The sequence below is a fragment of the Parasteatoda tepidariorum genome, chromosome 8 (genome assembly GCF_982258835.1).
Source record: "Parasteatoda tepidariorum strain Cologne lab strain chromosome 8, Ptep-v5.0, whole genome shotgun sequence".
Taxonomy (NCBI): domain Eukaryota; kingdom Metazoa; phylum Arthropoda; class Arachnida; order Araneae; family Theridiidae; genus Parasteatoda; species Parasteatoda tepidariorum.
The window spans coordinates 23424905-23558608 of record NC_141762.1 but is presented as its reverse complement, the minus strand read 5'-3'; the positions used below and the strand labels follow the sequence as shown (position 1 = coordinate 23558608).

General features: G+C 29.0%; 5 protein-coding genes and 1 long non-coding RNA gene across 10 annotated transcripts; 2 read left to right on the top strand and 4 right to left on the bottom strand.

Moving 5' to 3' along the window:
- Positions 1–12014: 12014 nt before the first annotated feature.
- On the bottom strand, positions 12015–41523 carry LOC122272511 (uncharacterized). Of its 3 annotated transcripts, XM_071180594.2 has the most exons (8): positions 41346–41523; positions 37240–37284; positions 29352–29398; positions 24495–24626; positions 21323–21367; positions 21178–21243; positions 16044–16099; positions 12015–12133 (listed from the first exon to the last, which is right to left on the bottom strand). In XM_071180594.2, exons 3-8 carry the CDS (start codon positions 29361–29363, stop codon positions 12121–12123), a joined length of 324 nt encoding a protein of 107 aa, XP_071036695.2. In that variant the 5' UTR covers positions 29364–29398; positions 37240–37284; positions 41346–41523; the 3' UTR covers positions 12015–12120. The 3 variants fall into 3 exon arrangements, with proteins under 3 accessions (XP_071036695.2, XP_087005541.1, XP_042912230.2); XM_087149415.1 differs by lacking the exon at positions 37240–37284 and having other exon boundaries at positions 40731–41523; XM_043056296.3 differs by lacking the exons at positions 37240–37284; positions 41346–41523 and adding an exon at positions 35404–35602.
- A 4251-nt stretch (positions 41524–45774) lies between these two features.
- Positions 45775–61166, top strand: LOC107440740 (SAGA-associated factor 29). Of its 2 annotated transcripts, none has more exons than XM_016053748.4 (5): positions 45775–45913; positions 49307–49381; positions 53435–53654; positions 58083–58231; positions 60653–61166. In XM_016053748.4, exons 2-5 carry the CDS (start codon positions 49310–49312, stop codon positions 61067–61069), a joined length of 858 nt encoding a protein of 285 aa, XP_015909234.2. In that variant the 5' UTR covers positions 45775–45913; positions 49307–49309; the 3' UTR covers positions 61070–61166. The 2 variants fall into 2 exon arrangements, with proteins under 2 accessions (XP_015909234.2, XP_015909233.2); XM_016053747.5 differs by having other exon boundaries at positions 45832–46144.
- LOC147805933 (uncharacterized) lies at positions 54281–55712 on the bottom strand. The gene has a single exon (XM_087149995.1). The coding sequence runs from the start codon at positions 55624–55626 to the stop codon at positions 54427–54429; it is 1200 nt and encodes a 399-aa protein (XP_087006121.1). The 5' UTR covers positions 55627–55712; the 3' UTR covers positions 54281–54426.
- A 710-nt stretch (positions 61167–61876) lies between the features above and the next one.
- Positions 61877–72243, bottom strand: Blos4 (biogenesis of lysosome-related organelles complex 1 subunit 4). The gene is made up of 5 exons (XM_043045298.3): positions 72058–72243; positions 70138–70209; positions 68891–68992; positions 63979–64104; positions 61877–62186 (listed from the first exon to the last, which is right to left on the bottom strand). The coding sequence occupies exons 1-5, from the start codon at positions 72232–72234 to the stop codon at positions 62070–62072; spliced, it is 594 nt and encodes a 197-aa protein (XP_042901232.2). The 5' UTR covers positions 72235–72243; the 3' UTR covers positions 61877–62069.
- A 187-nt stretch (positions 72244–72430) lies between these two features.
- On the top strand, positions 72431–74492 carry LOC122269919 (uncharacterized). Its single transcript, XR_006225476.3, has 2 exons — positions 72431–73064; positions 73835–74492. It is a non-coding gene; the product is annotated as an uncharacterized LOC122269919 (long non-coding RNA).
- Positions 74493–86870: 12378 nt separating this feature from the next.
- hzg (CTD small phosphatase herzog) lies at positions 86871–118210 on the bottom strand. Of its 2 annotated transcripts, none has more exons than XM_016053743.5 (8): positions 117925–118210; positions 101636–101778; positions 100421–100531; positions 99451–99507; positions 97602–97694; positions 94979–95077; positions 94804–94890; positions 86871–90283 (listed from the first exon to the last, which is right to left on the bottom strand). In XM_016053743.5, exons 1-8 carry the CDS (start codon positions 117995–117997, stop codon positions 90068–90070), a joined length of 879 nt encoding a protein of 292 aa, XP_015909229.1. In that variant the 5' UTR covers positions 117998–118210; the 3' UTR covers positions 86871–90067. The 2 variants fall into 2 exon arrangements, with proteins under 2 accessions (XP_015909229.1, XP_015909230.1); XM_016053744.5 differs by having other exon boundaries at positions 87989–90283; positions 100421–100495; positions 117925–118175.
- Between the last annotated feature and the right edge of the window lie 15494 nt (positions 118211–133704).

The window sequence follows — 133704 nt, the reverse complement described above, 5'->3', positions numbered from 1 at the left end:
TATTTTATTATTTTATAATTAATTTTTGCAATCACAATTATTATAATTTAGAAATTTTATATTATTATAACTAATGGTTGCAATTTTGTCCTATTTTATCCACCTATGTGTGTAATATCGATAATCAGTTACCTGAGTTAACCAGAATCTCACGTTGTTATTTCCTGTTGGCGAACTTGGCGTCATTGGCATAACTGTAACCGCCAAACATTTTTATGAAAAATCAAAACATAATAGAGTGAAAACCGTCAAGTAGACCAGGTGTCTAAGTTGATCTCTCTTTTCAAGAACCGTATTTATCCTACATGAAAAGATGGGTAAAAGCCCTTAAACCTGACCACCGATCTATCTTGTATGTTGATCACTGAAAAAAGTTTACTTTATAAAGCCTACTTCTGCCCTGCTAATATTACCTTGTGCTTTTTCGCCTAAAATTACATTGGCTAAAAATGATATTTTTATTAATATTTCATTTACTGTTTTCTTTCATAAATAATTGTTTTTTTATTAATACTATGGGATAACCTTTCGCAAAAATGCGGCACTATACCAAAAGTAATGAAATAGATGATTATTTTGAAAATTCGAATGTTACTATTAGAAAATAATCATCTATTTCATTACTTTTGGTATAGTGCTCGCATTTTTGCGAAAGGTTAATCCATAGTATTAATAAAAAAACAATTATTCTATCGAAGAACAACAGTAATGAATCATATTAATAAAATATCATTTTTAGCAATGTAATTTCTAGGCCGACCAAAAGCACAAGGTAATACTTAGAGGGGTGTAATAATATTTTAAATACTATCTAAACTCTTTTGTCAGGTGATTATGTGGGAAAACTATTAAGAGCTTTTGTAAAAAAGTAAGTTTTTAAGTGCAAAAAATAAATGCAAAATCTTGAAATGAATAAAATGTCAATTTTTCTAATTGCATGCATGTTCCCGTGCATTGTCCTGATAAGTAATTTTCATGAAATTTAAAGTAATTTTCATGAAAAAAATGTCAAAATTATGAAATGCTGAGCTACTAAACTTGACCAATTAGCCCTGGATACTTCCTAATCAAAATGCCATAACTAACAGAAAAATCTTTTTTTTTTCCTTCAGTTTTTATGCTTGTTTATTTTTTTAAATTCTATATTTGCTTTTTTCTTTTTGTTTTTTGTTGCTATATGCTAATTTTTTTCTCTTTTTTCTATCTGTCTTGTCTACAATCTTAACCTTTAACCGATAAATGATTTTCAAGGGCCATAGGCGTAGGGTTAAATATTGATGTGCATGTGTGTACCTGTGCATCTATATTTAAAAAAATTATTTGAAGAGGGAAAAAAATAACTAACATGCATCACTAACAAATCATGCATATTTGTTTTTCTTTTAACTTATAAGTTTAGTAGTTAATTTATGTAACAACTTGTAGTTCATTACATTTATTAATCTCATTTGAGATGTAAGGAGTATTTCCAAAATTACATTCTCAGTTTGCCGGCCAGGGGGCCGAGCGGTTAACGTGCCTGACTGTGAAGCTAATAGCCGCGGTTTCGAATCCCGCTCTGGGCATGGATGTTTCTCTCCCTTGTGCTGTCCTCTGTTGTGTGTGATGAGTGAATGTGACCCACCCTATGAACGGATTTGTGGCAGTGTAGCGTGGGCAATGTTACTCGCCTCCGTGACTTTGGTTCACAGGTAACGCGAAACCACTGGGTAACGCGAAATGAGTAACAACTGTGGCATCTTCTAAGGCGAAACGAATAAAGTAAGTTCAGTACCTGCCATTCGAAAAAGAAACGAAACGTTTTGCTTACATTTATATTTATTATGATTGACAATATATAAAAAATATATATAATGTATGAACATGAATAATATTATGAGTGTAAGAATAGCAAATCGTCCCCCTCTATATGTCAACCACTAAACCTGTGAATTACAAGTGGTTAACTTATGCATCTTTCACTTAATTTTATTTTTTTAATTTAATTTATTTTATTTTATTTAACAAGCACTATTTTCAAAAATATTTTAACACACTGTGCATGCTTTTTCATTTCATGTAAGCCATAACACCATTTGTTGTCAAAAGTAAATAAAAAAACTACACTCATTATTCAAGGCAAGCTGATAAATATTCAATGCTTATAACACACTGATTAGCATATCTTTTATGAAATATTTAAATGACTTTACCTAGCATATAAAAAAAAACATGATATTTAAAGAACATTGCAGTACTAATTCTGCAGCATTAAATGGTACCTAAGTCACGAAATAATCATTTCTAAATATTTGTCTAAAAAACCAATAGGACTGCAATTGTTTGGCACAGAGCAAATAAGCTGCAAGCAACTTCCTTTAATGCTATATCGTGCCCTCTAAAGTGAGATAGTATTTACCAAATCATAAAAGCTCTTTCACAATCCAGTTTTACATTTTCACCTTTTCGGAATAAAATAGTACTTGTGAATGTTCTTTACATTGTTTCAAAAAGGAGTGTTCGAGAACGATTAGATTCTATCAAATTTGAAAAGTGCCTTGTTCCTATATTTCTGTATGTATGCTCAACGTTGCATTGTTTGGACTAAAAATTTCCTCTTAAAAAATTCGATTTCGTATTTCTTGACTTATACGGGTATTATTGGCTATAATTTTTTTAATCTTGATCAAGTTTCAAATGAGTTCATCATTGCAAAAAATTATAAAAAAAGTCTCAAATTGTCCTACTTTTCACCAATCATACATATGCTCTAAACAAATCATTGTTTGGAGTAAACAAATCCTCCTTAAAACTTTTGATTACTTATTTCTTGACAGATATAGGTATTTTTTTAAAAATTGACATTCACTTTGTAATCTGGAACAAGTTTCAAATGATTTCATCAAAGCAAAATATTATAAACGATTTGCAAATTGGCCTGTTTTATTTTAATATGTATGCTCCTAACGAAGACTTTTTTACTAAGAATTTCTTCTTAAAATTTTGAATACTTATTTCCTTACACATACCTGTATTTCTGAAAAAAATCTACTCTAACTTCATAATCTGAAACAAGTTTAAATCTATTTCCTCATTGCAAAAAATAAAAAGAAAAAGAAATCTGAAATTGTCCTTCATTACAATAATTACACATATATGCTCTGAACGTGAGTAAAGAAATCCTTCTTAGAAATGTTGAGAACTTATCTCCTTAAAGATAGTGGTATTTTTGCAAAAACGGATGATCACTTGGTAATTTAAAATAAGTTTCAAATGAATTCCTCATTGCATTCTGTTAAGAGCATATGTATAATTGGACAATAAGGAGGACAATTTGCGAATTTTTTATAATTTTTTGCAACGAGAAATTTATTCTGAACTTCATAAAAATTAAAAAATGATAGCCAATTTTTTCAAAAACGCCATTATAAGTCAAAAAATATGAGCTCAAAATTTTTAAGAAGCAATTTTTAGTCCAAACATTTAAGAGCATATAGAAATAAAGGACGACACTTTGCGAATTTTTTGTAACTTTTTCCAATGATTTTCAGGTTAGTAATAGACTAGATATCAGGATTAATTTAAATTTAGATTATTCAAAATATTATTTAAAGAACGGATTCGTTTTCAATTTCTCGGTTTATAAGTAAATAAACGAAAAGAAATAGATTTTTTTTTTTTAATTCTTTCTGCATTCCGCTAAAAAATCCTAGCTTATATGACATTTGAAACTTGTTTCGTATTACAAAGTAAGTGCCCAAAAAATTTTCAAAAAACAAAAAAAACCTTAGATGTAATGAAATAACTAACATTTTTTTAAGCTAAAAATTTTTAAGAAGCATTTGTTTAAACTATAAGACGTTAAGAGCATGAATATGATTAACATAATGGAGAACACTTTGCAATTTTTTTATAATTATTTGCAATGAATTCATTTAGAGCTAGTTTCAGATTAAAAAGTTAGCGTCAAATTTTTGAAATATATATCCATTGTTGCAAAGAAATAAATACCAATTTAATTAGATTCATTTTACATTCACGCTGACTGACCAAATGATTCGCCGGGTTTTGAATTTTTTCCTAACTTGAGTATTATTTCACTAACTCAAATCTTCAAGATTTGGAACCGTATAATTTAAGTAAACATTTTTTTTTTCTACTACTCATTTACTGTTAAGCATCCAAGGTATGTTATTTTATGTCAAAATCGTGTTTAATACTGTCGTCCTTTTCATTTATTGTGTGACTGCTATGTCTCTGTGTCACCCAGATTTGCAAAAATTTTGTAAAATAGCCGTAGAATATTCTTCTTAGTTGAAACAAAAGCGGATTTTTATAAAAGGAAAAAAATAGGTATTCTCTTGAATAGAATGTCACGGATTGTTCATGATCACAAACAGATGATTAAAACGACTTGGAACAATGTATGTAAAATAAAACGAAAGTGAATTATTTTATCGTCATTCCTGGCTTTATTTCATGTTGTTTATAGCTTCTGAATAATTGAACTTGTTATTACATCTTTATTAACTCGTATTCATGTGTATGAGAGCGTGTGCGAGCTCCTTCGTCACACGAATTCTCCCCCTCTTCAGTGGGCGTAATCCTTAATCAATCTTCAACTGTCAAAATCGGAGAAGGAAAATCGGAGGGGTGAAGAACTAAGATGAGGGAGAATCCTTTCTGCCCCAAAGTCACAGGTGTGCCTCGCTCAAAGTTCTCCCCCCTCCTTTTATAATCACAGGTTCGGAGTTGACGCTAATCCATCGCACTTGACATTATCTTTCTTTCCATAGGGGTTGATAGTCATGATGCGTTTATCTCTGATTGGCGCCATTTCGTTAATATTTATTATTTACAAAATGTTATGAAAAAAAACAAAACAAGAATAAAATTCAGAATTTTTAAAGACTGCTTTCTTTTGCGCGAGGTTATTTTTAAAAATTTATTTATCGTAATTCGTTTAAAAACTTATTTATTGTTTTCGTTAATATTTATTATTTACAAAATGTTATGATTTCACAAAACAAGAATAAAATTCAGAATTTTTAAAGACTGCTTTCTTTTGCGCGAGGTTATTTTTAAAAATTTATTTATTGTAATTCGATTAAAAACTTATTTATTGTTTTCGTTAATATTTATTATTTACAAAATGTTATGACTTCAACAAAACAAGAATAAAATTCAGAATTTTTAAAGACTGCTTTCTTTTGCGTGAGGTTATTTTTAAAAATTTATTTATTGTAATTCGTTTAAAAACTTATTTATTGTTTTCGTTAATATTTATTATTTACAAAATGTTATGATTTCACAAAACAAGAATAAAATTCAGAATTTTTAAAGACTGCTTTTTTTTGCGCGAGGTTACTTTTAAAAATTTATTTATTGTAATTAAAATATCAGTATTGTAGAGTTATTTCGTAATATTTTTAATCCCCTTTGCTCACAGTATTTTATGAAACATAAAGTAAATTAAATATGAAATTTCTTAAGACATTTTTTTAGAGTGTGTTTATTATTAAAATTTATTTATTGATTATTTTCAGCAATATTAGTAAATTAGTGTGATTTAATGCAGCCACGTGCTAGGAACTAAATAGGACGAGAAACAGCATTCTTTTTGTCACTAATTTTTTAATATTAATTTATTAGCAATTTAATTCTAAATAGGTTGTCCCATAATTGCGAGATAAATTTTTTTTTTTTAGAATTCTTGACTAGGTAAAAAAATTACACATAGGTAGTCTTGAAGTAACATTTTAAAAAAGAAAATTATTAAAGATTGACGCAATCTATTAATTACAGTAAATGTAGCATAAAAATATTTAAAAGCAATTCCTTTTTAACATATTTTAAAGGTGTTCGCTTTAGTTCCGTACCATTTTTCACTTGAAATAATAAAATTGTATATTAATTATTTAATTCTGCTGCGATGAATCAGGATAATCTTTTATGAATCTTAATCAGCTTCTCAAATATTTACCTTTTGTCAAAAATTTTAAAACTAGCGAAGACTGGAGTTTATGAAAAAAAATTATTTTGAATGTTTCTGAAATATAGATAGAACAGTTGTGTTCATCAAGGCACTAACATTTCATAACAAATAAATCAGCTATAATATAAAACTAAGGAAATTTAAATACACACTACCGTGCAATAATAGATAAGACACTATCAGTTTTTCACCTTTTTTTTTGTTGGAAATTCTCTCAAAATACCTAGAAGATTATTTTATGAATTTCAAGAGTGCAATAAATTTTAAAAACTTCAGAGGTGATCTAAGGGGCCGGCAATAAATTATGAGCGAAAACAAGTATTATAGCATCTTATTTCAGAAAATGTAACAATAAATTTATTAACTCAAAGGACACTTTGTTATTATTTGTAAGAAGTACATAAAATTTCGTAAGCTTATACTATGAAAATATGGACATTTTTATAGAATAAATAAATAAAAACTTTTAATTGCCATACGATTTTTTCCTAAAACAGGAAAAATACTCAATAAAATAAAAGTTTTAGGAGAAATTTTTCATTAACAAGCATGTTAAAATTAGACCAAGAAAAAAAAACAAAAAACAAAAAATCCTTTAAAATACGTTTTTAAAGTAGTTCTCTCCCACCTGCGCTGAAACAAATATTTTTTCCTAATTTTGCAGTATAATTTTTTGAAGATGTTCAAATCTTTTTTTTCCCACGAGTTGCTAACTACAATTCCCGACAAAATTTTAAAAAAATTCTTCATGCGCTCATATCTTGCGCAATTTTAAACGATTTACTTTCTGTTCAATTTTAAAATTATCTTGTAATTAATTAAAAATTTCTTCAAAATTCTTATTTCATTTCATCCAATATTTTTAAGCTATAGCAAAAAACAGCTACAAAATAATCCTCAAATTAGGACAGTGTATGTTCTACATTTACATAGCTGTAAGAGGACCAATTGTACTCGATCTTGAAAGAGTGAAAAATTCTTTGGATTGGATTGAGGTATTACCTATGATATAAGAAAACTTAAGTTTATATTCAATTCAATGCTACTAACCTCGATTTCCGATAGACAATTCTTCGTGTAGGGGAATTTATTTATATTATGCTGGATATAACCTATATACTATTCAATAAATATATACTATATACACTAAACAGCCTAGAGGAGAGAAAAAAATTGTAAAATTCGATAAATTTTTATTTTTTGGCACTTTGAAAATTCTATATTCGATATAATATCCATAGCAATTTATAATAAAAGATGTTTACAAGAATGTAACGGTAATTTTAAAAAAAGTTATGATACATTTAACAAAAGCAGGAATTAAAACTTTAGTTTTTCGAATGATACTGAATCTAATTTTATCAAAAAATCATTACTTAATTATCAAAATTAGTTTATCTGAGACAACTCAATAAAATATTAGTGCAGTAACATATTTGCAAGTTTCTCTAAAGTAGTATAGTATTAAGTTTTAATAAATAGCCAAATTCCTGTAGCCGAATAGCCGAGTTTTAATAAATAGCTGAATAGATTTTTCCTTATTATTTTAAGTCTTACTTTTTTATAAATTGATTACAAGAAATCAATTTAAATTTTAGAAGTAAGTGAAAATTTATCAATTTGTTCTAAAATGAATGTGTCAAACCGAACTATTTTATTTCGTCTCAACTTTAGACTGATTCTAGATCTTGGAGTTCTATAGTTATTAAGGTTTATGCCATTAAACTATTTTCAAAAGAAATTCAATAGAGACGTACGAAGAAAGATTTGGAAAGAGAGCTCATCTTATAATTGCCATACCATAAACCTTCGACACATATTAATCAGGCCTTACAATTTTTATTTCGTCGCACCTTCAGACTGATTCTAGATCTCGGAGTTCAACAGTTATAAAGGTTTATGCCATTAAACTATTTTTAAAAGAAACTAAATTGAGACGCACAAAATTCTTATGCGGCTTTCACATTTATGCACGAGCGTTAATTTATCAAGGGCTTAATACTGGTTGTTGTTGTTGTATTTAATTTACGTCGCACTAGAGCTACTCCGGAAAGTCAATTAAAAAAAATAAATTATTTCATGATATCAGTATTTATTTATTTTTCTTTCAAAATATAGTTGAAAATAATTTAAAAAGAAAATTCATAAATACTCATCTTAAGAAAACTTTTTTTTAATGTTCAGTAAGGAAAATATTTACCAAGTAATTTATTAGGAAAGATACGCACCAAATACTTTGAACTAATTTACTAATAAATAAGTAATTTAAAAATTATATTTTAAATTTCCGCAAGAAAATAAACAGTCTCGTCTTCTTTTTTTTTAACTTTACTAATAATCCATTCCTACGGAAAGTCAATTAAAAAAAAAAAATTATTTCATGATATCAGTATTTATTTATTTTTCTTTCAAAATATAGTTGAAAATAATTTAAAAAGAAAATTCATAAATACTCATCTTAAGAAAACTTTTTTTTAATGTTCAGTAAGGAAAATATTTACCAAGTAATTTATTAGGAAAGATACGCACCAAATACTTTGAACTAATTTACTAATAAATAAGTAATTTAAAAATTATATTTTAAATTTCCGCAAGAAAATAAACAGTCTCGTCTTCTTTTTTTTTAACTTTACTAATAATCCATTCCTACGGAAAGTCAATTAAAAAAAAAAAATTATTTCATGATATCAGTATTTATTTATTTTTCTTTCGAAATATAGTTGAAAATAATTTAAAAAGAAAATTCCTAAATACTCATCTTAAGAAAACTTTTTTTTAATGTTCAGTAAGGAAAATATTTACCAAGTAATTTATTAGGAAAGATAAGCACCAAGTACTTTGAACTAATTTACTAATAAATAAGTAATTTAAAAATTATATTTTAAATTTCCGCAAGAAAATAAACAGTCTCGTCTTCTTTTTTTTAACTTTACTAATAATCCATTCCTACGGAAAGTAAATTAAAAAAAAAATATTTCATGATATCAGTATTTATTTATTTTTCATTTAATCGCATTCATTTAATCGAGAACTAAATCATTAAGCATTACGTTAGTTACCATTGATCGCAAGAAACGTACAGAAACTAGACAGTATAACTTATAAAAATTAATATGAATTTAAAATTTTCTGTGGACGTGTTTTTCTACTTTGAGTAAATTAGATTCATTCTTATTTTTATTTAATATATATATATATATATATATATATATATATATATATATATATATATATATATATATATATATATATATATATATATATATATATATATATATATATATATATATATATATATATATATATATATATATATATATATATATATATATATATATATATATATATATATATATATATATATATATATATATATATATATATATATATATATAAGGCATAAGCCTTATTACGTATTTTTTAAATAAGCAATTTTTTTGTACTTATTTTAATTTTTCTTTACTATTTTATTTGTAGTTAACGAATGTTTAAAAAATTCAGATTGTTAAAAATTTTATTCTCGCAAATAAATATGTGTGTATATGCTACCACCTCAGAAAAAAAAAACATTCTTAACTTCTTTCACATTTTTTCTATTTCAATTAAATTTTAGTGACTTTTTTGTATTAATACTTTCAGAACACAAAAAAAATACTGAATTACTGATATACATTTCTTTAAAACGAAGTTCATAATAAGTTGATTTCAGTAATAACATGAACAATACCTAGTGCATAGCTTCATTTAAAATACTTCTAATATGCAACATATATATGTATGCAACTTCTTTTGAGAGAAGAGAGAATTGGCGAGTTTCTAGACTTCAAGAATTGTAGCAGGATTCGAAGGTATTAAAATACGCCAATGCCAATCTCATTGTGTAACCCCTAAGCTTTCTCGAAGTTCTTCCTTCCAACAGGTGTGTTCTTAGGAGGGGGGGACTGTCTTGAGTAGTACAATGGGTTATCTTTTGGGCCAGAGAGGGCATCCCCCTAAGATGAAGCTTGAAGAGGGGTGCTAGAGGATTATCCTTTATCGCCTCTTATTTGCAAATTATTTATAACAAGCTGATTGTAATACTGATTAGTAGAGGAAAGCACGTGCTTTTTTGAAAGTTATTATCTTAAAATTTCAAAAATTTATTCTTGATTTAAGTTTAAGTTATTTAATTTCAGACAATTTATCAAAAATGAAGTAAAATAACTCTATATTTATCACTTAATATAAATGGTGTTTTAAAAATCATACATTTCCATAAATTATAACTTAATGTTAGTTAATAATTTTAGTTTGCAGTTATTTAATTAAATTTATGTTATGTTATTAATGTTCAGTTATTAATTATTATTAATTTCTTATAAAAATTGCGTAATGTTTCTTAAATATAAGTTCTCAAAGGTTTTAATGTTGGTTCCAATTTTTCCTTGGTTTACATTTATGCGCATTTTAATTTTTCTTAGTTATGATACTCAACTTATACCAGTTTTTTCATTATTTCGATTGTAACTTAATGATGTTAATGCTAAGTTCTCCTAATTGTAGTTATTTAGTTTAATTTACGTACAATGCAAATTTTTATTAATTATAGTTATTTTTTATTAACATTTTGTAAAACAATTTTAGGAAAATTTTCAATTTTTAAATGTCAAAGTTTTCATTATTTTGATGTCATGTCATTTAAACTTATTTTTTATCTCTATCATCTATATTTATTTATTCGCTAATTTACAATTATACTACTGTTTTATTAAAAATATATTTTGTGAATATTTGGATTATATTTGATTTTTTATTATTTTTCAATCATGGCTATGCGTGAAAATTTAACTGTAGCATAACTCTTATACGAATAATTTCGTAATCTCTTCTTAAAGAAGTAAATGTTAGGGAAATCTGTTTTTAGCGGTTAACAAAATGCATTAATAATTATAAGAAATACACATGGAAATCGAGAAAAAAAGTTATATATTCTTTTATTTAAATCGAAAGTCTTATCTCTTTACAGGAAGGGTTTATAAAATGAAAAATTATGCTCGGGCTTTCAATAGTTGCACAATATATACATCACAGTATATGTCATGCCCTGCGAAAGATTTTATTCATTGCAAATTTTTCTTGCTGAAAAGCAGAAAATTTTGTATTTGCTGTTATTGTATTTGTTTATTATGCTACATACATACATACATACCTTACCTTTGAAAAAATTTAGTCAATAAATAATTGTGTCAGTAAGTATTACAAGTAAGTACAGTCAGTATTTTTACAATATAAGGCATATTTCAACGAACTCTCAATCTTTAAAAATGACTTTTCATTTCAAATCTTAAAGATAATAATTAATGTATTATAAAAACTAATAGAACCTTGTTTCTTTATTTTTATTAATTTTAAAATATTAGATCGGACAGCTATCAAAAGGTTCAGGCAAAAATTTATCTCTGATATTTAAAAAAAAACACTATTTTTTTGGATTAGAGAATTAAAAACTAGTGGATGTGAAAATTAAGAGAAACTTGATAAGTTTCATTAATGATATAAATCTTTGTTCTACAACCACTTTCTTTATTGATACAAATCAAAACTGGCTTATTGTTTTTTAATTTCGAATGAAACTGATATAGATATTTATCATGTTCTAGGAATTTTTTGCTTAACTTCGAATTATGGAAAGTTATCTCCTCCATTTTATCTAAGTTGTACCATATTAAGTACACTCCGTTGTATAATCTTTAAGGGCTGCTAAAGAGTACTATAATTTGAAACTCGTTTCAGTCGCTAAATGTTTGGCGATGGGCATTGCTTAAAACTAAGGGGTCTGCACTTCAAAAATCTGTTCATAACACACTTGCCCTTTGACGTATTGATGAATCATATCTGTTATTATGACTCCTGTCCTACCTGCTTGGTAGAATTTCTAAGTGTGGACAGGCCTAACACCTTGTGAGCAAAACCTTTTAGCAATGCAATGAAAATACCAATTATATTCTAATTTTATATCCTCATAATGTAAGAAGAAAACACCACACAACCTAAATATATTCTAAACAATTATCTTTAATAGTATCTGGGAAGAAGGGGTTTTTAGAAATTTCATTCTTTTTTTTCCTTATGATCCTCAAAGAGACTAGACGATAGCTCCTGATTCCTCAACCCATTTCACTGAAAAGCAAAAGAAAACTTCATAAAAATAAAATTAGTTAAAAATTATAAAACAATGATTTTCACACAGTGTCATTCATTTTCCAAGTTTTTTTTAAAACAGAAACAGTTTCTTTTTTTTTTAGAAAAAAATAACATTTTTGCATTAATTTAATATATTAAAAGCGTGAACTTAAATATGAAAAGTACTTTTTGGACCTTTTCGAAGCCTGTGATTCTGCAGCAAATAATGCATTTCTCGTTTCTCAACTAACCCGAAGCCCATATAAACCAAGGAAAAAAAAATTTTCTCGAAATATTAGTTAAATAATTAGTTCAAACAACATAAATAAAAAAAAAGATTTTATTACGGATCTCTACAAATCACGACAAAACTAATCTTTAAGCATTATCTAGGCTACCGCAGCCTGTTTAAATCATTTTCTAATGCTTTTCCCAAATAAAGATTTCTTTTTCTCGCTAAAGTTTGGCGAACTTTTTATATTTAAAAATAAAATATGCTAAACATACAAAAGAGAATATAACACTTTTACTAAATCATCGACAAGTATAAATCAATATTCATTACTTAACAATTATTTTGATTTAACGAAAACAGTATTTTAGATGGATGAACAGTTAAATGGGTGATGGATGAAAGCCAAAACCATGGTCACTTAATGATATTATTAAAAACTAATTAATTTCTGATTAAATTAATTTCTGAAGACTCCAAAGTTTAGAGGTTCTGAGCGATCAGCTTTAGCAAAAGCATGATCACTTAGTTTGAGAGCAAGGTGGTGCCCCCCGCTTTTAAGTAAAATGACATGGTTATAGAAATCTTTGCTACATTTTATACCTCTATTTATAAAAAGTCATTGTATATTTCATATTTCTATGACAAAAATGAACTTAATGAGGCATACTTATAATCGAGACGTGGCATTAAATCGTGCGATTTGGCATCAGTTCTTATTCTGCTTTAGCTGATAATGCAACCACCATCTTGAAAAAAACTTTAAAAGATTTTTAGTTACGATGACTGACGGAAGTGCAACGAGTTTATGACGAAAAAAGCCATTTTGTAAAAATTCAGGAAGAAATTCGACAAATTCATATTAAGATGATGTTAAGAAATACATATATATTACAAGATATAATCTTCAATCCTATGTTAATTATTTTTATTACTGTATGGCACTGTTTAAAGTTTCTATAATGTATTGGGTTGAGTAAAAAGTCATTGCGTTTTTTTTTTCTAAATTTTTCAAAGTTCAGTTAAAGGTTTATCCAATTTCCAAACCGCAAGCCAATTGCTGTCCAATTGCCTACAGTACACATTTGGATTGATTGTTTCATTCCTTTGTTGGAACCCCCCCCCCAACAAAAAAAAGAAACATGACATCCTTCCACACTGAGAGCAAGCATAACCTTCTTCGTGTGAAATTCTGGTTTTGAAGTCTTTGATGGCGAATCTTCATCTCGTGACCAAAACCGCTTGGGCATCACATTGTTGTAAACAATCCTCTTCTCATCACCAGTTCTCATTACCAGTTTCGTTTTTTTAAAAAGGGTCGCTTTCTTCACGCTTCATGAACATATTGTAAATTTTATTCGTGCTGTTAAATGAACTTCTTTAAGCTCATGAGGCACCTAAATTTCGAAATTTCCTACGTGCCCCGGTCTCTTTAGAGGGATGTGAACACTTTTTCTGTTACTAAACTTCAATGCCTCTGCAATCTCTCGTGTCCTGTAACGTGGGTTTGATTGGATCAATGTCTTAATTTTGTCATCATCAATTCGGATAGGTTTTCCTGATCAAGGCAGCATCCCTCAAATCAAAATCAACAGCTCGGAATTTCTGAAGCCAGTTTTGGCATTGACGTTTTTGTAGAGCATTGTCATATTAACTTAACGCAATTTTTAACAAGCTTGACTCACGTTTTTCCCTTTACAGAAGTAAAATAGTAAAAGATGACAAAAATGTACACTGTGATCTTTCACATTCAACGTGCTGTGAAATGACAAAAACTTAACGAAATACTCTAAATCGTTCTTCACAATGAAGCTTAAACTGTCAGATATCAATTACGTGAAAAGTACTGCTGCAAATTCTCCCATTAATTCAGAAACTGAACTACTGCCATCTATTGCAAAAAAAAAAGGAATAACACACATTTTACTCAACAAATATACAATATACTAACTTTAAGTTTCAGTTTCATTTAATTAATCTTGTCAAGAACATTAGATCTCAATCTAAAATTCCTTACGTTCCTCAAACTAAAATTCCTTCTAAAATCCCTTAATAATAAACTTATATTTAAAAAGGCAATTTCTATTTACGTAAAGCGAGTAACTCTACAAATCTAAGTATTGCAAAATTTAGTTGATGAAAGCACGCCAGTCTTTTTTTTTTTTTTTTTACTTATCTTTAATGTTTGGGGAATCTCTCGTGTGTTTGACTAGATCAAAGTCTTAATTTTGTCATCCTTAATTCTGATAGGCTTTCCTGATATAGGGAGCATCCTTCAAATTAAAATCACCAGTTAACTATTTCTTCAGCCTGTTTTGGCATTGTCTTTCTTGTAGAACATTGTCACCGTAAACTCTGTGGAGGGAAAAACGCAATTTTTGACACGCGTTTCTCCCTTTACAGAAATAAAATTGCAAAATTTGGCGAAAATGAACACTTTGATATTCTTTATTAAACGTGCTTTAAAGGACCAAAACTCAACTAAATACCCCAAATCGTTCTTTACAATGAAGCTTAAACTGTTAGATATCAATGACGAAAACTATTGTTGCAAATACTCCAAGTCATTCAGAAACTGCACTACTGCCATCTGTTGCACAAAAAAAAAATGCAATGACACTTTATTCAGCTAATATACTATATTCAGACTTTCAATAAGTATCAATTTCATTTCACTAATTTTGTCAAGAACATTAGATCTCAATCAACATTAGATTGATAATTTAGAACATTAGATTCAATGCATTTATTTAATAATAAACTTATTTTTTGAAAGGTAATTTCCATTTTTTTAAAGGCGAGTAACTGTACAAATCTACGTATTGCAAAATTTGTTTGATGCAACAACCCACTAGAAAACCAAGGTGAGAGACTTATATCCTTTGCTATCGTTTATTAAGGAGTGTTTTTTTTTTTTAATAAATGCTCCACAGGTATAATAGGCGAAAATAGCAAAAAACTTACTTAATACGTACGGAAAGATCATGGGTATCTAATAAATGTTATTTTTAGATAAAAAAAAAATTTTTTTTTAGTTTTTATAAATATTAAAACGCAATGTTTTTATATTTATAATGTGTTCTTACACATTTTATGCAAATCTTTTTCAGAACACTTATAAAATCACCAACACTACAAAAAGCTGTATATATTTTGTTTTATAACCGTCATTGAACAGCCGACGCAAACTTCAGTTAATGGCTACTAATGTTTCGTTCCGTAGCCTTGTAATTTTGAGCCTAATACAGAAGACAAGGGAACTCAGAGATCAATACCGCCAGAGGTATTGATTAGTTATGGGAACTTGTACTTTGTGACCCCGATGGATTTAACGTGCACCAGGCTAGATTCGAAGACTCACCATCTTCATTAAATATTCGCTTGATTTCAAACAAGCTTGCTGATTGGCAATTGGTATAAGTAACATAAAATACACACAAAATGCTAGATGTTTTCAAATGCTAAATGTTTTCAAGATTTAATCCCCGCTTTAACCTAGTTACTGATGTACTTTAACTCTAAATAAAAATACAGTTAAATAATCTAGTTACTCATCTTTTGTAATTATTCTTTCAATGAAAGAACACAAAACATTTTTTAATATTTCAAACACTCATTGCAAATAATAATCAATCAAGAATAAACTTTAATTTTTTTTTTGCTTGTTTTACCTACCTTTTGCAGTACGTGGGAAGCATCATGCAATAGCTAATGAATGGGGAAAAGCAAACCTGAAAAAACTTTGAATTTTTAACACACAAGCATTGAACAGGAAACACTAAGTGCTCTGATAAAAGCCAATCTTTATATACATTTCTAAAATCCTTATCAGAATTGAAAACTAAAAAATATGCACTTTGGAGTATGAAAATTAACATCGGAATTTTCGAAACTACTTATACGAACTAAAAAGTTCTTTTCATACAATTATAAAACTCGTTTAATCAAAGTTATTTTGTGAAAAAATAATTTTTTTAGAGAATTATTTATTATGTTTAATATATTATTTAATTTAATAATGATCGAAAACACTTTGTCTTTTATGGTGCAAAATCTTGTACATAATTTCAAACTATATATTTCTAAATAACGAAGTTAAAACTTGAAAGAAATTGCTGCAAAGCTTCTGAATAAGGAAATATACATAAAAAAAATATTAAAAAAATTCCGCGCTTTAAGAGTTGTTAGATTTGAAGATTTTACGTCCTATTTTCTATATATTTTGGATGTTGTCATTTAAAATAATTTATATTAAAATACTAAATTTAAGCACTTTACACACCATTATTAAAGTTAATAATGTAAAATAATTACTTAATAAAAAACTAAATAATTACTAAATAAAATAATTACTTTATAAAAAAAGGTTTACATGGAATTATTTTAAAATAAACAAATTTTTTGTAATTGAAAATAACATACAGAAATTGAAAATAACATACTATGGTCCAAGCATTCGAACGCGCTCTTTACTAAATTATTAAAGCGATATGTACCGAATCAGAGATACGTAAAAAAAAAGTCGAACAACATTAAGGAATCCAAGCTATTGATCTCTTTCTTGCATTTATTATAGGGACCATTTCTTTCAAATTACAATTACTTTTCATGTATCGGAGATTTATGTATTCAAGGAAGTTGAGAAGAAAATAAAGATATGTTTATTCAGAAAAAAGTATTTAAATATGATTTCATAATTTGAAGTATAATCAATATTAACAACTTAGCACATTTTACCTTAAATAGCTACTCACTCAATTGTATGAATTGATGTGTATTCAGGTCATTTTGAAACGTGGGTTGCTATTAACGTTTCTTCTTTTTTTTTTTCTTGTAACCGTCGTTGAACAACTGACCCAATCTTGAGTTTACGACTACCAATGTTCAACTCCGTTGCCTTGTAATTTTGAATCCAATCCAGAGAGCAAGGAACTTCTGGATCAAGCATTGGGAGAAATTTACTTTCTTGGAAGAATTTATGATGGAACTAACTCGCATTTACGTTACATGGAGAGGAAAACTACGAAAACCTCCCACAGTTAGTCTGACTCTAACCCATGATTTGTCTGCCACTGAGTAGGGGAGAGTGGGGTCAATTGTAACAGGGTACGATTGTAACAGAGCAAAAATTTCGAGTGTTGGGTTCTAGATTTGGTTCCTAGGTGGTGCACAAGGTGTATTTAATAAATCTACGTGTACACCCCTGATGGCAACCATTTTTATGTACTTTTGAAAGAGTTACATCACAGAAGATATTTTCACGCCACGCAAGTACTTTTTTTGGTATTAGAATATTGTATTGTAACAAAGTAATTTTGTTTAAACAAATAAAAATTAGTAACCGAATATGTAAGTGGACACCTTAATTAACACTTCAATAAAAAAATATTAGTTTAGCTAATTAACTAGCATTGTTTTTAACAAATGAAGCTGAAATGGCGTCTTCGGGACAATTGTAACAATAAGTAAAGGGACGATTGTAACAGCTGAAAATAAATAATCTTATGTTTACAAACCATTACTTAACTCTTTAAGAACCACCAATAGTTTCCTATATCATTTATATTATGTTGCATGTGCATTATTTTATTTGTCACCTTTCACAGCAAAAATTAAAATTTTTAACACCTTAAAGTTAAAAGTCTAACCCTTTAGGTCTCTGCTCATTATTTTTACTCCTAAAATATCACTACTATTTTGATCAATAAAAAAATATATCACAACTATGATAATATGTATAATTAACTATGTTTTAGTTGAATTTATGAACTGTTACAATTGCCTCCGTAAGTGGGGACAATTGTAACAACTGCACGACTGTCAAAAATTGATAATAACTAATATAATAACATTTAAAATCAGGTATTTATTTTTTTTCTAGTAGAGGATAGTCTACTTTAATCGTCTGTCAATTAATACTAATAGTAAATTGGATTTTTTGTTAGTTAAAAATAGTTAAGTAAAAAACGTTACAATTGACCCCACTCTCCCCTATATTTTACGTCAGCATAGTGGTCAGTGATAGTCGGGTGAGGAATTCGTATCGACAAGCCATGACTGGGATTCGAACCCGAGTCACCTCAATAAGAGGCAAACTTTCTATCAACTCAGCCAACACGGAACTATTCAGGGTTAAGTTAGACCTTAGAAAATCTAAAAAGTTTTTCTCGGTACGTGAAGATGTGGATCAATAGATCAAAAGTTGTTTAGAGTCTATAGTAAGCTTAAATATTGTAAGTCGCTATGTTTTGCTCACTGTATAAAACTTAAATTATTATAAAACAAGTGATAGTTTGTTTTTTTTTCATTTTAAAAGGAGATTTTACGCTGTATTAAATAAAACAAACGGCCTTCAGATTATTTAGCTGTTTGACATTTCTCAGACACCAAAAAATAATACTTTACAATTCACGAACAAAAGACAAATGAAAATACGTAACACCTAGTAAAGACGAAAAAATAAAACACCAACTTTAAAATATCATTTTTGTAAGCTAAAAAACGCCGAAACATTGTTTCTATATTGTTTGGATTGATAACTGGTCAGACAACCAAATATTTTTCACTACGTTTTAATAAACTCGCTTTCATATCTGTAAGGATGGAATCTTGAAATAAAAAAATCGACTACTTTCCGATTAGCAAGAGCACTCAAATAGCTCCTTGAGTTCAATGCCTAATGACAATGTCTTTTCAGTTGTTTTAAAAAGTTGTTTAATACATTTATCTTCATATAATTACCAAATAGAATTCATAATTAATAAAAGTTTGACTATTTTCCAATCAGCAAGTATATTAAAATTTTAATTCTGGATGACAATACAAATATCAATCGTTTCCTTACCACTACATGCAGCGTTATCATTATCGCCAATTGAAATTTGTAATTGTCTACCACTACAAAGATACAATTCCAATTCCTAGTATATAAGACATGTTAACACGATTCTATGTCGGGGTACCTTTTCACAAATGAAAGTTGACATTGTCGCTAACTATTAGCCCCACATTGGTGACCCGGACTTGATGTAAACACGCCTACCTTGACAGAAACTCCCACTTTGATTTGAACACGCCTACTTCGATGGGTGGTCCATGTGAAACAGTTGGCTTGCTACTTGTGACAGCAAAATTCTCCTGGCACTGCTGCTACTCAATCTCGATCACAAACAGCGTACACCGTATACACTCGACTGCTAAAGGCAACGCAGGAGCAACCACAACCGTGAACTTAATACAGCCCTCACAATCAGCACTTAAAAGTACGGTGATGTTAATACAGAACTTCCGGCTTCTCACAAAATGGCAATGAATCAACCAGTGGTATCAGTTCATCTAATTCTATCACAGCTATAATTTTGGTGGATGAGTACTGTAGTTTTCCTACCAATACAAAGATGCAGTTCCAATCCACTAGTATATAAGACATGTTAACTCGATTTCTATGATGGGGTACCTTTTTGTAGATGAATGTCGACATTGTCGATAACTATTGTCCCCACAAATTTTTACCACTCTAGATGACAATAAAATCTTAAATAAGAATTTATAATCTAACATATTAGGAATTCAGTGTCAATCTAAATTTCGAATATCTTTCAACTAATTATAGTACTCAAATTACAACTAGAACTATAAGCCTTATGAGCCTATAACTAGAATTATAAGCCTTATTAATACAAGCTGCATTATTTCTCAAATGGTACTAGTGCTAATTAAATCTTCAACCACTCTCCGACCTAAAGCAATAAACCTATAATTGAAAGCAGAAAATAATTAAAACTAGTGGGCTGCGCCCCCTGCTCGCTGACGCTTGCCAACCCCCGAAAATTGCTACGCAATCTTATATGGTTTGCTTCGCTCGCTACTTAGGTACATTGCAAATGCACATAATTCTAAGAATTCAAAACAGTCATTCAAATCCATATAACAACTTTTTTTTTAATAAAAAAATATTTATTTTTAGTAAATACTAAGTCATTGAAATAAATTTGAATTCAAATAAATGACATGTAATTCGTTAAACCTATTAGAAATGTGCTATAGTATAATTCGTGATATAAATCAAAAATCGTCAAATAAATTCGTAATATATAAATTCGTGAAAAAAAAGCGCTTTTGAACAAAATGCTAAAATAGAGATCTATCGACAAAGGCTACTCACTTCTGCCTAGCTCAATACTATGAGATTGCCGCAGCCGATGCTCTCTCTGGTTATTTCAGTTTCCGTTTTTATAAGCGCTTTAAAAGAGCCACCTAAACTAGATTTGGCATGCGACATTTTTAGCGGAAATCATTGGTCGATTTTCTAGTGTTGCCATTCGGGGAGTTGTAATGAGGCTTTTTTTATCGCCGTGTAAGAGAAATATATATATCGATGTTTTTTCAAAATAGGCTTAAAAACAAAGCAAAAATAATTTTGTTTTTTGTAAAACTGAAAACGCGAAACGTAGGGAGCATCACTCGAAACTCCCTTACGTATTTCTTTCAAAATTATTTTCCATTGGTTTTCATTTCAAGATTGGCGGCAATAAAATTATTTTCTCCTCTTCAATTTATTTATATTTTATATATTTTTATTTTATTTATTTTTATTTTGTTTATTTTAATTTTATTTATTCATATTTTATTTATTTTTATTTAATTTATTTTTATTTTATTTATTTATTTTTAATAACTCTATCTCTCGTAGTCTTATTCTCTCGTAGTCTTGTTATGACATACCTGCAGATTTTCACTTAATGCATGCTTAAAGTGTATTTAATTGAATCGGGTATGTTTGTGGAAACTAAAAGAAAATTTAACTTACTTTGAACTCTTCCAATTTCTTATTATCAGCAACTTTTATTGGATCTGTTGAAGTTGAAAGATCGATCTGCAAATAAAATTTGAATAAATAAAAAAACTTATCGTTAAATATCTAAGATTTTGCAATTTTAAGAATCATTACTTACATTGTATTCATTCAAAGACTCGAAGACTGCTGTCAAGTGACTTTTCTGCAGCAAAATTAAAGGTGAGCATTAAGAATATAAAATTATAAATAAGAAATTGTTAATCAAAATAGCAATCGTTAAGAAAATGAAATGATTCTAACCTCTTGATTAAACGAGTAATCTAAAATGATTCAATGTTTTAGTTAACAGCTTAAATTTAGAACACAAATCAACACACACGAAATCAAACACTTTTATTCATTATTTTTTTTCTAATCGTCGTTTAACAGCAGACCCAAGTTTTTGAGTTTACGACTACTAATGTTCAACTCCATAACCTTGTCATTTTGAACCCAATCCAGAGGACAAGGAAACTCCGGAATCAAGTATCTTTTTGATGGAACTAACCCGCATTTCCGTTACATAGAGAGGAAGACCACGAGAACCGCAAACGGTTAGCCTGACGGCAAAGGGACCCTAACCCATGATCCGTCAACCACTGAGAATATTTTACGTCAGCGCAAGCCGGATGCGAAATTCAAATCGACCAGCCATCACTGGGATTCGAACAAGGTTCATCTCATTGCAAGGCAAACACTCTATCCCTTGAATCATCACGGCTCAAATCAAACACTTGACGAAATCAAACATTTGACGAAAAGGGATACTACTTCCTAACCTTTTTTAGAGCAACGAATTTTGATTGAAAATTTCAGTCAGGAAAGACGTTAGCAAGCATGAGCAGTGCACTTTAATAAGTGAAGTGACATACTAAAGTTGTTTGTTGTTTAAAGAATAGTGAAGGCTAAACGTTTAAAACTGTTTAACGAAGACTTCGTCGTAATATGAAATGACGCTTTCTTGTGAATTGTTATTCACGACTGTTAGGTTAAAATTTAGCCAATCTGAAGCCAGTACTGACTACTCTTATTTTTAAAATGGCGCAAAACGTCAATATGGAGAAAAGCCACAGTTTTGTGAAAATGAAAAGCGTTTGTTGTCTTATTTTTTAATACTTAAAAACTTACTCCAATGCTGCATTATCTAGGCTTATAAGAAATTGCAAAAACCTAGAATACGACAATGATTTTGATAATTTTCATCTAGGTGGAAAAATGTCATCAAATTGGCGATTTTTTAAAAAGTTTAATAACTTTTAAAATATTTAAGTTATTTGTCTATTCTAAAGCCCAGATAATTTTTAGCAGCAAGATTATGTACATGTTACGGCCAAAGCCGAAAATCCGGCCAGATCACGAATTGGCCGGCCCTCTTGGCGAAAGTCCGAATTTTTTTTATTTCGGGAATTGGCCGGCCAGATCGCGAAGTGGCCGAGGATGGCTGGCCAAAGTTCGAAATAATTGAAATGATCAGTGAATATTTTACTTTGGCGGCCTTCTATACTTATATAAATAATTCTTATAAATCTTCTAATTTAAAAATATAAAAAATAGAAGTTTTTAAATTGTCTATTAAATAATCATTAATTTAATAATCATTAATTTAATAATCATTAATTTAATAATCGTTAATTTAATAATCATTATTAAATTGTCTATTTAATTTTCATGCATACCAAAGGTCTTGTCATACTAGGTCTAGTTAAGTACCACTGCCCGGTATACATTTGCCCGGTATACCCTACACTGATGTTTTTTTAAGGTCAAGTGCCACTGCCCGGTATACATTTGCCCGGTATATCCTACACTGATGTTTTTTTAAGGTCAAGTGCCACTGCCCGGTATATCCCACACTGATGTTTTTTTAAGCTCAAGTGGCACTGCCCGGTATACATTTGCCCGGTATATCCTACACTGATGTTTTTTTAAGGTCAAGTGCCACTGCCCGGTATATCCCACACTGATGTTTTTTTAAGGTCAAGTGCCACTGCCATCCACAGCCATCCTCGGCCAATTCGCGATCTGGCAGGCCAGTTCCCGAAATCAAGAACAATTTCGGTCTTTGGCCAGTTAATTTACAGCGTTCTTGGCCAATTCGGAACAAATTACGGAGAAATGATATTAGGAAGGAGCTACAAAAAGGAGTAACAGAGGTCAACTCCGAGAAATCCAATCAGCGCGCTCAAAATCTCTCTTTAGTTTCTGTAGATGTAAAGGTAGTTTACATGCTTTCGGTATAGGAATTTTTTGACCATTTTTCAGAATGTTATTACAGCAAAATACGAAATTTTTTATGAAATCGGAAAGAATAGTTCCAAGAGATATAGAAGTTTAAATATCTGACTTTTAAAATATTCTATTTCTCCAAAACTATTTGATCGATTTCGTTCAAATTTTGTATTTTTCCTTATAAAATTAACTTTTTTAAAATGACGTAAAAATTTAAGTTCCTTACAGATAAAATTTTTTCGAATTAAGCAAAATAAAAAGTAATTTTTTGTGTAATTTTCTTTGGATGAGCGAATTTATATAAATATATGCAAGAATTTTTCGATTCGCTTAAAAATTTCTCGAGATACGACGAAATACACGAAAAATATAATTAACATTAAGAGGTTCAAATTTTGGACTGCTGTCCTGACAAAAACAATCGGGCCCATATTATCCAGATAGTGGCAACCCCTTATATTTTGAGGGTAAGGAACCCGAATCCGACGTAAAAAAAGGTACGTCTATTTAGCGAAATGAGGTGTCTGCAATAATTATTTAGCATATTTGAAATCACCCTTTCAAACCGTTAAGTCAAAAGTTATTCGGATTGTTTCATTTTTTTTTTCCAAACTGTATGGGTCCCCTTCTTTTATATAACACTATTTTTAGCAGTTTTTAGTAGTTAGGGGAGGATTTTCGCGACGTATTTTCTTTCATAGGTTTTTCAAATTATGTGCGTTGTCACGTATTTTTTTAAGACCTCAGTAATTAATTAATTGTTTAATCAGTGATGGTAATTCCGTGAGTTAAGGGAGGATAGTTACCAAAATAGACTGGTAATAGTATGAAGTTTTAATTGAATAAATAAAATTAAAAAAATTTCTGATGGAAAATTACAAATTTTTTAAAATTTTTTATTATTTATTTTTAATTTAAAGTCGAAAAATTTAAGTTGTATACAAAATTTAATTTACTTTTTCGGTAATAAATCGTATAATAAATAAATAGCAATTTTAAGTATAAAAAACTGACATTATAAATTTTTGGAAATGGTAATAAATTGCTTGAAGCGTCCTTACGAGTTTCTCTTTGTTCGAACACATATAAGGCAAAAGGCATGAAGTTACATTTCCTTCTTCGCACAGTGGCAATCCAGATTCACCATTGAGATCACATTGTGCAATCACTGTCTCTCTAACAAAGTTAATAGCCTGAAATACAATTTAAAAGCCATTAAATAGCTATAAAAAAATGTTAGATACCATCATTAGCAATCATAAAGTATCAGTGAATGGCTTAAGTAAAGAGTGTTCCTTAAAAACCACCCTTAATATGCGTTCTTATAATCAACAAAAATAAAAACATGAAAATACAATACACTATAAAAAAAAACTCAGTAAATCTATAACCAGTATTTGGTGCAAAGTTTCTCAATATCCCACTATTTAACGGACTAAAAGATCATTTTTTTTAGTTGCCCCATAAATTGTAAAGTATGATCGAGAAATACTTCTGAAATATAATTTAAAAATTCACTGAATAGCTATAAAAAATTTCATATACCATCAGTAGCAATCATAAAGTATCAGTAAATTTCTTGAGTATAGGGTGTTCCATAAAAACCACTCTTATTATGCATCTTCTGAATCAACAGAAATGAAAGTACTATACACTATAAAAAAAAACTCGGTGAATCTAGAAACCAGCATTTGGTGCAAAGTGTCTGATTGTCCCAAAGTTTAACTAAAGGAAGGATCATTTTATTCTGGTTGCACCATAAATTTTGAAATATGATCGAGAAATACTTCTATAGTGCAAGTAACTGCCCTGAAATTTGATAAAAGGCACAAAACTTTGACGGTGACTGTAAACTGAACGATATTTGCTTACGACGCCATTTTTTCTTTACAACTCTCTCTCGGTGTATCGGGACGGCTAATGCATGTTGTTTTAAGTATTAACTTAGGTTAAGATAAGTAAATGCATGCATTTGTATTAATTATTTTATACGTTGAATTTTCCATTTTTTTTATGTTGCCTTTTTAAATTTGGTCGGTGGTGTAAAATAGTTAGAGATATGTCCTAAAATAACCTACTTACGGTAAATAATTTTTTTACGGTAAACAGCAACCTGCATTTGAGCCATTTGGAAATACCTAATAATGGTGCAATCTTCCTCTGCTTTGGTAAAAGAAAGAATGAAAAGGTGTTTTGTTCCTTCAAAATTCCTACTTTTGATGCAACCTTCTAGTGATATTTGGGGCTAGTGAAAAGACCAAAATATGGTAAAATTGAGCTCCATTTTATGTAGCCAGCAAATGAATACCAATTTTTGGTGCAACGTGCCAAGGAATTTTTAACAGTTTAGGACATGAAAATATAAATCGCAACATGAAAGTAGAAATTGCCAATCAATATTTAACACTATGGAAATCTGAGAAATTACAATAGATGTAGGCGAATACAATAAACATCAAGGCAGGTTTCATAGGGGGTTGAAACTTGAAGATGTTTTTAATAATCAGTTTTCAACTTTTCTCTGATTGTCGATTCTGTCTTGTTGATTTTTTACTCTCGCCTACCTGTATCGTGATTTTGCCAGATTTCGAAAGTGCTTTTTTTTCTCGGTTAAATAAATTCGGAAAATATTAACCACTAATGTGTTTCCTTTTTGGTTTTCATTTCTTATAGGAATTTTAAAAATACAGGGTAGAAAAAAAATACCTTGCATATAGTATGCTCATGTTATGCAAGGTGTCAAAAAATATGAAAACTGTCAAATATTTCGAGAAAAATGCATTGGATCAGAACTCCATGAATAAGAGTGTAAAATATTTTAAGAATGCATTCAGTGATACCAAAATCAAATAAAGCAAATTTTTCTGGAGAATCTAAATCTGCAATCAAAAATAAGTAGGAATTCCAATTCTAAATTTTAAAGTTGTCACCCAACCCGCTCTGTAATGGGTGAGTCTTTTGGCTTCAAGAAACCTTTAAAATGCATTTTTACAAAATATTTCATACTTGCATTTTTAAATATTTAATCCTATATATATATATTTCTATGCTATAATATTTACAAATATTATTTTAGATATATTATTTGCAGACTTCTTTGACGACAAGTATTAATGATTTTATTTATGATTACTATTGACTGAATTATGAACAATACAATCAAAAATGAAAGAAGAGAGATGAGATGGAATTTTATCTCCACCATGGAAGATTTTGATTATGCAGATGACGTAATCCTGATTTCATCTAGATTTATCTGTCTTGAAAAGAAGACCGAAAAATTTAATAAATATTGAAAAATCTAACCTGTATACAAATTAACAAGAATAAAACGAGAACCATGAGAAGGGATGCAAAATTTTATAATAAGATAAAAAATAAATTCGAAGGAAGAGATAAAGAATTTATTCTATCACACATCTTACAGCAATAGTAAAAAAAAGACAACAGCGTAATGATAAAAGCTAGAACCTGTTTCAGAAGCCTTTAAAAATTTTGGCGAACTTCAAATATGAAAATGTAAGATTCGCAGTGCAGTAAAGTCCAACATTCATATAAAAAAGGTGGCAATAGATTTGATACATAAATAGAAAGCTTCTCTTTATAGTATTTGTCGCTGTTTATTATTGTTTATAAAAATACCTTTCAAAAATACTGGCTTCTTAATTTTACTCACTTCTTAATTTTATTTTATTTTTAAACTAAATTCCTTGTCTTTCAAACCTTGCCTTATGAAATCAACAAAAAAAAAAACAAATTATTTAAAGCTGTTGTTCATTCCTTGCTTTCACATGGTGCTGAATGTTGAAACCTTCAAAAAACTGAACTAGACAGATTGAAAGCATTTCAGAACAAATGCGTAAGCATTGTTTTAAAAATCTTCTGGCTTAACATCGTTTCAAATAAAAATCAATTTAAAAAGGAAAAATTATCATTTAATCATAAGGGAATTTTGAAAGTAAGATGGAGATGAACAGGACATACCCTTTGTTTAAAACAGGGTCACACCTTACTTGGGCACCTGATGGAAAACATAAACAATGAAGGTAAAGATTTGCTTAACAAAGATACCCTATCAACAAATTTATCTTGGCTCCATTTGGGCCCAAAATAGGCTCAATATGGGCCCTTTAAGAATATGTCCAATAATAGGATGAAATAGATTTCTTAATATTGATCATCCTATAATGGTCTATATTGGCTGAATAATGAATATTAAATAGCAGGTGAAGCTGACAATTCACTACAGGACCGATATTGGTTATAAAGTGGATGTAGAATATCGGATGAATGGGTTAATTCTATTTAAGGTTAATATCCGAAAAATAACGGCCCTCTGAACCCTTATTGAGTCAAGATTCGTGCATAATGGACCAATAAGGGCCCTTTTTTTTATTTTTGCTATTGGGATAAATGCGCCAAAATTTGTGCAAAGCAAAACTAAATGAATGCGATGAGGCAACAGAACCTGCTTTGGACAGGAATACCTAGAAAAAAAAGAGACTTGAGGCCTTTTGTGCCAACTGACGCGAAGGCGATATATAGGTAGGTATTCATCATAATACAGAAACTTGTGGTGCAAAATTTCATCATGAATTACTATTGCTAAATTGTAATAAAATGGTAAGATATATTTGGCACTCCTCCAAAAATTCTGAACTCTTTTTGAATGCTAATGATGTTTGTTTTTCAGCACATCAAATTTATGATCGCGGTTCTCTAGCAGGAAAGCAGCTTGAGCCCTTATTGAGCCAATATTCACGAATCTTAGCTCAATAAAGGTTCAGAGGGCCGTTATTATCCGATATTGGCCCCATATATTATTGTCCGACTCACCCGAATATTTTACAGCCAATTTACAACCAATATCAGCCCTATATAAAATTGTCAGATTCATCCGATATTTTTTATTCATTATTCAGCCAATATAGGCAATATATCCGACCAATATTATAAAAATTTAGACAACTCAATATTGATCCCTCGGTGCATGTTCATATAGGATCCATATTGAACCAATTATGAGTCCAACAGGGGACAAGGTGAAATTGTCGCTAGGGTTCATCAACCATTTTTTTCTTCCATCTTAATTTTGCAAGATGCCAAACAATACTTATAACTACAACAGTATTATAAACAGCAGATCAAGAGAAATTCAAAAACTTGTGACGTATGTGCTTATTCGACACGTCGCATTTGCAAATCATATTGTCGCATCAAACCAATACCTCCCAGAAGAGAGAAGACCTCAGCACTAGTTACCATTAGCAAGAAATTTGATCCTTTAGTAACCCAAACGTAATGACTATTATTACCGAGTCTATTACAATACGTCTATTATTGCCAAGACCACTATATTGGAACAATATTTTACAGATTGCTGATTATATTTTACAGATTAAACATTTTCCCCAACACCATTTACCACCATTTACGAACAACATTCAACAAGGAATTCAAATCCGGCCAAAAAAAAGGTATGTTTATTCAGAGAAAATACGTTTTTGTGTCTGATTTCACTACTTTAAGTATCATATGCACTAATAATTTATCATACTTGAGGTCAACCCCGTGAGCCATTAAGCTTGAGTGCTAGTACTCGAATTTTTACGCATTTGCGTCAGATTTGTATCGTAGAGGTCAAATCTGCATCTTTGATTTTTTACATCTTTGACAATTGATTTTTTCTTTCTTTGATAATTTTAATTGTTTGTTATCTAGCTTAAACAAACAGCTATACTTTTATGGGTCTCTATGTTAAGATATATAAACTAAATGATACTGAAAAAAATGAGAAAAAAAATAGAAATAATTACTTTTATATGTTTTGCAATTATAATAGATTTTTAATAAACAATGTTTCTTTTTTTTGAAAAAAAAACGTATTAAATTTCAAACGGAACTGTTTTTTTACTTACATTTTGAGGCATTTTATCCCAACATATTTTTTCTTCTTCAAGTACTTCTGTAAATATATAATAAAAGTATCTATTAACATTTATACATTTTTAATGCATTTATAATTCTTCAAAATGTAACAATACTAAATTTCTAAACGAAACTGGCAGCATTTTACACCTAAGCATTATAAGCATTATAAGCATTTTACACCTAAAATTATTATATACTTCTAAATCTAAATTTATACCTGTAGGCATGGTTTCTAAAATTATTATATATTTATGTAAGGAATTTAAAATTGTTAATTATTTATCTACCGTATTTAAAATTGCTATATTTTTATATATGGCTGCTAAATTTATACCAATATATATGATATCTAAAATTATTTTACGCAGTAATTTAAAAAATTCTGCATCATTTCATGTTTAGTTATTTCTTAGGAAAGGAAAAAAAAAATTCATACTGGCAAAATTCAACACAAAAATATCTTCTTATAAACTTGATTTATACAATGAAAGAAATATTATTGACATCAAGAAAGATTTGAAATCCAGAAAAAAATTTAGAAAATAGCTGCGTACATTAAAAACTAAATAAAGTTGCAGCGTTAATTAAAACCAAACAAAATTGCTGAGTTATTTAGAAACATAAAAACTAGCTGTGTTAGTTAAAAAATAAACACATTTTGCAATTTAGAAATTTTTTTTCTTCAAGTTTATGACTGCAAAATTATGAAAGATAATAAGGATATTTTTAAAATATAACTAAAATTATCAAAAAATGTCTGTTTTTTAATTTTTATAAGGGAAATTATAAATTTGTGAAGGAGTTAAGAAGACGTGTTTGAAGACATTAAGACATGCTAAGAAAACCCTCACGCACCCTACCAAAGATCATTTTATTTTTTCTGTGTTGTCTCATAGTTATAAAAATAGAAGTAAGCAAACAATTTTATTATTTTATTAAAATTTGCTTTCTCCAATCTTTTCTCAGTCTGAACTGATACCTGTTTTTTGAGCCTGTAATCTGTTCAAACGGTGTTTTAAACTAAGTATGAAGGGGAAAAAAAAGTCTCAAATCTATTCGCAGTCTGTTGTTTTTGTTATTGAAGTATGCCTGTTTAGGCAAAGGGGGTACGATTGTTCTTGTTTTCCAGTGGCGCCATCTGTGGGCAGGAATTCCACTTCTGCCACACAATACGTCGCACCCATTTATAGGGCGGAACCATTTATACATCCATTCATTCATCCACAGATCGTAATTTTAACCTGAATCAGAGAACGATCGATCTCCAATCCAGTACCCCCAGAGGTTTTGATTTGTTATGGGAACATGGAAGACTTTTGCGACTCTACAGATTTAACGCGCATCAGTCACTTTACTACACGGGGAGTCTTCGGCCGGCGGGGTTCGAACCCACGAACTCTCGGACATGGAACCAGCGCCCTACCGACCAGGCTATCCCGGCAACTTTCGCAGTCTGTACGGATATAAATTTGTTTGAGTCAAGATGCAGAAAATCAATTTTTAACAAGTATCAAAAAAAATTAGGCGCCATCAAATGGCTTAAAGGTCATGCAGGCATCAAAGTTAAGCATCGAAACATTTTAACATTGAAAGAAAAGGCATGAGAGATTGATTAAATGACCTGGTGACGATAAAATAACCCTGTTGTCGAATAGTCCTGTCAACGAATTGACCTAGTCGAATGAAAACGACCTGTAATGATTACTCCTATAATCAGGTTTGAGAAAATATGTGTCCTGTCAACATATGTAATTAAAATAACGAAGTGAATATTTCAAAACATTATAAGCAATTCACATTTTGCTCTATTATATTCGATACATAGTACTTTTTAATAAATTAAGAATTATCGCTATTGTGAGACCACCTAAGAATTAAGAAGAATGTAAAAACATGTTGTTTTTAGTTTGTGCATAGATGTTTTTATTGTTGTTAATTTTAATTAAAGACATTCAATTATATTAAAGACAACATCAGACCAATACAAAACGTTATTTGCTTGTTTTTATTTTATAACCGTCGTTGAACAATCGACCCAAAATTTGAATTTACGGATACCAATGTTCAATTCCGTAGCTTTGTAATTTTGAACCCAATCCAGAAGACGAAGGAACTCCTGGATCAGTACCCCCAGAGATTTTGATTTGTTATGGGAACTTGGAGGACGACTTTGTGACTCCGAGAGACTTAGCGTGCTCCAGTCACCATTTAATACAAGGGGAGTCTTCGGCTGGCTGTATTCGAACTCCCGTTCTCTCGAACACGAGCCCGACACCCTACCGACCAGGCTATCCCAGCCCTTATTTGTGTGCTTTTCTTTTCTGCGGAATTTTAGCCGTTTTGCAGGATAAAGCGCTTGCCTCCCAATGAGTTATCCCAGATTTAAATCAAGGCAATGGCTGCTTGATACGAATTCTGATTCCATCTCGCTCTGACCGCAATTTTGACGTAAAATATCCTTGATGGTAGATCGATTCTGTTTTAGAATTTCCTTGCCATCAGTCTTAGTAAGGGGAAATTTTTGTGTTTTTCCTCGTCACGTAACGCAAATGCAATTTAGTTTCATCAAACAATTCCTCCAATAAGGCTAACAGACTTCCTCTGGGCTGTTAACTGCTCTCCTGTTCATATGTAAGTGCTCATCGGATATGCTTGCTTCTTCTTTACATCTGTATTTTTCACAATTTTGAATGAACGACTCATTTCTACATCTGTTAATTTTCTCACTTTGACGAATGTTTGAATCATCTTTACATCTGTCACTTCATTTTGCTTTGAGATTATCTTGTCAACGAGATTTTTTCCACTATGATAACACACAGTGTTAGTTCACTGCTTTTCATCTATATCGATATCATAAACGCTTTGTGGAATGAGATGTATGGACCGGCATAGCCAGGTTGATAGGACACTGGGCAAATGTCCAACGGGGCGTGAGTTCGATGCCTACCAGCAGAAGACTCCCTGTGTAGTAAATAGTGACTGGTGCACAATAAATCTGTCGGGTCACAAAGCCCTTCACGTTTTCATAACAAATCATACCTCTGGGTTACTGAATTGGAGATGGATCGTTTTCTGGTTCTGGTCAAAATTACGATCTGCGGATGAATGAATAAATGTATGAAGGGGTCTGTCCTAAAAACGGGCTGTCATGTGTGAGTGGCTGAAATCGTATTCTTGACCATAGAGGGTGCCACTGAAAAACAAGAAACGCACCTTCTGCCTTAAATTCGCTTGGTATCCCCAAGAAGGCTCTCTGGTATTGGCAAATGGCAGTAGAAGCAGCAACAAAAACAGCCTGTCTATTCATATGTAAATATTTAATTTCAACGGATCAAACTGTTAAATTTTTCTTAAAATTCGTGCATATTCAGCTCCAACATATTTGGAATTCTGTTATTTTCTGGTTTTTTATGTATTTAAACTAAATCCCTGGGTGTCTCTTGAAAGGGCGGGTGGGCAAGCAAATATTATTGGCTGTTTAACTCCGGTTATGAAATAAAAATTTTTATCAAATGTCATTGAAAAAGGTCATTAAAGTTTTTAAAATAGCTTTCGACACATAATCCATAACACATGAACTAAGCTTGAATTTAGTTTATATAATATAACGTGGCATGTGACAAAGTTAGCAAACTTCTTTTTTTAACATAGAGAGGGCAAGTATTGTAATAGTGAATAGTGAGTCCACCTCAGGATTATGCAGGATGCAAAAACTTACTGATTTTAGTTTGTGCTTAATTAGGTAAACAGGTTGTGCGTAATTAGGCAAAATTACGACATTTTGATACTCTCTAGTTGAAGCACTTTTAACAGAGGTCGCTTTCTAAAACATGTAACCATTTTTTTCTCAAAAATTGAAAATGTAAACGATTATAGAAGCTGTTAGCATTAATTATGTAAGACTTTTGAAGTATTTCTGAAAATATGTTAAGCATTGCAGCGTTTGTTCATTTCTGAAATTTAGAAATAAGCGTAAGATGGTAGCAATTTTCAGAACATTATAAAATATTCTCGTAATAGTTCCATGTTTATTTAAAAATAATGATAAAGTAAGTAGGTGGTGTGTTTCGAAATAAAAAACTGTGATTGGATGACCATAAGCATCAAAAAACGTTTAAATCGCCATTTGTTACATTTCGTCACCCTGTGACCGGTGGGGAACATTAATTTTGCCCCATATTCCTTTTGTAATCTAGATAAGAGAAAGCGACACTTCTACTGCTGCTACATCACTTATACCCACTTTTCTTTTATGCAACTCATATAATTAAGGGTGATTTTTACGGAACTCTTTTTATGACGTAAAACAAACAATATATATATGATACCACGGACTGAGAAAGGAGTAACGCGTTACCACGCGTTAGTTCGTTCACCAGGAGTTGGCACTTGGTTCCATCTTCATTCAGCGCCGAGTTCATTTCAGCGTGGGAGTAAGATGGGAAACATCTCCGCGCTTAAAACTGAGACAACCCTTAATGCGCACCAAAGAGCAAACAGTGAATTCTTTTTCAATCACTTACTTCGCTTTATCATCTGCTATTATAGCTTTCGTTACTCTAACTAATTAAACATATTTTAAATTTAAATATTGCTGTTTTCCTTACAGAATGTCTCAAAAAGGACAAACTATTCACTCAAAACATAGAAATGTCCTCAAATTTATGAAATACCTAATGTTAAAAAAAATGCACATATAGATGGCAAAGTAAATATATTTGTCATGCGATCGCTAAATATCAATCTTGTTCAGGATTGTTCACATCTTTCTCACGAAAATAGCGAAATAGTATAGTCGGATACCACGTGATGAAAGCGGAGCCAAGTGCCAACTCTTGGTGAATGAACTAGTACATATGGAAGCTCGGTTCTGAAGGAATTAAATCTATCTTTCTCTTACCAGTTCTTCTCACTCCAGCATAATCCCTGTATCTCTACGTTTTGTTCTAATCATGTACGAGGAATAATAAATATTTTATGTTTTTATTAAAAATTGTGCTATTTTTATAAATTTCTATACTATTTTACTTTATTAAGTTAACTTCGTCAAATAAATTTTACACTGATAACATATATCTCAGTTAATGTAAAACTATTCACAAATTAATTCAAATTAAGTTTAAATATTCTCAAATTAAAAATTTTAAGGAAAGTGAATGTTTGATTTTTTCATGTTTACAGCTTAAATAGACAAAAAGATCTCAATGATCGAAGTAGAAATGCCGTGTAGACGAAACGAATCAATTGATGAAATGATCCTGCCGCCGTAAATATGGTTCGTCAACGAAATGACCAGATTTACGTAAATACCCTGTCGACGAACGAAGAGATCGTGCTTAAGAAATTAACCTTTCGACGAAATGGCATGTTGAATGAGCAGCTTGTCGTATAAATGACCATGTTGTAGAAACAACCCTGGCGACGAATTTACGCCATCGATAAAATAAACTGGCGAATGAACTCGAACAGTAATGTTTCCTTCTATAATCAGGTTTGCGATAAACTGTGTCCTATCAGCACATGCAATTAAAATAATGAATCGAATATTTCAAAACATTATTAAAAATTTCACTTTTTACACTATTAGGTACCTAATAATCTCTTTGGCATAAAAAAAAAATTCACAGAATTTTATTGCAGCCGAAAATTAAACAGAGATTTAGAAAACAAGTCTGTAGATGAAGTTGCAATGGTAACTGAGCAAAATGATTAGATTTGAATTTTATCTCAATAAAATCGGGAATTAAATTTATGTTATTATAATGAGGATTTTTGGGATCTTTTAATTAAATAGCTTTTTATTTCTAGGTAAAAATCTCTCTAAAACAATTTTTTTCAACATTTTTTTATTAATGATTATTTATTTAATTTTCATAGAATTATCGTCAAAGAAAAAAAATGAATTCGTAGCAACCAAGGCGATTGGTGAGCGAAAGTAAGCTGTGCACAGGAAAACTGACAATTTAATAAGAATCTTCTTACAAACCTACAAGAAAAATTTTTACAAGAAATAACTAGTAAAGAAAAAAATCTTACCACAGTCACAATATTGTAGCATTACGCAATCTAAGAAAGGTCCCATAGCAGATCCTATAGCTTGATCAAATGCACTTTTCAAAAAACTCAAATCAAGCGCGTTGACGCATGCAACAGTAACAAGGATAGGAATTAATTTGCAAATGGTAAACATTTTCGTTCTCCTGCGTCGATATAATATTGTTTTTCAAAAACGTTTCTGCAGACTTAACGTAGGGGAATATCATTTAAATAAGAACACTTTTTCCTCTTAATTGTTCGTGAATACAAATGCAACTGAATAAACATAAAACTGAATTTTAAATCGAATGTACTTAAAAATGAATTAATTATCATTGTAGATAATAGCTTTTTAACCGTTTTCTGTTTACCTACGATTATTTCCTTTTGTTTTATTAGCAAGCTACAGCGTCTAAGCCTTTTTTTTTCCTACAGATCTTGTTACTAAGGGTAACAAAGCAAATTTGAGTACTTGATTTAAAAGGCCGTATTTTGATCTTCCATTTTTACTTTATTCACTGTTAAACTTGCAGTGCTCATAGTTTTAGTATAAATAGAATTTCAATACTTGTTAACTGAAACAAATTTGGAAAGTAATGTCATTTATTTTTCTTCTGAGTCCCCACAGCCTGTCGCTAGCCCAATCCATCCTATGTAGTTTCTGCAATCTGGTTTCACCTAGGGCATGGCTCGCCCAGTTTCCCTTTATACCCATTTACACGAAGCCTGACATCAAGCCCGTGACGTCACAAGATTTCGTGATGTCTTCCGATGCTCCTCCCTTGCTTTCATGTATGCTTAGCCAAGCTATGATAACTTCGAATCAAGCAGAAATTCAGGCTCATGATGATTGAGTCTCGTCGTTATTATTTCACAATCCGCCATTCATAGCATCAGGAATGGTGTTTATTGAACGAACCTTTCTTAAAACTGGCGACAACAAAAAACTGCTTTCAGACTTCTTTTTTTTTTTAGAACTCGAGTAAATAGGTTGTCATGGATGATCATCAAGTTTCTTTCAGCACATTTGAAAAACCTAAGTGATGGCTTTCTCTGTTTTCTAGATCCTATGAGATCTATTAAAATTACAGAAGAATTATGCGCTTGAAATTTTCTTTTATAGCTTAGCAAAAGAAGCAACTACTGCCGAAGGTTTAATAATAAAAACTTCAGGTTGATAAATGAAGATCTCTACTAGTGAAAAAATTTAATGATATTCATTATTCTTCATATATATAAAATCTTTATAGATATTATATTCTATAGTGAAGTTAAAAATTAATAAACTTGGTGGACCGTATAACACCTCACGTTTGGGAATAGCATAAAAATCTATACCTAAGGTTGAAAAATAATTACCTGAGGTCGAGCATAATACACTTCACGTTAGTAAAAAATTACCTTTCCAAGTGTTAGAAGATACACTTGAGGTTGATTTATAATAGCCTGAAGTGTGAAATGACACACCACAGGTTGATAAATAAATACCTCTACAGGCATAAAATTAGATATTTGAGGTTGAAAAATAATTACCTGAGGTAGAACAAAATACACCTGAGATATGTTTACAATTACCTGAAGTGCAAAACGACACAGTATAGGTTGAAAAATATCTACAAGCATAAAATTAGATACCTGAAGTTGAAAAATAATTACCTGAGGTAAAACAAAATACACCTGAGGTTGATTTATAATAACCTGAAGTGTAAAACGACACAGCATAGGTTGAAAAATATATACCTCCACAAGCATAAAATTAGATACCAGAGGTTGAAAAATAATTACTTCAGGTCCAACATAATACAATTAATACACTTCATGTTAGTAAAAAATTACCTTTCCAACTGTCAAAAAATACACCTGAGGTAGAGTTATAATAACCTGAAATATTAAATGAAACACCTTAGGTTGTTGAATAAATACTTCCACAAGTGTAAAAAAAATATACTTCAAGTTGATAAGTAATAACCTAAGGTTGAAATTGAAACACCTTAAAGTAGTAAATATCTACCTCTCCACAGATGTAAAATTAAACACCTTTGGTTGATACATATATACCTCTGAAGGTATATTTAAGGTATATTTGAGGTTAATTTTGAGGTATTCATTTGCAACCTTTTCAACCTAACGACGTATTTAAATAACAACCTCCTTTATACCTTTAAAATATACCTCATTTGTACCTCGATTTCTTTCGTAAGGGATTCCCTATATTATCTTTTTCTTGTGTTATTTTTTCAATAATGATCGTGATATTATCGTATTTTATAATTATGTTTATCAAAAATTTTCACGATATTTTATTATTTTATAATTAATTTTTGCAATCACTATTATTACAATTTAGGAATTTTATATTATTGTAATTAATGGTTGCAATTTTGTCCTATTTTATCCACCTATGTGTGTAATATCGATAATTAGTTACCTGAGTTAACCAGAATCTCGCGTTGTTATTTCCAGTTGGCGAACTTGGCGTCACTGGCATAATTGCTAAGCGCCAAACATTTTTATGAAAAATCAAAACGTAATACAGTGAAAACCGTCAAGTTGACCACCTGTCTAAGTTGATCTCTCTTTTCAAGAACCGTATCTATCCTACATAAAAAGATGGGTGAAAACCCTTTAACCTGACAACCGGTCTATCTTGTATGTTGATGACTGAAAAAAGTTTACTTTATATTAAATGCTATTCTGATCCCTTCACAAGTTGACCAAGAAAAAAAAACTTTTTAAGAAAATTTTCTTTGCTAATTAAAATTTAACTGGAGGGGTGTAATAATATTTTAAATGCTATCTAAACTCTTTTGCCAGGTGATTATGGGGGAAAACTATTAAGAGCTTTAGTAAAGAAGTACCGTAAACCGGGGCGAGTCTACCCATTTTTTCACTTTGTCAACTTTCAAGTGGTCAAACTTTTGTAAATATTAAAGAAAAAAGGCTTTTAATAGGTGTTTCGGAATCGCTATTTATCCCTCTTTAGAGCTGTGAAATCGATTTTAGAAAATATTAACAGTTACGCTGTTACTGTATATTTTTATAGAACTGCTGACAAATCTCTCGTATGGGGCGAGTCTACCCATTCTACTAAAATGAATGTTAATTCAATTAGTCATTGCAAATAATCAAATTTTACTATTAAATTGCTATTTTAGTTACTATATAGGATATTTATGAAGTAAAATTCATAACTTTATTATATATTCCATTTTTTTATTCATAAAATAACACAAGTTGAGTATTTGATCGATTATCACATTTTGATCACAGTTTTGTTTTTATAATCATTAACATTATAAAATAACATTTTTTTCTGATTATTGTTGATAAAAAAAATCAAAATTAATATTGTTATTGTTTGGCTTTTATCCTTTGGATAGCTTTTTCTATCTCAGGTGGCATTTTTTTGTAACATTTAAATCCATTTGTTTTGCGAATATAATTTCGAACCATTTGTAATAATAAATAATAGTTTATTTAACTTGCATTAAATAAAAAAAGTTAATTTTGTAAAATAAAAATTGAAAAAATAGGTAAAATAAACATATTTTATATTTACATTTATATTTAACCTATAAATTTTCTTATTAATGATAAATTTATCAATGCAGAATTAAAATAATATACTCAAATTAATTTAAAATGACTTAATTTTCATATAAACAAAGTTCTAAATTGTATTATTATGCTTTATTAAAACTAAATACGAATGGGTAGACTCGCCCCGCGAATTCTGGCTTTTTGCTTACAACAGCAAAATTTACATTCTTTTTGTTTTTTTCAATATAAAATTAATATAATCTTAGTCTTAGATAAGTTTATCACTTAACCAAAGTGAAAATAGTAATAATAATAATATACATACGGAGCACCAACTAAAAGTTTGCTGATTTTCAATACAAATCTCTCAAAAGACGTTTGAACAGGTCGGTTAAAAAGACACCAAATAAATAAAAACGGATCAAACTACTACAGCGCCATCTTCCTTAGAGTCAGTAAAAACTGAACTCCGTCAGTAAAAAAAATTTTATTTCCAATTTAAAATAGTGAAAATTAAATAAAACTAAAATGGGTAGACTCGACCCTGGATGGGTAGACTCGCCCCGGTTTACGGTAAGTTTTTAAATACAAGAAATAAATTTAAAATCTTGAAATGAATGTAATGTTAATTTTTCTAATTGCATATATGTTCCCGTGCATTGTTCTGATAAGTAATTTTCTTGAAATTTGAAGTAATTTTCATGAAATTTGAAGTAATTTTCATGAAAAAATTTCAAAATTGTGCAATGCTGAGCTACTAAACTTGGCCAATTAGCCCTGGATACTTCCTAATCAAAATGCCATAACTAGCAGAAAAATCTTTTTTTTCCCTTCAGTTTTTGTGCTTGTTTGTTTTTTTGAATTTTATATTTGCTTTTTTCTCTTTGTTTTTTGTTGTTATATGCTACTTTTTTTAAACTGTCTTGTCTACAATCTTAACCTTTAACCGATAAATGCCTTTTTAGGGCCATAGGCGTAGGGTTAAATATTGGTGTGCATGTGCATTCCTGTGCATCAATATTTAAAAAAATTATTTGAAGAAGAAAAAAAAATAACTAACATGCATCACTAGCAAATCATGCATATTTGTTTTTCTTTTAACTTATAAGTTTAGTAGTTAATTTATGTAACAATTTGTAGTTCATTACATTTATTAATCTCATTTGTGATATGAGGAATATTTCCAAAATTACATTCTCAGTTTCAAAAAATTTTTTGTTTACATTTATATTTATTATGATTGGCAATAAAAATATATATATAATGCATGAACATGAATAATATTATGAGTGTAAGAATAACAAATCGTCCCCCTCTTTATGTCGACCACTAAACTATTGAATTAAGTGGTTAACTTATGCATCTTTCACTTTAATTTTATTTTATTTTACAAGCACTATTTTCAGAAACTCTTTAACACACTGTGCATGCTTTTTCATTTCATGTAAGCCATAACACCATTTGTTGTCAAAAGTAAATTTTAAGAAAAACTTCACTCATTATTCAAAGCAAGCTGATAAATATTCAATGCTTATAACACACTGATTAGCATATCTTTTATGAAATATTTAAATGACTTTACCTAACATATAAAAGAAACATGATATTTAAAGAACATTGGAGTACTAATTCTACAGCATTAAATGTAACTTAAGTCACGAAATAATCATTTCTAAATATTTGTCTAAAAAACCAATAGGACTGCAATTGTTTGGCACAGAGCAAATAAGCTGCATGCAACTTCCTTTAATGCTATATCGTGCTCTCTAGAGTGAGATAGTATTTACCAATTCATAAAAGCTCTTTCACAATCCAGTTGTACATTTTCATCTTGAATATTCGGAATAAAATAGTACTTGTGAATGTTCTTTACATTGTTTCAAAAAGGAGTGTCCGAGAACGATTAGATTCTATCAAATTTGAAAAGTGCCTTGTTTCTATATTTCTGTATGTATGCTCAACGTTGCATTGTTTGGACTAAAAATTTCCTCTTAAAAATTTCGATTTCGTATTTCTTGACTTATACGGGTATTATTGGCTATAATTTTTTTAATCTTGATCAAGTTTCAAATGAGTTCATCATTGCAAAAAATTATAAAAAAAGTCTCAAATTGTCCTACTTTTCACCAATCATACATATGCTCTAAACAAATCATTGTTTGGAGTAAACAAATCCTCCTTAAAACTTTTGATTACTTATTTCTTGACAGATATAGGTATTTTTTTAAAAATTGACATTCACTTTGTAATCTGGAACAAGTTTCAAATGATTTCATCAAAGCAAAATATTATAAACGATTTGCAAATTGGCCTGTTTTATTTTAATATGTATGCTCCTAACGAAGACTTTTTTACTAAGAATTTCTTCTTAAAATTTTGAATACTTATTTCCTTACACATACCTGTATTTCTGAAAAAAATCTACTCTAACTTCATAATCTGAAACAAGTTTAAATCTATTTCCTCATTGCAAAAAATAAAAAGAAAAAGAAATCTGAAATTGTCCTTCATTACAATAATTACACATATATGCTCTGAACGTGAGTAAAGAAATCCTTCTTAGAAATGTTGAGAACTTATCTCCTTAAAGATAGTGGTATTTTTGCAAAAACGGATGATCACTTGGTAATTTAAAATAAGTTTCAAATGAATTCCTCATTGCATTCTGTTAAGAGCATATGTATAATTGGACAATAAGGAGGACAATTTGCGAATTTTTTATAATTTTTTGCAACGAGAAATTTATTCTGAACTTCATAAAAATTAAAAAATGATAGCCAATTTTTTCAAAAACGCCATTATAAGTCAAAAAATATGAGCTCAAAATTTTTAAGAAGCAATTTTTAGTCCAAACATTTAAGAGCATATAGAAATAAAGGACGACACTTTGCGAATTTTTTGTAACTTTTTCCAATGATTTTCAGGTTAGTAATAGACTAGATATCAGGATTAATTTAAATTTAGATTATTCAAAATATTATTTAAAGAACGGATTCTTTTTCAATTTCTCGGTTTATAGTAAATAAACGGAAATAAATAGGATTTTTTTTTTTAAATTCTTTCTGTATTTTGCTAAAAAATCATAGCTTATATCATAGCATTTGAAATTTGTTTCGGATTACAAAGTAAGTGTCCAAAACATTTTCAAAAAAGAAAAAGAAACCTTAGGTGCAATGAAATAACTAACATTTTTTTAAGCTAAAAATTTTTAAGAAGCATTTGTTTAAACTATAAGACGTTAAGAGCATGAATATGGTTAACATAATGGAGGACACTTTGCAAATTTTTTATAATTATTTGCAATGAATTCATTTGGAGCTAGTTTCAGATTAAAAAGTTATCGTCAAATTTTTGAAATATATATCCATTGTTGCGAAGAAATAAATACCCAAAATTTTTAAGAAGCATTTGTTTAGTTAAAACCACGCTACATAAAGAGCTATGCTACGTCATCCCTCCTAGAGCTTATCAGTGGGTTGAACTCTTATCATCCATACTGAGGAAGTTGGGTGTAGCGCTCATCCTATGGACGGGAGAGGTCATTGATCCGAATGGAGATGAAGCTCTCATTCCATAGCACTATAGTAGGAGAGGTCATCAATCCTAAAAGTTGTGCTCATTTTTCCCCTACTGACAATTAAAAAATTTCAAGTATTTGATAATTTTCTTGCATTTATTAAATTAAATATTCACTGTCGAGAAAGGCATAAAAAGTTGATGGTTAAATGTACAAATTCGAAAAAAATGTTTTGAAATAACCTACTGGCTGATGAAAGCATGAATAAATATTTATTAATTATTCCCTTGCATTTAATGCAAGATAATTTTATTTATTCAAAACGATTTTGAACATAGGAGTAATAAATTAAGTTCTCCAGCAAAGGTCGTCTCCTTAAAGTATTGAAGCAGTTTCAAAAATCTAAAGTGGTTTGTAGTCACTTCGTTTAAAAAAAATTGTTGTTGTTTTAGTTGTGACAAAAATGGATGGTAAAAAAGTAATTTTAACTGTAATAAACAACGAAAGTAATGTAGTTTTTTGTTACCGCTGGTTAAGATCTGTTGTAGTTTAGTCAAATAACATTAAAAATTAAACCTTTACTGTCATCAAAAATTTTCTCGGTTCTGATTGTAACTTCATTTTCAATTTCATTTTAATTTAGATTTCATTTTTAATTTGCTATAAAACTTGCATAAAAAAATTTCGTCGAACATTTTATGGTTAGAGTTTATTTCGAATTAATTCTTATCTTAATGACTCCACTGCCTAATTTTGAACACACTAATTAATTAAAGAAGACAATATATTAAGAGTTACGATATCAGGCACAAAAACATAGCTTCTCTGAATAAACATATGTCTTTTCCCACGAATTTAGATTCTTGACCCATAAAATATGGTGCACTCTGAAGAATATGGTTCACTTTGAAGAGCAGTCTAATGTTTACATATTTCGTAGCACTTATACTTTCGTAGACTCTATGACTCTCCTGTGACTCTGCACCTGCTAATGGCGAAGTGTGCCATTAATAAACAGTTTTGCTTTGCAGTGCCCACTAGTAGTCCATTTTTTACTGCCGATTGCATAATAAATGTCTCATTTTAGAATTGGCGATTGAAATGGGCTTCAGGTGGCGTAGAGCAGAACTCTCTCTACCTACGGCAACACTTTACATGCTTTCCCCATTAGCGTGAGGAGAATCATAGAAGAAGGGAGTACGCTAGTTTATGTCTTGATTTTCATATAGATTAAAATCTTTTATTTTGGGAAACTATATGGAACTGAAAACTACATTAAACACAGTTATAAGAGAAAGTATCATGGAAATTTCGAAAAATACTTTTATTAATTAAAAATGAAAAATATTAAGAAAAGGAAAGACATCGTAGTCCATTCCTATGCAATTGAAAAGAGGAGGAGAGGGAAAGGAGAAGGGCCAAAGGCCTGGAACTGGTCTTCACCCCGTATGACTTATTCGAGCGTTGCTATCGTCTATAATAGATTTTCATTAATTTAAAAGAAAACAAAATTAAATTTTTAAAAGCATCTAAAAATAGAGAGACATGCAGTAGTAAATAATTTACACAAAATGACATATAGCATAGTAATATTGCTTTACATTTTTGAAAAGAAAAAAATCTATAGAAGCCCTAAAAAAACATCAATCATTATTTCTCTAAACCTGATAAAGTGACCACTTTTTTTCAATCTTTCTTGAAAGGTATAACCAGTTTGAATGTGACTCTATTACTAAAAGTTTGTTTTATAAAAATTTAACCTTAACTTCAAAAGAATGTCAGAAAGTCAAGGGGCTAGACTCCTTATAATCAAACCTTTAATACCTAAAACTTGCCGCCCTGGCGGCCGAGTGGTTAGCATGCCTGACTGCGGAGACGACGGTTACGGGTTCGAATCCCGCTCAGGGCATGGATGTTTCTTTCTCTCTGTGTTCTATGTCCTTTCTCCTGTGTGTAATTGTGTGAATGTGACCCCCCCGCCCTGTAAACGGGTTTGTGGTTGTGTGACGCGGGCGACGCTGCTGCACCGCCGTGGCTTCGCCACAGGTGCCCACTGGGTAACGAGAAGAGAGCAGCAGTTCTGACACTCCTGGCCAATAGGACAATACATCCCAAGTGAACGCCACTAAAAAAAATACTTGAAACTACATAAATGGGAATTTATGTAGTTTTAGCTACTAAAATGAGGGAGGTAGCGCAAAAGGAGAGAAAAAACGGATCATCCTGAATACCGTTTGATCCTAATGATTGGATCAGTACCTACCAGGATAATGGTTTGAGTGAGTGACCTTAACCCACTGACGGTTCTGCACTTAAAAGATCGTATTTTAACCTGCAGTTAACATAGCAAAACCGGTTTTTCCATCTTGCTAAATAGGGAAGTAATGTATTGGGGAGAAACATTCTTCCAATTTCGCCCACTTAACCATCTGTGGGATAAATATACTGATTTATTAGTGCAGACGATATTTGATGTTACAAAATCGGTCACGAAAAAACATACTTTCCCTGAATAAGCATGGCTTTTTTTCGACTGATTTGAATTTCTGATCCTCAAAATGTTGGTTGTAACCACAATCTGAAAAATGTGGTCCTAATAGTTTAATCAGGGAGCGATCCAAAGTTAGGATCCCTTATTGTTAATTTTACTTTTTACGTATTTCACCATATCTAGATAATTTTTTAAGCAAATTGAAACTGCTCTACGCCACCTGCAGCCCTTTTCGATTGCCAATATCATCTGCACTAACTAGCATGTTTGGCTGCTGTAAAAGATAATTGTGGTTAAATAGCACGTTATTTTTTATTTTATTTATTACTATTTCTTTTAATATTTTGGGAAAAAACGTTGAGAAAAAAATTAGTCCTATTATTTCTGAAAATGATTAGATTATTTTTCTAAAGGGTCTTAAAGTTAATATCCCTACACTATAAAAAAAAAAATATATGTAAAATCTGGCCACTATTTCTTCGTTTTAATTAAGGGTCTCATCAATCAACAGAACGGATTTGATTTCTTTTGTAGTAATAAACAAATTTTAATAAAAATAAAGTTTTTATACTTCGACTTTTTTCGTAAAATTAATCCATTTTCTTTTAAAACTCGTATAAAAATAAAATTTTACGTGAATGCATTAAAAAAAAAAAACGCACTTTTTATATGTATAATATTCATTTTTTTTTTTTTTTTTTTTTTTTTTAATATAACTAAAGCAAAGCAGCAGCAAACTGCTCCGTCCTTTCCTCCGTAAGTTGCGTCTTGTTACCCTTTCAGATAGTTTGAGTTTGTAGCGCTTTCTGTACTTTTAATTGTAAACTGGGCTCTTCAAAATCGATATCTAAAATAGAACAAAAATAGACAACCCAAGACGTTTCAAGTTTTAATAAAAAATAAACAATTATAGTTTTTACCCAAAGAAAAAAGAAACTATTAATTATTAATATTTCGTCTTAGTAAGCCGTTTTGTCTTTGAAACTATATTATAAGCTCAACTTGTTGTTTCTAATGCTCTAAAAGAGTTTATGTTCCCCTGTTAGCTATATATGTTTGAAATCAATACCTTTTTGTAACTATATGGCCGCATTTTAATTTTTTATGTTCTCACAAGTTTAAAACTTTATTAAGTGTCTTTTCTTTTCGTAAATGCTTGAATAAGAATAATGAAGAATATCGAGTATAATGAAGTAAAAATTTTGTTATCTTTTCTGCAGAAATTTTCGAAAGATTTTTTTCCCCCTCCAGAATTATATTCAAAAGATGCCTTTCTTGCTCATCGAAGGAGAAGGGAATACTCGTAATTTTTTCTATTCTTATTTCAAAATAATGAAACATAAAGAATAATGCAGTAAAAAATTTCGGCTTCTTTTTTGCAGGAATTTTTTGAAAATTGGAATTTTATTTCCGTATCGTGATTTGTCTGGCCAACTACAATCGCCAAGATGCCTAATCGATTTTAAATTTGCAAATTTTTTTAATAAAAACATGATGTTTTCCCGGGGGTGGTTACGAGTTATACCTTTCGAGTTGGTCCCTTTCTGTGATGTTTTTTTTTAGTTTCTCGCGGGCCGCTGCCCAGAAGTTCCCAAGCCTTGGCGATCATTCTGCCAAATCTCCCCAAAGTATTCCCCCCCCCCTCCAGAATTCTGTGCCTCAGAGAGAAGAGAAATGCTCATGATTTTTCTATTCTCATTTGAGAATAACAGAAAATTAAGAATAATAAAGTAAAAAAATTAAACTTTCTTTTCGAAAAAAATTTTAAATAATTTTCTTCTCCAAAAATATCTTCAAAAGATGTCTTTCTCTGGCATATGAGGGTGAATAAATGCTTGTGATTTTATTATATTCTCATTTGGGAATAATGAAAAATAAAAAATTATGTAAAAATTTTTGTTTTTCTTTTCTGGAGAAATTTTTGAAAGATTTTTTTTTCTTCAGAATTATATTCATAAGATGTCTTTCTCTGGCATTGAAGGGGGAAATAATGCTTATGATTTTTATATTTTTATTTGAGAATAAACAAATTAGATAATGACTGACTTTAGCTAAAATTTCATTTCAATAACAGGGTGCGTAGCATTTTTAAAAAGTGCTTATTTTCGACTTTCATTTTTTGAAAGCCCTTAAAGGTGCTTTTTTCATTGGGTGTTTTTATAAAGTGCTTAATTTTCTCTTTTCCAAAATGAGATTTTTTTTCTTTACCATATCAATTTCTGCTTCGAACTACTCAAAAAGCGTGGTTTTCACATTGTTCTATTCAACATTTCATAATTCATTCAACCACAATATATTTTGACGTATCATCGGTCTGTAGCATATGAAAGCGCCAATCATTTTATGAAATACCTGCGGGTTCGAATACTGAGCAGGATTCGGTGGGAAGGATTCATGCATCTTCATGAGCAACTCTGCTGCATTTTGCAAGAAAGATAATCTTTTAATTATTTATAATTTTGAATAAATTTTTTACATAATTGTGTAAAGTAATTATAAATTTAAAGAATTGAATGATTCTCTCAATATTGAATGTATTTAATATTGTGAAATTATTTTTATGGTGGCTAATCTAACCACGAAAAAATTCTTTGTCTAGTTATTTTACTAGTTATAAAACTAGTTATTTTATCATGATCATATCACTTTTTAAATCTACTTTGCATTTTGTTATCATATATTTATGAAGATCTTTCAACAATATAAAGGAAAAAAAATTATGAGTGTGCATATCCTAATTTGAAATATTTTGCTTAAAAGTGCTTAAAAATATTTTTTGAGTGCTTAAAAAGTACTTAAAAGATACTTATTTTTTGTTGAAAAATTTAAATATGCACCCTGAATAATGTATTTAAAAAAAAATTACTAAATCACGAAAGTTTAAAAAATGTACTTTCATTTTTTTAAAGAGCACCATATTTTACATTTTAATAAAATTTGACTGTTAGTAGGGATTTTGTTACAAATTCAAATTTGTAGCAAAATAATACACTCCTTTTTTTTTTTTATTTCAGGTAAAATCAACTCATAATTTTAATATATTTTGCACATGAAAATTTTAAATCTTGCATTTGAGTCTTCACTCTATCAATCACAACTCGCACCGATTCTATTGTATCAAAAATTTGTGCAATTTTACTAGAAAGGTAATGATGTCAAAAGACATTAAGAATAAATTATTTCCAAATTTCAACAATAATTATGTAAAAAAAATTTATTTTTTAAATAATAGTAAAAATTAACTTTTAGGATAAATGTAAAAGCTACTTTTTTTCGTATTCCAATATATTTATTTAAGTATATTCATTTAAATTTATTTGCATTAATTATTTTTATTATCTGCACTATAGCAAAAAATTTATTGTGCATATTATTTGTTATTCATTCTACTTTCAATCAGAATCAGCTTTATGTTGATGTTGGCCCCAACACTGCATTTTGTAATTTTTATTTACGCGAATCAGGTTCCTCAAATAGGTGTTTCATTTCGAGATTACGCTGTTGTAATAAATTATGTAGCATAAAAAATATCGGATTTAGCAACTATTGAGAAATCCAATAACAATAACTGGCAAAAATTCGATAGAATATTTGCTTTAAAAAGTAAATACTCAAATGCATGATTTAAATTTTCCATATTGTTTAAAATATGTTGGGAAATTTAAAATCCACATGAAAATCAATATCAATTACTGCCAAAAATACAATCGAAACATTACATCGATTTACGATACTATCGTTGAAAATTGAGCGCGTCAAAAAGTGATTATCTAAATGCATGTTTCAAGTATTACGTGTAAATTTCTAACGAAAAGAGAACTAAAATTTTTTATTTATCTAAAGGAAAATCTTTCTGCAGGAACTCTGTAACGTTCTGCGACAATGTCGCTGCGATTCTACCACAGGGTATATCATTCAAATTAAAATATGTTTCCATAAGATGAAGATTTCAAAAATGAATTAAAACATTTTTGCTCAATTTTTTAGCATGCCATCAAGATTATTTGCTTAAAAATGATCAAATAATTTGAGAAAATTTTTTAAAAATTAGTAAAATTATAAAAAATAGCTTTAGTAGTAACAGGGTGGGGAAAAGTTTGCAAACCAACTCTTTGTTCTTTTTTTTGTTTTTTTGTCATTTCTTTAAAAAAAAACGTAAATATGGGTTTTTTGGGCAAGTGGTGGGTAGACACTGGCATAACAAGTGCCTTTTTTATTATGAAATATCAACTTTTTTTTTTCTTTAATGTGTATTATACATTGAACTGAATAGCTTTTATATAATATAGCATATATATTTATTTGTTTCACTATCAAATTTTATATTTCTATTTATACAATTTCATTTTATACAGATTATGGCAGCCAACAAATTTCCTTTTATCCAGGCCAAAATGCTTGAGCTTCATAATATACTTCTTCAGTTAGAAGTAAGTTCAATAAGTTTTCTTCGAAATTGTGAAATTTGTGGAATTCTTGATTTTCTGAAATGTAATTTAAAATAAATAAATTATCAATTTGACTTTAAACATATATAGTAAAAGAGTAATGATGCCACTTGACTGATTTTTCTATGCCAATAGCACATAAATGATTAATTTGAATTATATTAGAAATCTCTGAACAGAATTCAATATATTTCTTATTTATTTTTGTAAGCTATTTGAATCTAGTCTTCGATTTATTTGAATTCGACAGCTCAACTAAAATAATAATTTTTTATTGAACATGAAATCTTTAACTGTGTTGCATAGTTTCGCAATGGAAAAACATTATTTAACTAAAAATAAAACAAGACTTCAAAATACCCTGTGGTTTTTAAGTCCATGTATAAGGACCAATAACTTTTTCCACCATTAAGTACAGTAGAGAACCATTTATCCGGTATCCAGATAACCGGGGGAAATTTTGATCAGTTTTAAACTAGAACGATTATTAAAAAAAGCGGAAATTGTACTCATCCTTGAAGTTGAGTAGAGGAAAATGTAAGGAAGGGGAGAATTTTTTTCCCCGTTTACCCAGAGAAACGTCATTTCCTCTGTGACCTTGAAGGCAGAGAAGGGAGGAATGTTTTATTTTCTCCTTTAGGACGTCAATCAAGCTCAAGGGTGTGGCATGCTGATTTCGTTTTCTGTTTGATTTACGAGGGGGGTGGGGGAAATGCATTGCATGCATATCAGTGAACAGAAGATAAAAGAGAAAAATATATTTATCTATTTGACATCGATTAATAAAAATAAAATAAGTTTCTTCTGAATAAATTCTCATTCTTTGGAAGTGCGGTATCATTTGCAAGTTTTTATTGATGTGGAATCACATCTGCTGTAATTAAATATTATGTTTTTATCAGCAAAAAAAATAAATAAAAGGAGAATTGTTTATTAATTTAAACATAGGATTATTATATGAAGCAGATTGCAGTTTTGTTTTTCTGATTCCACTATGTTTGATATTTTTTTCTTTTCACGATAAATTTCGCACTCAATAAATTAATTCTTTTTATTCATAAATTTTATCATTAGTTTTTTTTTAATATTCCGTTGATCTTGCCTTGTTCCGGGTTTTAATATTTATGCTAGTGCCTTTTTTAACTATTGTTTCGGTTCGATAATTTTCAAGTGTTTTTATTTAGATTAATAAGTTTTCCTTTTAATTTATCGTTTCCCTCGTATAATTAGGTATGAAATATATTTCGTTATTTAACCATTGGTTTTGTTTATATTAGTTAATTTAGGAATTGTAATTATTTTTAAAAAATAAATACAGGAATTTTGTATTTTTTAAACTTGTTTTTCTTGTCTAAACTTGCAAATTTTTTTATTGTTTTAAATGTTATTTTTCTACCATTTCTTTTTAAAGTTAGAAGTACCTTTCTTTTTTCTTTTACTTTATGCATGACACTTTTTCCTTGTAATTCGGGTTCGATAAAACATCGATTAACAGCACTTTTTGGTCGATCCAGAAAACCGGGAAATTCAGACATACGGGATAGCGATGGTCCCGAACATCCCGGATAATTGGTTCTCTACTGTAATAAGTATTTCTTTCAGACAAAATCTCAAAGCTCTGAAAAGATTAAGTTGTTTATGTCTTTTTTTTAATATTTATTTTTGTAGCTAACCAGAATCTTGTCTGTGATGTAGGTAGTTTTACTGTTCCACAAAAAAAATTTTTATTGAGCATGAACCTTTAAACTGCACTATGCAATTACATGATTAAAAACATGTTCTAAGAATAAAAACAGGCCTCGAAATCCCCAGTGTTCTGTAAATTCAGAACTATTACTAAATTTTTGCTTAGGATATCCGTAAATAATAATCGGCGGTTTCTTGGATCTTGATCTCTGGTCAGTGCCAATCATGTATAAGGACATGATATGTTGATTTATGTCATTAAATAGCATAACTCATTATAATTGTAAATATTACATTTTCTGAAATTTTCTTTTATTGGGTTCCCCTTCCCTTTGGTAATTTTTTTCCCAACTTTCAATATAATGCTCTACCTAAGCCAATAGCCAGCCAGCTAAAAGTAACTTCTAGTCTTTTCTTCTTTTTTTTTAAAAAAAAAGGAAGAAAAAAAATGGCATTTGCATGTTGTAAACTGGATTTAAATACAACCTGCATTTGTGCCATCATAGTTTTGTTAGTTAACCTACATGTTATTTTCTAATTTTTGTGATGAATTATTAAAAAAATTGTAGATTGCTAACTTAAGTTAAATATGTAATATTTAAACTGTTACATAATAAAAATACTTAAATTTAATATTGCCTCTTCCATGTTTATTAAATTTTCTTCATGCATTTTTAAACTTTTTTGCAAAAATCTAATTACAGGGATGTGATTCTTCCGCGGATTTCCGCTTTTTCTCAGATTTTTCCATTTTTTCCGTTAATTTCCGCGGAAATTTTTTTTTGCACATGTTAAAATATTTTATGAGGAATTTAAATTTCGGCGGAGCGAAAATATTGAAATCCACATTCCTCCCTCTGAAGTTTCTCTAAAAATCATTTCATTGGGATAATACTGATTGACCTTTATACAGGGATGAGATTTTTTCGCTTTTGTCTCTCGAATTTCAGCCTTTTTATCAAAAACTCCGATTCTCTAAAAGTTTCGTTTTTCTTAAAATAAATATTCCGATTTTTTTTAAAAAATTCAGTCGTTGAAATAAAATAATTATATTTATTTACGATTTTCGAAGATAAACAGAAAATTCAAACTGCGTCCTAGCTGCTAACTCTTCTGCATTTTTACTTATTTTAGCTAATCTCTCCGCTTTTGCGCACAGAAAATAAGATTTTCCGTACTTTTATCCGTCCTCCGGATAGCTCATATTTTCGTAATTCATCGTATTTCGTTTCGTCGCTGCTTCCTGTTTTCTGGCTTAAAAGCAAACGAAAGAAGAAAAAAAAAGTAGGTGGATTTGCGGTGAAAATATTTATTTGCTCATTCAATTAATCTTGTTAATTTTTATTTATTATGTCTAAACAAAAACATTACAAACAAGCCTTTTAGAAATCCCAAGTCCAGACTCTGCAAATATCTCGATTCGTATGTCATTCATCGATTTTCGTATTTACCTGATTTAAAAGTTGCGCCTTGTGATTCTTATTCACGCTATTTAAATATTGTGCATTATGATTCTTATTTACGAGATTTAAAAATCCAATATCACGTTTTGTACTTACTTGCTGTTAAAACCCTATGTAGCTATTTGTATTCACGCGAGCTTAAAATTCAAAGTCGTGATTCGTTTTTGCGGTTGTAATATCAAACATCGATTTTCGTATTTATACATGCTTTTTAAAAATTAGACGTTGGGATTCGTATTCGCGCGATTTAAAAATTATGCCTCATGATTCGCATTTATGTGATTTAGAAATTACGCATTATGATTTGTATTTTCGATTTTTTTAAATTCGATAGAGTTTCATATTCACTCGATTTAAAAGCCTCATATCGGGATTCATATTCTCTCAATTTAAAATCATGCATGTGATTCATATTCATACAATTTTATAATTAACCATCGGGATTTATAATCACATAGTTTACAAGTTTAAAGATCGATTTTTTTTTTGGTCAAATTTTTGGATATATATATATTCATTCATGGATTTCCTCTTTTTTACTTTCTGACTACTCTCATCCCTGTAATTAAGACATTTGAAGGAGCCTATGATATCTTATGGTAATTGGCTTTATAACTTTACCTTTGATAAAACCATATGTTATCATGGGATACTCAAAATAACCTTAGCAAGCTTTATAAAAATTTTGGCCCCTTTCTCTCTTGTCAGAAAAAAAATAAAAATATCAAATCAAAACCTCCAACTACTTACAGGTTTACTCAATAAAAATTGCTTCAAAATTAGGGCCAGGTCTGCCCGTTGGATAAATTTTTTATGTTTTCTACAAATGAAATGTCTTGTTTACTTTCTTTTTAAATGAGATTTATTAATATTTGAATCTTGATAGGAAGAGAGACTCAGAGAGCAGAGTAATCTAGATAATCTTACAAAAGCATTTGACGAGCCTTCAGAATCAAAACATGCTATTCAAAAGATGAAATTGGTTGGCATGTACAAGACTTGCTTGAACAATACAGAAATAGAAATGGATCTGATGCAAAAAGCTTTAGGTCTTCTTAATGAAATTCAAACGGTTCGCTTCTCTAGTGTTGCTTCTAAAGCGGCTGGTGAGTTTTTTATTTTTAATTTAAAACATTATTAAAATGTAGGGTCAACAAATATAAGGATCCACAATTTCATGACCAACGATCAAGATGGTAACAATGTGTTGAGCATGGTGCACCGATCACCTTTATTTCCGAAGCAAGCTGGTAGGGTGACCTGGGGTAATTCCTGATCAAAAAATGCAAACATCTATTTTGTGAAAAAACTATTTAAGATAGAATTTTAATATTTACTGGAAGTTCGAGGCTATATGAGATGAGTCCTATGCTACCTTCTTTTGTTTGAAAATCTTATTAGAATTTAAAAGATTTTAAATTTTTAGTGATCAGGAATTACCCCTTCTCTTGATCATTTCTGGGGTAATTCCTGATCACTTCTGGGGTAATTACTGATCACCAGTTTTTATAGTAAATGGGCTGTTTAAAAATAATTATACAATGGTAATTAACAAATAAGACATTAAGATCAAACAAATAAACAAAAAAGATATTTTTAAGCAGCTATTAAAACGAATACAGAAGTGGGCGACCTTTGTGCTAAAATACAAACTAAGGTCGACAACATTAAAGAGCACAAAAATATCATTAAAAGCAGACAGCTGTTTCGGATGCTCAAAGGGCAACCTTTATCAGTGCAACAGAAAACAATAAGAGAACAGAGTAAATATATATAGAAAGATGACGTCACAAGAGGGTTTAGACCAACGGCCAATAGGAGGGAAGGGTGAATGGAAAACGACGAATAGGAAGCAAGGAACAAAAAAAGGGGGGGGGGTTAGTTAGGTTTTATCATAGATTTCCAAACAGGAGAAATATAAGGAACACTTGATAGGTCATTGACCAACAGTTTGGAATTTTTGAAAATATGATAAGACTCATAAAAATCTAAATCATATATTGAGGAACAATTTTGAATGACTTTAGAAGAGGAAAAATTAAAATTATGATTAGAGTCCCAACAATGTTGGGCAATAGATGAGCGTTTAAATTCTTGTTTTTTGACATAAGCTTCATGTTCCTTGACACGGCACTTTAGGGCACGCTTAGTTTGGCCAATATATGAAAGGCCGCATTGGCAATTAATTTGGTATATACCCCAGTTATTTTGACTGTCAATGGGCTGTTTGAGATTAGAAAATTTTATCTTATTAATGGGACTGAAAATAATATTGAAATCAAACTTCATTAGGATGTTAGCAACTTGCCGACTTATTTTAGGAAAATAGGGTAAAATTACCAAATTGTTAGAAAATTCTTTGGAAGGTTTATCGGTAGGCGATTGTTTAGTTACGTTTTTATAAATGTTATCAATAATGCTAGGGGAATAACCTCTGTCATGAGCAATGGCTTTGATGTAGTTTAATTCTGCATCAAGAAGATCAATATTGGAACAAATATTAACAGCACGGTGGACAAAAGACCGAAAAGAGGCAAGTTTTTGGTTGGGAGGGTGGGCAGATCTGTAATGAGGGGGAAGAGAAACAGCAAAAGGTTTACGAAAGACAGTAGTATGGAATGAATTATCATTCCGAGTCACAAGCACATCTAAGAAAGGAAGTTTTTGATCAGACTCTAATTCAAAGATGAACTGAATGCAAGAATCAATGCTGTTCATAACATTAAGGATTTGATCTAAATTACAATTATATTCCTCTAACAAAGCAAAACTGTCATCAACGTATCTTTTATAAAAGGGGAAAGTTAAGATTTTGAATAGTTTACTCTCAAAATAATGCATATAGATGTCACTAAGTATAGGGCTCAAAGGATTTCCCATGGCAAGACCATTGGTCATACGGTAAAATTTGTTGTCAAACGCGAAAGTATTTTGTTGTAAACAGACACGGGTAAGGTTAACATATTCATTGACCTCATATTGGGAAAAATGATATTCCGAAAGTCTAAGTTTTAGGCATTCCAAAGCCCCCTCAACAGGAACATTAGTGAACAGTGATTTTACATCAAATGAGGCCATCAAATAACCATTGGGTTTTAGATTTTTAACTTCTTTAACAAACTCAAGGGAATTTTTGGTAGTAAAAGAATTATTACCAAGGAGAGGGGAGAAGACAGAAACTAAAAATTTTGCGAGTTTGTAAGACGAGGTACCAATGTTGGAGACAATTGGTCTAAAAGGACCTGACAAATGGAATGGTGCGTATCAGAACACATTTGTCTTGTATACAGTTAAAAACAAATTTTGTGATTATTGTTAAAATATATTTTATAGTTGTTCCACTTAATAAATATGAACTGTTATTTAAGAAAAGACTATTAACTATTTATTAGCTATTTTTTATACTATTTATAAGAAGAAATGACAATGATCAGGAATTACCCCAGTGATTAATAATTACCCCATCTGTAGGGGGCAACATTTGATATAGTTTCCTATAATCAATTATAATGTTTACAGTAGATGTGAAACAATTAAACAAAAGCTTACACTATTTTAATATCAAAGAAAAAGAAAGTAACTCAAAATATTTATTATTAAGAGAAGGAGGGGGATCTTTGCAGAAATGTGCACATTCTGAAACCCATCTTTGAAGTGGAAAATACAGAAAGCATTTTAAAAGATACTTATTTTGTTAGATTAAACAAAAAACTATTATTAAGTAAATATAGTTATACTTTAGTAAAGTGTACAAGTATTCTTGTCCATGTCTCAATTTTAAAAAAAAAATATTTTTTTAAAAAATAAAACTTAGGTGATCATTATTTACCCCAGAAACAGAGTGATCGTGAATTACCCCGGGTCACCCTACCTATCGATCCGTAGCTAAGTGGGCTTCAAGTCGTCACTAGGGATCGAACCCCAGTCCTTCATAATAACGGCTCAGTGACTTATTGCTAGTGCCAATGCATTATTGCCTATAATAAATGTTTAGGGAATAAGCCACACTTATTGCCTATACTTTAAAATTGTACTTTAGCAGAATCAGGGTTACTTGGTTTTTGATTAACATGTTTTACTAAATGCGAAACTTCATTTTCTATAAAGATTCTTAAATATCCATGGACAAGATTCTATCTAATGTTCTGAAACTAGACTTAATGTCTGTAAATTATCTGCTGGTATTATAAAACATAAACTGTAACAAGTTAAATTACTACCATTTTTTTAACGAGGAAATATTCGATTTTAATTTTGTGAACTAAAATTCTAAATGAAAAAAATGAGAAGAGAACCTTAATAAAGGTATCCCAACTAGGTAAAAATTGGCAATTAATTTTGTCTTTTTTTGTTGTTTATATAACTTATGCTCATAAGCTTTCTATATCTCTTTAAATTTTTGTTCTCTGGTCTTTGTTTGTTGTTTCATCGCATGCTGACAGATGAAGCAGAGTAGCAATTACATACTTTAAATGCACTTGCAGAAAAACATTGATTTTGAGAAAATCTTTTACATATTACTAAGAATTTCATTATAGAATTCTTTAAAACTTTCTACGTAGATTTTGTATAATGGTCCCTATGTTTTGAACTAAGGTCTAAGTGTGAATTTATTATTTTTCTTTTGCTTTAACTAAGAATGTTAATAATTTTTTTTTTAAAAAATCAATGTTGACCAGCATATTTAGTTTTATCTCCTTGTATATTTGAAAAGTTTGAAAGATTTTAGTTCCAAACATAGGTAACCATAATATTAATCTTAAAAAAAAAGTTATTTTGATATTTATGCATTATAATTTATTGTTGAGCTGTTATAGTGACAAAAAATTTGTGGTTTTTATGCTCAAATTTGTCTCTTCTTTTTTTTTAAATTTTTTTTTTATAAATTTTTGAAATTTACTCTAGATTTATAATTTTAGGAACACTGTTAGTTAAAATTGTAATTGAGGTCTTTTTTAAATAAATTGTGTTGAACCCAGTCGGTTACCTTAAATTAGTACATATATAATGCTAGTATAAATGCCTGCATAATTATAATTTTAAAAAAATTATTGGCAGCCTTTAAAATTTGTCCTTGTAACTTAGACATAAATTATTTTGCCGAAAAGTGGAAGTAAATTTGAATGTTCTGTGATGTACATTGCTGTTTTAAGCACTTTCTGCTTTTAAGATAAAGTTTATTTTAAAGGTATTATAGAACCCTGTGCGTTAACTGTAATAAATAAGATTTTTTGTTTTAATTGCTTTACCACGCTTGCTTTTTATTGATTAATTACTAAAATATACAGAAAATATTTTACTATTCTGCATTATAATAAACCATTCATATTTTTTCACCCAGCTCTTAAAATTAAGTTTTTGGTGTGCTTTGTCTCTGTCAATATTATTTTTAATCTATTTGAAATCAATCTCCTTCCATTGTGGTGTACCTGTTAAAAATTACCATGCTATGAACTCAGATGATTCTTTTTTTTTAATGGAACAGTTTCCTTCTTCTATTTCCTACTATTTAAAATGTTCTTATTTTCATTTAGAAAAGTGCAAAGACACTATTAACAAAAGCAACTTGATGGATATGATTGTAATTTATGGTCAAAGTTTGCCATTGTGGGTTGGAGAGTCTGAAGAACCTGCACCACCGCTCTGTGGAGCTATGCAACCTGATCCAGAATATATTGCAAAAGTTTGTTTATTATTCTCTAAAAAAAATTTTAAGAAGCTCACTATAATTAATGCATGCGTACAAAATTGAAGAATTTTCTCCATTAGTTCTAAACATAGTTTTCAAGATACAATTGAAATGCAGTACGCACATAAGTATATAAAATTAGCAAATTAGACCCTTCTGCAAGTCATCAAAGTCTAATATATTTTACTTATAAATTGATATTATGGGTCTTTCAGATCTTCATCATAATGCTTATTAATTGAAAAATAAATAAATCTATAAAAATCACCATTTGAAATATATATCATTAAAAAACCTTCTAAAATTGACGTTTTGGTTAAAGATGTTTATCTTAACAACATTATGTCTAATTATATTAAATAGTCTTTTGTTGCTAGTTAAGCAAATAATTTATGTTTCATTTAAATATTTATCTGAAAAATTAATTATTTTTTTTTTTGTATTCTAAGTCTAGGGAAGTAGTCATATTTGTTTTCATGTGTTATTTACTTATACAGTGAAGCACCATTAATAGTTCCTCATTAATTAATCCTTTTCATTTATACATTATTTCATAGCAGTCTCAATTCATTCTTAACCTATGCAATATTAAAATAGCTAATATATACAGCAGAAAAAACGAAATTTATTGGTTTTACAGCGCTTTTTTCCATTTTTTTATTTATTTAATACGTAAATATTTGGCCTGGATTCAAGACTAACAATCAGACTCTAAAAAACGGAATTTGTCCATCTTGAGATTTTCACTTGTCTGTATAGAAAGAGTTATCTATACATTATGTGTAGTCAGGATACTCCATGATTAAAGGTTTTTTGTTTTACCTTTTTGAGTGGTGTATTGTTTTCAATTTTAATTACTACTACCTCTATTGTTTTTCATATAAATTAAGTGGAAAATTGACAATGCTATTATATTATTTAATTTCCATTTATATGTCGATTTATAGCAGACCCCCACACATAAATGTTGCTTTACTGTATTTGAATATTTGCATTTTTCATAATGGTCTTGCTATCTAATTAATTCTCACCAGTTTTTTTAGTAGTAATTTTTTTACAAGGAAAAAGGTATTTTAGTACCACAGAATTTAAATTTTCTATCTATATTAATGGTTTTGTTTAACCCTTTCGTGACGGGAAGCACGCTTGTCGCTGAAGCCGGCAATCTCTCTCGCGAGTGTCTGTTCAGGGCCGGAAGGTTATTTGCTGTTAAGCCTAAGTCTATGAAATAACCGAAATATCAACGTGTTGTTTAATAATGTTCTGTAGAATATTTAAATTACGTATGCTTTATATATATTTCTATAGATATTTTATTTACTTAAGTCATTTATTGTTTAAATATATATTTTGCAAATTTTATTTTCATTATGTACTTACCATTTAATAACTTTTAACATTATATATCTGAAAACTAAATATATGACTTAAAATTATTTTTTCGTATGAAAAATTTTAAAACACTAACATTGCACTAAAAACTGAACCGCAAATCGAAATACATAACGCTGTGGCAAAAAAAACAACCTCCCCTGCTTTCTGTAAACAAATACCATGCGCGAATTTAAAGAGCCGTCATAAAACATTCCATTCCTTCCCCCTAAAAACCACGTGTATGTGAGTCATACTACTCTCATTTTGAGTGGAAGGTCAAATCTACATGTATCTGAAACCATATGGACATACAATGCCATCTTCTGGCAGAAATTTTATATTTTAAAACGTTTCAGGACACTGGCACAAATGAGTGACGACCGGGGGTGAACGAGAAAGCGCTCTGGCGCACCGGCGTGTCGGTCGGGATGTGAGTGTGTTTCTTACTGGCACGTATGTGTGACAGTCGGCACGAAAGGGTTAAAAAACATTCATAAACTTCAGTATTTTAATGCGATTGGATATAAATAATACCAGATTCCTCCTTAAAGTAGCTATTTTACATTTTTGTTTTTATTAAAGCTAGAATTATTGGTGGTCTGGAACAACTAAAATTTGATTTGTAACACAATGAAAAGTATATTAGTGGTCCCTCTGACCATAAATTGATTGCTATCAAAGCAATGATATACCTACTGATTTGCATGTAATAATTTTTTGGTGTTTTGGTCTATATTTTCTTCATAAAATACTTAATTTTTCATATTTTTTTTAATATGAGTACTTGGTAAATATATAACAATTAAATCTAATAGATGTACCAGAACATCCCTGTGAAAACATGTATGGACATGTGAGATCTTTTTCTTACTGGTCCTTTGGACAGAAATTAAGATACGGTAGAAGTTTAGTTGCTGATCTTGGACTAGTGATTAAATTTTCTAAATTTCTACCCCTGTTTGTATTACATTTCATTGCAATTTGATGAATAAATATTTATGGTCCTTATTCAATATAAAGTAATATATAAAAATTTTACAGGTAGGTGATTTAGTAGCTGCATGTGTAAAAATGGAAGAAGACTCATCTAAATCTACTTGGATTTTAGCTGAAGTAACTGGTTTCGATTCAGATAAGAATGAATATACTATATATGACATTGATGAGCGTGAGAAACCTGAGTCTGTAATTGAGTCGGGTAAAATAATACCCCTACCTTTATGGAGAGCTCATCCCACTGAAAATCCTGAAGCCATTTTTCCCAAAAACAGTTATGTGCTTGCTCTCTACCCTCAGACTACTTGTTTTTATCCTGCAGTGGTGTCACAGTCACCTGAAAAACCAGAGGATAGTTATAGTCTTATGTTTGAAGATTCATCTTACACTGGGGGATACTCTCCACCGAATGAAATCTGCCAACGCTATGTGTTGAGTTTTAAGGAAATAGCTGATGAATAAGCCGATTTCCTTGTTATGAACCTGTAAATAACCTGTACATAATTTTAACGTATGTTTCTGTGCTTTTATGTATAAAAATTAAAAACAGTGTTTTTAACTTTAGTGCTATTTTTTTTTCAAAGGTGTTTCTTTACATACAAGTAAAGTCCAGACTTAGATGATATTTGATTTCTTGAAAAACTATTCTTTTTCAGTGATTTTTAGAATGAGGAATTTTTTCCTTGAATGATTTTTGTTTTAAAAATTTGTCTTTTATTGTTTATATTTATAATTCAGTGGTTATTCATAATATATTAAGATATTTTTCTCTTATTTAGTTATTTTAACATTTATTTCAATCTTTAATCATTTAAATTTCTATGAAAAATTAGATTGAAATTCTTTTTTCAATTATGAGGGGAAAAAATTCCATTTCAAAGGCAATTTTTTTATAATTTTAAGAACATTTTTTTTAAAAAAATTAAGTTTTCCTATATATTAATAAGCTATTTGCAGGAACATATTTAATTAATATAAAGGCATCTATTTATATTTACACATTATTTGTAAGTAAATTAATTGATTGTAATTTTATAAAATTCACATATATGCCAAAATATACCTTGGAAATGGAAGCTAATAATATTTCCAAATAGTTTCGTAACTAAACAGTTTCCAAAACAAAGTCTTTTTTTCTTGTTAACATTTATAATCAGCTTCTTCTTATAAAAAGTCTTATTTATTTTAACCTTTAATTTGATTTAAACCTAAATATGTCATGATACATTTATTTTTATCTAAGGTGAAAAAAATGAACTTCTGAGCCCCTTTTAAGCAAAAGCAATTTTATTACGTCAAAAGGATTAAGGCTTACATCACAAAAATTTTACAACAAAACAACTTTGTACATTCTTGGTCTTGGCATTGTAATGATGGTAATGGCAGGCTGACTTCAAATTTAATGATGTTGATTGGATCATAAATGAAGAAATCACAGGTTTGTTTTCTAACAAAATAAGTCTCACGGAGTGATTGCAGAATTCTCATTACTTTGGGTAGAATCGGAAAAGAATACTTCAGCTTTAAATATTTCAGGTGGCTCATATTTTATGTTCTTCTTTGGTTCATTGGTTTTTTTCTGAAAGGAAAATATAATTTTTAAAAAAAATGACACAAACAGTAAAATATTATTGCATGCCAAATAATTTTTTTTCTCCTTTAATAGCAAGAAGTTATAATGATAATGCAATCATTGAAGAACCCAAAGCGCTACAACTGGTGAGTTGGACTTTACCATTTTGCTGCTATCTGGACTTAAAAAATAACATTTTCTGTAATGTTATTTAATTAATGAAATTAGGCCTATTTTTAGACCTTACATACATATATTCGAATTCAGATATTTCTATAGGGACATTCCACGTTAGCTGAACTAGTGGTTTTTTGCTCCTCACTCATTTTAATAAAATTTGTTGTACAATTTCTTAAAAAACTTGTTAATTGAGGATCTAAAAAAACAGTTGCAGATTTAGTTGAAAAGCTTCTGTGTTTTTATTTAAATATTTCTTCATATATATTTTAAAAAATAATAATAATCAAATGGCAAGTTTTAAGGGGGAGGGGAATCTGTAATTTAATATTATAATGCTCGTAAAAACTATAAGAGTGAAAAATAATGCTAAGTAAAATTCTAATGGTTTGATAACTTTTTCACAAATAAAATATCACACCTATCCTATGATATATAAATCTAGACATTAATATTTTTGCTTCAGAAGTTTAAATAAAATTTAGAGTTAAAATGTTTTTCAGTTTTAAGTTAAACTCATATTGTATTTGTCTTAAATATAAAAGAATCTCATTTTACAAATCATGCTTACCATATATTCATGTAGTTAAGGAATTACACATGTCACTCACATTAAATCAATCATACCATATAACCTATTACTGCTGCAGTTTTTAGCATCTAGCTACACTTAAACTGAAATTTAAAAATTGGTTCACTTGGCATAGCATAATAGAGACACATAAGTGTGTGAACACTTTTGAGTATACTTTAAGTATATTAAAAATTTATTCATGTAAGAGCCTAGTAATTGGTTTAATTCTTATGTGTCCTCTTTCATGAAGTACAAAATGTACAATGTGCAAAATAACTTTCAATCTAATGATCGGATTTTCATGTTTTAGGACTTTATCTTAATGGTTTGAGGGGGTGACTTCAAATATGCTGATTAATAAGTGCAGAGGATATTTTAAGTTATGAAATCAGACACAAAAATGTCAGATAATTAAAATTTAATTTCTCAGGAACTATTCAACCGAATTATGATGCAAAAATTTTTACACCTTACAATTCTAAATTTTTTTGACCATTATTGAAAAAATAATAATAAATATTTACTAAAACATCTTTGGGTAAACAAATTTTCTCAACTATGTAAAAACCAAGGTTTACAAAAATTATAATTCTGAAATGTTAAATTACAATTTTTTTATTTAATGTAAAAAATAAATAAATAATAAAATATGGTTTAGAAATCATTTAAAGCAAGTTTTTTTGTTTGTCCAAATAAATTGCAATCTTGTGCTCTGTTTTTTTATTTTTTATAGATGATTTCGAAACCATATCAATTATGCATTTCAGAATTCCTCACATTGTATCTTTTTCTTAAGTGTTTAAAGAGATTTGTATCTAGAACATAATATTAAGTTGCATATTTGAATAAAAAAATTTGGAAAGAGTCTAAAGACAATATGATTGAACCAACCAGAAGCCAAAATACCTTGAATATATTTTTGAAACCAAATACCTCAATTATATTTTTACCATTCATTCAAAAGAAAAAAAATTACATTGTAGCTTGGCCTATGATATATTTAAGTCTTAGAAATTTTACATTGAAATAATTAATCAAATCACTTACTGAAAACAAAGGTTTTTGTAGAGTATTAAATAGCTTTTTTACAGAACTACTCTCTAATTGCTCTTCTGCAACATTTACTTTCTCCTCCAAAACATCCAGATTCTGCTTAACAACTTTGAGCATTTCCTAGAAAATTGTATTTCTTATAAATTATTAAAATAGATTTAGGAAATATTTTCTTGAATGTCTAACAATATCATATTAATATTTTTATAAGCATTTTTATATAACCGCCGTTGAACAGCCGGCCCAATTTAGGGTTTATGGCTACTAATGTTCAACTCTGTGGTCTTGTTCTACCTACCACTGAGAATATTGGTTGGTGAGAGCCGGGTGTGGAATTCGAATCAACCAGCTATCGATGGGATCGAACCCAGGTCACCTCATTGGGTAGCGAACACTCTATCCCCTAAGCCACCACGCTCTTTTATAAGCATTGTAATAATACAGTCGAACTCGTTTATAACGAGCTCGGATTTAACGAGAACTCGGATTTACTGAGGGAAACGAGAATATTTGGTTGAATCAATGTTAAGTCTATGGAACAGAAGTCGCTTTTAACGAGCAAGACTCGGTTTTAGCGAGCAATATTTTTCTGTCTTGCAATCTTTTTTTTTAAATGATAAGAAATAAGCGCGAAATAAAAAAAAAACCTCGAACTGAAACTTCAAAGTAAGCTAACAAACTACTATTTTAAATATGTAGATTAATGAAAAAAATAAATGTTTTGGTAAGAATCTTTTCCTTTATTTTTCTTTCCGTTTATTGCTTCTTTTCTTTAAGACTGTAGAGCAACTAGAAATTTTTTGCTGCTTGAGGGGGGGGATAATTGTTATTAAATTAAGAAAAGTATTTAATTAAAGTAAGTACGTATTAATTAAATTTTATGTAAACTTAATAATTTGACCCCCCCCCCCTCTTCTGGTTGCACGCCTGCCTTAAGGACCCGTTTATTACGAGCACTCGGATTTAACGAGTGCATGTTACGGTCCCTTTGTGCTCGTTATAAACGAGTTCGACTGTAGTAATAAGCATTAATATTGAAAATTCTGAAAATATGCGAAATGTAAAGAAAGATTTTTATTTCTGTACGCAACAAGCACTTTATTATAGTCCTTTATTGTATTCTTATTAACCAATAATACCTAAATGAAACAGTTAAGGCAAGAATAAAATCTTTTCTGTATCCATCACATCTATATATGCACACAGTGAAATCTTGGTTAAGTGGACTTTTTCTGGAATTGTCCAGTTATGGGAAGAGTACACTAACAGGAAAGGCTAACACCATAAATTGTTTTTAGCATAGTTGCAATGATATATAAATAGTTAAATAATCTCTAATAACCATCAACTTAATAAAATCATAGTATAAAAAGAATAGATCAAGATATTCTATCTATATATTTGCATATTTTTGTTTTATATTTATCCAATTGAAAAGAAAGATGTGATCGAAGTTTGTTTTAACCAGCTTAAGATATATTCATGACATATTTTTAAATCATTTAGCATATTTTTACCAATTTCATCATTTTTGGATAAATGAAAAAATTGTCTTGGTTCCTCAATACAAACTTGAGCATATTATAAAATTTTCACTTTTGGTACTTTTTCAGGCAACATCAATTAAGTATCAGTTTCTTCATTATCATTGACAATATTATTGACTTCATTATTTGCGATTAAATTGTCCATATTTTAAATATTCTTTTGGCATTCGATATTTTCCAGGTCTGCTATTAAAACTCGTAATAAGAACATTTTATATTAATATTTCCTGCTTAATTGCATCCATACCAAAGTAGCAATTATATTACATTAGTCAAAAACAAGTTTACTTTTGCGGAAAGAAATGAAAAACTGAAATATTCTTATCACTGATTTATTATCCTTTCCACATAGGTATCGGGCCTGATTTTCATCCATGTTTACAAAATAATTACGAGGGCGTTTCGAAAAGTAAAGATACAATGGATCGCATTCCTTAAAAAAAAACATTTATTTATAAAACGTCAGTTACATCTTATTAACTTGATTGTTTATTATTTTTCGACATAATCACCCCCGTTATCCAAACATTTGTTAAGTCGGTGCACAAGCATTTGTATCCCACAGTCATAGAAGGTTGCCGCCTGTTGTCGGAACCACATTTCAACTTCATCTTTGATCTCATCATCGTCGTGGAATGATTTTCCACCAAGATGTGACTTCAGGTAAAGGAATAAATGGAAGTCGCTGGGCGCAAGGTCCGGGCTGTATGGTGGATGGTCCAATACTTGCCATTTGAATTGTTTGAGTTGTGCTTTGGTTACGAGCGCTGTGTGAGGCCGAGCGTTGTCATGAAGCAAGCGGACTCCATTTGTCAGCATTCCCCTGCGTTTGTTTTGAATTGCCCTTCGAAGACGTTTCAAAGTCTGGCAATATGCAGCTGCATTAATTGTCGTTCCGGGAGGCATAAATTCCAATAGAAGAATGCCTTGTCTGTCCCAAAAAACAGAAGCCATGATTTTTTTCGCTGAAATCGAAGTTTTGAATTTCTTGGCTTTGGGTGAATTCGAATGGCGCCATTGCATTGATTGTTGCTTGGATTCAGGTTTATGGTGATAAACCCACGTCTCGTCACCTGTCACAATGTGATCAAGGAACTCATCACCTGCTTCTGCATAGCGTGTGAGGAAGTCGAGTGCAAAGCCCATCCTTTTCTTTTTGTGTTCTTCTGTTAACATTTTTGGAACCCAGCGCGCACACAATTTCCTGTACCCTAACTTGACAGTCACAACTTCATAAAGAGTTGTCATTGAAACTTCCGGTATGATCTGACTCAATTCTTTCAATTTGAGACGTCTATTCGCACGAATTGCTTCCTCCGTTCTCTGAAGAAGGGCGTCACAGATCACAGATGGCCGACCTGTTCTTTGTTCGTCATGAATATCGGTCCTACCTTTAGAGAAATGACGACACCACTTCGTTACATTTTGTCTATTCTTAACGTTCCCATAAACAGAAACAATTTCTTTATGAATATTCGCTGGTCTCTGACCTTTTGCATGGAGAAAACGTATGACGGAGCGCACTTCACATTTGGCGGGATTCTGATTCACCGCAGCCATTTTAAACACGACCTACTCCAACCAGAATCAACGTTGAAATGCCGAACGACCGCGAGGAGAAGGCTAACGGTTCAAGGTTAAAACCTGTGTTGCCAACTTGCTCGCCAAAACTTTTCTTTTCCTCTGGCGTACGGTGTATCTTTACTTTTCGAAACACCCTCGTATGTTGATAACACTTTCTCCTGCCAAGCACATCAAATTTGGAAACAGAACCGTCAGAATTTCAGTAATCTATGTCCTATCATCGCTTGAAAGGAAATGTGGCAATACTTCCTTGAATATAAACCTCACAAGATACATAGGGGGAAAAAAGATTGTGACAGTACCTATCTGCAAGGTATCATGCCTGATGGAGTCATTGTATTCTTAATTGATCATAATTTATATGAACAACTGGATAACTAGATTTGTTATCATGTTATTTGTTGTATAGTTATCGAATTGATTAGAAGAAGAGCAGCAGACTGTTGGGTGAATCCATCTCTGCTAGAGGGGAAAGCCTATCTAGTCTTTCAAAACAAAACTATTTTACTAACCAATCTCAACTTGAAAGGGGGTAGTTAAAAATTAAAGTGCTATAAAATTAGGGTTTCATTAAAAGTGACTTAAAATTGGGGTTTAATTATCAAATGAAAATGAATGTAATAATTATTAAATCACTGGCCATATTACAACTTAATTATTATCAACAGTTGACTTCATTATTTATTACATAATAGGAAGAAGAACTGAGAACATTTAATGCCTCATTTTAAATTGTGAAGTCTCGTCACCTTTGTCTTCTAGTTTAAAAAATCAAAAGATGTCGCTGTCCAAAATATTCACATGCGCAAAAGCATTTTCTCTCGTTTTTTCTTGCAATGATAAAGGAAGGTGACAGAAGAGTGATTGATTCTTTAGTAGTGAAATAGCTTAACAAAATTGCAAGTTATGGAAAAAGCAAAAATCTGACATGCTTTTAAAAACAGTGGAAAGAGGAACATTAGTTTTTTCCTGTTCGAAATAGCTTTTTTTAAGAGATTGAAAATTGTTTGAAGTGATTGAAAATAACATTTTAGCGTCAATGACTGCCTGTGTTTGTTTACGAGAGTGACCGCCTTACGAAGAGGGTATATAATGGTTAATTCGTAAAAGATGTTTGAAGTCTTTCTTTCTTCACATTTCTATGACACAAAACAAAAGATTTCTTAAGAAACTTTAACCAAAGTAAGTAAACCAGCATTTTACCGAAATCAGTAAAAAACTTTAACCAAAGTCAGCAAACCAAAGAACTTTAGTTAAATAATTTTGGTAGATTTTTGTCATTATTTACATGTCCATTTAATACATGTAAGTATTAATCTATGTTTTCTAAGGTTTCAAGTGCAAATTTTTGACAAATACAATTTAACTCTTATTGACATGCATTTTCTAACAGACTGTCAAAAGATAAAATAATTTTTTCAAATATACTAATTTAACTACAATTCATAACACCATAAGTTCGGGTTGAAAAAATTTTGAAATTAGATAAGTATAACTACAGCTAAAAAATTTTTATGGTTTAGAAAATGTACTGCGGTTTAAGAAGGCCTAATTTACAAATAAATAAAGTGTTTGCTTAAAAAGTATTTAACTTTGTTTTTATTGTCCTTAACATCCAGATTATAAATAAATTAGTAATAGCATCATTTTACTTGTAAATTGCATAATGTAAAGTTATACAAAATTTTTTGTAATAAATAACTTATGTAAATTAGGTGATGAGCTAATGACGTGTTGAAGAATGGATTTAGGAGGGAAAAAATGTATATTATTACCTCTAACCTATCAATTTTATGGAAAGTAGTCTCCATCTCTTCATATTTTTTATAAATTTCTGGCAGAGTTTGATTGAGGCATAATGCATTATCTCCTCTAACCTTAAATGAACAAAACTCACAAGTTAATCGCATAAAAAGAACAAGGTTCACAGTAAAAATACAAAAAAATATGAAAGTTAATGTACAAAAATCATGCTTTTCAGTAGCAAAGCACTAGAAATTTTGTACCTGTTAAATGTTTAGTCACAGTTTTCTCAGATACTTAATATTCAGTTTTTAAACATCACACAATTAAATACGTTTAGTGTGCTAAAAGCGCATATTTTTTTTCAATAAACTAAACTCAGTGGCGCGAGAGCCCATGAAGGGCCAAGGCCTACTGTGCCCATCTCAGTTTTCTTGGGCTCTGGGGTGCAGGAGCAGATGTTCCGGCCAGGTGGTCAGCCGAACACGGAACTTCCCAGTGTTTAGTTCCCAAGCATGCTTGGTACTCATTTATCGACCCACTGAAGGGATGAAAGGCTGAATCAACCTTGCCCGGTCCGAGGATCGAGCCGGGGACCTGTGGCACGACAGCGCGAAGCGCTACCGCTCAGCCACCGGCTGTCAACATGCTACGCATAAAAAATAATTTTATTTCTTTTCAAATGTATATCTGATACAATGAATAGAAGAAATTTCTAATTCAGCAGGATGGAAACATTTACTCAATGTTAACTCCCCCCCCCAAAAAAAATATGTTTTTACTAGCATTTTTTTAAAAATATAAGCTACTGGTGACACATTAACTCATGCCCAAACATTGTTGACTAATGACAAATTAATTTTCCAATAAATTCAATCAATATTTAGAATATTTTACTTTGCTTCCATATTCACTTACAAAAATACATAATAGCCAGTGAAATGACAGTTTCTGTGAAAAATTTTCAGTCAACAAACCATTAAGAGTTATTAGAGCAAGTAATGTATGAAGTTAGACAAGAAAAATGCAGTTTCATTAGAACAGGTGCTAAAAAATCTAATTTTGTAGCTGCCTTTGTGCACTTCAATTAAATTTTGATACTGATATAAACTGCACTTTAAGTACTGATATAAACTGCATATGATAAGAACGGTCTATGATTGCTCTTAAAAATATTTTGTTTTACAAAATTTCATTGCTTAATTTCAAAATACTAAATTACAAATACCACATGCACAGGTTAAAAATTGCACAAAATATAATAATAAAAAAAGATTACCATATCAACAAGTGATGTAAACTCATCTAAACGAGTAAGTATGTCTTCCACTTCATCATCCAATACAGCTTTCTAAAAAGTTTTTTATTTTAGTAAAAAAATAGCAATTATACAGTATAAGATGCATTACACTTATTTCAGCATAATATATACAGCTTCAGTTAAAACACATAAAAGGAAAATTTCTCTGATAAAATGCTGAAAATGCCGAAACTTTATGGACTTTTTTCTAATAATGAGTAGAAGTACAGTGCCAAATGCAATTCAAATCTTTTGTTTAAGAAAGATTTCTACCGGTGCCAAAAATTATTCAATTTTGGTGACTGCAAACAGTAACATGAGAAAAAATATAAAAAACATTACAGAAGGGGACCACTTTGAAGTATCAAGTTTATAGGCAGCCCCCCAGGCAAACAACTAAGCATTTTTATTTTAAATATTTGCAAGTTAAAAAATCATTTGCCGTCTGACAAAGGTAGTTGGTGGAAAGCCACACAGATATAGAAAAATATCTCCTTTGTTAAAATTGCATTCGGTTTAAAATTCTCATCATTAGAACCACTTTAAAGATCAGTTTTTCCCTTTTAATTGAAATTCATAGCATAATTTAATGCTTTTTAAAGGCTTGTTAAATGGTCCTTTGAAATTTATTTGCTTATATGGAATGGGGAAGGGTAAGACTGTGAATTCTTGGAGTCGTGAACTGATATTTACGTGAAAAATTTAAACCACTTAAAATTATTCCAAGAAAAGAGCAGGAAACTAAAATTTAAAAATAATCAGTATGTATAGCAAAGAATATTAGTTTAAATTTAAACGCGTAAAATTAAATATACTACAAAAAATTTGAAAGTTTCCCTTCATATTTACTCAATTAAAAAATATTGTTTTCTTATCTTACTTTTATATGAAATATTAAAACCTATTTAACCTATTGAAATGTTTTATTTTAAATGAATTATACTCCTATTTTCATAAATAAGTATAAATATGTACTCTTACATCTAAATAAATTATGTGTACTTATTCTTTTTAGTTTACATAATCCATTTTTAAAAAAAGAAAATTAATTCACTGTTTAGATAACAATTAACTCTAGAAAAGTTAATTCAACTCAATAATTTAAATTAAGAATTTGGAATAAATTAATTAATTAATTACTTTGTTAGGATTGTTTTCAACTGGTTAAATTTTCCCAGCAATTTAAAATTTTACCATTATTTTATTCAAAAAATATCGTTTATATAAAAATGCACCTTCATATAAATATTTTATCACAATTTTCAGTTTTAAATACAGAAGAAAAAGCTTTCAAGTTGTTTAACAATTAATCCTTTTCTTCCTTCCTCAATAACCATTAGCAGTGATATTTGACTTGGGTGGTCTTACAATCAGCCCACTATAGTATGCAACGTCTGAAAGGACATAGGAAACTAAAACCAGTACTAAGAAAAACATTGAAGTGAAACTTATATTTACTGTACCTGTTAAGTTTTAATACTAATTATACAGTTTAGAAACAGTAGATAAAATTAAAGCAAACAAGTAAAAAATATTCATAAAGAAAAACAGCTTAAACTATTATTTGTAGATGGTAAAATTAAAGTTCAAGAAGTAAAAAACGATAAATTATGCACTTGAAGTTTATAATGTTAGAACCTAAAAAGCTCTACGCGTTATTAAACTTCATAGAATATTTGATGTCTGTTTTTAAATACTGCAACTCTGTAAAAAAAAAAAAAAAAAAAAAAATTAATGAATAAGGTGAAAATACACTAAAATGTAAAATTTAATTAACAAGCATTCACAGTTGGTAAGGTAACTACCATGAGAAAACAAAAGAAAATTTTCTTAAAAGCTAATTTTATTACTTATATTCCTTAAACGAATAAGAGATTTTTAAAAGCAAGAGATACTTACTTCAGATGCTGCATTTACTTGGAGGTACTTAGAATAATCTTCAGTAAGTTGAGTAACAAGAGAACTTATTTTTGGTTTTTCACATGAGTTTTCTTCATCAACAGATTTAATTTCTACAGGTGCCGAAATTTCGTCTGCCATGTTTACAAAAATGTCATGTCTTATTTTTGATGCCATATATAAAAATGGAAGACGCTAAATATATCATTATTTTGTAACTTCAGTAATTCAAAATTTTAATGCATTATTTCATTAAAAACTAATTTATATTTTTATTTTTCAACTCTTAATCATGCTTAATTATTAAAAAAAGAAAAGTCAAATTAATAATTTGACCTACAAAAATTTCGTATATGCAATTGGCATCAAATTTGATTTCAAAAGAGAAACTTGCGTGTACAAAAATAAATCTAAACTTTTGTTGAACTTTTGTAGATCGTTTTAATTTGTTTATGATTTTATAATTTATCGTTAAATTTTTTAACAATAATATTTATGTGAATATTCTAGGAATCGAAAGCTTTTTAGTGAAAATTGTGTTCTTTCAATTTAACTCAAAATATTATTATTTACTTGCAATTTTAGTTATGTATTTCATAGCATAGAATATGTTTTTTATTAATTATGAACTTTAATTTTATTTGTTTTGCTTGTTTTATAATTTGCGTAAAGCACTTTTAAGTTCTAATTATTGTGTTGATTTAAATTTACTATCCTAAGTAAACAAAAAAAATTTATTCTCTTATATAACAGGAATTCTGTATATTTACTTATCAATGATATTTGTGAATACAATTTAATTTTGTTTAATTCTATATTTTTTGTTCTTTTATTTGCTTTGTGTTTGCATGTCATTTTGTATTTCAAGTTTCCTCATAATTAAGCTGATGACTAATTATTGTATGAATTTTTTGAACATTAAAAGTTTTAAATAAAATCCATCAAGTTATAGATGTATGCATATAAAAACTGATTTATCTTTTCTATTTTTTTAATTACCTCATAAAGTAAGTAGTCATTATTTTAGCTTATTTTTTAATTCAAATTACTATTATTTTGTTTCATTTACTTTTGTACTACCAGTTATGGAGAATTGTTGTCACAATTCGCAAAGTAATTACTCTTCTAATAAACAGTTTCTGAGCTTTCAAGTTGTTTATTTATTTATTTTTGATAAGTAAGCAACTATAATTGATTGTTCTACCCATTATTTCCATTATTATGCTTCAATGTATCTTAGCAGTGAAAAAAATATTAGTAATCTCACTAATTGTGAAGACTTCTCTTTCATTTTTATTAATTATTGTGCCTGATTACTTTCTTTTAAATTCTAAGAGATTTAAAATCTTAGTATATAAATTTATGCCTGTTTTATTTGCTATATAACTTTATTTGCCTACTTTGTAAACTTGTTGTAATTATGCATTTTTCAATTGTACATTTTCCAAGACATTTTTTTTATTATCATTGCATTTTGAATTATCTACTTAACTTGTGTATTTTAATTTTATTTGTAATATTTTCCTTACTTGCATGCAAATTTATTATTAATTTTTTCTTATAGTTTTATCTTTATAGTTATAATTTTAGCTAGAAAATTACGCTGCTAATTTTATTTATCTATATTTATATTTTATTTATATTATTATATTTTCTTTGATGCATATTTGATCTAGTATGCAGCTATTTTTTTCCCTTTATTTTGTAATTTTTTTAAAATTTTATTTCTCTGACACATTTTTTAGTAACTCTGATTTTTTTTTTCTTTTCTTTTTAGGTGATGTTATTCAGCATTTAATATTAAACTCACAAAGATTTTTAAAATCCAGATCTCCATTAACCCTCAAACAATCAAAAGATGAAGATTTGTATAACTGTAATACGGATGATTACAGATTAAACAGTCCTGACAAGCAACTAGTTTGTCAAATATGTGGCCGTTGGTGCAGTTCTAAAAGTAGTTTACTGACTCACTTAAGAGTGCACACCGGAGAAAAGCCCTTTGCGTGTGATCTATGCGGAAAGAGATTTACGCAGAAAGCAACCCTCCAAAGGCATCGTCATTTACATACTGGTGAGAAGCATTTTAAATGTGATCATTGTGGTAAACGGTTTTATCGTAAAGATAAGTTGTATGAGCATTCTAATGTTCATCGCCAAAATCGTGTGGCAATTCCCATTTCTAACGAAATATATCCTTGACAATTATATTTACAAAATTATTATAAAAAATTTTTCTTAGCATAATTTATTAAGTTATGCAGTCTGATTATTTATTTTATTTATAAAATTCTATTGTGATTTAGTGTAGTTTTTTCATGAAAAAGTGTGGAAAAGAAAAGTAATCAGAAGAATGAAAGATTTAAAATTACTAATTTATTTACCTAATTTGTGCAATTTTTTATTAAGAAAATTAATTAATGCCTTTTTTTTTTTACCAGCAATATCAAAACCAAAATCAGAAACCTTAAAATACTAATTTGATTTGTGCATTTGTTTATTAACTGTAAAATTTAAACTGTTTTTTATTGCTTATTTTCTGGCTACAAAAAATGTCTTACTACAACGTAAGTGTAAAGTAAATCATTTCTATCATTCATTGTGAATTGATTGAGGTCTTTGATTCCATTTCCAGTTCTATTTATTTTCAAAAATATAATATGATATACAAAATTTTTTTATATAAACTTATGTTATAATGTTAAAAATATTATTACTTATGTTATATAAATTTGTTTACTTAAAAATTATATAATTTTATGACATTATTGACTTTATTTATGTCGATTTTTATGAGAAACTGAAGAATAAATTATAAGTCACTTTTTTCTTTCTGCAAATACTAAAAAAAGGTAGTACACTTAACTTTTTTCAATTTTTAAAATTGATGCTATGATGAAAGCAATGACTGCTAGTTATGTAATCAAAAAGATCATATTTTGTAAAGTTATGTATTTTAATTTTATTGAATTATCTGATTGATCCGTTACCGCAAATTATTGCTGCAGCCGTCCGATTTTTGATATAGTAAATGTCAGCTATAGTCATCCTGTGCATTATATTAATAAAAAGGGGCATTAACATTTACAAGTGGTGGACCGAAACAAATTCATTATCATTGATATCCACAGGTTTTATATGACAACTTACTAGTTCACTAGTTGAACTTTGCAGTTGTAAAAAAAGATGGGTAAAGTATAAAATATAATTATATTTTTGATTTGGAATCAAATTTTTTATAGTATTCTTGATAACCCAAATGGGTAGTATGTGTTGTTTTTTGGAAGCCTATCAAATTTTTATAATGAAATTAAATAATTGATGATAAAGTATGCCTATTTACTAAATTTAAAAAAAAAAATGCTGTTTTGCTAATTTTTTTGATGAAAATCTGTTTTAAGTGCTTTTGAAAACCATTCACCATGCAGTGCAATATTTAAATTCTTTATATTTTATGTGGTTGAACAGTTAATTAATATTGAGTTAATGTTTTGTGAAAATTATTTGTTAGCAAGATTTGAATTGTTTAGGATACTATATTTATTCTTGTTGAAAATATTAAAGATTATTTTGTTATATCTTATGGGGCGATTTTTTAATGCATGAAAAAAATTTACTTCTTTAAAAATACTGAATTTTTGTTGCAATTAGTGAAGTTTTGTGTATGCTTATTAAATAATGTTATATTTATGTTAAAAATTTTCTTAAAATATGCAAATTATAAACCAGTTTTGACAGAATTTATAAATATTGTTTTGTGGATAGAAAAAAGGGCCTGGGTTGGTGCGTTAGGTTACCATAGAAAAAAAATTTATGAATTCATTAAAGTTGTTTCTAATGGAAATTTATTTTTTGTTGGAAAAATTTGTATTTGTCAACTGTTAAGTATTATGAAATAATTTGCATATTATTAGAATTGAAACACGTTTTTCAGACCTATAATATTAAAAAATTTTATATTCTGTATGCCTTTCTTTTTTAAAATTGCAGCATGTTGTGTAGCAAGAAATATGAAATTAGCACTAATACGTTTTACTGTGCCCAGGATCGCTAAAATCTTAAGCATGTCCTTGACAGAAAAACATAATATATTGTTGAATTATTATTAGTAATACTATAGTTTACAGTGAATCTATAAGTGAAAATGAAATTTTGAATTGAAGAGTATTTTACTTATTTTTTACTATAATAGTCTTTAATGAGCTTCCTCAAATCTTGTGACCATTTAACTTTTCTTTTTTTTAGATAATGCATTGATAAACAGATTGTTAAAGCTTTTTGCAAAAATATCAATTTAAGTAGATTCCCTTGTTAAACTAAAAAAGTTTTTACTTAAGAGCAATCTGATTATAAATTTTTAAAGCAAACATACATATTTTAAATAACAAAAGAAAGCTGTGATATAGTATGTTACACACAATTAAAAAATTAATGTGTTCATTTTCCTGTATATCCTTTGTCAGAATAACTAAATCATGACTTATCAACCATAACATGAACTTACTGTTATTTTTTATATTTAAAACTTAACTCACAGGCGCGACAGCCCATGGAGAGCCAAAGCCTTCTCCCCAGTTTCCTTGATTTTGTGGCTCTGGGTTGCAGGAGTAGATGCTTCAGTTGGGTGGTTGGCTAAACAAGGAACCTTCAGTGTTTAGTACCCAAGCATGCTTGGTACTCATTTTATCGACCCAAAGAATGAGAGTCTTAGTCAAACATGCCCAGTCCCAGGATAGACCTAGGCCATATTGAGTTTAAAAAACATTGTTTTAAATTTAATATCAATTTAACTTAAAATATTGTAAAATTATACTGAATAATAAACCACATTTACTCTTGACTGAAAATACTTACAATACATCCATGAAAATTAAAATAAAATATATTACTACTTATAAACTCAAAGGAATTGTGACCATTTCATAGGTAACAAGTGGTAACACAAAAGTTTTAAGCAAGTAAATCCAACCTCTTTATGTAAATCTGAATCTTTTCCAATTTTTGATCTTGTCTTGAAATCAAAATTACAAATTTAGGAAAAACAAATTAAATGTGATTTTTTCCCAAATCTTAATAAATCTCTGGAAATTTAATGCAAATGAAATTTTTAATGTGGCTGTTACCACATGGACAGAATGTTTCTGTCAGTTTGGTGAAACTTCCTTGTCATCTGGTGCTGTGATTTTTTTTATGTGCAATGACTTTATATCCTTCAAATTTATTTAAATATATCTCACTGATATACATTTATTAATATATTAATGTTTTCACAAATATATGAAGGTAAAGGGAAATCACAATTATATATGTAATTTTATCTGTATATAGAATCTAATTGCAAAAATATATTTATTGTTGTTTATTCAAATAGAAATCTTTACAACCAATGAATTAATAATGGGAATCGAAAGAAAAGTTGTAAGTGCTCCCCCCTTTTTTTTTGGTAAAAAAAAATTTAAAGTTTCAATTACAATGCAGTAAAACTGGCAAAGTGTTTGAAAATATCCTTTAGTTAATTACCGGCATTGAACAGCCTATCTGCATGGTTAATATACTTCTTTTCAAGTTCAACCATGCGACCCTTAAATAGTGTTGTAAAAAGGAGTTCTGTTGGAAATTTTAAGCGGCAGTAGAACTTCTGCTACACATATCAGGATAAATTCGCAGCTCCTCACATTTGCAATGCACAGCAAGAAAGTCCTTTCTAAGATCAGCAACTGATTCATGATCTATTTATTTTAGTGGTCAGTGTCCATCATTGAATATCTCAGAAACAAGCTCTCTAACCACTGTACCATTCCAGCTTACTAGCATTTCTAAACAAGTTGTTCTTACCAGAAAAATTGAATTTACAATTGGCACTTGCAGCTTTTTTTTTCTCCAGTATCTTGTAATACAACGTATAAAAATTTATATAATTTTTTTATATATTGCATTATTACTTAAAGCAAATAATTTTAATGTGTAATAGAAGTAGCCTTTTTGCATACTGCAGTTTACTCTACTTAAATATTGATATGGATAAATATGTTAAAAGTATACATTTATTATATCAATTAACATATTTTACTTAAAAAAAAAATTTTTTTTTCACAATAGCATAGCTGTCAACTTTACTGGATTTTGCCTGTTTTTCCTTGTTTACTGGTTCAATAAAAATTCTCCTATTTTCGTACATTTTAAAATTGAGTAAGTTTCCTAAAAAAAATCCCTATTGAAATAGCATTTTTGCACACATTATTGCTTGCTTGAATATTTAAATATGTATTACTAATACAAAGTGAAGCGAGTCTCATTTATAGAAATCAGTTTAAAACTTTTTTTTGTTCTAAAATGTTCAATTTATTTTTATTCAAAACTCCCTTTTTAAATTAGTTCATTTAATGTCAATCATTACTGAAAGTAATGCAGTTTTTCTATTTTGGTGACTATAAAAATCCCTATGTATAAAATATTTACATTATGCAGCAATTATCATGAACTTTATATTATTTCGTAAAATCTATGGGAATTTTTCCTGTTTAAGTTGGCAGCTATGCAATAATTTCAGAAATTATTTTTATAGAGGTTGTAAGTTGATTAGAAAAATTCGTGAAAAGCAATATTTAGTGATATGTGTTTTGGAATAAAATGTTTTTGTGTATTCATAATATATTTGTATATACTTACATGAATTAATATATATATATTTAAAAGTTAAAAGGATTTACGTACATATTTACAAAAGAAATAAAAACTATAATGGTTATGGTATATTGTTAAAATTTATATCTATTTAAATAAATCAATTGTATTTATTTGTTATTTGCATATTCATGAAATTTTTAATTACACTGTGAAGAATACACCTTTCGATTTTTTTTTCTTTCTTTCCTCACGTTAATAAGCTTCAAATAGTAGAAATTGTGTATTATGATTTTAAATGTTTAAATTTCAATCTATGAGACTCATCCAATCTGAAATTAGTTTAACATGTCTATTATCTTATGAGCAGATCTTGTATACTGGTGTTATATTATTTATTTAATAAGCAGGATTGGAAAAAATCATTGATTAAATGTTCAGCATTGTAATAATTAATACAATATATTAATAATTATAAACTCACTGATTAAGTAAAATTATGGTTTCTTCTCCAACTAAACATCTTGAAGTATTAAAAACTGGAATTTATCAGTTAGATATCCAATGAAGAGTAAATTAGATAAGTTTCTCTTGGTAGAGCAAGTCTTTCATCATAATTGATGTACACTAACTAAAGTTTTATTAGTACTTATATTTTAATAAAATGGGTATCAATGAGATATGTTTATAAACAGCTAATTTTATTTTAAAAGTAGTTAAATAGCATGCCATTATTCGCTTTTAGTTTTTTTCTTTAATTTCTTTTTTTTTTAAATATAAAAATTTACATACATCATTTCTTTTATTCTTCGGATGAAACCTTCAATACTAATGAAATCAAACTTTAAAAAATATTACAATTTAAAGATTTAAAAAATAGCTTTTTGTATAAAAATATTTTTGACTTAATGATTTATTTTAAGAAAATAAATTGGTTTAAATGAGAGATTTAAATCATGTCAACCCTGTTTGGAAGAGTTAATTTTCATCATAACCCAAAAATTGTGCGAGCAGTTGGACTTGCTGAGTATTGTTCAATAAGAAAGACTTCTTTGGAAAAAAAAAGCCTCTTTGCTGCCATATTGTTTCATATCACTTTGGGGTAAAATTTGTTCATTCTGTTCAATAGTTGTATTAAAGACCTTTTCCAGAATTTCTATGGTCTCCCTTAAATAAATTTCTAAACTATGCCCGTCTTTTTTGCAGTCAAAATGGTCTTAGAAAACCTGTGGGAAGATTAAAAAAAGGTTTTGTCTTATGGAACCTCTTGGAAAATTATAATAAAATTTTATAATATGTGGCAACATCTGAAACAATTTAAACATTCTATTACACATTCCAACGTTAAATAACCGTAGGTGGCTTTAATTTGTTATTGCAATATTACTGTTAAAAGTTTTTAAACCACTAGCATACTATAAAGAAGGTAGGCGTCTACAGCATTTCCAAAAGCTGTATGTTCAGTTAAATAGCAAACTTCAGTTTATATGCACATAAATTAAATAATGAAACATTTTTATTTTGTCCTACATATAACCAGGAAGAAATTTAGATTTTTAAAGAGACTGAAAATTTGATTTGCTAAACTAAACAATTTGAAATACTTAATACTAATAAAGAATTAAGTTTCGAAAATTTTTATTTAATTCATGTAAATGAGTTCAAGTTTAATTAGTCTATATTTTGTATTTAATTTTGGAGCACCAAATTGTCAATACTTAATTTCTCTGAAAATATTTTCTGCCTAAAAATATTTCATAATCTTTTCAGTAAGGCTGAATGAGGCTTTAACTTCTAAAATTTATAAAATGAAAAGTAAGGACTGTAGAGAATATTTCAAAGTGAAAAAAAATGATAAGATTATTTTTGAGGAGAAAAAAAAATACTCAAAAAATATTTTGATCAAAAATTTAATTCAAACTGTAGGTGAACTCAGAGCGAGATAATTTTTGAACCAGTGGTAAATTTAAGTGCAATTTGAAAATGTTTCCAAAAATGATACTAAAAAATTTATTGTTGTCCAAAACTTTTAGATGCCTGTATTTTCAATGCTGCTGGATTGGGAAATGTAGCTTTAACCTTCCGTTAGACACGCGCCCCTCACAGGTGCATCCCTACTGCACTTCCATCTCCTTTGCCGTCAATAGATTTTTCCGGGGGTCGAGCCTAATGTTATGTCCGTGTAAAACCGACCTTAGAACATGTCGATGGAGAGTTGGAGCCGCTCAAATCACCCCTCAGGTGCAGCGCGACCATTGACGCAAGTATTATGGATGTAATATTTTTATGAATTAAATATATATATTTTATCTTATTTTCTGTTCTACTCAACGTAGCAGGTATAAATGGCCAAGTTATATACACAGAAAATGTTTACGGAGTAAAACACCGCAGAACCTTCTTGCGTCAATTGGTTGAACATCTTATGATGGAGGAAGAGATCCGACGCGGGAGCAAGAAAAATTTATCTTCGGTACTTCGCTAAATAAGTTTTTTGATATTTATATCTCTAAAGAATCTTAAATTGGTAACAATTAACTATTTAAACTAGACTAAATTTCATTTGGCTTTCAAAAAATCAGAAACACCTCATAGGTGCAACGCGATTAACCATGTCGGAAACAAGTGCGCGACTAACGGAAGGTTAAAGAAACACAAGGTAGCATTTAAATTTAGATATGATTCTTTACTAGTAATTGAAACCTGGTGAAATTCAGAACAGTTTACAATGTCATCGTTAAATGCTATTTTCCACAAGTGTTTAGTTTCATTATAAAATTTAAATCATTAAACTAGTTTGCAAGTAATAGTATTTAAGTAAATTGATTTGAATGTAAGGTATAATGGCACAAGGTTCACAAAAGGACAGGCTGCGCCAAACTAACTGTTTTAAAATATATCTAAAAATTAAATGCATATTTTAATTTTTTCTTACTTAAAACAAATGGAATTTATAAAACTGTACACGACGACTCAAAAGTGAACAAAATAGGATGAAACTGTTAAATGCAATATAAAAGACGTAAATCGAGTAGAAACGCAAAAATGATTGGCTGATGGGAGTTACCTAATAAATCTTCCAGAGTTAAAATAGAACTACCGTACGGCACGGTTTACATTGGATTACTGGACTAACATTGGTTAACATGGGCAAATGATTAAAATATAATGAACCCGCAAGTAAAACTTTATAAGTACTGCTTTGGGGAGGAGATCCACCAAATGACAAAAATGTAGGAGAGTCAACCAGGTGTGGCTGCATTACAAGATAAAGATTAAAATCTGTTTTTACTTAGTGCAATTCGTTATAAATTTTAAGATCCCATTGTTGTTGAAATACAGTTGTGATGAACTGTCTAATATAAGGTTTTGTGTCCGAGAAAGGTATAGAGTTAACACAGCAGATCGTGCAGCCGAATCGGCCAATTCGTTCTCCTGTATACCGATGAGACAACAGTACCCAACAGAACAAAATCTATTTTTGTGAAGGATTAACGAAACAAAATCGGATGAGTATCACTGCGAAAACTTTACCAACTGGTGCAAAACGCTCATATTGTAGGAGTATATGCAAGTTATGTATCTCAGAAAAAAATTTAGTAACAAATTAGCTTCAAAACTATAAAGCATGTAACTAATTGAATCCTAATACTAAAGTTAAGATTGGTACTAATTTTGATTGAGCATATTTTTCTATTATAAAATTATACACTTGCTTAACTACATAACTGTTACTCAAAAGTATAATAGTTTATCTACAAATAATGAATGAATGATTACTTATTCTATATTTCACATGTAAGCAAATTCTTCAATGCAATATAGAATCTTGTTTATAAAATTGAATATATTGCTTGAAAGTATCATATTTAGTAATTAAATTTCTAACTATTCAGATAATTTTATAACTTGGTATTGATAAAATCAAAAATATTGTTCCCCTTTTTCAAAATCATATTAGCTTCAAGAAAAAATAATGTTTAAAAAAATATTTTTACTAAATTTTATATTTTATTAAAATTTCTTAAACTTTTTACTAAAACGTAAATAGTTTATTTTTATCTCAGTATATTTATTTTAACAACTATCATTAGTTTGATCTTATCAAAGAAAAGATATTACAAAAGTAAGTAAAGACTGATAGCTTTAAAAAAAAACCTGACAAGAAAAAAACTAACAATATTTCACACATGGATATTTCTTGGACATTCCATGCTGCTCCCCTAATCCACAGTTAGCAATGTAGGCGACAGTAAAACAAATTTCTAATTTATGAGGGCTTTCCAACCATTCAGCAAATAGCATGAAACAAGATTTTTTTTTCCTTCATGAATTGCGTAGACATAAAATCATACCCCAAATATTTCTTAACCTGAATCTGAATTAAATCAGTTTTTGAATGGAGTAAATTTTTATTTATAATAGTAGAAATTTTTTTTTCTATAATATGGTGTGGCATATTAATAAGAATTTGAATTATTAAAAACTCTCGATTTATTGTCTTCTATGCTTATGCTTCAATCTAATCAGAAAATATGGTCTGGTTTTATTAGACTTTGCTAAATATGTTTCTAACAGAAATGACTCATGTTGTGTAGTATATGAAGATAATTTGTCTCTGTAATATTTAAGTACAAAAGTAATTATTTTGTAACATTTTTAACTAACACTAAAATAGGCTTAATTTATGTTATTTAACTGCGTGAAAATTATAACAATTTTTGTGTTTTGAAGAAATAAATATATATAGTTTAGCTATTGCAAAAAAAAAAGTTTAAAGCTTTCCATCATTCCTTAGTGAAAGTGAAAAATTGAAAAGGTCCATTGAAAATGTAATAAATTCTTAATAGTTTTAATTCACATAGAAAACAATCAACTTAGTGTGGGTGTGCAATCAACAAGTGCAGGGAGGAAGAAATAAATAAAAATTCAACTACGTCTGTTCAGATTTTAATAGTTTTAAACAATTTACCCTCCATTAGTTGTAAAATCCAAAGAAAGCCATTATGATATAAAAAATCTTGTGAGTGCAGCCTTAGTTGATGCAGCTGGCAGTTCTTGTATAGAAACAAAAGGCACAATTCTGGACTTTAGCACAATACTAAGAGGTATTTAATAACAGGGTTTCAAGACATGTTTGTTTGTAAGGCAAATAAAATGAAATCGAACAGATTTACATTAACAAAGTTGTAAATTTTGATTGCCAGGAGACAATGAAAACATATGTCTTACACAAGTTGAAAAACTCTAATAATGCATTTCAGGATTGTTTCCAATTCTAAGGGACAGCAAAAAACAACATACTGACATGAAATATTGCAACAGAAATTAATAATTAAAAAATCAATTAAACACCCAATAGGTAGAAAAACTTTATTTACGTGTTATGTTCTGGAAGACAATGTGTTCTTAATTAAATTTGGCACATATTATTGCTATATAGTATTTTTTTTTTTCATGTTAATCTGCATCTGTAGTATATCTCAATATTTTAAAGAAGATAATTGGAATTGTATGATTTTATTATGTTAGTGAGTTTAAAATTTACTGTTCCCTTTTTTTCATTTGCCAAAAAAATTCAATTTAACAAATGAAAAATTTAAGCAAAAAATCTTTTTTAATACGACTTAAATCGTCACATTTTATTATTTATTGCATCAACTAAGCATAAATAAATTTTAAATTTCTTTGTATTAAAAGAAAAAACAAATTTCTCAATGGAAATTGTTCAGTATGTCTTACTATATTTCTTTTCAAATATAAGTAATGCTGCAATTTAAGTAAAAAGCTTATTTTCAAATACATTTCATTTGGTGATAGAATTACTTACAGTTAACATGCATTAACAAGTTTAGTTTGAAAACTCAATCAAAAGCTTAAGTTATTGACTGCTGAACAAAACAATAAATTATCTTATTTTGGATAATCACTTTTGATGATCAAATATGGTCGTTATTCTGTGCACCCCAATTAAAGATAGTACACTTTATATTTTTATTATTAGTGGTATTCTCATTTATTGTTAAATATATTGATATCATTTCCCCATTTAATTTTGCATTATTAACTTTAAAAGTAGTTCATAAAATTTAATGCTGTACCAAACCTAATTTAATATATTTTATTTTCCCTTGTGATATTGGGTCAGTTCTCTGACTTGGGAGTTTCTGAAGGTCGCTCCAAGATGTTTTGACAATATTGTTCAAACACATACAAAAAGTTTTGTCGGTTTTAATATGAAGAGTATAAATATTCTAGCCTTCTCTATTTGTTATAAACAAACAATTCTGCATTGTAAACAATCTTTTCATCTAAATACCAAAAAAAATTCCAACACTGAACTGGCAGTATTATATAACTTTTTCATCAAAATAAAAATTCATATGAAATATATATTTAGAAATTGAGAATTTGATTGGTCCATTTTCATCAGAATGATCAAACCAGATTCTGCAAAAAATCATTAATTGTATTTTATTATTCTTGAGAATTGAATTTTTGTAATAGAATTATTTAAAATATTGATAAAAGAATGATGACGCCACTTGAAAACTAGGAAATGGATAGTTTGAAAAGGCCACGGTCAAAGGATACTTTATTTTTCAAAAGCTCCGTGTAGCAGAACTGATCCATTTTTAAGCTCGTTACTTTGAATTACATTATTTTGTATTATAGACTAAGGGAATGAATAATCACAGCCATCAAAACAAAGCAAATATAGGTTTATAATACCTGCTATTTAACCAGTTTGCTAAAAAAAAAAAAAAGTTAAACACTTACTAAATATGTGAATTTTTATTTTTTAATAACTTAGAATTGTTTACTTGTAATTTAACAGTAAAAAAGTCTATGCTGACGTTGAATATAATGCTAACACAACCCAACACAATGTTCATGTTATTAAAAAAATATATCAACCAAGTTTCATTAAAATATAATTTTAATGTAAATTTTAATAACAAAACCATGTTGAAAGCAACATGCTTAAAAATACAATTATTCACCATACTCACAGGGATATTTGCAATATTATTTTACGAAAAAAGTTCTTGATCACATAAAGTTACCCAGTTCTTATTTAAAAAATTTTAATAGATATTTCACAGATTTAAATATTACTGAAAAATTTACCAATATTACAATTAAAATTCTATTAGTTACTGAAATTTTTTTTCCAAACTGAATCATTACAATGGCAACATGTATTTGCATCACAAACATTCATATACAGCTAGATTAATAAATCATTCTAATCAAGATAAAGCTAGAAAAAAAAAACTTTAATTTTCAAAGTATGAATTAATAAGTAAAAGTATTGCTTTTAGAGTGTAAATTGTGCCAATAGAATTAAATATTCACAACCCTATGTGATTACATGTTAGTGTAAAATTTCAATATTGCTCAAAATCACGTTATTTATTTTTATTACAAAAATGTCCTTATGAAAATCGGCAGAAGTGAAATTCATGTTAAAAGGGTAAGTTTTATGATTCAAAGCATTACAAAACACATTAAAAAAAACTCAAGAACAGCACAGTATTCATTTCCTTCAATGTTGGAAGCTTATTCTAAAATAAAGTATAAAAACCATTTATTATTTAAAAATATTATCAGACAAATAAATAATGAAGTTACAGTAGACTCTTGATTAACTAATATGCTCAGAAATTACTTTATTTTATTAATGCAAATTTTATGAAAAGTTTTACAAATTATAAAAAATTTAAAATTATTAGTATAATAGAATATATTAATTTAATACGAAAATGAATGAATATACACTTTTAAGAATTTTCAGTTGTGCAACTAAAAAAACAAAGAAATGTAGCTTGTCCTCCTGTTTTAAGTTTATCATCCATTGAGCGAATTTAACAAAACAAATATCTCAAAGTTATTTCAGGAAGAATACTTTAATATTCATGCTCTAAGTAATGAAAAAACTCTTTTGTATTACTGTTTGCTACTATCTTATTGCACCACCGTGATATAACAGTTTCCATCTTTCCAAGGGTGGGGATAATTCAAATTATTAACAACCCTACTTTTGAGTCTACTGTAGTTCATCAATGAATAGTATTATTTCACTTTAAGTTATTACTCATCAAATTAATTTATTTATTAGAATTTGAATCCATGATTTTCAAATAAAAACAGTCTCCTGGCAGAAAAAATTAACATAAAACATCAGCTAAACAATTGAGAAGTTTAATATAACATTGGGCACATCAGAGAGATGTGCTATAAACAGAAGGTTAGTGTATTTTTGATCAGAGCATACATATGCTTTGTGTTAACATATATTTTTTGTACAAAATGGTGAGAAGCTCATAAGGCCACTGTACACTCTATATAAAAAGGTATGGATACCACAGTTAAGTGGTAAACAACCTTTAAAGAGAAATAAACTAAAAAAAAAAATCTAGAGTAAGCCAGATGAGTCCAATATAACAAGTTGGTCTCTTTATCTATATACATAACAATAAGAAGCACATTCAGCAACTTGTATGCAGTTTTCTCATGAAGATGATAAAAACTTCCCTTAATTAAAAGGACAGGATATTTTTTTTTTTAACAATATAGCACCTTATCCTCTATTAGAAGAATTTTATTTAAAGTTGGCTGACAGCCAGCTACACTTAAATAAGTTGCATGAATATAACAATTTTCTATTGTTGTTAGATTTTCAATTTCGCGCTATTTTAAGCTTTTGTTTTTACCAATCATAAAAACATAAGTTTACGATAAATTAAACGTTATTTTTCATATTGTCTTTCAAAGTTATCAAAATAATGATTGCACAATAGGTATTTAAAAAAACAAAGAAAAACCATAAAATGGGAAAACCATAAGAAAATAATATGCAACCTCAAAGTCAAAACTATCATTCATAAGAAAATTCATACAAATTCCACGAATGTTGCAATTGAAAATATATACAGAGTAGTCATTCGCTCTTTTAGTCCACTTTTTATAAACACATGGATACAAGTTATTTATGCAAAAACTAAAACTGTACAACACTAGGAAACTTTTGACATTTATTATTCACAGAAATAAGGCAACAGTCAAATTTAGACTTTAAATCAGGACATGTAACAAATTAAAAAACAGCTGGCACAGATAAAAATCTTACTTCGTGTTTAGTACAAAAACATTTGTACATAAACTGCTAGATTACAATTTATAAAATTAAAACATTTTTACACTAGCTACAAGGTTGTGTTTAACAAAAGCAAACTTCTCATTCTTTTTTAAACATTCTAATGAGACCGAGCAAAAATCAGACAAAAACCCATGCAGCAAAATAGATTCTGCAGAGAAAAAAAAATTTTATTCCCATAATTTATGGATTAATATGTCATAAATAGACAAAAATCAAATCAATATATAAGCTACAAGGCAGTGTTTAACAAAATCTTATTCTTTTCTAATCCTCCAAAATGTAATTGAGCATAGAAAAATTGACACACACAATTTTAGATGCTTTATGCCGGTAGGAGAAAAAACTTTGCTGTGATTTATTTGTATAAAGCAAAGGGACTTGTATTCTCCATTCAAAATCATAACTAGAAATCAAATGAAAAATGTAACAAACAGCAGCAGGAAGAAAGAGTCAGATAATGTTGTATCTGAACTAAGCCAGCTAGTAATTTTTAGTTCAATCTGATTGATATTTTGAAGATCCAGTTAAACCCATAACTGATTTGATACTTGAATGAATTTGTAAAAAATTCTCATCAAATAACAATATTTCTATTTGTGCACAGAAAACCAGTTTTCTGTGCATAAAAACCAAAGATTGTACCCCAAACTCAGTACGGGGTTGGGAGTAAGAAAGGGTTTATTTTATATTACTATTATCTGTGCCAGCTATCTTGAAACCCTAATGATTTTTGAGCATAGTGTGAAGACTCACATAACACAATTTTAATAGTAATGACTACTTTGAAAGCTTTATCATACAAATATATCATATAATCAACAAATCTACATAAAAGCTCACAAAATTTGATGAAAAAAAATACTTCACCCCACCCATCCTATTAACTTCCCCTTTCTCAATCAGCAAAAATGGCAGTCCTACAATTGAATTACGGTATTGCTTGTTTTTTTTAATTACAGAAACCAGTCATCACAACTGGTCTGAAAGGGGATAACAAAGTTGATATGCAGAGTTGCACTTCATTAAAGTGATTTCTTTACACTTCTCCAATTCTCGTATTTATCAGTTTCAGAAGTGTAGCAAAAAATGAATAGTGTACACATACTATATATGTGCAGCATTCATGGCAGGTAGATGGCCCCCACTGTTTGACAATACATATCACTCAGGCCTATAGCTTTTATCACCATGGCAACAAACAGAAATCATTTAATGACTTCTTCACTCCAAGTATTAACAAAAGGGAAGACATGAAACTACTGAAAAACTCATGTTTTTAATCAGTTTGCTCTTAAACACTTAATGTGAAGAACTTAGCAAGCAATTAAAAACGATTGCAGATAAATAAAAACAACAACTTTACAAAAAGTGTATCATAATAAAACTAACAAGTAGCAGATAGTTACACTTTAAAAAAGCTTTTATCTGCTGCAGATAGTTGCACTTTAAAAAAGCTTCAAACTGCTGCTGATAGTTGCACTTTAAAAAGCTTATTCGTTCTCATATAAAAAGTTTTCCTTAAAAAAAAAAAATAATGATTAAAAACAAATTGATTAACTATTTTCTTCATTTAACCAGCATTCTAAATGTCATAAATACAAAATAGTAAATATCTTCCAGGTTATAAGAAAAGCATTAAACAATTTTTTTCATTTATTTCAGGACTTATATTTTATGTACAAATGATATATCAAATGGAATGAAACTGGACAAAAGCAAGGCACAATATGTGATATTCAATAATAGCAAGAGGCTTATTAACTAATTCCATTCCCGAGAAATTACTAATAAGAATCAAGCTACAAATAAACAACATACAATTATGTAAACTTAGGAGTTTAAAAAATAATAATTAAAATGCGTTAGACTCTAAATAGACAGCAACAATAAAAAATAAGATATTTCTAAAACAATATAAAGTTGAAGTTTATAAATAAAAATCATGCAATGAAACGAAAGTCGAACCTTAAAATATTGAAACAATAAACACATGAATCAAAGGCTAAAAAGTTGCTCACCTACATAATTATCTTGAAAAAAAATTTAAAAAAACTAATCATCATCCTCCTTAAAAACATTACGTTTTGAATGATAAAACTAGGCTTGTCAATCCCAAGAGAAATATTGAGTTGCCACGGCAAATTTGGTCGGCCAAAGACCCTTTTATTTGAATTTCATATATTTATCACCACTTTAAATCACTCCTTTGATATAGAACAAGTGCTAAGATGGTTGCATCAATCCATTCATATGCTGTAAAGGAGGCGTAATGAAATGTGAACTATTTAGAGTGTTCGGGTGTGGATGCGAGCCCGCTGCATGGTTTGAGTTGCGCAAAACAGAGTAGACATCATCCATTTTGCTAAGCTGCTCAAAGAAAGGGATCAAGTCCCGCAGTTCTGTGTCTGACATATCATCGAACCATGAATTCACAGGCACCTGAAATAGATAAGTTCAATTAACTTTCAGGACTTACTATCTGAACCTTAAAACTTAATTACAATTATGTAACTGATTCTTCACTGTGGTCCGAAAAACTAAAGACCTAGATTACTGAGTAAAGTAGCGCCGTTCTTTTCAGTGTGACCTTTGTGGCGCTTTTGATTTTGACTGGCTTTCGCCGATCACATGGTAAAACAGTCGCCATTTTGTTGACTGGTTTGTATGGTGAAGTATCATTGCCTTTGATCTGTTATTTCTATTTTAGCTTTCCTTTTTTGTTTAATACTTTTACATTAATAATGACAGGTTATTGCGTATTTAGGTACTCTAATAAGTCAAATTTAGGCTTTAAATCATATCATTTACCTGTTGGAGATGGCAATAAATGACAGAAAGTATGGCTACATAAAATTGGCAGTGTAAAAGGGCCTCCAAATTATACTAAGTACGATAAATTTTATAATAAGAAAAGTTATAATTATATTATAGTTGCAGGGGTTTGTCCAGGCCGAATTTACTACCGTTTAGTGGTACCTTCACAAATTCAATTTTAGGAAAAACGGTAGTTTCACAAAATACTTTTTCTTAAAATTTTATTTTTTAATCCTTAAGAAACGATAAATCTATATTTTTGTGCTGATTTTTTATATAATTTTTAATTTTTCACAAATTATGTTTAAATTTTCACAAAAAAGGTACCTTTCAGAAAAACCTAGACAGACCCCTGAGTTATAAATTTGTATGAATAGTTTAGATAACAAAAAAAATTCAAAAATCTAAAATATGGATGATAAAAATTTATTATTAAAATTCCAATCACAATTATCACATAAACCTAAAACTTATATAAGTTACTAAGTACCAATTTCGTTTTCTCAATACTAGTAAACGTTCCTAACTGGAAGAAATGACAATTATTTTTCTTTTTTCTATCCCTTGAAAACTTTCGAAATAATTTGCTTTGTTATGTATCCACATATGTTTAAATTTATATTAACTACACATTTGTTTAAACTGATAAGAACTATTTTGTTAACTGCACCTATTTATTATATATAAATTATTTTCGTTAACTGATCCTGATTAAAGGGTAATTACACAAGAGTAAGTTTCAGACGTGCCAACCTAGCAAAATTAACATTCAGGAGTTTCCCCAACAAGAATTCAGGAGGGGTAAAAAAGGTGTATGTTATGCGACACTTGACACTTATAAGTAATTTTAAATAAAACATTTATTAAATATAAGAATACAAGAAATTTTACTCACTAATAGAGTACAAATTGTGGAAGAATATTAAATGGAAATAAAATATCTAAACACAGTTTCAATCCATTTTTCCTGTACATTTCACAAACATAGCAACACAAAACTGCATTGGGCAGATACTCTCTATTTAAAAAATAAATACCATGTCCTTTATAAAACATTATTCAAAAAATCTTGACACTGTAATAGAGAGGGCTGAAGCCTATTTTACTGCATTTTTGATTGAACACAATCTGCCCATTAATTGTGCTGACCATGCTGGACCATTGTTCTGCAAGATGTTTCCAAACGATGGTATCGCCAAAAAATATGCTGCTGGCAGAACGAAAACAACAGCCATTATAAACGAAATGGCCACAATGGAAAAAGAATCTGTTGTGAAATTTAAAAAAAAAGTCCATTTTCAGTATCAACTGACGGTAGTAATAAGTCTGATGCAAAATTGTATCCCCTTGTTGTTACATATTATAATGAGAATAGTATGATAATTGAGAGCACTTTAATGTCTGTGCCGAATTTAGAAGGAGACTCAACTGGCATAAATATTGCCAATTTGATTTTAAGAGAATTGAATGCAAATGGTATACCATTTGAAAATTGTCTTTCTCTTGGGGCAGATAATGCGCCAGTAATGATTGGTGAAAAAACTGGCGTCGCTGGTGTTTTGAAAAAAGAAATTGAACATTTGGCAGTCATTGGTTGTGCTTGTCATTTGATAAATTTGGCTGCCCAAAAGGGAGCAGTTGTCATTCCTGACAAGATCGATGAATATCTCATAGATATATTTTTCTATTTAGAGAAAAGTGCCAAGAGGAAATCTAGGCTTCAGGAATTCCAAGCTTTGTTCAATGCTGAGCAAAGGAAAATCCTGAAGCATGTGCCACCCGATGGCTTTCATTGGGACGGTGTTTGGATAGATTAGTGCAGCAGTGGGAGCCACTAGCATCATTCTTCAAAGAAGAAGTGAATGGCCAACACTGTAGGAAAAGAAAGCGAGATTCTACCCCTCCTCCTACTACATCAGCAAGGCAGAGCATATTGAGTAGAGAGGAAAGGATTTTCCTCTTTCTATCTTCAGATTTAAATAAGGCCTTGTGCCAATTTATCCTTAATATTCTACCAATATTTGAGGTATCAAATGCAACGCTGCAATCAAGCACTCCCCATATCCATTTGTTGAGGAAAATTTTAATGGATATGTTGAAAGAACTGTTTTCCAGATTTGTCAAGCCTAGTGTGATAAAGTCATCTTCTCTTCTAAATCTTGATTTTAGTGAGTTGGAGAATCAAAAAAGTGATACTGATTTAGTCATAGGCGAGAGGACTTCAAAGATTTTGGAGAATTTACCGAAGAAGAAGATTTTTTTCAAAACTGTACATTTATACTATGTTAGTGTTTGTGACTACATGATAAAAAAATTTCCATTCAAAGACGAAATTTTAATCAATGCTGCAGTGGCCTCTCTCAAGAGGATTGATGAAGCCTCATTTTCATCAGTTAAGTACTTTCTGGAACGTTATCCTATATTACTTTCACCTAACACTGGCAATATTTCCAGTGTTGACGTTTTGCAAAAGCAGTTTTGTTTTCTGCAACTTGAGGCAATACCTCAGGAAATCCTGACAGAACGAATTGATAAGGCTTTCGCTGGCAACATACTTGTAAACTAGTTTGTTTACCAAATCAATGTGATTTTGAGCTAGCCGCACTTTACTATACTCAACGTGATTTTCGTTATTCGTTTTGTCTTCCTTCGTATACTTTTAGAAAATGTCTAAATCGAAACGGAAGTATGTTACCAATTTTAACAAATCATATACTAATGAGTTTCCTTCAATAATTGCATCACGTAAAGGAAGCACTTATGCTTTTTGTTCAGATTGTGCATGTGATATATTAATCGCTCAGGGAGGCAAGAATGACATTTTGCGGCACATAAATGGGTAAAGCACAAAGACGATGTGAAACTTTTGCAAACTAACACGAAGATTTCTTTTCCCGCCGATGACGGTTCGGTCATAAGGTTGAAAAAAAAGAACGATTTAATTGTTGCCAACCGTTGAAAAATATGCACTAAAAATTATAAAAAAAGCAAGATATAATATCGATTCCAACTATCGAGAGTAGGAGTAGCCACTTAAGTTCTGACGTCACTGCATATCGTCATATGAGGTCATCGCATTCAACTCCACAGGAAAGGAGAGGAAAAGGATTCCGACGAATCCTAGTGTAAGGGGGCGGGTCAAATAGGAGTGTTAAAGAGGGGGGAAAAGGAAGCACCTGCAGCTATGCTTTAGGCAGATGGTAGTTTGTTAAGAGAGGACGGAATTAACGCGGGGGGGGGGGGGAACTTACACACTCGCGGAAAAATCAAATAATTTTGAAATTGGCCGTAGATTGAGGTAAAATTCAGGAGCTTTTCGTATCGATTCCGGAGGGCGGGAGAAGAATAAAGAATTCGGGAGACTCCCGCAAAATGCGGGAGACTTCACACGTCTGCATTCACACTCACAGGGTTGCCACAGAAAAAAATTAACAAAATAGTTGCTTTTAATAGCCTAAAGCATGAAAATAGTAGCCGAAAACTATGAAAATAGTTGCCTAAATAAGAACAAAAATTCATCAAAAATATGACTAAAATTTTGTTAATGACTTAATTATCATATACCATGATCCATTTAGTCATGTTGGTGGCAAATATGATAATTTTAATTTTTATATAAACGTTAATGTTCTAGCACTATTTTCCCTTTTATCAATAATTTATCTAGGAAATATATATACAGTGAAAAATGATTAGTCAATTTGAAATTCATGCATCATATCGTTTTAAAAATTGTTTTTTTTTTTTTTATTCAAATCATGCGGAATTTTATAGCCATTGAAATAGAACCATCGAAAAGGCGATCGAGAAACGAAATAGACTTACAATGGAATCTGTACAGACTGAACGAATTAAAAAGTGAAGACTCAAATTTGCAATTCAAAATTTTTAAAATTTTTTAAGAAGAAAAAAAAGCCCAGTGTGTTCAGAAACTATCGTGGGCTGCAGATTTTCAACCCAAGTCATACTAAAAAAAAAAAACAACAACGCTACGGCAACAAAAGGAGTACAGAAAAGTCTCCCAACTGGAAGAAAGTTTAGAGTAACAAATTAAACTAAATACAATATATTATATACAATGAATTAAACATAAAGAAATATTTAAAAAAATATATATATATATAAATGCAATCTGAAAAACTTACTGCATTATCTGGATGGAAGATATAGGAAGCAGGAGAATTATCTACTATGATTACTTTATGCAGATCACGACCTAACCTACCAAGATCCTGAAACAAAACATTAAATTAGAAAAATATACTTTAATGAAAACACAATATTCATATATTGGTCATGTGAAACTGGTGTTATACATACCTTTACATAATTTCCTCGATAAAAAACACAAGATTCCCTAAATAACCGTGAACGAAATACACCCCATTTGTCTAAGAGATCAGCAACTGGATCAGCATACTAAAAAATTTATAAAACTTAATTATAAGTAATTGAACAAAAAACAAAAAAAAGTAAGTTAATATAAAGAGGGCTACTTATAACTTTTTTAAATCATATTTGTGAAAGAAAAACAAATATTGAAATTTCAAAATTATGGGAACTTAATATTTAAATTCATAAATGGTTTAAGGAACGATAATGCATTAACCAATCCAATCTTTAAAATTAATATTTTCATTTAGTAAAAACAGTCAGACTAATACAGAGGGGTGATTGTGCGCCCAACTCAAAAATCCTGAAAATTTCTTGAGTAAAATCATTCAAAAAATAAATATCTTTATAAATTTAAATCATTGAAATTTTCAAAACATGATATTCTAAATGAATTATATGCAGCATAATTTAAATGAATAATTAATTATGTGTAAGTTTACTTTTATCTCTAATCACATTTATTATTCTACCAGAAAAAATATTTACAAATGAAAGAGATGCCAGGTATAAATTTTAGTTCTAATATTTTTAAATAAAATATACCAGAATTTTTATATAGAAATGTGATCGATGATTTCTTGAAACTTCTGGACTTCGGATTTACGGATCACGGTTAGCAAAAAATCCGGAAATCCAGATTTTTTCCAGAGCACAATCACCCCTGACTACATAACTTTTATCATTTATTCATACTTTTTAACTTGTGTTAAGCAGCAAATTGATATGAATCAACTAATAACCCTTTTAAATGCAGAACTAGAATTATTTCTTTCTTTTCTCTCTTTTTTTTTAAACGTTAGGACAAAGTGTTTCTCTTGTGAATTCCATACTTTAATTCTAAGATAATTTTATTTCGAATAAAATTTTTTTAATAAATGTTGGTTTCATAAAAGAAAATATTACATAATATATAAAGATCATAGTTACTTTAAAATTTATAATATTTAAACAACTAATTTAAACTGTATTGTCTCAATCTTCTTAATTCCTTATAAATTAACCATTTTACGAATAAATGAAATAAAAAGACTGGACTAGAAACTGCTGGACAATAATTACAAATACCATGTAATAACAGAATATACTCAGTGCATCTCTATGTGACAATGACTACTTTTCATGGGTCTAAAAAAAAATTAAAAAAGAGATTTCATGACAAAAAGAGTTTTATTACAACAAATTTGTGTCTTATTACAACAAATTTTAGTTAACGCGCTGAAAATCAGTGTTAGTCAATAACTGTTAAGCTAGTAGTAAAAAGATGCTCCAACTAAGAGAAAAAATTTGAAGGGAAAAAAAAAACTGAAAATCGGTGTTATAAAAATGCAGTTAAAAAGGAACAAAAATGAAGTGAATACGGAACAATGTCCTTTGAGGGGAGTTATCAGTGTAGATAAATAGTCAGACACAAGCAAGACAGAAATAAAGAGCAATAAGCATAATTTCTAGGTTTTACAGAAAACTGTATCTTCTTATAACAAATTATTTATTTTTAACCGACTGAAAGACAAGTTTTCCAGGGGATCCTAAGATATTTTTCTTTAATGCCATCCCTTTTCCATTGAATTACAAGGAACAAAAATGATTTGTTATGCAGGAAAACCACCACATGAAATGTTAAATCAGGATCTAACACTTAAGACTGGCAATTCTATACTACAAATGAATAACTCTTTGCAATTGTTTCATAAATAACTACTAAGTTGAAACAATCAAAGTACAGTGCACTCCCGATTATCCGGGTTAATCACCAGGACAGGTCGCACAGACAATCGAAAAACACAGATAATCCGAAAACTCCTTTTGTTAAAAGAAAAATTCAATATCAAAACAAAAAATATAAAAATTACTGACATTTGCATGCATAACATCAAACTAGGAATTTTCCTTTTTAAAAAATGTGTAATGCGTCTTCGCCATATATCGATACACATATTTTATGAACCGCAGTAATGTCACCGTAATCAAATCCTCCCATATAATCTAATAAAGCTTCCACAGAGCAGCAGAATGAGAAATTGTATTTCATTCATTTACTACATCTTTTGCATCAGTTACTATCATCACTATTTGATTTAACAACATAACGATGTCTTCATCAGTCAAATACTGGAAGCCAGGCTCACATGCATCACTTTGAAACCAATCTTCTAAATTTTCTTCATGAAGAATTTCGAAACCTTAGATTTCTTTTGCTTGTTCGAGAATACTGTTATCATATGTTTCTTGAACATAAGAGGATTGTTCATCAAGCGGTATGATCTTTCTCCAAGATCGTGATAACGTAGACAATTTTACCTTTGACCATGTTGCTGATATTACATATACTGCAATCCAATAACGAATATTGCTTCCAAAAATTTGGTAGTGTTATAACTTCATGAATCAAATTTTTTTAATCTTGAAAATGTTTCTCTTTATATTTTTTGTGTGACTCCGGAATGAGCACGGATAATCCTCAAACCGGATAATCTGCACACGGATAATCGAGAGTGTACTGTATATGAAATAAAGTTATTAAAATCTGCCACCAAACTATTTTACTTACTTTAGCAAGGCTAGCTGTAAATAGAATGCATTCGTACATTTCTCCCATTTTTTGCAAAAATTCATCTACGTAAGGCCTCTTAAGAACATAAACCTGCAAAAAATGGATAGGTTAGAAATCAAACTGAAACAGTTTTATATTTATGAAGTTAATAAGGGTGATTAGCATTTTTAAAAGCTTTACGGTTAAATAATTTTGCTTTTAAATGAAACTTTTTCTCAATTCATACATAATAGATTATTTTAGTTAAACTACAGAATATTGAATTAGATTATTTTTTAAACAAATTTTTTCCCACACATTTTACACAAAAGTATTTTCTCCCAATCATATATAAAAGGATATACAGTGGAATCCAGATTTTAGGTATTCCATCAGACTTGCATTAAAAAACACATGAAGTGGGAAAACATAAAATCGAGGTAAAAACAATCAAAATTCTAAAATTAACAGAAATTTTATTTATTGTTTTCTTGTTTTTAGACCTGATTTCAATATCCCTCTAAATACATACTATTGTTTGCAAATTTATAAATTTAATTTTGGGTTTACAATCACAAATAAATATTGTTTCTGAGTCTTTTTGCTTTAAAACTCTTCATAGGAACATCTCCCCTTATTTTTTACTTACCTTCCTCACTTTTATCACTAACATCCGGAACAGGCCTTAAATCAAATATTGAAGGAAATGAAGAGTAATGGGATGTGTGTTACAGTTGATATAAGCATCACCGTTTTCAGAAGATCTTCAATTACACAATTTTATTCCAAAGGGTCAATTTTCCCATTGGACACCGAGAAACCTACTTTATTAAAACCATTTATAATGCATTTTAGTCAACCAAGTCCAAGGCTGTAGAAATCAAATACAGGGAGCCTGCACCTTTAATTTTGCTTTAAGAGCAATTTGCAGGTATCCAGAATCAAGAAAAAAAATATTATTATCTAACCTGTTTAGTATAATATTCCATAAATGATTAGATTATTCCCAAGAATCAAAGATTGAAGTTTGAAAAAAATTCACATACAAGTTTTTGCAATTTCAGCTCTCATACATATTTTAACCATCCCACAACCTTTCGAATTTGGATTCAAGGAGGAAATCTCCTCTCACTGACATAAGGACAATTATTTAGAATAAGAAAAAATAGCAGAACAGCTTCAAAAAACTAATAAACAAGCCTTTTTTTCAAAGAAAAAACTCTGAATAAGTTTCTGCGAGCTTTGTAGTTAATCTGTTAGAATAAACATATAAAGTGGGATTTTCCTTAAGAAAAGATAACGTAAATCCAGGATAATTTAACATTATTGGCAATTTTCACGGACAAGTAGAACGGGAGACATACAAAACAGACAACGTAAATTAGGGGTTACACTGTATGAGGGGTTTCAAAATATTCTCAGATTTGGAAAGAAAGAAAAACTTTTTTTAATATCATGATTTTAAAAATCATGTGGAAGCAAGCTGTAACAGTAACAGCATAAGAAAGAAACAATGGATTCATGATTTCAAAAACCAAATAATTAAATATGCTATTTGAAATTTATGAGTTGTAAAGTCAGAATAAAAACATTGCACTATTATTCACTTCATTAGGGCTAAATAGAAATACTGCTGTGATGCATAAATTTTGTTACAAATCGGAATTTGTAACAAAATCCTCATTCATAACTGGTGCCATACTATCATATGTTGATCAAAATTCTGCAAAAATTTTATTGGAAAATACATTTCTTATTTGTGGAAATCTGAATCATCGATCTTGAAATTATCAGAATTCAGCAAATTAGCGGTAAAATCACATGTCTAAGTTTATCATAATGCATAATATACACAAAAATAAATTACCTGATGAATAACTCCATCAATTTCCACAGGAACTATGAAATCAGCATTACTAATTGGCTAGAAAATTAATATATATAAAAAGAATTAGCTTTAAAAATAATATAAGCGAAAAAAAAACTCGCAAAACAAACTTTTATGCTAATTACAAAAATTTTTATTTAGCAAATGCAAAGATTTATAATTATCCTCCAAGAAAAAAAAAATGCGTACAAAATTAATGAACAAGAATTTCAAAAGCACTGATAAATTTTTTTTTAAATTAGAAAATTACTTTCAATAAAAATAATTCAACTGCGCTATAAAAAGTTACATCAAGTTGCATTGCAAACCACACTATATAAACATATTTGAAATTCCTTAAGGCATACAACAACTAACTCCAGTCAGAATAACATAAAAATATAATGATTCAAAGTACAATATTGAATGGAAAATCTACATTAAGTTGGAAAAGCTGCAAAAAAATACATTGCATTGTTATCCAATTAAATAACATTACATACAGAGTTGGCAAGGTTTTGAACACAAACTAAATTGAACGAGCAAACGCAAACAAATTAAAACCCACAGTACATAGTTTTGTGGATTTGCATCTTTTAAAATTAATTTATTGAAAGATTTTGAATTTAAACTAGTTAGCTTTAGTCCTTCTTAATAATTAAACTGTCCAAAACTAGATAATGCAACATAGATAATTTTATTTGAATACTCAACATTTATGAAAAAAATAACAAACAAATAAAAAAAATTTAATTAAGTTGCCACTTTTAATTAGATCTCCCCTTGGAAATATATATTTTTTTTAAAAAAGAGAAATATCTTCTGTAAACCTTCTGGTGTTCTGATTTGTGTAATTTTAAAAATCATTACGAACATACTCAAAACAAAATAAAACTTAAATGAACAAAATATCTAACAATGCTGACATGCAATTTTTAAAAGTACTTTTTAAATAAAAACGAAAAATTACCTTAAATGAACTATGAACAAGAGTTTCATCAAGGTCGATGACGAGGCACATCTTGTGAGCATCTTGATGTTTGACCTGCGGAAGAAGGTGTTTATCTTGAGGAAGGAAGCCCTTTAAAACAATAAAAAAACCAGAGAAATTGAACCTTCGTGTTCTTATTTCAAAATCACTAACCTAACTTTGATTGTCAAGATATTAACATAATTTTTTTACAATGCAAACTAAATTAAAATTAACAGAAAAATATATTTAAACTTAAAAATAATAAAACTATTGCGAGATGTTCAAATTAAAAAAAAAAAATTTCATGAAGGAAATATTTAAAACACATCAATAAACATTACTGTCATAACATAATTCACTGTGAAACTATATATGAATTTCTAAAACAAGGTATCCAAATGGAGTTATAACAACTGAACAAAAATCTGGTCTTGCTTTCTTTATTAAGTTTTTTAAAAAAAATAAAAAAAACACGGTGGAAACTTTCTGGGCCATAAAAAAAACCTATCACAGTACCTATTTTAGGTTCCTTTTAGAAAAAATGAATTTAAAAAGTTGGTACTTTTCTGTTAGAAGGGGATCTCACCTAACCTAAAATTTATTGAGAATCATCAATTTATTGACATTAACAAGTCTTGTTCATTCTTTGAAAGAATTGTTACTATTTCAACTAGGTGACAAAAATTCCTTTAACAATTGGAAGAATTTTACTAAACGTCACAACTAGCAAGTTTTTGATTTGATAGCAGAAACTATGTTTTAAACTACCACTTCAATAACTTTTTGACAGATGACTACCCTGAAATATTACATTTTTTATGATAGTTAAAAACAGTATTGATGCCTTGTGCAGCATCTTTACTGATTACCACATGCTATTAACTACTTCTTGAATAATTAAGTAAATAATGCTTTTTTTAAAAAATTATTAATATGCATAACAATTGGAACAGTTCTTACTTAAGGTAGACACAAAACAGCCTCGGAAGCTTGCCCTCTTTATTATATAATATTTATATGTGTGAAATAAGAATTTAAAATTATTTAAGTTAATATATTTCAGTTATAATTTTGACACAAAACTTAAAAACATAGTTTTTATCATTGTTCCAAAAGAGCACACACACTACAAAATTGATAAACCAATTGCAGTGAAACATAAAAATTTAAAATAATCTTAATATGAAAAGTAAATGCCATGTGAAAGTTTACCTTAGATGATCTAGTGCTAGATTTTACGTCTTGGTTACTTTCAGCATGGATTGGTGGGTTTGGTCTCTTCGATTTTGCACCAAAGCAACAGAGTAGAGTATTGAGGAAGCCTTTATGTCTGGGTTTTTTCACAGACGTTAAAGCTAAAATAAAGAAAAAATTATATTTAGTTATACATAAATAGGAATCTTAAACCTACCAATGCTTTGACATTAAATCAAGAGCTTAAAACCCAAATGCTTTCTAATTGATTCGTTTAATTTAACTTCTCACTGGCATTGATAAGAGGTTTAAAATATAATTTTTAAATGTATTTGTAATGCTCAGATAAAAGAATTGTTTTTCAGCAATAGAAAAGCATCAATTAAATTCCTACAGGTATCGATAAAAGCAAAAAATTTTATAATCTGGAATAACATTAATTAAGTTTGCAATTAAGTTTCAAATTATGCAATAATAATAACATTACAATAAAACATTTTTAGATCAAAATGTATACAAAATCATCAATAAATGATCAATGCTATTTCCTCATTTTAATTTCAACTCATCTTTATTCAAGAACTTATTTATTTTTTACATTTACTTAATGAAACTTACAGTGCCTGCAGTTTAGATGAGACAGTCAGTATTTATAAAAAAGAAAATTGATAACCACAATAGGTTACATTTTTCAAATTAATGCTTCAAAAAAATTCAAAATAATCTAAAATGGAAAATCTGCAAAATTTGTAGGAGCTAACCAGCATGTTAAAGAATGGAAAGTAGCATAACCGCTTTTCATTTATACATTAAATCTAACTAAAATATCGTTACAACCAGCCTTGATTAGTTTGGTACTTTCATGCTGACAAACCAGTAGTATATTATGCAATATACTTACAACCATAATTCCCTTTATAATAAAATTGCAAGAATTATTAAAAAAAAAAAATTTAACTCTGAAATTTCTGCATGCTCTACGACTTTTTTATCACAATTAAACAAAAATTTTATGTAATAGGTTGCCTTAGAATGATGTCTGATTATGACACAACCAATCTAATCACTGTAATTTTTTATTGCTAACAGTTAAAATTCAATCACTTATAACAAGTGAAATATGCTTCAATGATTATAGTTCTGAGACTTTAAAAAAAAAAAAAAAATTAAAAATAGAATAAATGTTATCCAAATAAAATAAAAAATTTTAATTAGTTTCACCTGTTCAACTCAACTTCAGCAATGCAATGGAATTTCATACAAAAAAATAAATAAATAAATCAAAACTGGAAAATCTTGATTTAATGTGCAGGGGTCTGTTTAGAAGAAATTTGGGTCCGTTAACGGACCCTTCACAAAATCTTTTCATAAAAACGGACCCTTCACAAAATATTTTTAACTTAAAAACGGACCCTTCACAAAATGATTTTTCTTTTAATCGGATCCTTCACAAATTTGTTTATCTTCATTATTATTTTGTTAATCGAATAAACCCTTTCCAGGGCAAAAAACAAGAAAGATAGATGTAAACGAATTAAGTTTTGTCTTCGGCAGACGATTCTTCCATTATTCGTCCGAAATTAATATTCTGCGTTAGCAGTATAGACTAAATACCAAATATTTGTATGTTGCATCTGTAATTTAGAAGCAGCAATTGTTGTTTATTTTTTAAAATTTAAGTTCTTTAATTATAATTTTACAGTGCTGAGCATAATCTTGTATGTCTTTACTATTTAAAAACTCCTTGAAAAAGTTTTTTTTTGCAATAACGGACCCTATTTGCACAAATTCATAAAAGCGGACCCTGGTTGAAAGAATGTGAGTAATTTTTTCACAATTTCACGAAAAACGGACCTTTTGGACAGACCCCTGATGTGTGTGTAACAAGTGAAATAAATATATCATAGCTTTAAAGTGAAACAGCTAGGTCGATGATTTAAGGCAATTGAAGAAAAAATAATAAATAAATAAAAAAGTTATGGAAATAATTTTATTAGTTAAAAATTTAATTTCACTAATTTAAGAATTATAATTTCAAAGGCAAATAATAAAAATGCTTATAATTAGCAAATCTTGAGTTAATGTGCTTCGCTTGTAAATCGACAATATTTTATTAATTTCAAACAAAACAAAAATTAAAAGAACTCATAGACTTTTCCTTTTAGCACTGTTTCAACGATAAGACATTATTAAATCCTCCCTCCACGCAATACCGAAACAGAAACTGCAGATTACATATTCAAACATATAAGGAAAACCTGTTTCGGTAACCACTGAATGCGCTACTCATATGTTGGACAAAAACTCAACACGCGGCTAGACAGGTTCTGCTTTATGCTGGAGGGAGAAATTAAAAGCTGTTCTAGTGTCACAGCCATGGGCAAAGCTCGATTCCAATTTGAGTTAAAAATAAATCCATCGAATGGGATTTGGAGAATTATAAAAATGTAACGTTTCATTTTTCACTGGACTCTAACGAATGTAAACACGAGACTCTAAATAAAAATAAAACTTGTTTTATACGGGTCACGTGAAATTCCAGCATCTATTTATTACGTCATAAAATTCTCTTTTGTCATAAAAATACAGACTCTACTTGTAGTTTTATTAAAAGTGGGGTTATGATTTTTAAGGATAAACCATAATAATTTATCAGGAAATGTGCACAATCGTTCCATATTTCATAATTAGAGTTAATTTTTCAGATATTAACTGACTCTTCACAAATATAATTAAGAAAAAATAATTTATGACGGATCAGTTAGGACCTAAATTTCTCTTTAAAAGACCATAATAAGCTTTTATATTTTCTATCAAATTTCTGAAAATAATTAAAATAAATCATCAGGGGTCTGTTTAGAAGAAATTTGAATCCGTTAACGGACCCTTCACAAAATATCTTTTATAAAAACGGACCCTTCACAAAAATGATTTTTCTTTCAATCGGACCCTTCACAAATTTGTTTACCTTCATTATTGTTTTGTTAATCGAATAAACCCTTCCCAGGGCAGAAAACAAGAAAGATGGATGTAAACGAATTAAGTTTTGTCTTCGGCAGACGATTCTTCCATTATTCGTCCGAAATGAATATTCTGCGTTCAGCAGTATAGACTAAATACCAAATATTTGTATGTTACATTTCTAATTTAGAAGCAGCAATTGTTGGTTATTTTTTAAAATGTAATTTTTTTTAATTATAATTTTACAGTGTTGAGCATAATCTTGTATATCTTTACAATTTAAAAACTCCTTGAAAAAGCTTTTTTTCGCAATAACGGACCCTATTTGCACAAATTCATAAAAGCGGACCCTGGTTGAAAGAATGCGAGTTATTTTTTCACAATTTCAAGAAAAACGGACCTTTCAGAAAATGTCTGGACAGACCCCTGATATGTAAATAAAAATATATAAATTCTTGATCAACGGATCCCAAATGTTGTTCCGAGAAACCCTCCATGAAAGGGTTTCAAGAGTTCCCAGAATTTTTACTTTTTTTCCCCTTAATCAGCAATGAAACCTTTTATTTATATTTAGATACAATAATCGATTATTTAAATAATATTTCGGTTGCCGTTATGGAATTGTTTAAAGCAAAATGACAATGAAAATAAAATTGCATTTACTTTTGTATAAAGAATATTTTTTCTTATTACAATATCATGAATAAATTATGAAAAAGACATGCATTTATGAAAAATTGCATTAGTATTTCCCATTGCAATTTTCTAATCAAAATAAAATAACTAAATTCGTTAATAAGGAAAATATAATTAACTATAATAGCATAATATAAATAATAATTAATAACATTTCTTTTTAACTATAACTTCAACGGAAAACCATGATTTGTTTCATTTTCATTATACGTTTATTCAACATACACAAATTCAGAACTAGAAACAGCTATAGGACTACGAAATCAACTGTCGAACAAAAAACATAATTATGATAAAACGATGAAAGAATAATTCCAGTTTTTAAATATTTTTAAAAATCTTTTATAGGTTAATACGCTTAAAATTGTCGTTATATAATTTTTTAAAAAGGTTGGGGTTCTGCCGATAGAAAGTCGGTCACTTAGTGAAATTGGGTACCGTTATTTTAGATAAACGAGTATGCGTATTTTTTCAGTCTCACATTTTCAAAAGCTTTTCATTCATCTATAAATAAAAAGAATGATATTTTAGTGTCCAACAGCAGCCTCGCACATCAATTAAATCGCTTGCCACACACAACTGAAAATATCTCGCATCAAATTTCGAATCTAAAAATCTTGGACGAAGTAAGCGATGAACTTAATGTCTTTTTTCAAGATATCCTCTTATTTTTAAGTGATGCCCTTCGCGGTGTGGTGATAAATTTGGCAGAAGAACAAAAATAAAAACACGGAAACAGCAGCATCATTTGACGTGAACGCTATCATAGAGAAATCAAACAGCATGACAATCATAATTATTATACTCGCTCGAAATTTCAACTAGTTTTCTTTTGAATCTCCGAAAACGTTGTTCAACTAACAGACGACAAAATTTGAATATTTATCTGAGTTGTGAAGTCGTTAAAAGAAACGTTCGATTTCGATTGAGGACTTTTCTGGGAGTATGACTTTGGTAATTTTCATCAAAATTTGAAATACTGAAATTTTCTCCAAAGCATAAGAAAGTATTGATATTATTACAAAGTAAATGTTAACTTGAAATTATATGTTATATTATAACATAATAACAGTTGAAGAAATAAATCATAACAAATGCATTTAAAATATAAAATATTGTACGAGAAGAAAAGCTAGACATCAACATCGCATACGCACACTATCAAAACATACATTAACATCACAAGAAAATTTAGTGAATGAATAAACAAACTATGGTACATTAAATTATTTTTTAAACTAACTTTTAACAACCAGTTTATAGAGCGGACTCATTCATACATCTATTCATTCATCCGCAGATCGTAATTTTGACTTGAAACAGAGAACGGTCAACCTCCACAATCCAAGGACCTTACCCTTACTCCCAGAGGTATGATTTGTTATGGGAACATGGGGAACCTTGTGACCTGACAGACTTAACGTGCACCACTCACCATTTACTACAAGGGAAGTATTTGGTCGACGTGGATCGAACTCACGATCTGATGGACATGGGCTCTACCAACAAGGCTATTTCGGCCCATTATAGGTTTAAGAGCCATTAGTGGAAAAAGAAATAGACCATAACCTCAAAAACGTTCAAATTTAATAAATTAATTTTATAAATTGCAATTTAAAAAATAGTCACAATACTCAATCGAATAAAAAATTTTGTACATAAAAAATTATAAAAATTTGACTAATTTACTTATTTTTTATTCGATCAGTTTAGGGCATAACTTTTTAATAATCGGAGTCGAGTAAATTTTTTCGAATCTTACAAAATAGTTTTGTTACAGACTAAATCTGAGGCAAAAGGTAGGATGCGAACAAATAAAGCGTGGAACCAAAATTTTCACGAGACGAGTCTAATTGATGCAGATGAGTAAAAAATAAAAAGCAAAGAAAACTACGTTTTTTTTTTTTTTTTTCAAATTTTTTAACAATGACTAGTTTATTTGTCACGCGTTTTCTTTTTTCATTGACAAGTTGAACCCGAAAGATAAACAATCTGATGACATTTTATTGGTGAGTCTCGTCAAGGTCGAAAAGGTGTATCCGACGTCTGAGTTGTTAACTATATTTTGTCGCTTTACTACTGCGTGGTATAAATCACATATCACTCATCCAAATCTTTCATTATTTAAAGAGCGAAGGAGGTTTATTGACAAGATAAATGGTAAAAAGAAACTATTTTGCTGAATGAGTCGATCAAAACAAAGGATTAGCCAATAGCAGATCAAATCGATTCTTTATTTAGGAACTGGGAAAATGTTCAGAATAGAATTTGTACCTATTGAATCAATAGTAGAATTATTTTTAGTTGTCAAGGGTAACACATTTATGAATTTGTAAGGAGTATTACGGGACAACACATATTCTACTTTAATTTCAGCACCAGGGAAGGCTAACCTTTTAGGGAAGCATGTCACTTTCAAATTTTTCAACTTGGGCTAGAAAATATAAATAAAGAAAATATAAATAAGAGGAAAAAATGTATTTTAGAAGATTTTTTTATTAAGATCAGAAAATGCGAATATGTTTATTTATATAATTTATTATTAATCTTGTTATTAGTTTGTTTTAATGGTTTTTCTACGTCTGTGTATACTTATTTTCTCGGCGCAAGCCTAAAATTAATTATAAGCAATTCGTTTCGAAAGTTACGTTTAAGGCTAAATGCGAAAGAGATTTCTCACAAAATGGGGAAAAAAGGACACTTCTAAAATTGAAGATAAATAAAAATTATAATCTCAAAAATCCAAACCACGATCATCAAATTAATCTGTTAACGTGTTATTAACTCTAAAAACAAAACTTGTTTTCTTAGTAATAATAAAAATTAACTTTCACGGTGAAGGATTTTTTTCTTTCTTTCTTTCTTTTTTTTTTTTTTTTTAATTTTTAGAATTTATTTATTTCTATGTAAACCGAGCTGCTCAGCCGAAATAAATTACTTTCTAATCTGAAACTTATGTTTGCTTAGATATAATTACATTCAACAGATTTTTATTTATACATTTTTTTTCTTCATTATTTACACTTATGAGCAAAGAAATTAATTATAACTACAAACGAGTGAATCAAATCACTTTCAAATAAAATTAAATACATTTAAGATTTTTTATGATTGCAGCTTTACATAGCCTCAACAAGTATAAGAAATTAATGATAAAAAAATTAAACGGTTGATTTATTTTATTTTATTTAAATCAGATCTTTTTAATTTTTTTATATTTATCATCCAAATCATCGAATAAAATGTATTAACAGTAGTAATATTATTTATAAACGTTAATACAGCCAAAATAGTTTATATTTATCACCAAAATATTTCAACAATTATTATTGCTAACTAATCACTGAATAAATAAAAATCACGATTATTTTTATTCAATCTAAACATCCTAAGATTTTCAAGATAGGAAAGCAAATTGTAAGTTGGATATCCAATAAAGAGTAAATTAGTGTAGATTAGAAAGAAGAAAAAAATATTGGTAGTTATGGGTAGAACAAGTCAATATTTGTTAGCATTAACTACGTATTAAATATATTTTAAAAACACACCAAGTATTCAACTATACATTAAACTAAAAGGATAAAATTAGGTTTTTTACCAGCAAATTATTATATAAACAATTATAATCTAACAAATTATAATTTGACAGTTTAATGCAACTCTATGCCATTTCTAGTACCTAATTTTATTTTATTGGTCTATTTTGAAATATAATTTACCCTTTCATTAATTCTTCATTATCAATCAAATCAGACTACAAAAAGAATCGCATCCTAAAGAATATATTTATAAAAATATTTTCAATTTAATGATTTAAAAAAAAAGAAACAATTGGTTTAAATCAATTATTTTCTTTAAAAAAAACGCAGTTGATTAAAATCAATGACTTTAAAAAAAAAATCAAGTTATTTAAATCGCATTTTTAATTATTATTTGACCCTGACCCCAACATAGCATTTTTTAGTTTTTAAGGTCTTCTGTATAATAATAAAATCCTTGTTGCATGTACATCTGTTGCAATGCAATTCTTGTGAGCATATTATCAAATAGCTCGTTTTTTAGTTTCAAATTCAAACTAAAATTTGTAATGCTAGTAACTTAAAAAATGTTACTAGCATTACAAATACTTAAGCTCATTCATAAATAACATAGATGATATTTTGTTTTGTAGTAACTTCGCGCACAGAACATACACATGTAAAAGTGCAGAATTTTAAGTTTTAGTACTAAATATCTTCGATACATTAATTCTCAAATTTTTTAACAGAAGCTAAGCGCATACATTGATAACATTTCGATGCACACAACACGACAAAAAGAATAATAGAAATACATAAAGCCGTCAATTTTCGCAACGAAATTCTCTACATGCCAATAACATCGAAAACACCTAATAAAAAAAGTTAAAAAAGACAGCACACAGCTAAAATGACATAGAATGCACACTAAAATGTCCGAAAGCATCTTGAGCTTTGCTTTAATGGCATTTTTCTCAAAACAAAAACAATAGTGCGCCTCGTGTTCAGCATGAAGAAAAATATCCAAAGCTCATATTACAGACCGAGAAAGGAATACCATAAAACCAGAGAAGCAATGCAGCATTATGTAAAATGCGCAATTTGTTACAGAACTGTCAAAAGTGTCCTCTTCCATTGTCTCCGCAACAGTAGAGCACAGAGAGACAAGGCCAGTCAAGGTTAAAATCTTGAAGTTGAATTGAAAAAAAAAACTATATAAATCTATTCATGCGTAAATTTAATCGGAACAAATGCGTAAATGTCCTCTGTTTAAAAAATAATTGATATTTCTACTGTCACAACAATAAAAAAAAAATTCCTTTATTCATAACAGCCCCATAATGTGGCTTAGATCAAATACTCCTGAAGCTTGTTTAAGTGGTAAACAATTTAGGAAAACGAAGAAGAAAAAACTCTAGCTTTCTAGAACAAATGAAAATGACTTATTCCAAAGGGTTGAGTTTATTTGTCCCACCTAGGCAGGAATATGCAATACTTTTTTTACCTAAATATTTTTTAGATAGCGTTCCCCTCTAAGGAAAGAAAAATATTTTTGTTTAGTTTAGTTCTTTTCAATTATAAATTACTATTTTTAAAAAAATTGTATGTATAAATTTTAAGAAAAAATAAATGAAATTCGATAAAAATTTGAGAAATGATGGAAAATAGTAATAAAAGTTAACAATTAAAAAATAACTTTAAATAAACAGTCAAACCTGCTTATCTGTCTGCTGCCGTTGTGTGCTAACAGGGGTCTGTTTAGAAGAAATTTGGGTCCGTTAACGGACCCTTCACAAAATATTTTAACTTGAAAACGGACCCTTCACAAAATATTTTAACTTAAAAACGGACCCTTCACAAAATGATTTTTCTTTTAATCGGACCCTTCACAAATTTGTTTATCTTCATTATTATTTTATTAATCGAATAAACCTTTACCAGGGCAGAAAACAAGAAAGATGGATGTAAACGAAGTTTTGTCTTCGGCAGACGATTCTTCCATTATTCGTCCGAACTTAATATTATGCGTTCAGCAGTATAGGCTAAATACCAAATATTTGTATGTTCCATCTCTAATTTAGAAGCAGCAATTGTTGTTTATTTTTTAAAATTTAATTTTTTTAATTATAATTTTACAGTGTTGAGCATAATCTTGTATATCTTTATAATTTAAAATAATTGTAATTTTGCAATAATTACAATTACAATTTTGCAATAACGGACCCTATTTAAACAAATTCATAAAAGCGGACCCTGGTTGAAAGAATGTGAGTAATTTTTTCACAATTTCACGAAAAACGGACCTTTCACAAAATGTCTGGACAGACCCCTGGCTAATAAAAACTCAAATCTATCGAAAATAATGTATTTGATTTAAAAAGCATTTGTTTCTTAATGTAACCATTATAAAGGAAAATTGAAAAATTTTTTAATCAAAAACGTTGGAACAAATTTATGGAAGACAATCTTTTCTATTATTTTCAAGTTCTTAGGGGTAATAAATGTTATTTATGACAGTCAATATACTTTTTTTTTTCAATATTTTTGATCACTCTTTTTTAACGTTACAAAATGTCACACTTCACTACAGCTCCAACCCTATCATTTATCAAATATCACCCTACATTAAACAAAAATATACTTGCAGTTTAGAAACAAAGCAGTTAAGTATCATTTTTTCCAATTTTATTTTCAAGCTTAAATTTGTTGGTCGCATTCTAATAAAAAAAATTTAAACTGCATAAAAATTAATAAATAAAAATATAAACTGTATAAAAATTAATAAATAAAAATATAGAATACACTCTTCTTAAACACATAATTTGTGAATGGCTGCTTAGGTTATTTTCAACATTATAGTTTTTCACCCACACAAGCACAATGTTTGAGCAAATTTTTAGAATGATTTTTTTTTTCTTTCCCCTTTTGATTATGAGATGAATAACTGTAGAAATTGAAATTTTTAGAAAATTAAATAACTGTAGTCATTCAGAATATTTTACTGATGAAGAACTGTTAAAATATCCTATTTAAATTCATGAATACTTCGAAATAGATATTATATAGAAATAGATTCTTTAAATTATATAGCTAATAGATAGATTATATGGATTCTTTTAAATAGATTATATAGATTTTGAAATTCTGTATCAAACTTAACTTTCTGGTCTACATTAAATTAATTTATTTAAATTTAAGCTATTCTTTTTTAATACTTATTCCTAAACAATTGTATTGGTCATTTTAAGTTTTTACCCATTCCCCTTTATAATCTTTTGAACAGAATAAACGTTGTGGACTGGTCCCAAGGACCTGTAACACAGATATTTCATGTCTGTATAAATTTTCACTGGTTTACTTACATATCTCTATTAGATTTTTTTTAAAAAGTTAGTAATACTAATTAACCAATTAATCATTATAATTATCCACCGATTAATTAGTTAAGTATTCCGATATACAGATAATTTTTACTTAGTGCTTGATAAAAAAAAGAAAAAATTTAAAAATTCAAGAAAAATATTAAAATTTAGTTTACAAACTAAACCACTTAATTTTGATCCTACAAGTTTTATAAAACAAGTTTAATTATAAAACATATATATTATAAACAAGTTTATTTATAAAACATGCGAATTTTTAGTATAGGATTAAATTTAGTTTAAATTACAATAATTTTTTCTATATCAATAGTAAGCATAAATTTTGTACTATTTATTGTTTGTGAATATACTAAACCTATCTAACTGGTGTCACAAACAAATGTATGGAACTTCGGGCTTACAATTAAAAATTCTGCTACAAAGATGCATTAACGAGAAACAATTGCATCGTATTTATTTTAAACATAAAATTTTAACGAAAATTTACCATTATTACATATTTAAGAACTAGCTATTAAAATACAAAACAAAGAAATTACAACCACATGTCTTAAATATTTTCAAAATTTTTGGTTAAATTGATATAGGGAAAGTTACCTCTGCTTTATAAACTCAAAAAAAAAAAAAAAAAAAAAGTATATATAATAATAAATATATAATTATAAAATTCTGAGTTTCTCTGACAGCTTAGTGATTATTCTTAGCATACCCCAATAAAAATCACAAAAGATATAAAGAAACCAGCTAAATTAAAATTGTGACATTTAAATAAGTAAATAAAAAAAACTGAAAATTACAATACAGAACTAAATAATGAATGATTAAACTTCTAAAATAAACAACAAAAAAACTGAGACACAGAAAAACTAAACAATATCTCAAAGTGATAGGGAACTGTATAAACAATATCCAAATATCAAAAACTAATCCATCATTCAAATGCAAGGAAAAATACAAAAAGATATTCATAACAATTTTAAATTTTTGCGAACTTTAAATTAAAAATATAAGCATAGATAAGTTGAATGATAAAAAGTGAAAACCATGAAACATATTTATATCTGAACAGTTATTTAAAAAAATTAATAAACCTTAGCAAAATACTGCAGCAAAAAAAGACCCACAACCAAAATGAAGCTTAGGGATGGCACTGTAAATAATTATGGAAAACCTCCAGCAAAAGTAAAGAAAAAAAAAAGGCTAGACTAAAATAATGAGCACCAGGGCTTGATAAATCTTAAAATTTTCACATCCCTTGCCAGCAGGGTTGGAAAGTATTTAATAATTGAGGTTTATCTGGTCTTAAAACCATAGTTTAATCCATCACTTCAAAAACCCAAAATTTTAGTGTAAGGATAATTATTAGCTATAATAAATATGAAGCATTTATAAATAAACATGCATAGAATTTTACAAGTGATCAATCAATTATGGTCTTTTTGGTGCAGTTTTTTCCCCCCGTCCCATTTAATTAAATATCTTGCGATTTTCATCAAAATTTGAGGGATGCTTCATTAATATTTCCGATTGAGTACTTGCATGCCCAGCAAGACAAGAAAAGATTTTAAAAAATACATGCCGAAACGGAACCTAGTAGTACATGCCATGGCAGGGACAACTTTAATTTTGAGCCTTGGTGTGCATACTGTACTAAATAGTACTGTTAGGGGTCTGTTTAGAAGAAATTTGGGTCCGTTCACGGACCCTTCACAAAATATTTTAACTTAAAAACGGACCCTTCACAAAATAATTTATCTTTTAATCGGACCCTTCACAAATTTGTTTATCTTCATTATTGTTCTGTTAATCGAATAAACCCTTCCCAGGAAGGGGGGTGGGAGAAAGACAGATGTAAACGAACTAAATTTTGTCTTCGGCAGACGCTTCTTTATTCGTCCGAAATTAATATTCTGCATTCAGCAGTATAGGCTAAATACCAAATATTTGTATGTTGCATCACTAATTTAGTAGCTGCAATTGCAGTTTATTTTTTAAAATTTAATTTTTTTAATTATAATTTCACAGTGTTGAGCATAATCTTGTATGTCTTTACAATTTTAAAAACTCCTTGAAAAAGTTTTTTTGCAATAATGGACCCTATTTGCACAAATTCACAAAATCGGACCCTAGTTGAAAGAATGTAACTTAACGTTTATTTTATATTCACAAATTACGCGTAATTTTTTCACAATTTTACAAAACCGGACCTTTTACAAAATGTCTGGACAGACATATCTAAGCAAATGTTTAAACATTTATTATTTACATTTATTTTATTTACTTTTACATCAACACCATTATAGTCTTCAGGGGTCTGTCCAGGCCGAATTTACTACCGTTTAGCGGTACCTTCACAAATTCAACTTTAGGAAAATGGTAGTTTCACAAATTCAATTTTAGGAAAAACGGTAGTTTCACAAAATACTTTTTCTTAAAATTTTATTTTTGTATCCCTTAAGAAACGATAAATCCATATTTTTGTGTTGATTTTTTAATATAATTTTTAATTTTTCACAAATTATGTCTAAATTTTCACAAAATAGGGACCTCTCTGAAAAACCTAGACAGACCCCTGGTCTTAACATTCCTTCAATAACTGGAAGCAATGTTAAAATACCATCAGATATTTAGTCGGGACTCCTACTTTTAATTATGAGATGACCAATTTTTGATATGCTGAGTCGCCCACTAAAATATATATCAGGGGTCTGTCTAGGTTTTTCTGAAAGGTACCTATTTTGTGAAAATTTAGACATAATTTGTGAAAAATTTAAATTTATACTTAAAAATCAACACAAAAATATGGATTTATCGTTTCTTAAGGGATACAAAAATGAAATTTCAAGAAAAATTATTTTGTGAAACTACCGTTTTTCCTAAAATTGAATTTGTGAAACTACCGTTTCTTCTAAAGTTGAATTTGTGAAGGTACCGCTAAACGGTAGTAAATTCGGCCTGGACAGATCCCTGTATATATATATATAAAATTCTAAAATTAAAAATATATTGCATTGTTTCACTTGGATATGATAAATTTGCCCTCAAATAAGGATGCTATGAGAGGTATCCCTCAAAGATGCACAAAGAAACGCTCTGAGGTCACAAGGTTAAACTTTCCTCAAGAGACATCACTTGAAGGCAAAATTAATTGCATATAACAAATTAAAAATAGTTTTTGAGTTGAACAAATAGGAAGTTATTCATCTCATTGTTTATCATGCATTGATCTTTGACTATCAACAAATATCTGACTTAATTTTCCTGATTCAACCTCCCGATTTCCATAAAATTTTAGGAGTTTGAAAGGTTGACTTATACACCCAGATATACAATATATATTCGAATGTTGTTTAGCATTCTGTTGATTTGATGGGCATTAATCCACCATTCTTCTGTCAGAAGTCCAATCCAAAAAAATTCTACAATGCTTTATATTTACATTTGTCAAGCAGATTATATGAATTTTAAATTTGTATATAGAACTCTTTTCATACATGGTATTAACTTATAGTCACCTCACGGCACACCACTACATTAAAAAAAAAAAAAAAAAAAAAAAAAACAGTGAACTTAAAGTTTCAATTAAATTACTTGGTACCTGGGTGATTATAGCTGATGTGACATATCATGATACGGAACTATCTATTTTCTTTATATACTTCATATCATACTAAACTATATTAGAACTAGATCTATTAAGCGTCGTAAAAATCTATTTTAACCAAGCATAAATTAATGCAGCTCATTACAGGCTGAATTTAATTTGCAATGATCCTAATTAAACAAAATGAGTGTACCCACAGGGGTCTGTTTAGGAGAAATTTGGGTCCATTAATGGACCCTTCACAAAATATCTTTTCAGAAAAACGGACCCTTCACAAAATAATTTATCTTTTAATCGGATCCTTCACATATTTGTTATCTTAATTATTGATTTGTTAATCGAATAAACCACCCTCTCCCAGGGGGGGGGGGAGGAAGACAGTTAGTTGTTGTTTTGTCTACGGTAGATGCTTCTTCCTTTATTCGTCCGAAATGAATATTCTGTGTTCAGTAGCATAGGCTAAATACCAAATATTTGTATGTTGCATCTCTAATTTAGTAGCAGCAATTGCTGTTTATCTCTTAAATTTTTTTTTATTATTATTGTAATTTTACAGTGTTGAGCATAATAATTTTGTATCTCTTTACAATTTAAAAACTCCTTGAAAAAGTTTTTAGCAATAACATTTGCACAACTTCACAAAAGCAGGACCCTGGTTGAAAGAATGTGACATAACGTTTATTTTATATTCACAAATTACGAGTAATTTTTTCGCAATTTTACAAAAATGGAACTTTCACAAAATGTCTGGACAGACCCCTGCAAAATGAGATCACCCATAATCCAATATCTTAAATCAGGGGCATTTTCGTATTTTAATAAGTTAAGCAAGCTACAATACGTAAAACACTATATGGTTTTCAAAAAAAAAATTTTAAAATATATCAACATAAACTGGGAGTTGCTATGAGTTAGTCCTCACATGGATTACCGCCCAAAAGTTGACAAGACTTGATTATTTTGGCAGAGATCAAGGTAAGGAAATAATTCAGAAGTATCACAAAAATTACTATCAAAAATTTTATTTTAAAAAAAAAATGTAGATATGTGCCCGGGAGTGGCTACGAGTTATGCCTTTCGAGTTAGTTCCTTTCTGAAAGTTTTTTTTTAGTTTCTCGCAAGCCGCTGCCCGGAAATTGCCAAGACTTGGCGATATTTCTGCCACAGATCATGATACGGAAATCTTCCCTAGCTGTGTCCTTGATATAAAGATTTTTACTTGTTTTAAATCTTTAACGGACAGCATAGGTACCAAATACCAAATTAAAACTTTAAAAAAACAATTCATTATGGTGATTAATATTGAAATATTTCATTTAAGTTGATAAAAATCAAGAAAGGTGGAGAGATTGATACTGAAAAATATGATCATTCCTAGCTTATTTTTAACATGTTCGAAACTATCAGAAGAGATAAATATCAATTCATAGCATGCGTTACTTACAAAGAACTTTCAATAAAGATTTAATTTGTTAATGCATTACTCGTAATTTAACATAATACATAAAGTAAATTTAAATTAAGTACAATCATTAAATAAGAAAATCTTTATTTTAGAAATGTCAACAATGATCACTAAAATTAAAATGCTATTTAAATCTTTGATGCAAAAATGATACGAGTCATTTTAATAAAGAATATTCAGTTGTTTAAACTTTAAATTTTACTCGCTTAATTATTAGCAGCAACGATTAAATACATTTTTATAATGAAGGGTTAAAACAGTGCAGAGTCAAGGTTAAAAGACAACATGCAGCGTTATATTACAAAAATAATTATTTGCATTAAAAAAACAAACATGGTGTGCCCTCATTCGTTAAAGGATTTAAAATGAAGCATAGCGGAAGGGTTAATTAGAAAATATTTCTGAAACTAGGCCTAACAGATGCCGTCATCTGCGAGGCGTTATGTTTGTTGTCAAAACGCAGCCTACAATCTGTGCGCGCAAAATCACAGTAAACTATATGCTGACGACATCGCAATGCGATTAGATTGTTGAAAGCATATAAAATAGCTAATACATGAAAAAATAATATGAAATAGCAGAAATCTAAAGCACACATGCATACAAACATAAATAAAGATTGATAAATGCATTTTAAATATTACAACGCAAGAAAGACGCCATTTTGATCATGCACTAACCTCTTTCGGGAGGAAAACTTGTAAGTTGTTCCTCTTCCCTGCTAGCTTGTGTAATAATGGACGTACTGTCCATTTAGCTTCCCTTTCTAGAAGCCGTTTCGATGGATTTATATCCAAACAGCTTCAATTAAAACACTATAAAACAACGAAAAATTATCCTAGATGCTAGCAATGGCGCTCACATCATGATAACTTCAATTTTAATTAAAGCTCTAATGCGCATGCGCGCGGAGAAACGAAACCCTCCATGTGACCCTTCTCCGGCAAAAGGAAAAAGCAGAAAAAACGATACCATCAAAATCAGATCATTACAAGTGACAAATTGTGGGGAATTTAATTTAGTGAACATTTCTTTCCTACACATGAAATACTGAGTTAAAAATGAGCAAAGGGTTAGAAAATATAAACTCCAACTAACGATGAGTCAAAAATTGCTTCAGTTTTTTTTTTCACTAAATCTCAAAAAACTGAATTCCTGTTCTTACTATTGATGGGATAAAAAAGAGAGAATGAGAAAAAATATTTTCTAATTAATTTCAAACTGATTAAAATTATCACCAATTTGTCTCAAAATCTGAAATTATTTGAAAATTATAATAAAACATTTATCTTGAGAAATATAAATTTTTAATGCTAAATATGTAATATTTTTATAAATTGATTTCAAGATTTTATAAGATTCTTTTAAAAGAATTTTTAATAAAAAATATGTATACAGAGCTCTTTTTGTAAAACTATATTTTAAGTAATGATTTATAACAGCATAAAATCGGCATTTAATCTTAGAATTTTTAAATAATAAAATTTTTATTCCAAAGGATAATCTTAAATATAATTAGAAACAAGAGTAAAGTTTATCAATGTAAAACTTCAAAAGGTAACCTTTGCTAATCTTTATAAAAATCCCAAAACAGTGAATGCTAAATAGGATTGATATTTTCATTTAAAAATATTGTTTAAAAATAAGTCGTACCAATTTCATAAAAGTTAAAAGTAAATAAATAAAACGCAAAGTGAAAAAAAAGCATATTTAAAAAAATATTTTTTACTGATTTTAATAAATTAAATAATAATTAATTCATTAATCAGTTTAAAGTTTTTTTGAATTGTAAGTTAAAAACAAATTTTTTACATCTGCGAAATCAGTGAAATTTTAATTTGTTTTAACCAATTTTGTCTGATTTGTTATTCTTTCCAATTAAAATTTAATGCAAAGTAAAGAGAACAAAAACATATTTTAAAAAAGTATTTAACTGATTTTTCTAAATTAAATTAAAATTAATTTATTAATTAATTTAAAAAAAAATCTGAATTATAAGTTAAAAAAATTTTTACGTTTTCTAAATCAGTGCAATTTTTAATTTGTTTTAAAAATATTTTTTTGATAAAACAAATTAAAAATTACATTGTTGCAGCAAGTGTAAAAATCTAACTCACAATTCAAAAAATTTTTGAAACCTATAACTATGAAATTAAATGATGAAAAATACTACTTTAATTATTAGTTTTTTATTTTTTGTTTGTTTTTACTGGTTTTTATGAAACCGCTCTTCTGGTTAAACTTTTACAACCACATTAAATGAATAATCTCAAGAAACTGAAGCGGTTAGATATTACTCAATTAAAAACTACATTCGCTTCAAAAATATACCAATTGGATATAACAGTTGATTTGTTTTAAGCGCTCAAAAACAGACACCCATTTTCAAGATTTGCCAGACGTGAATAAGTCCCGCAGTGGACTAATCGTTAAGACATGGTTCCCATCAGATCACCGAAGTCAAGCATCACTGGCTGCGGTCAGTGTGCGGGTGGATGACCACTTGGATCAGTCTGCGTAGGGACCGAGAGTGTGCGGTATTGGTCCTCGTTAAACTGTGCTACCATAAAGTGCTCGACTCCGCGTGCAGGTCGTCGGGCTACCGAAGCGGGGTGCCATCCCCTCTGCAGAGGATCAAAACTGTGATGGCATGTCTTCGGATCATCCTCAGGTATGTTTCCCAGACCGTGGCCAATAGCCCATTGTACAGCTCTAGTGCGACATAAATGAACAACAACAACCAGACGTGAATAAGAAGAAATAAAAGTAATTTGAAATATAAAACACAAAATTTTCAACGAAAAACAGAAAAATAAATTAAGGTGCAAAACAAAACTAGAAAGAAAACAAAACAGTCTAGCCGAGAGGGAAAAACGATGAAAAAGAGAACAAGAAAAACCACAGTGACCGAGAGGGGCAAATCAAGTAGAATGCATTTCCACCCATAAATGCATTTTGCCCTGATTTGTCCCCCTCGGCCACTGTGGCATTTCTTGTTCTGTTCTGTGAATATACTAAACTCTCGGCTTCTGTGGTTTTTCTAGTTTTGATATAGAAATTTTATAAAAGTAGCTGTTGAAATGTTTAACTTTTCCTTTGAAATGTTATCTATCTCGCGCCTATAGCAATAGAAATTTTTGCCGTTTAATTTTTTATTATTTTTTATTTATTTATTATTATTTTTCTCTTTGAAATGCATCAACTTTTGTATCAAGTTAAAATTATAGAATTTCTCTATTATTAAACTGAAATTACATATATTTTTATAATTCGTTAATATTTTTTTCTTTGAAACGTTCCCAATTATATCTCTAGTTTTAACATAAGATTTTCTTTGCTGTTAAATTGTAATCATCCATAATTCCATCCATTTTATTTTTTATAACCGTCGTTGAACAGCCGACCCAATTTCATGGGTTTACGACTACTTACGTTCAACTCCGTAGCCTTGTAATTTTGAACCAATCCAGAAGACAAGGAAACTCCTGGATCAGTACCCCCAGAGGTGTTGATTTGTTGTGGGAACATGGAGGACTTTGAGACTCGACAGATTTAACGTGCATCAGTCACCATTTACTACACGGGGAGTCTTCGGCCGGCGAGGATCGAACCCACGACCTCTTGGATATGGGCCCAGTGCCCTACCGCATTGTAATTATCCCTTCTTCTTCATAATACTCTGATCATGAGTAGGGGAGAGTGGGGTCAATTGTAACATTTTTTACTTAACTATTTTTAACTAACAAAAAATCCAATATATTTTTAGTATTAATTGACAGACGAGTAAAGTAGACTATCCTCTACTAGAAAATAAATATATACCTTATTTTAAATGTTATTATATTAGTTATTAACAATTTTTGACAGTCGTGCAGTTGTTACAATTGTCCCCACTTACGGGGTCAATTGTAACAGTTCATAAATTCAACTAAAACATAGTCAATTATACATATTATCATAGTTGTGATATATTTTTTTATTGATCAAAATAGTAGTGATATTTTAGGAGGAAAAATAGTAAAAATAATTATGAGCAGAGACCTAAAGGGTTCATTTTTAACTTTAAGGGGTTAAAAATTTTAATTTATGCTGTGAAAGGGAACAAATAAAATAATGCACATGCAACATAATATGAATGATATAGGAAACTATTGGTGGTTCTTAAAGAGTTAAGTAATGGTTTGTAAACATAAGATTATTTATTTTCAGCTGTTACAATCGTCCCTTTACTTATTGTTACAAACGTCCCCATGACGCCATTTCAGCTTCATTTGTTAAAAACAATGCTAGTTAATTAACAAAACTAAATTTTTTTATTGAAATGTTAATTAAGGTGTTCACTTACATATTCGGTTAATAATTTTTATTTGTTTAAATAAAATTACTTTGTTACAATATAATATTCTAATACCAAAAAAAAGCACTTACGTAGCGTGAAAATATCTTTTGTGATGTAACTCTTTCAAAAGTACATAAAAATGGTTGCCAGCAGGTGTGTACATGTAGATTTATTAAATACTCCTTGTGCGCCACCTAGGAATCAAATCTAGAACCCGACACTCGAAATTTTTGCTCTGTTACAATCGTACCCTGTTACAATTGACCCCACTCTCCCCTATCGTTAAAAAAATTTTTTTTAACACTTTCGGTATCAATTTCAACGCTTGTAACTCTCTAAAATCTTTTTAAGGACTAATTAAAAACTTCTATTGTCTTGTTTAAAATTTTTATAGCAGTTGTAGAAATTTTGTAAAAGTAGTTGAAATTTTTAACTTTTCCTTTGAAATGTTATCTTCTTCGTGCCTATAGCAACATAAATTCTTTCCGTTAATCTTTTTATTATTTTTATTTAATCATTATTTTTATTTATTTATTCCTTTTATTTTTTTATTTATTTACATTTTTATTTATTTTATTATTTTTATTAATTTATTATTATTTTTCCTTTTGAGATGCACCAAATTTTGTATCAAGTTATAACGATAGAATTTCTCTACCATTAAATTGAAATTAAGTTGTATCATTTTTATAATTTATTAATATTTTTTCCTTTGAAATATTCCCAATTTCGTCTTTAATTTGAACATGAGATTTTCTTTTATGTTAAATTGTAATTACATTATTTATAATTCTTCTTCGCATAATACTCTGATCATAAGTATCGTTGAATAAAAATGTTTCAACTCTAACGATGTCAATTTCAATGCTCGTAACTCTCAAAAATCTTCTTCCAAGACTAATTAAAACATTTTCTGTTTTCTTGTTTGAAATTTTTATTGAAGTTGTAGAAATTTTCTAAAAGTAGCTGTTGAAATTTTTAACTTTCCTTTTGAAATTTCGTACCAAGTTATAGCAATAGAAATGTTATCTGCTACAATTTTATCATTATTATTTTATTATTTTTATTATTATTTTTATTATTTATTATTGCCTTTGAAATGCTCCAAGTTTTGTACTAAGTTTTTAACAATAGAATTTCTCTACCGTCAAATTGAAATTACTGTATATTATTTTTATTATTTATTTAAATGTTTTCCTTTTGAAACGTTCCTGATTTCATCTCGAGTTTTAACATTAGATTCTCTTTGCTGTTAAATTATAATTAAATTACCTATAATTCTTCTTCAGATTATAAACTGATCATGTGTATCGCTTAATGAAAAATATTGATTTTATTTTTAATTTTTACTTTTAATTAACTTAATTTTTTTTTTCAATCATAACTTATTGGAAATTCTATCCTAAAACCGAAAATCTGATTTTTTTTTCCACCAAATGTTTATTTATTTAGTTATTGAACATTTAGATTGTCCGAATAGGCCTCCGTAAGTGATGCAATCAAAAACGATACCTGATTGGTCATGACGTCACATGTGCTAAATGGAAACGTGCCGTCTCCATCCACTAAGGCTATTTCAATGCTATTTTAGTTTTGATATCACTTATATCGTATGAACATCAGTTGTAAATTATTAGTAAAAATTTTGTGACATAAATCCATAGTTTTGAGAGTCTATGCAAAATGAAAGAAAGATTTTAAAACTTTCAAACTTTTTATTTATCACTAAAATATTTGAGTAAATGAAGAAGCAGCTCTTCACAGCGAATCAACGTTTCTTTTCAGCTGAAATCAGAGGTGTTAAAGTTCATAAAAATATTATTTTATTTTTCTTATAAGTTAAAGTAATGCTCCATTATGGCCTAATTACTTAATTAAAATCAGTCGTAAATTGGATAGAAATAGTATACATTTAGATATAGATGATTTTATTATTCAGTATTGCATTAAAACAAATCAGCATTTTTATAAATCTAGTCCATTGAAAAACATGAATTCATCATCGTTACAACACGTATGCTAATGTTCAAGAATTTAAATAATATAATTTAATTTTGCTTCTTTTTATATATTCATTTTTTTTTACTAGGGTTGAAGGATTTTCTTTTTAAGTAAACATTTACTAATGCAGTTTACGTCTTCCTTTTTTTCTTTCTTTTTTACTATGCATTAAATATTCAAATACACATTGCGCTTATATTTATTATTTTTTGAGTAAATAAGAATTTCGCTACAGTTGGAAATTATTTTAATTTTTAAAATTATAAATTTTAATTCTGTTTCAAAATATATTTGTCCATCATTATCGCCATAATCTACTTATACTTAAAATTTCACTCAATGTTATTTAATTTATCCACATAATTTCAGCGAATATCATTTAGCTAGACGATTTATTTCACTAAAGCTAAATAATAATAATGAAAAATAAAGTTATACAAAATGAAAATAAAAAATTCTAATGCACGTTCCTTATTATTTATTATATAATTAAAAAATAGACAGTAATGTTGATATTTTTCTCAATATTTTTATTCTTTGAGTAAATAGTAACTTTGCTATGGCTAAAAATTATTTCTATATGCATTTCTAACAATTAACTCCTGTTTCTGTAATGTAGAACTAAATAAATGTGCATATGCTTGATTTCAGATACTCTTAATGACATAGATTAACGCAACTAAAATAAAATTTATGAAACCTATAGGAATATATTTTTTCTTCTTCTCTTTAACTTCAATTGTTTTTTTCTTTTTTCCTTTTTTTTTTTTTTTTTTTGTTGAAAGAATGAATTTTAAGCTTTGCTTGAATCACAAGTTTTTTAACCCCTTAACGATCGGTTAATTTTCAAGAAAACGGTCATGAAAGTGTCTATTTTTCCAAATACACGTATTTGATTACTGCTAGTATCTAGTTTAAAATAAACTATTTACAATTACCTTAAAAATATCCTGGTACAGCTATATGGTGTGTAAAATGAGAAATAAAATATTTTCTGGGCAAAAGAAATGAATTAGTTTTATTTTTATTGGCGCATTACTACTGAACACTCCAGCCCGTCAATATCACGGGAGCAAGAAGGAAGGGGTTAAAAGGTTACTGCTATGCTGAAGACAACTCCCCGCTTTGATAAATAAATTAAAAATATCAATAACTTAAACTTTGCTACATTTTAAAATCTTAAACTAGTATAAAAAATTTATTCAACATTTCTTTCACTTAACATGAAAATAAATCTTCGAAATGAATTAGAAATATACTTTAAAATTAAGATTGATATGGTTAAAAAAAATGAAAGGACAATTTTTTTTTTTTTTTTGAATTGTAACGCATTGTTTTAATGAGTAATACCAGATCCACCTAACCCATTTTAGCAGTTATATTACTGAACTAAAAAGTATTAAAGATTCAGAATTAGAAAATTTTTGCCAACTAATATCAATGTTTCAGTGACTACCATTGGAATTTAACATTATAAAAATATGTTAGATTAAACCCACATTTTCATTGGGTTGCATTAGGGCACAATTTATTTTACAGACAGTTATTGACCATCTAAAATAGTCGGATTTAATTACGAAAATTCAAGCGATAGCTAGAACGTATTGGCTTTCCCAGAACAGCGATTGTAAATGAACGGCAGATGGACACGTGTGACCTTAGTTCGTGAAAAATCACGTCATTCTCCATTTCATGTGAATATAATAATAAATAGCACTTTTAGGAAAGTAATAAAAAAGCATTTTCTGGAAGTTACGAGGGATTCTGAATGCATTGGAATTTTTAAAAAAACTTGACTGTAATAGTTCATTATTTTTGAAAATCACATTCTAAGTTTAAATAAAACCGTAGAAACTTTTTAAACTGATCAAGTTCAAAGTGGCTTTTTTCCCCCTGTGGCAATGAAACCAGACGTGTTTTATTTCAACCGAAGATCAATCATGTAACAACGTCGGAGTTTGACAATTGATTGATTTTATTTTTTATTTCATAACCGTCGTTGAACAGCCGACCCAATTTACAATCGATTGAATGTAAAAAAAAAAAAAAACAGAAAAAAAAATATGTCCATTTGTTATTGAATAAAACTTAATAAAAAGCAAATTATTTTGTTTGAAATTTAACAAACGCTGTTAAGAAAATAAATATTTTTTTAATATTCCTAATATCATGCTTCGATTGTTTTTTTCGGAATTATTTCGGGGAAAAAAACAATTATACTTCTTCAGATTACACTTAATAATTATTGCTGTTTCTTATAATTATTATTTCATTTTTGTGGTAATTTTCCAATCTGATATTCTCTTAAAACATTTTTCGTTTGTATTTTTATATCGCTTTTACTTATGGCTATTATTAAAATATTTTCAATTATTTTATAGTCAAATCTTGTATTTGTTCTACAGTAACTAAAACATCTATCAAACCAATTCCGAATTTTTTTAAATAATATTTGAAGAAACGAAATTGATTTACGAATCATAGAGAAGAGGTATAATAGCGCTTTAATAAGAACAACACATCAATAAAATCATCTGACTGTGGAGTACTGAAGCACTTATCAAAAGAGGCAGACGATAAAAAAACAACCAAATACATGTATGAAGCTCGCGTTGAAAGAAAAAAGAAGAAAATTCTTAAGACAAGGAAAATAGAAGTCTAATAATATACGTTTGTTAAATCAATATTATTTCAACTTATCGCTCACTTCCGTTTTTCTCCAAACTACATAGATCAATGTTTTTAGATCTGTGATTTTAATTCGCTTTTAAGAAACAACTCATTAGTTTAGTGACACTCAACTTGTATTGAAATTCCATCCTAGAATACTGAGTCAGTGTCCATTTATCGATTAATTCAATAAACTTTTAATTAATGTACCGATATGGATGTCAGTTATTTAATCAAAATAAAAATATCGACATGCGATTTGTTACAATACTTGAAAGTAGATTGCAAATTGAATCCTTTGCAAATCACACAAGTATGTATATTCCTCTCTATTAAGATACTTTATTTATAAAAATAGAAAATCTAATGCTCCATTCCTAATACAACGCTATCAAAAAATAAATTAATTAATTAATTAAAAAAAAGTGAAAAAAATAAGAAAAAAAATATCATTTTCAAATTTCTTTACCATACATCGATATGTTTACAAACTTTTTTTTTTTTTTAAATCTTAATCAATTTAGGAACTGATTCCATTTACTTATATGCCCTTTCACTAATTCGCTTACCACTGATTCTCCCTTTTACTATTTCATCTATTTACTTCCTTATTTTCCCCGTGTTATTTTTTCTTTTAATCCTTTTTTTTCGCTCTGTGTATATGACTGGATGTTCCGCAATGACTGCTCTTCATACGTATTTAAAAATCCTTATCGAAAAAAAGAGTAGAAAAAGTTTGCTCATTAGGGTCCACAAATTAATATTCAAGCAAGGAATAGAACATACAAAAACGCTTTTCCAAAAACAATCGAATCACCAGTGAGGAAGAGGGAATAAAAACATAATAATCTATTTGATTGTCAATGGAAAGAGAGAAGTTTCGCCAGATAATCACATTGAGCTTGATGTTTTTCCTGTCATCTCCTCATTAGTGATTCAACAGATTTTAATTGCGTTTTTGTTTTTTCCTTGCTTAATTATCAATTTGTGACCTCTAATAGACTATTTTTTTTATATCAAGGACCTTAAAAGGCATTGCCAAGGAGTCCATTACATTTCAAGGGTAATGATTAAGAAACACCCCATTCACTGTAATGGTTTCCATATTGATGCGAAGCAATATAATATTAACCAATATCTATATATTTCAAAATTAAAAGTAAGCAATCTTAATGTTCATACGTGTAACTAAAGGCTAAGTCAAAATTTATTCAAACAAGATCCCTAAGTTCTTTGTCTTATTAACACAGATTTTGTTTCTGATTTGACTGGTTTGAAATATTAACTAGATAATTTTGCAGCTGTCATTGCATTTTCATCCTAAAACTTTTTCTAATACTATTTTAGATCCAGGTTACTATAATTTTCTTTCTCAGAGAGATATTATTTAGCAATAATGCGAAAAGTTAATTTTTAATATTGCTATAGAATTTTAAATAGTAATTTTGCATTCAACCTTTTAATTACGCTAGAGCAGCGGTTCCTAAAAGGAGCTCCGTGAAAACCTAGGTCCCGTTAGGTTTTCTTTTTAACCAGCAATAACTATATTTATATTCAATCAATAATACATAATGTATTTATCTCATGTTTGTTTATCTGAAATTTTTATATAAAATGGCAATGAAAAGAAAGTAGCGTGATTTAAAAAAAATAAATATTCTTTTCCCAATAACATTATGTTGAACAGGCCCAATGAAAAATTCAATAAATATTTGTCATCAAGCTTTTCAATTCAAAATAAAATACCTTAATTTGAGGGTTGAGAATTATTATTAGAGAATTACTTTCTCTGATAATAATTCTCAAAATTAAATAACAGTTCTTTTTCTGGAAACCATAATTTAACTATTTTGTTCAATTTCAGAAAATGCATATAACAAAAAACAAATTCATAATTCTCAATATTTCATAACTTTTAAATATTTTCAAAACAATTAATAGTCTATATTATATTCAATAATATAGACTATTAAATAATATAGATTATGATATTATATTGAATATTTTCAAAACAATTAATAGTCTTTTTTCCCTTCTTTTTCTTTTTTGTTATTCACACAGTTGCCATTGAACTGCTTTGCTTTCATTAGGGGTTCCATCAAAAGAAGTTTGATTATTTAAGGTTTCATAGTAGAAAAAAAATTGGAAACCGCTGCGCTAAAAGTAACCGCACTCTTTAAGATCGTACTGCAATCCAGACTCCCTTTACCCTTCCTCCCCGAAACTACATCTCAGATTATATCATAAAAAGTGGTTTTATTCTTTATATAAACTAATGAAAACAATGCATAATGAATAGATAATGGAATTATCATTAATAATATTATATAGATTTTATTTCAGCATTAATATAATTTGAGAAAATGTATATATGGTAAAAAAGATTTATACGGTTTTGAAAAAATCCGCTTTAAAAAAGAAATTAAAATATGGACTTCTTCTTTTTTAAACCAGGGGTCTCCATACCTTTCTCAGTATCGTTCGCCAGAACTCCCATACGTGCTGAAGTTATTTATTTAAGATCATTTCGTTCCCTCTTTCCATCTAGGTTTTATCGACTTAAAAAATTTAATTGTTCAGGAATTAACTATCAATTTTAAATCCAGTAAGACACTCAAACACGTATTGTTCTTCTTCACAAGTAAAAGTAAGTAAAATTTGAATTTCACAGTAATTTTTCTAATTATATTCAGGATGTTTATTTTATTATTTTATTTTTAAATAAGAAAAAAAAGTTGATAAAATCTCCATCGCCTCCCAAAAGATAGATAACTGTTTTTAGGTTGTTTAAGAGAACATACATTTTTTTGCATAATGGGAAAAATGATTGAAAGAAACATCATGGATAAAAAAAAATTTATTAAGCAAACAATATAAGTACAATTAATGAAAATATTATTGAAGAAAGTAATTATTGAGTACAATGTTAAGTATAATCATAAAATAAAATTAATAAATAAATAAATAAAAAGCAACGTTTGTAAAGTAGCAAAAAAAAGGGGAGATTTAATTTGTGCCTGGTTTTGTACAAAATACGTCGGGCTAATGTTACTTTCGAAAGGCGCGGGGGATTTTCGGAGCTAATCAGGCTGATGAAGTTTACAGTGGAAGTTATTCGCATGGCATTTTTGTTAAAGTTTTGACATAATTAAAATTATTTTCTCCTTTTTAATCTGTACTTGTAGGCAGACTTTTTTAAAAATTTTATTGTATTACTTTTTTTTCTTGCAACTGTTAATTTCCTTGCGAGTAAAAGTAGTTTTAAATTCCAATTTGATTTTCTTCCACAAGTTAGGGAGCAGTTGTATCTAGCATAGGTACCAAGCACATAGCTCCAGTTGAAATTTAATCATGCCAACTGGTCTAAAAGTGGCCGAATATTTAATATAATTTGATGATGTTTTTGACGATTAATTCTTTATGTCGATAATCAATCTTGGCTGTAGCGATTAAGAAACGATTGAAACTTTCATTGTCACGCATCCAGCATCAGTTAAAATTTATATAATGCTATAAGATTCAACTTTCCGATAAAATGGTACAAAAGGTAATAGGATTTTAGCTACAATAATTGAAATTTGTATTGTCATCCGTGATGGAGCTTTGATAGACGTTTGAGTACTCGAAATCGAGTCGAAAAATTATCGAAATTGCAATTGCAAGATTTAACAATCACATTTTCAAAAGCGAACTTTTTTTTAAAAAAAAATGCAGCAATGATAAATACACAAATCTTCCAGCAAGCACTTTTACGTAACTTAAAATTTTAAGTCTTCTCCAGTTTTTGTCTGAAAACTGAAACTTTGAAGCAACGTTGTTTTTTTTTTTTTTTTCAATAAATCGTTCATCAGAGAAAAATAATCATTAAATGTATTGTGCTGATTGTCAAAAATTTTTCCAAAAAAATTAAATTCAAAACTGATTGAGAATTTCCAGTTTATTTAGCTTCGTATTAATTTCCTCATTAACCCCATTTTCTTAGAATAGTAATAGTATTTGAAACAGAAATTACTTTGATACAAGATACATAATTCACTTAACATTCTTCTTAGGAATTAACATTTCCAAAACAATTAAAAATTACGTCGAATCTAAGAAAACAAAGAACTTTTAGAAAAGAAGTCTCCGATACATAAAAAGATATTTCCAAAAGTGCAGCAGAATAACAATTGAGACGCAAGCACCTAACGAAAAAATAAAAAAACCAAAATTAAAAAGAAAAGAAGAAAAAAGAGGAAATTTAAGTGACCCCTTCTCTTACAATAAAGAGAGCATTTGTTGTAAATTACTCTTTTGTAGCTTATTTATCAAATAACATCTAATTTACTTGATTGTTTAATTGATTTTCTACTTACTCAAGGAGTTCAACATTATTACACTTTCTTGGGATTAAAATAGAAATAGTTTTGTACTTTTTAATATTATTTTTTATTATACGCTTTTTAATTGACTTTTGATTCACGTAAAGGGTTGGACATTTTTAAAATTTTTTGTTAGGAAAAATAAAAAATATATATTTAATTTTGGGCGTTTTTGTGCCATTTTTGCTGTGCAATGCCTACTCTTAGTCACTAAAGCTTTAAGATTTAACCATTTTTATGAAAAAAATATTGAAACATTTTAAAGCTTATTGAAGCTCATTCTAAAGTTTTTGAGTTTTTCCAAATATGCTTGTTTAGTGATTGATATTGTGATTTTCCATTTACTTGAAAGATTAAACATTGTTACAAGTTTTCGAGAAATGAAAATATATAAAAATTGAGCATAGTTATTCCTTTTAATATTGTTAACTAATTTTTCTCTGACTGAGAGGTTTGACCTGCCAAGCCTTGAATTCCTGGATACAACTGCGTGGAAATTTTTCTGTGAGGCACTACTCTCCCATTGGGGAAGGCACTTCTTTTTTGCCAGAAAGTTTTAAACTAAAAGTTCATAAAAAACCTGAACTTTCACTCAGAGAACATTAAAAAAGGAGAACATAAAGCATTAAAAAAAATTGTGAAGAAAGTATTGTAGAAATGTTTTAATGCCGCACGTTTGTGTATCTCTTAATATTGTTTTACATACTTGTAATCTTTTTTCCTTTTATTTAAGGCAGAGGTCGCCAAAGTGGTCTATATAGACTCCCAGGGGTCTATTTAACATAAGCGGGGGTCGATCTGAACCAGGGGGTCGATCCGAACCGGAAGGGTCGATTGGTCGAAAGATTATCAGTATTTTTCAGATATGTGCCTATTAGAAATAAAAGAAGACTTAGAAATATATACAGGTAATCTTCAAAAATTGAGTGATGATTTTAAACTGCGTTTTGTTGATTTGGAAAACATTGACATCGCTGATTGGCTTATTGTGCCATTTTCTGCTCAAATTGAAAACGTGGGTATCAACCTGCAAGATGAGCTTGCTGAATTATTATGGGGATTTGAGGCAAAGACACTTTTTAAAAATTTAACAATAAGCAAATTTTGGACAAATATAAATATAATGCAAAAATATGTAAGACTTTACGAAATAGTTCAGCCATTTATGATAGCATTTCCAAGTTCCTATATGGTTGAAGCCGGTTTCAGTCACGTAAATTCAATCTTAACTAAGAACAGAAATAAATTAAATGTGGAGTTTCGAGGGGATTTAAGATTAAAATTGACCAATTTTGAACCCAATATAACGAACCTTGCAGGAAAAAAAAAAAAAAAAACACCAGGCACACCTATGTCATTGATTAAGAAGCAATAAATCCGTAGTTACTTTACTTATTATTTCTACTTACTTGTAATTACTTATTATTTCATAAATATTAAGGTATTTATATTTCAACATTAATATATTTTTCATAAAACTATTGTTACACTATGTACTATTACTTTAATAAATGTTCAAAATCATAAAATAAATGTACAAACGCAGTATCTAATAGAGTTTTATTTTAATTAACAGAAAATTACTTTTATGGGGATCGATGGAGATTTCGAAAAATTATGTAGGGGTCGATGATCAAAAAAGTTTGGCAACCCCTGATTTAAGGAGTTAAATATTTTAAAAATTTTTTGATGAAAACCAAAAGAATAAAAAATTGTGTGGAACGTTTTTGTGCCTTTAACAATGTCATATATATTTGTTGTTAATTAATTTTCTATGCAATTAGGAAGTTAAAAATTTTACAATCTTTCGTGATAAAAGTGAAAAGTCTTGGGCAAAATCATAAGTGGGGGAAAAAAAACGATTTGCCAGAAATTATATCTGAGGCAGAAACAAAAGAGAGAAGAAGAATGATTCCTTACAAACCATGTCTGAGGCAGAATCAAAGGAACGAAATTTCACAATTCGATTCTAACTATCTGAAGCAGAAACATTGGAGGAAAGAAGAATGATTCGCAACAAAATATGTCTGAGGCAGAAACAAAAGAATATAGTAGAACAATTCGCTAAAAACTATCTGAGGCAGAAACAAAGGGGAAAAGAAATATGATTCGTTACAAAATATACCTGAGGCAGAAACAAAAGAAGAAAGTAGAACAATTCGCTAAGAACTATCTGATTCAGGGACAAAAAAGGGAATATAAATGAACGATTTGAAAGAAATTACATTTGAGGCAGAAAAAGACGGAAGAGGAGATATTTGCTAAGAACTATCTGATGAAATAAAAGATGGAAGAAGAAATATTTGTTATAAACAATGTCTGACGCAGAAATTTAAGAGAAATGAATTTTTCTAATAATTTAAAATTGCGCAACAAGGTCGAGTGAAAAGAATAAATGGTTGATTTTTATTCGCATGTTTCAGATTAGGAGTAGAGATGCTGATGATGGCAAGTCTGAAATGATCCCTTACCCCAACTCCACAAAAATTCATGTCTTTTATGGACAGTTCTAAGCGAGAAATTATTATTATTATTATTTTTATTTATTTTGCTGAACTTTCAACCTCTTTATCAATTATAGGCCTTATTATAAACACCTTTTTACAGAATGAAAAGTTTTAGATGTAGATGGAGGATGCATGCTAAAAAATAGTATTCGAGGTTTAGTTTTCACTGTTTTTCTCTATAATAAACGCTATTGGAGCTTATCAGCGCATGTGCGAAAATTTCCCACCAAATCGCATCATTGGTCAGGGGTAGACCAGTGTTTCCCAAACTTGTGAGTTTTGTGTACCCTTTCTAAATTTTTCGTAACGCTGTGTACCACTAATAAAAAAATTAATATATTTTTTTTAAACATATGCTTATTTTTCTTTTTTGGTACAAAATTTTGTTAATAAGCTTATTTGCATCAGTGAGAAGGATGATATCGTTTTTGCTGTGATTAAAACAATTGCACCAAAGTTAAAAATCACAACTGGCTGTTGACACCACTAGTTATTAACTGTCAACTTTGCAAGAAATAGCCAATAGAAAAATACGTAATAGTAAATTTTCATGGCTAGCTTTATTTTTAAATAAAATTTTTT

Excerpts from the sequence above, each read along its gene's own strand:
- LOC122272511 (XM_043056296.3), bottom strand. The coding sequence starts at position 35,557 with ATGTTTACCATTTGCAAATTAATTCCTATCCTTGTTACTGTTGCATGC. Across the intron at positions 29,399-35,403 it reads GCTACAATATTGTGACTGTG|AAGTACTTGAAGAAGAAAAA; the intron begins GTAAGATTTTTT and ends ATATATTTACAG. Across the intron at positions 21,368-24,494 it reads GTTCGAACAAAGAGAAACTC|AAAAGTCACTTGACAGCAGT; the intron begins GTAAGGACGCTT and ends ATTTTGCTGCAG.
- LOC107440740 (XM_016053747.5), top strand. The coding sequence starts at position 46,121 with ATGAAGAATATCGAGTATAATGAA. Across the intron at positions 53,655-58,082 it reads TGTTGCTTCTAAAGCGGCTG|AAAAGTGCAAAGACACTATT; the intron begins GTGAGTTTTTTA and ends ATTTTCATTTAG. Across the intron at positions 58,232-60,652 it reads ATCCAGAATATATTGCAAAA|GTAGGTGATTTAGTAGCTGC; the intron begins GTTTGTTTATTA and ends AAAATTTTACAG.
- LOC147805933 (XM_087149995.1), bottom strand. The coding sequence starts at position 55,626 with ATGGCCTCATTTGATGTAAAATCACTGTTCACTAATGTTCCTGTTGAG.
- Blos4 (XM_043045298.3), bottom strand. The coding sequence starts at position 72,234 with ATGGCATCAAAAATAAGACATGACATTTTTGTAAACATGGCAGACGAA. Across the intron at positions 68,993-70,137 it reads TTACATCACTTGTTGATATG|GTTAGAGGAGATAATGCATT; the intron begins GTAATCTTTTTT and ends TGTTCATTTAAG. Across the intron at positions 62,187-63,978 it reads TACAAAAACCTTTGTTTTCA|AAAAAAACCAATGAACCAAA; the intron begins GTAAGTGATTTG and ends TTTTCCTTTCAG.
- hzg (XM_016053743.5), bottom strand. The coding sequence starts at position 117,997 with ATGGACAGTACGTCCATTATTACACAAGCTAGCAGGGAAGAGGAACAA. Across the intron at positions 99,508-100,420 it reads TTGTTCATAGTTCATTTAAG|CCAATTAGTAATGCTGATTT; the intron begins GTAATTTTTCGT and ends TTAATTTTCTAG. Across the intron at positions 97,695-99,450 it reads TTGATGGAGTTATTCATCAG|GTTTATGTTCTTAAGAGGCC; the intron begins GTAATTTATTTT and ends CATTTTTTGCAG.